The sequence below is a fragment of the Oryzias latipes genome, chromosome 11 (assembly GCF_002234675.1).
Source record: "Oryzias latipes chromosome 11, ASM223467v1".
Taxonomy (NCBI): Eukaryota; Metazoa; Chordata; class Actinopteri; order Beloniformes; family Adrianichthyidae; genus Oryzias; species Oryzias latipes.
This window is the reverse complement of record NC_019869.2, coordinates 2901246-3044423: the sequence shown is the minus strand read 5'-3', so window position 1 is coordinate 3044423 and position 143178 is coordinate 2901246. Positions and strand designations below refer to the sequence as shown.

Sequence of the window (143178 nt, the reverse complement as noted above, 5' to 3'; positions counted from 1 at the left end):
ATTAAGCGAGTGTGGTGATGAATATGTCTCCCCTTAATAAATGCTGATTGTGATTCGTCTATGATCTGAGAAATTCCTGATTTCAGTCTGTTAGCATAGATATGTGCTAGTATTTTATAGTCACAACAAAGAAATGTGATTGGTCTCCAATTATCAATTAATAACACATCTTTGCCTGGTTTGGGTAAAAGGGAAATAATGCCTCTTTTCATTGTAGGTGACAACATCTGTTCGTCAATGCATTCATTGAATGCCTCAAACAACATTTCTCTGATGTCAGTCCAAAAGTGTTTGTAGAACTCAGCTGTAATTCCATCAGGTCCCGGTGATTTACCACTGGCCATCCGGGAAACAGCTTTATTAAGCTCATCTATAGTAAGTTCAGATTCCATGAGATCTCTGAATGTCTTGTCTATTTTAGGTACTTTATCATAAATTAACCTTTCAAATAAAAGTGTGTTTTGATATGAATATTGACTAGTGTAAAGGTTTTTATAGAAGTTGGTGATATAATCCTTAATATTGTTTTGATCTTCTACTAGAGAGTTTTCTATCTGTAGCTTAGTAATTGTTTTTTTCCTTTGTCTGCTTTTTTCCAAGTTAAAAAAGTAAGTCGAATTTTTTTCTCCATCTTCCATCCACTTTGCCTTTGAACGAATAAATGCTCCTTTGGCTTTTTCGGTATAGAGTTCATCTAATTTAGATTGTAATTTGTTAATTTCAATGACCTTCTCCTCACTCAGTTGAGTTAAATTACACAAAGTGTTTAATTTTGAAATTATTTCAGTCTGTTCTTGTCTTTTTTTCCTAGCCAAAATTTTTCCTTCTACAATTGCAATTTTTCTAATATTAAATTTTAACCACTCCCATCTGTTAATAGGAGACAGGTATTGTATTTCTTTTATTTCAGGAATAAGTGATTTGATTTTTTTACAAAAGTTTTTGTTATTTAAAAGCCTATTATTGAATTTCCAGTGGGATGTTCCATTTTTTGGTTGATTTTTTTCAGGGGAAAGAGCCAAAGTGATAGCACAGTGGTCAGTGAGAGGAGAGTGGGAGATATTACAATTCAAGGTTGAAGATGTTAGATTACTTGTTACTAACCAGTAATCTATCCTTGAGCGTTGAGAGTGTTGAGAGTTATTCCAGGTGTACTGAAACTTATTTGGATTTTGTCTACGCCAAATGTCGATAAGGTCGAGAGAGTTAGAAAATTCAGAAATAATTTTATTGAAACGAGGAGAGTTGTGTTGAGTTGGATATCTGTCTTGGTTTTCATCTGGTACTACATTAAAATCACCTGCAACAATAACCTTGTCAGTTGCATACATCTGTTTCCAGTTGATTATCTTGTGATTTATGTTTGTAAGGAATTTCTGATTTTTTGTCCCATTATTAAAACCATAAATGTTAACAAGAATATATTTAGTGTCGTCCACCTCAATGTTAACCATTAGCCAATGACCTTCTGTGTCACTTTTATGATCAACAATTTTACCATCAAAATTATGTAAGAAAATTGCCCCTCCTGCTGAACGAGGACTTCCATGAGATAAATAAATGTTTCCACTGCCCCACTGAGATTTCCAAAAATCAAAATCTTCTTCACTACTGTGTGTCTCTTGAAAGAAAAAACAGTTCACATTAACTTGTGCCTTACAGTTAAGGAAAATTGCCTTGCGCTTTGTTACATTCTTAAAACCACGAACATTTAAAGACAACAAAGAAAGAACCATAAAGAATAGCTAGAAAGCAATTAACTCCATAAAGGGCTATAATGCAATTTCACATTTTTCTAATCTGTTTTCTCAAAGCTGTAATAACATTCAACACAATAACATACCAGCTTTGGATTTATTTTCTCTCTTCTCCTTCAGGAAGATGTCTTTGCCCATTCAGTCTAGATGAAGGAGTGTTGGTTTCAAGCAGTGACCTGATGACCATCGATGACCGCGTAGCCGTCCTTTAAAAAGGCCTTGAGTCCTCTCTTCCTCGCCTCCTCCACTCTCGGCCAAAGACGCTGACGAGTCTCCCTGTCTTCTTTGCAAAAGTCTTCTTTGAAGCGAACATTTAGATCTTTGCAGATTTTTGCATTTTTTGACATTCTCCAGACTTGGTCTCGGACAACTCTCATTCCAAACTGGATGATAATCTGTCTTGGTTGGTTATTTTTTCCTTTCTGTCCCAGCCGATGCACTGTGTCCACTGAGTGTCGTAGTTCCTCAACGTTGACCGACATCACTTTGGAAAGGATCTTGAGAGTTTCATCTCGTGTGATTTCCCCTTCTTTCTCAGGAAGGCCAATAAGTCGCAGAGACCATCTTCTTTTATATCTTGCATGTTCCAGACACATTTCACGGAGAGAAGCATTTTCTTTTTGCAAAGACACCATCTGCAGTTTGAGGCGGTTCACATCTTCCACAACACTTTTAACAGCAGCCATATTTGCATCCACAGACTCTTTAACTTGTTTGACAGCATCTGTGTTCTCTTGTAGTTGAAACTCATATCCTTTCAGACATTCGCTTTGAGTGTCAAACTTGGTTGTCAGGGTTTGAATTGCGTTAAAGAGGACACTGTTGGATATTTCCTCCTTGCGTTCTTGCGGTGCATTCTTTTTAATCTTTTTAGGGTTTGGGCTTTTTACCGGTGTGTGGTGTCTGTTGACTCTCGTTTGATCTTGTGGGGTGTCTTCCTGTTCCTCCATCCATTCAACTTCTCCCTCGCTGCATGTCTGTCCTGAAGCCACTAGATCAGGGGTCGGGAACCTTTTTGGCCAAGAGAGCCATAAAAACGCCACATATTTTTCATTGTAATTTTGAAAGAGCCATACAATAACGTGGTGTCTCTTTCCCACACTGAGGCACGGAGACTTAACCTCTTTTAAGGTTCTTTATTCTGGTTACTGCAGACCGCAACAAACGCCGTAAAATTAATTCAGCAACTCCTGAATCTCTCCCGCTGACATGAGAGCGCTTCTCCCAACTTTACATTCCCTCACTGCCGCGTCAGCCCTCCCATTTCCCTTATTCGGCCCATAGCTGAACCCCATTGGTCCAAACTACGTAACAACAGGCTGAGCGACAGAACTGAGAGCCAATCAGATCTCTGCTTGATGCGTTTAATGAACTCCAGAACTTATAACGCGGCCCAACAGCCACCCAGTCCAACTCAGACCGCCGCAATATGTTTAAAACCAAATATTCAAGTGAATGTGTGCATTTGATGTAATTTCAACATTTTTAAAGTACAAGTCTGTGGATTCTTTTTAATAACATCGTTATGCTGTTGCTAATAAATGATGAGTATTTCTCGTGGTAGTTTTGCTGATAGTCTAGTCTGGTTGATACGTGGTGAGTTTCTGCTTCATGCAGGCGTTGAGACTTTAAATGTGATCGTTGGTCTGAATGTTCTGTAGATGTGAGACAGACTGCTCACATGCAGACATGGAGCCAAACACACACTCACACGCTGCAGTGAGTGACGGGCAGCGGGTTTTACGTTTTTACAATCCCTGCGCGTTTCACCTGCTGCCGGTCCCCACAACACCTCAGCCCCCACCCTCTGCTTTCTTCCTCACACATCCCGTCCCCGCATCTGCGCGCTCTTTCTCAGAGACGGGAGCGCGCAGTTTTAGGCACGGTGTGGGTACCGGATGTTCTCGGGTTGCCGGATGTTCTCGGGGTCCTTCGGGGTCCTTCGACCAATGATGACGTCACACTATTTGATTGGCTGTAAGTTGCCACGACCAATGAGTTAACGTCGCTAAGTTTTTTTAAAAACTTTATTGACACTTGCGGTATCATACATTAACAATGACATTAATGTTAACAACGAACAATAACAATGTAATGAATATTGCTTCGAAGATCAGTCACCATTGACAAACATAACATATTAACATAGAAAATAAAGAATAGAGGGGAAAAAAGAAACAATGAACATCACACACAAATAAATAAAAACATAAGTAAAATAAAATAAAGGAACATAGAAAAAATCTAAATAGTCTAATACTAGTTAAGTTAGGGGGAACTCGTGAAGTTTGTATTTCTGTTAAAAGTTATAAAAAGTGGTTTGGTCTTCAAAACTTGACCTCACCAAGATGGCGGTGCTCTCCTCCCATGAGGAACCACGTGATGTCTCCTCTAGTGATATAACTCACTGGAAGGACCCTGAAGGACCCCGAGAACATCCGGCAACCCGAGAACATCCGGTACCCACAACGGCAGTTCACAGGTTTCCAGCTGGTACAAACTCTGAGAAAAATTAGATAATAGTAAACTGAAATGCGGTGCAGATTTTTCTCCCCAAGCACCGATACTACTGCGCGCCTCTGGCATCGCATCGCGCACGAGAAAGAGTGGTCTAATGAAAAAAAAAAAGTATAATAATTAAAGATTTGTCTGCGAGCCACATGTGACCATCAAAAGAGCCATATATGGCTCGCGAGCCATAGGTTCCCGACCCCTGCACTAGATGGTACTCATGGTCTTTGCTAGTGTTAGCCATTTCTTCACGTCGAAGTTTGAAAAATATAACGAAAACAGTGGTAAACAAACCTCTTTCAAGCTGAATCGGTATGAGAGTTCTTTGCTGGTATTTTCTTTAGCTTTGGTTGAACTTCTCACATGGAAAGATTTGTTATTTCAGGTGAAGCGTCGGAGCCCCGAAAAAAGTAACCGCTTATTCCGCCATCTTGGTAACACCCCGGAAGCAGCAGGTCATTCGACGCTGCTTGCCTTTCGGCATGAAACTGCACTAGAACAAGATCTTCAACAACAGGGATGCAGTTTTCGAATTATTTTATATCTTAGCGCGAACAAGTTAAAATGTTTGTAACTGCTGCATTTTTTGTTTTGGGGACCGTAACATCCGTAAGCAGTGGTAAGTGTAAATAAATAAAAATTACACAGTTAAAAAAAGGTTTTAGGCATTTTGTATCAGGTCGTGTTCACGTTGTAAAAAATGAGAGTATGGCGTTTCATCGCTGCCATTAACGAGCGCGAAGACAACTGAGCGGGTGTATTCAGGAACTGGATGAGCGAACCTTACAACCGCGCAGGCGCAATTTTAACAGAGCGACCTGCATTTCACACCTGCAATCTTCGTTTGTTTAACTTGTCCTGTCCAACAGCTGAGCAGACAGATGAGAGCTGAAAGTCTCTTTTGTTGGACATATTTTACTGTTACAACAGGGGATATGAAACATTTGATACACTAGGTGTATATTTGAGCTTTATTCATCTTACTGATATCAGAATCAGTCTTGTTGGACTCGACGGAAATGAAAAGGAGGAAAGGAGAGAGAGGGATATGGGAGGGGGGTGGAACCGTGAAGCAGCAGTCAGCAACAGGTTGCTGAATGTTAACAATCATTAGTCAGGTTTATGGACAGGCCTGGGGAGGTATTCCGGGCATGTCCCACTGGACGGAGGCCCCGGGTAAGACCCAGGACACGTTGGAGAGACTATCTCTGCTGGCCTGGGAGCGCCTCGGGTCCCCCCAGAGGAGCTGGAGGAAGTGGCTGGGGAAAGGGAAGTCTGGGCATCTCTGCTCCCACCGCAGTGGCAGTCAGGACCCCACCCCCAAAAACACCCGCAGGGTAGCAGATAGAGCACAACCACCCACCGGGCAATCACATCCGCCACCCAGGCCAGGGCAAGCAGACCTGCTGTCGCTGCTCTCAGGCCCCAAAACCTTTAGGTTACAAAAGGAAATGTGAAATGAAAATTGGTAGAGCCCGAGCAGATCTGGACGCTACGTAGTTTGTCCAAGTGGGGTTACCGTAGTGTGACGTTGTCCTCAGTCAAAGGCCGAATGGTTACGGTACCTACACTGGCCCTGCCCCCAGTAAAAGGAGCGGAAGATGGACAGCTTTTCATTGAAATCCACTGGAAGTTGCTGCGCCCGAGTTGATCTTCCAACACATGCAACCTCTGCTTGAAACTCGGCATCTTCTTGTCTTGTCGGAGTTTCTTCTCCAGCTTCCTCCACTTGCGAACCATGGATTCATTAATATTGAATTCTCTCTCAGCTGCTTTATTTCCATGTTCTTCTGCGTAGCTGATAGCTCGCTGTTTAAACTGTTCTTAACAATTGTGTCTCTTTGCAGGCGGCATTTTCAGTGTTTCCAAAAGGAAGTTGTTCTGCATCATGCACACATCTGCACCTTTGTACTATTCGGGGGGGTTCACGTCCTCACTTCTCTCCGTACCGTTCTCATGCTGCCCTCTCTACTGAAGTCACACAACAACACACTAGGGCCGCACCATGGGCACTCTGTACATTTGGAGAAAATTTAAGACTTTTATGTTCGCCTTATGGTGGTGAAAGTATGTTATATAGAAAATATGATAAGAGCCACCTGTTAGCCACCCCCTGCTCTAAAAAATGAAAGTCCCGCCCCGCTGCTTCGCCGAATTTGACCAGAAGATTTCGACCAATGATATCAACCAGAAAGGTTACCGCCCACAAGTGACAAAAACGCGCCCTTAACACAAACACGTGGAGCGCGCAGGAGCGAAGTGAGCGTGCAGGATCACCGCTCAGTTAGGATTGCAGGCGTGCAGTTGTAAAATGCGAGGTGGCTTGGTTAGAATTGCGCCTTCACTCACTCAGTTCCTGAATACGCCCGCTCAGTTGTCTTTATGCTTGTTCAATTAATAGCAGCGATGAAATGTCATATAAGAGTAATAATAATAATTGTATATTTCCACAAAGTTTGTTTGACATGAATGTATACTTTTGTGTGTAACTATTTAAACTTCATATGGATTCTTTTTAAAGCAACTTTTATTCTGGATTAAATTTAAGTTTTTTTTTTTCACACAAAAGACACCTAAAGTAATAATAAGAACTATAAAAATAGTAATAATAATATAAATGTTTAAAGGCCCGTACACACCGGGACGAATATTCGCCAGGCGTTATTCGCCAGCGTTTTTCGCCACGTTTTTTGTGTTCACACCCAGGCGATTTTCGCTGACGATGAGTGGAGTGAACATGCAATTTCATTCCCTGACATTAGATGGCGCTTAATGTAAAACAGAAATACTCCTGTACACAAGGTGGCGCTGCGCAACTTTACGCTTCTTAAACTCGCTTTTCCCTCAGAAGAAGAGAGCAAGTATTTACATGCTTTTCAGAATCATACAAAGAAAACATGAATATTTCAAGCACCAGTAGCTCCAACTGGTGCTTGGTTCGGGGATATTTTAGAATGTCCGTCATTATTTTTCGCGGCTGTGTAGATGCAACCCGGCGTCTATCTTCTTCGCTGGTATGTGTGCTCAGCAAGACAGTTTTGTGTTTGAGCGCCCCCAAGTTGTGTTTTACTGTAACTTCAGAAGCTCCAGACACGTGTGCAAAAGCGCCATTCTCATTGGTCGAATAGATTTTGACGCAACGCGTCAAACCAAAAAAACGAACCCGAGGCGTTTTTTAAAAAGTGACGCTTTGACGCATGGCGTTTTTTCACGTCGGTGTGCACACTCACATTGGTGCCCTTTGTTTAGTCACGAGGCGTTAAACGTCAGCGAGAATCGCATTCGTCCCAGTGTGAACAGGCCTTAACTGTAGGTATATAAAAACTTGACTGTTTACAGGAAAAAGATGAATGTTTGAGGTAAGAAGAAAAGTATGGGGGAAAAGAGAACTTCATAGGACAGGTTTTTTTTTGTCTATAAAAAATTGCTTCATACTCACTTGATCTGTGGTTACACTTGCAGGATTGTTCTTGTTGTTTAGTAAACCGGTTTAGTAGATCAAGGCCCTGTTCAAAAAAGCAAGTTATATGAGTTTCCTGAGGGTAAGGAAGCGGATAACCTCAGCTTTCGTTTCCAAAAACGGAGGTTATTTAAGCATGTTAAGTCGCCATAGCAATTTATGCTCTGAACTTAACCTGGTCTGGAGCAGGTTAAGGTGATAATTAATTATCCTGAGAGAGGTGAGGGAGCATGGCGTGCCCATTGGAAGATCATTTAGTGGACAAAGAAGCTCAGATAACAGTCTTTTACACTGTACTGTTCAGACGAACTGAGGAACCCAAGCTCGGGTTCTCTCCCAGAGGAGGGAGCTTGAGGGACCTGCACAGCATCTTAGCTGTTCCTAGCACTGCCTTTTCTGGACTGGACATGCATGTATGCATACATGCATATATTAGGGGTGTGCATTAGGGGTGTGCCAAAATATCGATATGGTGATATATCGCGATATTTAGTCCCTCGATTGATTCTCGAGACGTCTTCATCAAGTATAGACATTTAATTTATGTTTAAAGACCCTGTAAAACAGGGGTGCTCATTACGTCGATCGCCATCTACCGGTCGATCTTCAAGGACATGAAGGTAGATCGCGGGACAGAGAAGATTAAAAAAAAAGTACTTCTGAAAAAAATCCACCAGCCAATCAAAATCGTCACCGAGAACTTCGGGACTTGACTGACATGGAGAACGGCCAATCGGACATCCTCTGAAGCATACGTCACTGCACATGCGTGTTTAAAAACACTGAGCGCAAACTCTCTGTCATCAGATAGTTGCTCTCTGCCCCGCGTCACGTCAAGTTCCCGGCAGAAGATCGCTCCGCACAAGCGGAGTGTTTATTAAAGCTGCCCCGCGTGTCTCCTCCTGCTATCAGCTCTGCAGTTCTCGCCTGATAAATACAAGCTGTAAAGGAAGCTGTCCGAGGTGCGCGCTTCGTACGGAGCCATCAGCGCCTTTGAAACGCCATGATGCCCCCCCCCCCCCCATTGCATGGTTTACAGCAGAGCATGACATACGATTGCTGCTTTCTGTCTTTGTAATAAAACGCCTCATCTCTTATTACAAAAGTATCTTTGTGTAATCTCACTATTTAGCTTTTAATCATCAGTACATAAACAATAATGTTACTAATAAACATAACTAACAAACATTTACTAATAGTACTTTATATGTATGTATATGTGTGTGTGTGTGTGTGGGGGGGGTGCGTGTGTGTGTGTGTAAAGCATTTTGCATCACAGTGAAATTGGGAATTAGATTGGATTTAAACTCAGGTGTTTACTCTGTCAGTTATTTTTTACCAAGGAGAAACTTTTTTTTTTTTAAATAATAATAATAATGTATTAGATTTACCTGCGCTTTTCCAGATGCTCAAAGCACTTACAATGTGTCCATTATTCATTCACTCCTCATTCATACTTGCTGATGGTAGATGTTAGTTGCTGATGCAGCTGTATTACATTTTAATTTAGTTATGATGGGCGTATACTCTTCATACACCGTTAATAATCCTTGTGCTATCCTAGGTACTTTACCATTGGGAGTTGGGTCATCTAGACCCACTAGACAGTGCCCATGGTGACTCCGGAAATCGGTAATCCATTGATAATGCCATTTTGTACTCGCCGTGCACGCGCATTAACTCAGGGTTTCCGAGTTGAAGTTAATTAATCAAACTCATAACCGTGTTTTGGAACTGACACACGAAGAGTAGGCAAGTTTAGGCAGATTTCACTGAAATTTCAGGGTTAAAGTCAGGGTAGTTTAATCGTGCCTTCTGGAATACACCCCAGCTGCACCTTTCAATCTGTTTTGGTTGTCATTAAATTGCGTAGTCTGCCAGATTTGATCTTTAGAAGTCTGAGTTTTGTTTTCTTGAGTCCTTAAAAGCCCAAAAATGACCACTCACTACTAAAGTTTAACTGTTTTAAGCAACTCTCTCCTAAAACTATCAGTAAAATAGCACATTTTTGTAAAAAAATAAAAAATTTGAAGCTGCCCACATGACCACTATTGGTTGTTGATGTTTTTCCTGCGCTTCTCCTGTTTTTAGAGGAATACACAAATGTATCCATTCTTCATCTTCATTCAGCAAGCAGATCAAACGGTACGATTCTGATCTTCTGGTGTTTACAGCGTTTTTAAAAATTATTATTATTTGCAGTGGAGCACTCGCTGACGTACATCTACACGGCCTTCTCCAAACCAGTGAAGCTCCCAGGCATCCATGAATTCACTGCTATGGGTCTGCTGGACAACAGAATGATCGACTACTATGACAGTACTGAGCAAAAGAAAATTCCCAAACAGGACTGGATGAAGGAGCGACTCCAGCAGGAATACTGGGATAAAGGCACACAGTCCCGGCAGAGCAAGCAGCAGTGGTTCAAGGTTAACATCGACATCCTGATCAACCGAATGAGACAAACGTCTAATGGTGAGATTGGAAGGTTATTTATACCAAATACAATGTCCAATAAAAAAAGTTTTCCATGATGTATAGTATAATGATATACAGTACAATTTTATAAATTAATGCAATCACATTTTTATTAGCTAAAAATAAAGTTTATTTAAATGTTTATGTCTCCTGTCTCCTTCCAGACACTCATGTTCTTCAGTGGATGCATGGTTGTGTCGGAAAAGAGGACGATAATGGAAACATCCAGTTTAAGCGTGGCATGAACATGTACAACTATGATGGAGATGACTTCCTGCGTTTTGATGATGAACATCAAGTTTGGGTGGCTGCAGCAGATGCAGCATTCCCCACCAAGAGGAAGTGGGATGATGTCACAGCTCTGAAAGACTACACCAAGGGATACCTGGAGAAGGAGTGCATGGACTGGATGAAGACCTTTCTGAAATATTCAACAGAGCAGGAAAAAGTTCTCTCTACAACCAGTATGTTTAACATTTTGACGCCTTATGCTTGCTGATAACAAATACATATTATTTTTACAATTAATTGATAGCAAAGCTAACGTATCAAAGGAAAGTCTTGTTAAATTCAAATCTTTTGCTAGTTGTCCAATATCAATCCTGCTAACAAAACTTTCTGTTTTTCGTTCCAGAACCACCTCAAGTGTTTATGTTTGCAACCCCAGCTAAGACAAAAGATACGATTGTGCTGACATGCTTAGCTACAGGATTTATTCCAAAGGAAATTACTATGGAGATCAAGAGAGATCTAGAAGGAAAGAGCCGTGTTCTCTCAGCAGATGATGGGCTGGTGTCGTCCGGGGTTCGCCCAAATGAGGATGACACTTTCCAAAGAAGAGACCATGTGGAGATTTTGAAGACAGACTCTGGAGTTTACTCTTGCAGAGTCGTCCATAGAGCCACCAATGTGGATGTAGAGACGGCCTGGGGTAAAAAGAAACTCCAACATTTGATTAGGTTTTATTGTTATTTCTTCAACTTAAACAGTTGCTGCACAAAGTTTTAGAAGTGCCTGAATAAGGCAGTTGAGCAGGTCGTCTAATGATCGAAGGGTTTTCGGTTCGATCCCTGCTCCCCCCAGCCAACCGTCATTGTGTCCTTGGGCAAGACACTTGACCCTCCCTGCCTCCAGTGTGGCTCCATTGGTGTGTGTATGTCTATTAATGTCCCGGTGATGGTCAGAGGGGCTGTAGGCGGGAACTGGCGTCCACACCTCTGTTAGTCTGCTCCAGGGCAGCTCAGGTAGCTAGCATGAGGAGTGAATGAAAAGTGGACTGTAAGCACTTTCAGTGTCTGGAAAAGTGCAGAAAAATCAAATCCATTATTAATAGTATGAAATAAAGGTTGATTTAATTTAATACACTTTGAAAATGGCTGCTTTACGCTGCAGACATAATTTCTGTTAGGTTTAAAGCCTTAGAAAAAAATGATACACACTGTGGGATTATCTCTGTTTTGTAAATTAATTATTTTTATTTTATTTTATTTTTTTACCTTTTTTACTGAAATGCAAAAATTAACATTTCATTAGAAGCTTGTCAAAAACAAACATGAAATATTAAAACTTTTTTTTTTCATTTTAGATCGCCAACTTCCTGATAATGATGCAAAAGGAATTATTATTGGTGCTGCTGCTGGTGAGTCGTCTTGATTGCAGTGGTGATTGTTGCCGTGGTGATTGTGATGCTGAAGAAGAAAAGTAAGTACAGAATGCTTCACCCCATTTCTTTTATAGCTGTATAAAGTGGACTTGAAGATCCACTAAACGCTCCAGGATGCAGTATGATGTACATTTATCAAAAACAGCATTTCCTTGTTTTATGTTTGATCTTTGTTTTTCTATAGAAGCTGCCAAACGAAAAAGTTATTCTTCTTCAACATCTGCCATAAGTAAGTGTTTCTCTTTTCTGCTGAGATTTTAGTTTTTCTGTTCATGAAGGGTTTGATATGAATGAAAACACTTTGTTGGGATTGGAATAATGTTTCTCTGTAAAACGAACAAAAAAAACATTCTTACATTTTCATGGAAACATTTACCTGCCATTTCTTTATAGCTAATGATCTTAACTATCAAAGAAAAGCTGTGACTTTGCACATTTCAAATATTTTACATTTTCTTTCGTAAATATTTCTGCTACTAAGGTACATTTACACTCCAAATGTGTTACAGCAGATGGACTGAAATATTTCTGTCTTCATTTGTAGGCACGGGGTCTCAAGACAGCAACCAACCCCTCATGAACAGCACTGGCAGGTTATGTCCTTTCCTTTCGTTTCTCTTTTCTGCTGACATTTTAGTTTCTCTGTTCATGAAGGGTTTGATATGAATGAAAAAACTTTATTTTCAATAATGTTTTTCTGTAAAAAAAGAAACATTCTTACGTTTTTATGGAAATATTTATCTGCAATATTTTCTTTATGGCTAATGATCTTAAATATCAAAGAAAAGCTGTGAGTTTGCACATTTCAAATATTTTACATGTTCTATCTGATGATTATTGTTTAAACCAATTTTGATCCACAAAGATTAAAAATTTGAGAGTGTAAAAAAACAGTAAATGTAAAGCACCGTTTTATTATTTTACAATTTTTATTTGCAGGTATAGAGGATACAGGTTTGTCCATACCTCTCCAGACCATTAAGTTGTTGCTCTTACAAACAAAATAAATAAATCTTTCTCTTTCGGCTTTTCCCATCAGGGGTCGCCACAGCCAATCATCCTTTTCCACCTCACTCTATCATGAACATCTTCTACCCTAACATTAGCCAACTTCATGTCCTCTGTTCAGACATCCATATATCTCCTCTTTGGCCGTCGTCTTGCCCTCCGGCCAGGCAGCTCCATCTCCAACATCCTTCTACCAATATATCCACTATCCCTCCTCTGAACATGTCCAAACCATCTCAGTCTGGCTTCTCTGACTTTGTCGCTAACACAGGCAACATGAGCCGTCCCTCTGATGTACTCGTTCCTTATCCTGTCTAACCTGGTCACTCCTAAGGAGAACCTCAACATCTTCATCTCCGCTACCTCCATCTCAGCCTCTTGTCTCTGTCTCACTGCTACCGTCTCTAACCCATAGAGCAGAGCTGGTCTCACCACTGTCTTGTACACCTTTCCTTTGAGTCTTGCTGGCACTCTTCTGTCACACAACACTCCTGACACTTTCCTCCAACCGCTCCAACCTGCCTGCACTCGCCTCTTCACCTCTTTTCCACACTCCCCATCACACTGAACTGTTGACCCCAAGTACTTAAACTCCTGCACCTTCTTCACCTCAGTCCCCTGTAACCTAACGCTTCTACCTTGATCCCTCTCGTTCAGACACATGTATTCTGTCTTACTACGACTGACCTTCATACCTCTTCTTTCCAGAGCAAACCTCCACCTCTCTAGCTGTTCCTCCACCTGCTCTCTACTCTCACTGCAAATTACAATGTCATCCGCAAACATCATTGTCCAGGGAGATTCCTGTCTTACCTCGTCTGTCAGCCTGTCCATCAGCATAGCAAACAAAAAAGGACTCAAAGCTGATCCTTGGTGTAGTCCCACCTCCACCTTGAACTCCTCTGTCTGACCTACAGCACATCTCACCACCGTCATACTTCTCTCATACATGTCCTGAACTACTCTGACATACTTCTCTGCCACTCCAGACGACCTCATACAGTACCACAGCTCCTCCCTCGGCACCCTGTCATACGCCTTCTCTAAATCTACGAACACACAATGCAGCTCCTTCTGACCTTCTCTGTACTTTTCCATCAACATTCTCAAAGCAAAAATGGCATCAGTGGTGCTCTTACGGGGCATGAAACCATACTGCTGCTCACAAATCTCCACCTTCTTCCTAAGCCTGGCTTCCACTACTCTTTCCCACAGCTTCATTGTGTGGCTCATCAACTTTATTCCTCTATAGTTGCTGCAGTTCTGCGTGTCACCCTTGTTTTTAAAGATCGGGACCAGAACGCTTCTCCTCCATTCCTCAGGCATCTTCTCACTCTCTAAAATCCTATTGAACAACCTTGTTAGAAATTCCACTGCTGTCTCTCCTAGGCACTTCCATACCTCCACAGGTACGTCATCAGGACCAGACAAACAAAATAAATAAATAAATAACAAAAACAAAAACAGGCTGACAAAAACATACTTCATATAATTTTGTTTCTTGTACTTAGGTGAAATTCCTTTTGGGAACTCCCAAACTAGTAAGTATTTTTTTCTGCTACTAAGGTACATTTACACTCCAAATGTGTTACAGCAGATGGACTGAAATATTTCTGTCTTCATTTGTAGGCAATGACTGCTCTGAAGAAAACATTGAACTTCTCGTCATGAACAACACTGGTAGGTTATGTCCTTTTAATAACTTAACAGTAAATCTTCATTGATATTAATTATATATATGTGTACAGTTGTTTCTAGAGTAGATGGCTCTGATTCTCCTAACAGTTTTAATGTCTCAGCATCATTTATACTTCCTAACATCAGTTATAAAATACAAAAGACAACTAAAGGGATACAGTCACAACTTGAATCATATTTTATTTGTCTGGATTAAACTAAAAACAGCAGCATGTGTAGACTGCATGTGTAAATCCATGAACCCCTCATGAAAACAGCTTTAACATTATCCTTAACGAGAGACCAAATTTATGTTAAAAAAAAAGTTTTCATCCTAAATAATTTTCAATTTTATGTATTGCAGTGCTTTTCATTCTAGATTAGGAAGCTCAAAGCATTATAAAAGCATTAGGTTAACATATATTTAGGAAAATACCAAAGTTTTCATTCTAAATCAAATCATGGATAGAAACTTTAAAACAAATCTAATAAAAACATTTGTCATTAATAACAAAGCTACATTGAATTTTAACAGATTAATTGAATTTTAACTTTTAATAGATTGGATCAGATTACTATATTCGTTTAAATGTTTGTGCTTTATCAGTATATTTTACGTTTTATTACCGTGGTTAGCGCTCTTGCCTCACAGCAAGAAGGCCCTCTGGTTCAAGTCCTGGCTGGGGGACCTGAACCAGAACATCAATGGGGACCAATGGGGTTCCTCCCACCATCCAAAAACATGCTTCGTAGGTTAACTGGTCACTATTAATTGTCCATAGGTGTGAGTATGAGAGTGCATTGGTGTGTGATTGTGGCCCTGCAACACACTGGCGACCTGTCCAGAATGTGCCCTGCCTTCGCCCACAAGTGGCCAGGATAGGCTCCAGCAGCCCCACGACCCCAAAAGGGACAAAACAGGTTTCAGAATCAGAAGCCTTTATTGTCATTGTACATAATACTACAAAAGTGTAGCAGCCTTGGAGTGATAATACTATAAATTTATATCCAAATATGTATAAGAACCAATAAAAATACAAGTATAAAAATAGAATAAAATGGAGTGCAATAAAGTGCAGCATTAATAAATATTGTGAGTGGAAGTAGATGGAAATCAGTTATTGCACACAGAAGTTGTCAATTTGGAGCAAAGCGGGAAGTTCTGCCCGCACTATGTAGAGTGTGTGTAAACAGTAGTGTCGTGTGCGTGTGGAAAAAGCCAGAGTGGGGTGTGGTTAGTGGAAGGATGTGTGTTCAGTATGGAAATTACCTGTGGACAGAAGCTGTTCCTTAGTCTGTTTGTCCTGGTTCTGATGGACCTGCACCTCCTGCCAGAGGGCAGCAGGTCGAATAGAGGATGGGTGGAGTCTGTGGTGATGCTAGTAACCCTGCTGAGGCAGCGTGACTGGTAGATGTCCTTCAGTGAGGGGAGAGGGCAGCCGATGATCCTCTGCGCTGTCTTCACTCCTATCTAGCCTGACACCACCTGGACAGTTTCAGGACTTCCTCCCTGTAGGCCGTCTCATCACCCCCAGAGAACAGCCCCACTACAGTAGTGTCGTCTTCAAACTTCACTATGGTGTTGCTGGTCTGCAGTCTGCTGTGTACAGTGTTTTTCCTATGTTATTCAATCTTCTGTATGGTCCAAGTCCCATCTTGAATCTAAATCTTTTTTTAATGTTTTTTAGTAAAATCTGTTGAAAAAACTGTAATTAACCAGAATTTTTCTTGAACAGATTCTCTCAACACTGGTGACTCTATCAGCAGTAAGTATCTACTTGTACAATTTGATGCATCATAACGGAAACTGTATTTAATTTATTTAAATTCCTGTTAAAATCTTGAGTTTACATATACCATAATAACAGCCAATACTCTTAATTTTTTGCTTTTGCGTCTTGCATTCAATAAAAAAAATTTTTTTGTAGGTTTGGGGTGATTTGATTTGCCAAAAAATATTTTGTATTGAGATTATTATTTCCATGAGAGCTCTTTTCATTTTCCCCCAAAGTTTCTTTCAGAAGTAATAGTTTTGAAATAAACTTTTTTTTAATATTTATGTGTAACATGATACTGCCACCCTTGTGGTTATTTGTTAGAATAAAGTTTCACAGACTAGTGCAGCTAAAGCCAGCATCTTTAAAAACTTTAATATTTTTGCTTTTTATATTGATTTATTTATTCATTAAAGTAATCTCCTTCCTTAAGATGTCTAAACATTTCCATGGTATCATAGCTGCTCATGATTCAGGCAAATGGGATGTAAACCCAAAGATCAACCAGATTTCTAGACAAAAGTTCTCTTAATGTTTTGACTCATTCTTAGAAATGTTCCAATGAAGGGAAATCGTCATTATTTGTTCTTTCCAAACCATTAGATGGTCCTTTTAATTTGAGTGTCTAAACTTTTGAATTTGTATTAGAAATTTACAAAATAAGAATAGTAGACTTTATGTCATAGTTTTGGTATTTAGCAGTAATAGATTTATTTGTTGAACTATGATTTAATCTCAAACAATAAAGAAAAAGGAGATCACTCTTTACACAGTACATGTTACCTTCTAGTAAAGTAAATGTAAATATATAGTATAGGAAATATATAACCTCTGTTTATTTCTACAGGCACTAAACCTGATGAAGATTCTCAGTCTGCTTCATCTTCTGTTGTCTCATAAATGACTGGTGTCTTTATCAGTTACATGACAGAAAAAAGTGAGTTTTGGCTTTTATGTCTGTATGGTAAATTCTTGGGGAATACGTATTACCTCAAACTTTAAAGGTCAATTTTATCTTTTGTAATAGAGTGTTGTTCCCCTTTCGCCATATCCCTTCAGGGGAATCAAGTTTAATTGATTCCAGGTGGTTTGGTAGAGATGTTCTTATGGCCGTCCTGTCACAACCCTTTATTTTATCCAGAGACCCAGATTTGGGCGCTCTTGTGGCTACATAGTTAGGGAGAAGCGTGAAGAGTCTTGCCTATAAGGACCCAAAGAATTCATCCTTATGAATATATACACACCATATGAATGTGCTCAGAACGAGGATGAGTTTTTAAGTAAGCTTGGTTTGATTGATTCATTTATACAAGACAGTCCTTCTACTAGTATATATGTTGTTGGGGTTATGAATGCTGATGTTACAGACCGTGGGTCTATTTTTGCCAGCTATTTGTTTTAATAATAATCTTACTTTTTCAAGTGAGATGCTTTTACCTCCTGATAGTTTTACTTATATAAGTGAGGCCTGGCATACCACGTCATGGTTGGATCACTGTTTTAGCACTGCTGATGCACACAACTCTGAGTATGATGAGCATTTTATACGGGGAAAGTATGTCTGACCATTTTCCCTTTACATTGTCAATTAATTGTGAGCACTTACCTGCTCTAACAAGAAACAGTACTGAAAAAAGAATAAATTAGATTGGGCATCTGCTACAGAAAGGGAAATATTGAGCTATTATGCCCAAACAGATAAATTCTTGAGCAGCATACATCTTCCTAAAGATGCTATGTTGGTCTAATAAAGCTAACTGTAGTGATGTTACACACAACAAGGAGCTCTGTGTCATGTACAATGACACAATTAACTCCTTGTTTGAGGTCAGTAAGCCTCTTTACATTCCTAAACAGAGGGGAATGATCATGTTGCTGCATATCATGCTGCAGCCAGAGATGCTTTTTATTCATGGGTAGAAGCGGGAAAACCCAGACAAGGGCAAGTTTTTGAACACAAAAAATGACAAATGCACGTTATCTCTTGTGCTATCTTAGATGACCCCCCCCCCTTCCATTGACGTGTTATTCCTACCATGACAAAGGTGGATAAAGGTGGAAAGATTTCATGTAATCTATGGACATCAGTAAAGATCACAAATCGTTGAAGAAAAAAGGTTCAGAGCACTGTCTAGTGGGTCTAGATGACCCAACTCCCAATGTTAAAGTGCCTAGGATAGCACAAGGGTTAAAAATACGCTCTACGCTTTATATGCAAGAATGAGCAGAATATAAGGGTAGACTCAATGACAAAAAAGCTCTTAAATAACAACTTATCTGACTTCTGGAAAGAGGTAAAAACTTTCAACACTTGTTAGATGTCTCTGCCAGGCACGGTTGAATGCGTCTCAGGTGCAGATAATATAGCAGAGCTCTGGAGACAGCATTACTACACTTTATTCAATGGTGTTAAAGGTGAAGCATTTGAAATGGGAGAAGGAGGGAATGATGTTAACATTGGAGTAACCTCCCACCAATAAAGGTGCTCAAGGACAACAAATCATGTGCCCTAGATCACATCACCAGTGAGCATCTTAAATATGCCAGCCCGAGGATTGTGTCTGTATTGTTGGTGCCTGTAATTAAAAACAAGACAGGCAAGCTTGACTCTATTGACAAGCATAGACCAATAGCTTTAGCCAGTGTCCTCTCAAAGGTTTTAGAAAGAATTGGATCTCATAAAATTAATGATTTTATCTTATCTGCTGATAATCAGTTTGGTTTTAACCACAACATGGGACAGACGTTTGTATTTTTCCGTAAAAGAAATTATAAGTACAGACAAGAAAATGCATCTGTACTTATGTGTTTTATTGACGCATCTAAAGCCTTCTACAGGGTAAATCACACCAAACTTTTTTATCAAAATGAAAAAAATCGTGGTGTTCCATGATACATTTTAAGACTACTAGCCTTGGTCGTCTCCCATGAAGTCCACTCTGGCTCAAACAACCACGAATGGTGCGATCTGACACTAATTTACCTTGATCTAGGAGTTCACCTTTGATGTCTTTGGAGGTTGTTCTGGGCTCTTTGGATACAGTTCCAACTATCCATCTCCTCAATTGGCTTTCTGTTGTCCATGTTCAGTGTGGTTCACACCTTTTCACCAAACAGCAACGTGACTATTTGTCTCCCTCTTTTAATAGGCAGACTGACTGATTCTGGGTTTGAAAACAGCTGTGATGTCAATTAAAGGACATACCTGAGTTCATCATAACCCCCTGGGCAATTAGTTCTCAGTCTTTTATGGAGGTACCATCATTTTTCTCCAGCCCTATTTCATTAGTTTGTTCACTAAATAATTCTGTGAATCAAAAACTCAAAAGTAATGGTTGATTATTTAATTTTCAATACATTTTAATTTATTATTACTTTTGAACGTTTCAAGTTATTTCAGTGAACATTTTGGACTTTAACTGAGGGGTACCAACAATTTTGTCCACCTCTGTAGTTGTCTTCAGCCCCAGCAGCTCCGGATTACGACAACTTTTAAATGTCTGTTCTGAATTTGGCTTTAAGAATGATATTTTATATAATTCCAGGAAACGTGCTGTCATGATTTGTCGTACAAAAGATGATGTTGCATTGAATTTTCCTGCTTTTAGACTGTCTGATTCGGAGCTTGGTGTCCTTAACCCTTGTGCTATCTTAGATGACCCCCCCCCCTTCCATTGACGTGTTCTCCCTACCATGACAAAGGTGGATAAAGGTGGAAAGATTTCATGTAATCCATGGACACCAGTGAAGATCACAAATCATTGAAGAAAAAAGGTTCAGAGCACTGTCTAGTGGGTCTAGATGACCCAAATCCCAATGTTAAAGTGCCTAGGATAGCACAAGGGTTAAGTCTTTTATATGTTTTGTGGCAAATGGACCTTGAGTCTGTAATAAAGCTTATTATTTCCACACTGGATTGAGCTCATCGCGCCTGGTGTCCCACACGCCAGTCCTACACACAGCCAACTGAGCTACCCAGCTGCTATTTTCTTTTTCTTTTTTTATTACTTTTTACCTGTTTGTCATTTAGTTTCATGTAAGGCCATTTTTAAAAGTGGCCCATCTGAGTTTGGGGAAATGAATGGGTTCCCCAAGTCCTTTTTTCTCTTTTAAAGGTGCTGGTTTTGATTCATAATAAAGATCTCTCTTTACCATGTGGGTCTGATGTTTTTTCTGTTCCTTGTAAAACTAGCAACAACAATGCAAAGTGAATATTTTTATTTAGAGAGTCATCTCAATAGTTTTTTTAAATGATTATCTTTATATAAAACTAATGTATTTTACGGAGATTCATTATTATTTTTACTAAAACAATTGACTTACTACAAATCTAGCTCTGTTCTTGCCCCAAAGGCACCTCGAAGAAGCTAAAAAAGATAAAATAAAAGGCAAGACGCTGATGGTTGTCACATTACATCGTGTCATCAGATGGTAGCTTATTAGTCTACAATATCTTGAATACCAAAATCTCATTTCCATTTTGGTGTGTTGTCCTTTTTGTGTTATTTACATTTCCCCTTATCCATATGCAGAGGGAGATTTGGTGTCAGCTGACCCCTGGCATGCTAGAAACAACTGTTGAATATATCTCTAGAAAAAAAATCTTAACAGGTGATTTCATCTACAAATACAGAGTCTATATATCTATATCACAAATGGAAACATACTCTTGTTTCATCTGAGCTCCACTTTTTTGCCAGGAAGTAAGCAGCTAAAAGTCTGTTTATCCAGAATTTAGTGGGAAACCTTATCTGGTAGGAAATTTGGTTTAATAATCTCTTGAGTGAAATTTAAAATTAAAGTGCAGAATCAGTCAGGAACTGAAATGACGACATGCATAAGGAGATGTGCTTGATCCTCGATCAAACTGAAAGTAAGATTTTTAGCTTAATTTCAGTTTACTGTGCATATGTGTAGTCTTTTCTGTTTGATTGTATTTGCATTAGTCACAAAACAAGTTCCTTGTAAAAAGAAAAAAAAGGGGTAATGTTTTAAAGTTTCCTTTGATTAAATCCATTCATCCATCTTCATGGCCCACTGAATTCCTTTTACAATCATGGGGCTGCTGGAGCCAACAGCTACCGTTGGGTAAAAGAGGCTGTTTGCAGTACAGCGATGTAGTAATCAGAACAAGGGAGTGAAGACTTTCACCACTTCTGATTGGTCAGACTGATGACATGTTATTAAGCTTCCAAGAATGATTGGTGGAGACAGTTAAAGGGACGGGACTTTCCGAAAACAGCTGAAGCTACGGCTAAATCGCGGTACCGTCATTTTTTTATCAAAATGTCTCTCATAGAATCAAATAAACACAAAGAAAAAAAGTATTTTGCACGATTTTATATTCCTAGCTATTCAGTGTTTTATCAGGGCCTGTTTGGATGAACAAAGAGCTGATATCCTGGAGATGGGAAATGTTTTTAGATCAGTTAAAGAGGGTTATTTCCCACGGCACACTGGTTAAAAAACACTGATCTAATCAAACATAACAGCCTGTAAGCTCATAGGTTTGTTGTTTTTCCAAAAAGAACCACTAGAGGACACTCTTGGTGTTTGTATCAGCATTTGCAGGTGAGCTAGAAACCCCAATTTATGCAAAGATATCCCAATTAATACTTGAAATTTATTAAACAATGGGCCCTGAATCTATTTTCTATGAAATTATTTCTACCAGCACATGCTAAAACTCTTTAAAAATATTATCAAGTTACTTTGAATTCCCAGTTTAAGTCTGGAAAATAAATGAAAAAAAGTAGATTAAAAATCCTACAAACTAAAACTACTGAAAGTTATTCAAAATATTGGGAAATATTGATTTTTTTTTTAATGATGATGGTCATCATTAACAATTAAATGATGGTCACTTTGTTCCGTTCATGAGCCAATAGCTTACAAGATATCCTTTGCTGATTCAGCATGGCTCTATGCATGACATTAAAAAACTGCTTTAGTTTTTGTTTTTAGTTTTTGAGCAAGAATAAAAGTGTGAATATGTTTTTGAATGGGGACCCTTGAACTTGTGTATTCACAGGTTCACGGGTTTTTGTTTCTGTCATAAAGGGGATGGATTGGATTCTTAATAAAGATCACTTTTCACCACGTATTGATGTTTTTGTGTACAGCTAAAACTAAAGCCTATACAAGAACCAATAGTGAACTGTTAAGTAATAATACAGCAAGGTGAAGATATTTTAATAAAAGAATCCCCCAAGCGTCATTTTATTTATACAAAAATGAAGGTCTTTATGTCAGAAGAGTGTATTTTTTACCCAAATGATTTGCTATCTTTTGATAGGACTTTCTTTTAGCCCCCAAAGCAGCTCTGAGAAGATAAAAAGGATAAAAAAGTGATCTTGATGGTTGTCACATTATATGTTGAGGCAACAGAGTTCAGTGTTTTTTATGCCAATATTCAGCCTCTTCCTGTTTTGTTTTTGATGCTTCTCTTTTTTCTTTTACACTTCTCTAAATGTAGAAGAAGAGTTTCAGCTGCCCTAAAAGGCAGCCAAGAACCACAGTTTTTTCCGTGTGACTCTAGAGTAAAGAAGTAGATTTTATGTCAAAGCACAGAAAGTGAAAAATACATTGTCTTAGCTTTTTTTTTGCAAAATTGTATAATATAATTAAGTTTGGTTTGCCCAAAACAGATCAAAAATATCCATTTCTATGACTGCACACATTTTAAAAGGTTTTTGTTTTCTCTTCACAAGACCTGACTTGATGTTGGAGAAGGGCCTACATTTGATTTTTAATACACATTACATGTGCTGTATTTTTCTCTTTAGTTAAGAAGACACCAGTCCTATTAATAGAAACAGTTCTTATGCACTCATAAAGGTCACGCAATACAAAAGGTTTGGTTTCAAAAACACATTTAGTAAATGAGTTGTTATTTCTTTTAAAAGCATTTTTGCAGTACTTGCCTTTTTTTGCGGCAATTTCTGCTCATTTTGGTCGCACACGTGCACATCCTGCTGAAACAGCAAAATACTTTAAAAGGAATTGCTCTATATGGCAGGAACTCTGTATTAAAATCCAACTCCCTTGTCAAGTAAATACAAAAAATTGAAGTTTAAATTGAATAAGTTTTGCTCTTCAGAAAGGTATTTCTTATGTTTGTGTAATGAGTTATGTGAAAAGGTGTAACCTTTGTTTAGAATAAGGACAAACTAAATTTTCCGAACCGTCATGAACACACCCTCACAGCAAAAAACCAGGAAGAAAACACAGAGAGAGAGAGAGAGAGAGAGAGAGAGAGAGAGAGAGAGAGAGAGAGAGAGAGAGAGAGAGAGAGAGAGAGAGACGGGACTTTCCTTAGAATCCATTAAAAAAAACAGTGTTGAGAAGACAAACGGACACCTTTTCTTCAAAATGTTCCCCGTCGTTTTTATTCTGTGTTTTGTTACTTTCAGCTCCGTAAACGGCGGTAAGTTACTTGATTAAAACGTTTTTAATGTGATTTAAAAGCCAAAGTGAAAGGGTTAGAATTATTAAGTTATTATTTCAGTTAAAAACAAAAAAAGATAAAGAAATAATTGTTACTATGGATTTGAAGTTCAGGTGCATTGAAACCTTTTACCACAAAGTAGAACTATTGAATTTTACTTGAGTATAAGTTCAGCAAGTCTGAATGTTTCTTCAGACTAAATAATTGGAACTCTTTTACAATTTTAGGCAATAAAAGTAAATATCAATTATACTGCCTCACTTTGAATATAGAGTAATTTTACCTGTAGTTAGCTACATTTAAATAGATTACTTTTTGCTAAGAGAAGTAATGTGAAAGTCTGAACAGAGATATTCCTAACAAAGTGCACTGGTGTGATGGCGGGTTAATGTTTGTACTTTTTGTGTGCTTCTGGGACCTAGTTTTGATTTTTATGAACTAATTAGATCTAGTATTCACTCAAAAATTACAAAAATGCGCTCATCCAATGAATATTTTGTGTAATTAAGTAATGACCATTTTATATTTTATCTAATGAATCTCTTTTAATCTAAAATATTTTTTAGAATTTTTTTAAACTTCAGATCTTTAATTTTACACCACAAAGGGGTCCCCCCCCCCCCAAAAAAAAACATCAGAGTTTTATTTCCTCACATAAAAACAGCAGGATCACTTGTCTGAAAAATACTATAATACATGACAAACAGTAGACTGTTATCTCATCACAACAGCAAGACAGTAAAAATGAGGGATTTTGTAGTTTTCTGTAACCTGTTTGATGAATTTGATCATTTAAAGACTTTACATTAGAAGTAGGAAATGAGACACGAGGAGGTACAGTACCACTGAAGGAATTGAACTGTTTAGACTTTGCTGTTTCAGACCAACTTTTGCTTCATCTGGACTAAGAAAAGCGTTTAAAAGTGAATTTTTCCTCAGAAATGATGCTTTCTTGAGATTTTCATGACGATCACTTTCCTCAGAGGAAAGAAGGAGGTCGGTGTGGGCGCTGGAGCTGTACCATGACAATGCAACAACGCGTTTTATATAGTACACTTCTTGTGAAAAACAATTTAAACTTAAAATTTAACAAGACTGAAGTTTTAATAATTGATTTTATAGTAATTTTTTATCATAAATGACCACGGTGCACGCGGGAAAATGCTCATCAGACCTGAACGGACTTCTCAGAAGCAACTGTCCAACTTGAAAATCAGATAAACGCAATTTAAAAAAAACCAAGAATGTTCTAAAATGTCTATGGTTAATTCATCTTGACTAATGCGATAATTTGACAGTCCTAGTTTTTACTTTGGTGACTTGTTTTTAGATGTTATCTGAGAATAGAACAATGACAAGAGAGAAGCCAAGGTGGTGCATTCATTACTATTAAAAATCTGAGCTTTAGACCAAAATACATAAGAAATACAGGCTGCTGGACAGAAAATGGCAAGGCAAGATGAGTTTGCGTCAGTGTTTAGGGGATGTCCTTAGTAATCTTGATAAAAGCAGTTTCTGTGTTATGATGAGTCTTAAACCTGACTGGAAAACATCAAATGATTTTTTTTATTTAACCCTTTTGCTATCCTAGGCACTTTAACATTGGGAGTTGGGTCATCTAGACCCACTAGACAGTGCTCTGACCCTTTTTTCTCCAATGATTTGTGATCTTCACTGGTGTCCATGGATCACATGAAATCTTTCCACCTTTATCCACCTTTGTCATGGTAGGGAGAACACGTCAATGTAAGGGTGGGGTCATCTAAGATAGAACAAGGGTTAAAGAAAGTCAGTGAACAACTTGGTAAACAACTTTTTCAAGGACTTTTCCTAAAAATGGCACATTGGTTCTGTAATTGTTCAATACTGTGACGTCAATACTGGACCAATACTGTGACGTCAATACTGGACCAACCGTGGGCCGGGTGGGTGGCCGCCTGGAGTGCGGGGCGGGTCTCCCTTGGGGGGTCCTGGCTCGTAACTGGGGTTGGGGCAGGGGGATGCCCAGAACTCCTGGGTGGTGATGGGGTGCTCATCTGGGGCTGTGGGTGCCCTTCTCGGGTGGGGCCCTGCGTTGGGTTCTTCCGGCGCGGCGGGGGGGCTCCTGGTTGGGCTGGGGCGCCGCTCTCTTTCCCCCGTGCTTCCCTGCTATCTGGATCTGGTGGCCTCGTGGCGGTCTTGCTGGTCCTGGCCTGGGTGGCGGATTTGGTCGCCCGGGGGGGGGGGGTCGTCCCATACCTGCTGCCGTGTGGCGTTGGGGGGTTCCGGCTGCCGCTGCTGCTGCGGCGGGGGTCTTGGTGTGGGGGTGGCTGGGCACTCCCCCTCCTTCTTTTCACATTCCACCATCCATTTTAGAAGAATATAAACACTCACCTGAGCACTGGTGTTAGCTCACCTTTTCACTAATAGTTTGCATGATTAAATGAATGAAATATTTCACACTAGTTGGTTTGAAGGCATAGGTATGCGTGTGTGAACACTATCTGTTTTGTGTACATGTGGACATGTGTGTGTGTGTGGACAGGCCCCGCCCTTTTTGTACTACATTTGAACCTTACCGTAATGATAAACAACCAGTAAACTTGCTGCTCTATGCTGCTTCATGGTCTTATCCCCCCCCCCCTAACATCCCTCTCTCTTCTTCCCTCCTTTTCTTTTCCGTTCGGTCCAACACCAAAGATTTTCAAACATGATTGAAATGAATAAGGTTTGGCCTCAATTACAAAAGGGGTTTATTCAGACATCCCTCTGGTTTGTCTGAAGATTAAGAACCCCTATTGTTAAAGTAAAATATGTCCAACACAAGAGGCCCTCAGTTCTCATCTGTCTGCCCAGCTGTTGGACAGGACAAGTCCCGATTGAAGCGACATGTTAACTATTTGAGTAATTGGTGCTGAAAAAATGTTCAGTACAGACTTTAGAAATCTAGTGGAAAACACATCAAGGCTGCATGTTGACGAACTCAGGCAGGTGATGATCTCTTGAACATTGTCAGTTACAGGTGCAAAGTGAGTCAGCTTAGAGTGAATAGGTGTACAACATTGTACATTTCATGATATATCTGCAGTTTTGACTAACGCCACTTCCACTTAGCTCTGCTACACTGCCTTTTCTGTGCCCTTTCTGCTTTTTATCTACTTTTTCTGATTTAAATCTTCTTAGGGGAAATGGCATCCAAAACATCCAAAATGCTAGAAGTAACAGAGTTCACCAATTCATCAACATTAGCACCAGAGGCGTTTTCAAAGTTTAGCATTTCTGCAAACTGTGCCTTTTTTGTTTGTCATTTAATCTTTGAACTTCTTCCATTGGATTCAATGAAAATTAAGTCTTAGGAAAGGAAGGGCAAGGGAACCAGAGTTTGATTTTCCCAATGCAACAAAACCTGAAAAGCAAATATTTAACAGAATAAAGTAAAGACTAAAACTCCAATGTCATAAAAGGACTCCCAATAGTCATAGAAAAGGTAATTAAAACCACAAAAATATTTATATTTGGGGTAAAATCAAACTTTTTAAATTGGGGAGGTAATTGTTTCCTTCTGCAACCTACCTCTAGTTGTCTTTGGAGGAACTGCAACAGTTATTGTGTTTTTTTCCCATTAGGATAAAATATTTAAGTGACTACTAGGAATTTATAAAGGACAACTTGAGGCTCCTGACAGCTGAGCATAAAATGTGTCAAATCAAATGGTTGTTTTTTTCAACAACAACATTTTTAGAGATCTGCTTATGTTCAACTCATTAAATTAAAGCTTTATGTTTTTTGCTCATAAAATTGTAATAACCAGTTAAGTATGTGGCAAAGGATGTGGTTTGAAGTGACAGAATTATTAATATAAGAATAATTTTGCTACTTTCTTGTTTTATTGATATTTGCGATCTTTTGCATTCTTAGACTATAACAACTGTTGTTGATCCTAGCTCTAGAAAAAAAAAGAGAAATTCTGACAGGTGATTTCATTTACATCTAAAGCAGTGCTTCTCAATTATTTTTTGTCAGCCCCCCCCTAGTAAAAAGAAAATGTTTCGCGCCCCCCTCTAAATGATGGATTGTTTATTCATGATCTCATAAAGTGCAGCTGTTTTCCTGCATTACCTGCTGTTTTTATGTCAAATTCTGAAACCAACTAAACCACAGGCAGACAAAGAAAACATTTATGGAAAATAAAGACGTCATCAAAATGTCTACAGTATTTCATAAAGAATGACATTATTAGCATGAGCTGAGTCATCTAAAGGCACACAACAATTTTGGTGTTGCGCTATCCAGGCAGCGCTTGCAGGTCTCCGCATGCCCCGTTTCACCTGGCAGCCTGAGCCCACTAACCCTCCCCTTTCCTTCTCACACACGTGTGACAGGAGACAGGAGCAGCTACAGGGACGGGAATTCAAGGGTTTCAGGCTGTTACAAACTCTATGATTTAACAGACAACAGGAACCGAATAGTAACGCAGATTTTTTTCCAAGCACTGAGCTGCTGTCACCACCACCCCCCGTGTTAAAATTTGCGCCTCGGACAATTGCCCGTATTACCCCCCTGGCACCCCCACTATTTGAGAAGCACTGATGTACAGGGAGGAGTCTTGTTGGAAATATGCTCATGATTTATCTGAGCTCCACAGTTTTGCCAAGAAGGAAGCAGCTAAAAGTTTGTTTTACCAGAATTTAGTGGGAAACCTAATATGGTAAGAAATGTGGTTTGATAATCTCTTGAGTGAAAATTAAATTGCAGAATCTGTAAAAAACTTAAATGTAGCTGGGCCACACACACAAACACACCTTTGGGCAGTTTAGAAAAGGGTGAAGTATATTTTTAGACTGTGAGGAAGTCAGGCACTCCAATTGAAGGAAGTTGGAGTGGATAAACCCCACACATACACGGGGAGAACATGTAAACTTGGTCCAGAAAGGAGCCAGCTGGAATTTGATCACCATGAGGCGAGAGCACAAACCTCTATGCCACTGTGCAGCCTTCCTTTGCTTAATTCTGCACCAAATTATAAAGAAGTCATGTAAGTGGTGTTTTTATCAGTTTATATTAATTGCAGTCTTTCCTGTAGAAAAACATTTGAATGTATTTGCATGATTTGCATGGAACCAAAAAACAAATGTAGATTTGCCTAGTAAAAAAAAGACGGACAGAGAAGCTCAAACAGTTGGACACTTTCTTCAAAATGTTTTCCGTCACTGTTTTTCTCTGCATATTCACTTTTGACACTGCAAAAAGCAGTAAGTTGTCTTATGTAATAATTTTACATTTACAAGTAAAAGTTAAAGGTAACAATTATTACAAAGTTATAAAGCAAAATTCGAATTTTCCTGCTATAAAAATTCAGTGTAACTTGGGTAAGAGATTGTGATACCTTAAGTGTCTTGAAAGGAGCCATATAAAACGTATTGTTATTGCTATTATTGTAATTTTTGTCCAGATCCAAGACCCTGGCTTAAGGTTTCAATCAGGGCTTCACCGTCACTTTGTGTGCTCGGTGACATGAGTGTCATTGATGTAGAAGGAGGATTAGTTGTTATAATTTTTACAACTCTTTGTATTGTAAAAAAAATGTTTTTACTAAATTGGAAAAACAATTTATATTCATTTTGGCCATGTGGTCTTCCGGGCTTGGGTGTGTGTGTGTGTGTGGGGGGGGGGGGGGGGGGGTTGGGTTGGGTTATTGGGTAGGGGTCTGGCCTGCTGCCTGGCTTCAGGGGGTGGTTTTTTGCCTGCGCGAGGGGGCTGGCGAGGGGCCAAGCTCTGGCTGGGGGTCCGCCTGCGCCGGATTGGCTGCTTATCTACACCTGGGGCTGGGATCACTCCTTCTCTGGTCCTGGGGCGGGGTGGGGAAACCCTCTTGGGGCCTGCGGTTGCTCCGGGTGTCCCCCACCGGGCCGCGGGGTCTGGGGTAGGCGGGTGGGTGGGTGGGTCGGCCCCGTCCTAGAGGTGGCTGCTTGGGGGGAGCGAGTTGGTCCTCTATCAATATGGGGCGCTGGAGGTTTGACGGGTCTGGGTCTCCACTGAGGCAATCAGTGGCTACCCGGCTGGTCGGCTTCCTCGGTCTCATCGACCGGGGCAGTGATTGGGGGCGTGGGCCTGGGCTTGTTACTGGGGTCACCGCTTTCTTCGCTTCTCTCTCCTTATGTGGGGTTGGGGGTTTGGGCGCTTCAGGCGATGGGGCCCCTGGGCTGAGGAGGCCCGCTTGATTCACCACCGGGTCAGTCCTTCAGCCATCCCCGACCCTCTTCCTCATAGAACCATTTATTAGGGTGAGGGTGGTGGGTGTTAGCCTGCGATGCACCTTTGGGGGAGGAGCGACTTGGCAGTGGCCCCCCTCCCTTGGTTGCTGTATGGAACGTGCCCCCCCTCTCGGTTTTAACTGCACTTTAGACAACTAGGACCCTTGGGGGGGGGGGGGGGGGTGCTTGGACATCACTGCCAGCAAGCAGTAGATGTCCTAAGTGCCCTACCCGCCAATTTTAACTGCACTTTGAGGTTCAACTACTGGCTGGACTCTCTTCTCCAATACCGTGGCATAGACCTTCCCAAGAAGGCTGAGGAGTTTGATTCCCTGGTAGTTGGAACACACCCTCTGATCCTCGTCTTAAAAAGGTTTCCTGGTGCCATTGATGGACGGACGGGGTATGACGGTGTCTGTTATGGACAAAATGCCAGTTTGTCTGTCAGTCTGCCCCAGGACAGCTGTGGCTACATTAGTAGCTTACCATCACGTATGAATGAGGAGTGATTGACTAATGGACACATTGTAAGCGCTTTGAGCGTCTGGGCAATTGCAGATATATCCAATCTATTAAAATATGACCACAGAAGTCCAAAAACAAAACGCCAATCAGATTCACATCAGGGACAGCAATCCTTCCAATCACATACTTCCAGGTGCCAATTATGAGGTGCCGTGTAGGACATTATTCAGAATTAGCATTCACATACACATGTGAAATCTCTCACACACACTAGTGAAATGCTTGTATACATACAACTGAAAATGTATTCATTCACATACACATGTGAAATCTCTCACATACACATGTGAAATGCTCTCACACACACTACTGAAAATGCTCTCACATACACATGTGAAATGCTCTCACACACACTACTGAAAATGCTCTCACACACACTACTGAAAATGCTCTCACACACACTACTGAAAATGCTCTCACACACACTACTGAAAATGCTCTCACATACACTACTGAAAATGCTCTCACATACACATGTGAAATGCTCTCACACACACTACTGAAAATGCTCTCACATACACATGTGAAATGCTCTCACACACACTACTGAAAATGCTCTCACACACACTACTGAAAATGCTCTCACACACACTACTGAAAATGCTCTCACATACACATGTGAAATGCTCTCACACACACTACTGAAAATGCTCTCACACACACTACTGAAAATGCTCTCACACACACTACTGAAAATGCTCTCACATACACTACTGAAAATGCTCTCACACACACTACTGAAAATGCTCTCACACACACTACTGAAAATGCTCTCACACACACTACTGAAAATGCTCTCACACACACTACTGAAAATGCTCTCACATACACATGTGAAATGCTCTCACACACACTACTGAAAATGCTCTCACACACACTACTGAAAATGCTCTCACACACACTACTGAAAATGCTCTCACACACACTACTGAAAATGCTCTCACATACACTACTGAAAATGCTCTCACACACACTACTGAAAATGCTCTCACATACACTACTGAAAATGCTCTCACACACACTACTGAAAATGCTCTCACATACACATGTGAAAATCCTCTCACATACACTACTGAAATTTTCGACAGAAACGGAAGGCATTTCAGTAGAAACGGAAGTTGGCTGATTATCGCGAGATAATCATTCGTCTGAATCATTCGAAAATGGCAGCCGGTTGCGCAAGGAAAACCACCGAAACGTGTAAGTATATTAAAAAATATCCAGTATCTGTTGTAAAATATATTTGTAAATACTTAAGATGATGTGTTTAATATGTTATATTCCTCAATCAACAACCTAGATTGTTTTGAAGCTCATCAATTTCAGTAATGCTAACGCGAATTAGCGCCGAAGGCTAAAAACAAACGCTAGATATTACATCAAAAAGCAGTGACTTCTAACCGTAGTCACAAGTTATAAACACATGTTTTAAATGTGTTCATATATGTAGGGACAGACGAGGATGAGGAAAATCCGATCCATTTGCGGATGGAGAAAGATAGCCTGTTTGTTTTCAAGCTAGCTCGTGCCAGATGGGTAGAGACACATGATCAGATTTGACTTCATTTTAATAAACGGTTAATCGTTGTTGTACTGGGTTAAAGGTTTATGTTAAAGACCCAGAAGAGAGAGGAGGAAAGGGCTAGAAGGGAGGAACAGCGACAGGAGAGTCTGTTAAGTTTACTTGAGTTGAAATTATTGTTCTAAAATGTAATGCAGCCATTGTTTTTCCAATTTGTTTAATAAATGTATGAACAAAAATGAATAATTTACATGTATTATTTAAATCTGAGCTATTTTTAACAATCTCAAAAGGATTTTCATATAAATATCAGATGTACATATTTAGAATTTCGTTTTATATGTTAATATTTATTTTTATACATGTTAACAATAATCCTGGTCTTCTAGAGTCATGTGTGTCACAGTTGGAGCTGAAAGGAAAGTAAAGATTTGTCCTTGCAGACGGACGTGACTCTGCTCGTCCTGCATGTTCCTGGTGTTGTCCTGCTGTGGCTCAACATCTGTGGCTAAGCAGTCGCCTTTGCTGATGCACAGAATGTGCAGAATTGAACTGCAGGCAATGATTTTCATTGCAAAGGTTGGTTTTACTTCCAGTGCCCCCAGAAATATTGCTCTCCTCCTCATCTTTATCATGCCAAATGCTCTCTTCACAACAGAGCGTGTTCTGGAGTGGTTCTGGTTGTAACTGCCTCAGTGGCATTCCTCATGGGTTCCCTGTAGGGTGTCAGCAGCATGATGGGATGTGCAATGCAGGGATACCCACCATCACCCAAAAGGATCCTTCAGGTGGGTTTGTTTGATTTACATAAATTGGGCTTTTACGTAGAACCCGTGAATCATGGATTGATCCTGGATTCTCAACAAAAATATTTATAAATTTGGCATTAGAGTCACATACAGCCTGCATTTGAATGGAATAAAAAAGCTTCCTGTTAAAATAACAAGCTGCATTATCTTTTAGGGCCTTTATTCTTATGTGGCAGCCATCAATGCTCCTTGTGACCCTTTGGAAGGAGAAAGACCAAGCGAGCTGCTAAAATCCAGAGGCGACTTATGGTAGTTCATTCCCACTGGGAAGCTGGGTGACCCTGCTCATCAGCTGGAGGATGCGGTCTGCCGTCCTGTGGACAACATCGCTCACGGTGGGCCGTGTCATGTCAAAGACTCTGGCTACCACACTGTAAGATGTGCCACACGCCAGCCAGAAAAGAAAAACCAGGACGTCAGTCTCCTGTGACCCCCCAGAGTGTGAGGAACCCGAAGCTGATGCTTCAGGACCATCGACCCAGATGCCCGATGGTCCTGCGGGTCAACCGAAAATCCAGTCTTGTGTCGGACTGACAGTCAGCGTAAAGGGCCAGGACAGACACCTTTGTGTTGGTAAAGCAGTAGAGACGTGGAAGACCCTGGAAAATGCAACATTAATTATTTCATTGAGGAAATTAAATCACATTTTTTTAATGTTTCTATTTATTTTGATGTCTTACATTTTAGATTATGAAGTATTTATTAATTCTGGAAAATCTCGTGGTTTTTATTTGGCTGGGTTTTTTGATTTTCATTTAAACTTTTAAAAATGAAAGTTTTTGTTTTGTTTTTGTTTAAAACAAGTGATATGGTTTGACTCTGAATAAAAAATTCTAAACTTTGAACTCACAAGTGTTTCATGTAATTGGACTACACAACTCACTTGAAAAAGAATGTTAAACTCTTACCCAGCAGACTGTGTAACCTTGAGCATGATTAGTAACAAAGTTTATGTTAAAGTTTAGGTTTAACTAAAAAAAAAGCTTTAAGTTTAACTCACAAGTTATTCTGTCTGGTCAGGGCATCCAGAGGAAATCTTCTGAGATGTCTGCTTGTCCTTGCCGTCCTGTGATGCTGCATATCTGCTCGTTTTCAGTTTGATCTCACGAAAAACGGTTGAATTATTGCCAGGAACACGGACAGATTCATTTTCAAAGCCATTTTCAGTAAGGTGTAAGAAAACTACAGAAAAAAATGCCTCCTTGCAAGAGCCCGTTAATCGTTCAGCGGCACAAAAACAAAATAAATATTGGCATGAAAAAATAACTTGGGGGTTTATTTATGAACAAATACATTAAATCAACACCAAAGTGTTTGTAATTTAATTATTTATAAATCAGTCACGTTTTCCATGATCAGAACACAGCAGATTCATAAATAGTCTTTGTAAAATGTTCATATTTATTATGTTTTTACTCTGACAAATAAGTGTCATTCTCCGCGTTAAATAGGAGTAGTTCGCCTCCAGACCAGGTGGTGGCGGTAATGCGCCACTTTGTTTCCGTGTCAAGCGCGTTATGAACAACACCCAAAAGAAAAAAGTACTGAGCACGGGTGTCTGAATTGCTTTTAAATTCAGAGAACTATATAGAACTATATAGTTCTGCACTATATAGGGTTTTAGTAGTTAGGGATCAGGGCAGGAATTCGGACACAGGTTCATTTCCACTGAAATGCCTTCAGTCGAGCAACTTCGTTTCTAACAATAAAGTAAAAAAAAAACGTTGTTTCTACTGAAATACCTTCCGTTTCTATTGAAATTTTCACATGTGTATGTGAGAGCATTTTCACATGTGTATGTGAGAGCATTTTCAGTAGTGTGTGTGAGAGCATTTTCAGTAGTGTGTGTGAGAGCATTTTCAGTAGTGTGTGTGAGAGCATTTTCACATGTGTATGTGAGAGCATTTTCAGTAGTGTGTGTGAGAGCATTTTCAGTAGTGTGTGTGAGAGCATTTTCAGTAGTGTGTGTGAGAGCATTTTCAGTAGTGTGTGTGAGAGCATTTTCAGTAGTGTGTGTGAGAGCATTTTCAGTAGTGTGTGTGAGAGCATTTTCAGTAGTGTGTGTGAGAGCATTTTCAGTAGTGTGTGTGAGAGCATTTTCACATGTGTATGTGAGAGCATTTTCAGTAGTGTGTGTGAGAGCATTTTCAGTAGTGTGTGTGAGAGCATTTTCAGTAGTGTGTGTGAGAGCATTTTCAGTAGTGTGTGTGAGAGCATTTTCAGTAGTGTGTGTGAGAGCATTTTCACATGTGTATGTGAGAGCATTTTCAGTAGTGTGTGTGAGAGCATTTTCAGTAGTGTGTGTGAGAGCATTTTCACATGTGTATGTGAGAGCATTTTCAGTAGTGTGTGTGAGAGCATTTTCAGTAGTGTGTGTGAGAGCATTTCACATGTGTATGTGAGAGATTTCACATGTGTATGTGAATGAATACATTTTCAGTTGTATGTATACAAGCATTTCACTAGTGTGTGTGAGAGATTTCACATGTGTATGTGAATGCTAATTCTGAATAATGTCCTACACGGCACCTCATAGCCAATGTCATTGAAGTCCCCTAAAAGGACAGCAGAGTCCACCATTGAGGCGCTTTCCAGGACCCCTCCGAGAGACAACAGGAAGACCGGGTACTCTGAACTATTGGTTGGCCTGTAGGCTGAATCACAGTCATACAATTTAAACAACAATTTATAATTGATGCAGATTGTTTTTCTGTTGGGTTAAGCTGCAAAAAATCTATTTAGAAATGTGTTAAATATTTTATGTTTATTTTTGTAGTAGGGTCACACTATATGAGGAAAACTTGCAATATGGGAAATTAGTGATCAATATTGCGATGACGATATAACTTGCGATGCATGAACAAATGGCAAAAACAACAAAAGCATTTCCATTTCACTGCAAAAGTTTAATTTAAATAAGAGTCAAAATACCTTAAATTATTCTCCAAATGATCCTCGTCCAATTAGGAGGGCAACATCTAACATAAAAGCTCCATCCGATTGGTCAACAACGTAAAGGGCTCCATCTGATTGGTCAAATGGATAACGGGACTTATTCAATTCATTAAATAGTTCAAGATGCCATAAGATTGGTTTAGCAAATTTAAGGTTTAACATTTATTGCGATTTTCGCAGATTTTTGCGATATGGATTTTGCACAGCTTGAAATTGCGATAACGATAAATTTGCGATTTATTGTGCAGTCCTAGTTTGCAGGAGACATAAAATCCTTACAAACTTTTTTTTTGTAATATAAATTAATATGATATTTTCCTATTGTTTGCATCTACAGGTAATGATACTGTAACTCCTCCTTAATGTTTTAAGCAAATGCACACAAAAGTCCAAAAAAGCTTTTCAGTTAAACAACTGACTAAAATAAACATCTATTAAAAGTAGGACAACAGGTGTACACATTTATTTTAAAACTTTGATCTGTAAAAACATTTTGGACACAGAAAATATGTTTCTTTTTAATTAATTTAACTTTAATTTTCCTTATCTTAATTGTAGTTCTACTTGGGATTTAATAAGTGAATTCACTTTATAGAGAAATATATTCACAACCAAATCCCTAAATATGTGATAAAGTGTGATTTTTTTTTTTTGTCCAGCTTTTCTGCTCACATCTCTTCACATTTTCTCTTTCCAGGCTCTCCTGACGTTTCCCTGTTTGCATCAGAAGCTAAAGAAAAGGCAAACGTTGTTCTGACGTGCCTCGCCACTGGCTTTTACCCCAAAGACATCACTATGAACATCAGAAGGGATGGCCGCATTCTCACTAAAGATGACGGCGTGGTGACCTCTGGAGTTCAACCAAATGAAAACAACACCCATCAGAGGAGAGACCATGTGGAGATTCCCAGGGCTGACGTCGCCACATACACCTGTGAAATCATCCATCCTGGTTCCAACATGCATGTTGAGAAGCCATGGGGTGAGAAACCTCTTAAAGATTACCTTATTTTTCAGAGCACAAGCCATGGTTTCTTTTGCACAGTTTAACCAGGGGTGAATCTTATCTTCAGGTGTGACTTCTCTGATTTTTTGTAACCCTTGTGCTATCGTAGGCACTTTTTTTCTTCAATGATTTGTGATCTTCACTGGTGTCCATGGATTACATGAAATCTTTCCACCTTTATCCACCTTTGTCATGGTAGGGAGAACACGTCAATGGAAGGGTTGGGTCATCTAGACCCACTAGACAGTGCCCTAAACTTTTTTTCTTCAATGATTTGTGATCTTCACTGGTGTCCATGGATAACATGAAATCCCCTTCACCTTTATCCACCTTTGTCATGGTAGGGAGAACACGTCAATGTAAGGATCGGGTCTTTTGGACCCCATCGGATAGCAGAGATTAGGACATAAGAACCTGTAGGCTCATAGGTTTGTTATTTTCCCAACAACAACCCCTAGAGCAGTGTTTTTCAACCAGTTTTTCAACTAGCGTGCGGTGGGAAATTGCCCTATTTAATGATCTAACAACATTTTCCATCTCCATGATTTCAGCTCTGTGTTCATCCAAACAGACCCTGATAAAACACAGAGAAGTTAGGAAAATGAAAGATCGTAAAATAATTTTTGGATGCTGGGTTGCCCCGGGACTTTTGTCAAGTTTAGAGTGTGCCGTGGCTCAAAAAATGTTGAAAAACACTGCCCTAGAGCAGTGGTCCCCAACCCTTTTAACGCCAGAAACCCCAATTCATGCAAAGATATCCCAATAAATACTTGAAATTTATTAAACAATGGGCCCTGAATCTATTTTCTATGAAATTATTTCTACCAGCACATGCTAAAGCTCTTTAAAAAGTATTGTCAAGTCCCCTTTGAATTCCCAGTTTAAGTCTGGAAAAGTGAATGAAAAAATAGATTAAGAATTCTACAACCTCAAACTACTGAAAGTTATTCAAAATATTGGGAAATATTGAATTTTGATTTTTTTGTAACCCTTGTGCTATCCTAGGAACTTTTACATTGGGAGTTGGGTCATCTAGACCCACTAGACAGAGCTCTGAACCTTTTTTCTTCAATGATTTGTGATCCTCACTGGTGTCCATGGATTACATGAAATCTTTCCACCTTTATCCACCTTTGTCATGGTAGGGAGAACACGTCAATGTAAGGTTGGGGTCATCTAAGATAGCACAAGGGTTAATGATGATGGTCATCGTTAACAATTAAATGATGGTCACTTTGTTCCGTTCATGAGCCAATAGCTTACAAGATATCCTTTGCTGATTCAGCATGGCTCTATGCATGACATTAAAAAACTGTTTTAGTTTTTGTTTCTCTACTTATTTTAGTTGAACTTCTTACAGAGAGCAAGAATAAAAGTGTGAATATGTTTTTGAATGTGGACCCTTGAACTTGTGTATTCCTCGGGTTCCTGGGTTCTTGTTTCTGTCATAAAGGGGGTAGATTGGATTCTTAATAAAGATCACTTTTCACCACGTATTGATGTTTTTGTGTACAGCTAAAACTAAAGCCTATACAAGAACCAATAGTGAACTGTTAAGTAATAATACAGCAAAGTGAAGATATTTTAATAAAAAAATCCCCCAAGAGTCATTTTAATTATAAAAAAAATGAAGGTCTTTATGTCAGACGAGTGTATTTTAAAGAATTCTGTCATTATTTTTACGCAAATAATTTGTTGTGTTTTTAGTTTTAGTTTAGTTTATACTATCTTTTGATAGGACTTTCTTTTAGCCCCCAAAGCAGCTCTGAGAAGATAAAATGGATAAAAAAGTGATCTTGATGGTTGTCACATTATATGTTGAGGCAACAGAGTTCAGTGTTTTTTATATCAACATTTCAGCCTCTTCCTGTTTTGTTTGTGATGCTTCTCTTTTTTCTTTTACACTTCTCTAAATGTAGAAGAAGAGTTTCAGCTGCCCTCTAAGGCAGCTAAGAACCACAGTTCTTTCCGTGTGACTCTAGAGCAGGGGTCTCAAACTCACGGCCCGCGGGCTATTTGCGGCCCCCAAGATATTATTTTGGGGCCCCCGCCTTAATTTGAAACTTTAAAGTTAATGCGTCCCGCTAATTTGTATGAATTACACTTTTTCAGTGTTGCACGCACTGACCACATTAAGGAGTTCCTGACTTTCCTTTTTAGAACGTATTTATTCGCTCATAACTTTCTAAATACATGCAGTTTTCTCTGGGCCGCACAAAGCCAGAGGAGGGTTAAGGTTATGGTTAGGCGCGTGGCGGCGTATCAACCCTGACCAAACAGTAGCCTTTTTTTAAATCAATTGGTATTTTATTACATTTCCAGATGCGTTTGCTCAGGTTGGGGCCTTGCTTCCGCCCCTTTCTGGTGATACTTTTGTGATGATTGACAGGAGACGCTGGAGCAAAAGCAAAAACATACGTCACACACCAGGTGATCTGCGCAGCGTTGCGTCCACTGGGTGATCTCAAACACCCTTATTGTGCTTTTTGGCTGCACCTAGTATTTGGTGTCGCCAACATGAATTTCCATGCGTTTTTTTATAAAAATATAGGAGTGGCTGACCGGCTGCTCTACAATAACTTGTGACCGGGGTTTAAACGTGCAAAAAGTCATAAGAAAGAAAATCCAAAAATGATTAATGAATTTTGTTTCTCCTTTAGTGATTTGTGGTTTAAAGAGTAAACTTTAAAAAAAAAACATTCAACACAGACTCAAAATTGGGAGCACATCCTCTGACTTCTCCACCTTAAATTTCAATAAGTCCAAGTACAGTTCAGATTTACTGACAATCATCTTCAAGCCATACTGAGGTTCTCAGCTGTTTGGGAGGAAGTGCTGCCAAGTGTCCAGCAGTAAGAAGAAGACAAGAGAAGCCGTGTTCAGAAAAACCATTGATGGAGGTTACAGAACTGTAGAATTGGAGTCTTCTTTAGTGTTTAATAGTTATAATTCAACAGTGTTAACCAAACTGTGTTAATAAGGACATTTAAATTAGAAAACAGTAGATATAGAAGACTAAATAAACAGAAATGTGTTACTGATTTATTTACTTATTGATTTTTTTATTTACGTATTTTATTTGAATGAAGGTTTCATGAGTACATTTTGTACAGAAAACAGTTAATAATAGAGAATAGTAATAGTATAGTATATGTTCCATACAAATTTATTGGCTCTCAAACACTCACAAGTTGCGTGTGCATTGAAGTTGCGGCCCTGCCTCGGCTAGACCCTGCCTTCAGTGGCCCCCAGGTATGACTGCACACATTTTAAAATGATTTTCACAAAGTATTTTCCAACTCTGTTACCAGCCTTTAAAGAATTACTGCTTAAAATGGCCAATCTTCCTTCTTTTTTTTTAACAATTCAAAATCCACCGTTTTGAATGAGCTGACTATAACTGTAAAGTTCTTTAACATCTAATGTGTTACCAGAGATCTACTTTTATTTGACTAAAGTTGTTTATTTACTTATTTGGTTGGAAAAATGCAAGTTCAACTTTTACGTACTTACTTGTAGATGTAATGGATGCAAACATTTCTTTTAGCATTTTTTCTTTTCTTTCTTGTCGTTGTTAGTGGGTTCGAGGTTGTGTAACTTGTGTTTTTGTGCAGATGCTTTCATGTTTACAGACCAGCACATGTTTAATCTCACATGGCATCGGAAAGCTCCAAACCTGTTGGTCAGGTTTTTGTTCACAAGACCTGACTTGATGGTGAAAGAAGGGCCTACATTTGATTTTTAATACGCATTACATTTGCTATGTTTTTCTCTTTAGTTTAGAAGACACCAGTCCTATTAATAGAGACAGTTCTTATGCACCCAATAAAGGTCACCCAATACAAAATGGTTGGTTTCAAAGACATATTTACTGCAGGAGTTGGTTATTTCTTTTAAAAGCATTTTTGCAGTACTTGCCTTTCTCTTACAGCACTTTCTGCACATTTTGGTCGCACACGTGCACATCCTGCTGAAACATCAAAATACTTTAAAAGGAATATATATATAAATTGCTCCATAGGGCAGGAACACTGTATTAAAATCCAACTCTCTTGTCAAGTAAATAAAATTGATAAAGTTTTGCTCTTCAGAAAGGTATTTTTTATGTTTAAGTAAAGAGTTATGTTAAAAGGTGTAACATTTGTAGAAAACAAGAAAAAACTCAATTTTCCGAACTGTCATGAACACACCCTCGCAGTAAAGAACCAGGAAGAAAAACACAGACAGAGACGGGACTTTCCTTTGAAGCCATAACAAAACAGAGAGAAGACTAACGGACACCTTTTCTTCAAAATGTTGCCCATCGCTTTTATTAGGGTTAGAATTATTAAATAATAATTTCAGTTAAAAACAAAATAAGATATAAAGAAATAAGTGTTACTATGAATTTGAAGTTTCGGTCTATTGAAACCTTTTACCGCAAAGTAGAACTATTGAATTTTACCTAAGTTTACTTGAGTATAAGTTTAGCAAGTGTGAATGTTTCTTCAGACTAAATAATTGGAACTCTTTTACAATTTAGACAATAAAAGTAAATATAAATTATACTGCCTCACTTTGAGTATAGAGTAAGTATACCTGTAGTTAGATACATTTAAATAGATTACTTTTTTCTAAGGGAACTAATGAGAAAGTCTGAACAGAGATATTCCTAACAAAGGGCACTGGTGTGATGGCGGGTTAATGAGCGTACTTTTTGTGTGCTTGTAGGTCCTAGTTTTAATATTTTGAACTTATTAGAAATAATATTCACTTAAACATTACAAATCATATTTACTGTTTTCACTAATGCTCTCATTCAATGAATATTTTTGTGTAATTAAGTAATGACCTTTTCATATTTAATCTAATGAATCTATTTTAATATAAAATATTTTTAGCCCAACAGCTGCTGTGAAAAGCCTAATTTTGAGCTATTTTAATGGAAATTTGTGATATTATGGTTCAGTGAAAGATCAAAATACAATTTTAAAAAAGTGACTTTATGAAGTTTTTTTAGTATAACAAACTTCCAACCTTTACTTTTACACCACCAAAGGGTATTTTTTTCCCATCTGAAACCATTAAGAAAAAGAAAACATCAGAGTTCTATTTTTCTCACATAAAAACAGTAGGATCACTTTTCTAAACAATCCAAACAAATATTGAAAACAAACTTCTTATTAATACTATAATACATGACAGGCAGTAGACTGTTATTTTATCACAACAGCAAGACAGTAGAAATGAGTGATTTTATAGTTTTCTGTAACCTGTTTGATGAATTTGATCCTTTTAAAGACTGTAGAGAACATTAGAAGTAGGAAATGAGACACGAGGAGGTACCACTGAAGGAATTGAACTATTTAGACTTTGCTGTTTTCAGACAAACTTTTGCTTCATCTGGACTAAGACAAGCGTTTAGAGGTGAATTTTTCCTCAGAAATGATGCGATGATGCATCAACAATAGAGATCTGCTAATGTTCAACTCATTAAATCAAAGCTTTATGTTTTTTGCCTATACCGTAATTTCCGGGTTGTAGAGCGCACCCGATTACAAGCCGCACCCACCCATTTCCATGTGTTTAACTTCTTCTGTACATACACAAGTCGCGTCAAAGTACAAGCAGCACGTATTAGTCAACGTGGTCAGCCTGACATCAAGTCCTCAGTCCCAGATTGTGCACAAGTCATTAGCACACTGTGGGAGGAGTCAGCCTTGCATTACGCTCAAGTATTTGGAGTGTTTGAATATACCCACATCTGCCAAACAGCATGGACCTCTATTCTGTTCACAAGTTCCTCAGTTATGGTTTATTTTTTTATATTTTTTTTATTTTTTTTTAATTATTGACAATCTAAGTATCATATATATAATTACAAACAGTAACCATATAATCAACATTACATCCCTCAGTTATGATGAGAAAATTTACATCCGCGATTCCCCATTTCCCATGAGTCTTAGGGGCTAAAGGCGGGTCTAACCACCGGCTCGCCACACTGTTGTACGTGTTTAAGAATGAGCAGCAGTGGATGGAGGGGCTAACGGAAGAGCATCTCTCCTTCCGCTTGTGTCGCGGCAGCGTTATGGGAGTAACAGGGCTGGTTAAAAAAACACACCAGTAAAATAAAGCAGCGGCGACCGAAAAGCGCGCGCCTCAGCGCCATACGCGCGCCTCAGCGCGGCGCGTGCGTCAGAAGTTTCCTTCCAGAACAAACACTGTTGCTCCGTGGACGCCTCTGAACTCCACGCTCTCCCCTTCCTTTCTTCTCCGACACCTCTGGCCAGGGCGGCTCCAGGGAAGAGCACTTCGTCCCCATTGCGCCGGTGGACCGAGCGAATCGTGTCTGTGCAGAGCAATCGGACTTAATACTGAACGTTTTGTGGATGAGGGGCGGATGCGTTGTTACGTGTGGGAGCCTTCAGACTGCCATCGGCCCCGCAGCTCTATGTGATCGAGCAGCAGGAGAACATGTCTCCAGCTCACACGGAGGCTGTGAGCTTTTCAATGCAAAATTACGTTCAGTCCTTAGAAACCGTTAAAACGACCACGTCAATTTGTGTTTCCAGTCGTGTCCCGACAAAATAAAGGCTGATGTTATTCCCACATATTTACGTGCAGCCAAGTTGCAGATTGCAGCTTTTCCCGCATCGACTCATGTTCATCCAGGCTAAATGTTGTTAGTGCATGTTAGCCTTCACCTAACCGTACGTTCTGCTACAAAAAGCACTGACCACACAGATTAAAAATAAAATGATGAGCAAACAGGCGCTTCATGATAACCATAACATGACAATAATAAACGTATGTTTAAAAGATCATCTCTTATATTACGGAGCTGCTAATAGATGGACTAGTGTCACTGTGACTCAGAGGTAAATTCACTCCGGAGCATGCGCTGTTCTCTCCGTCACGCAGCTGACCGGCTTTTCCAAACCCGTTGGTGATGGTGGATTTTTTCACGCTGCTTTTAACGATTGCTTTTAACTTGAAAGCTTCATCATATTGTAGCGGCGATCACGTGCACGTTGGGTCTAATGGCACCAAATGATTCTGGGATGCGGCCGGGCATGCATGTTTCTTTTTGTTGAACCATGACTGAAGTGTCTAAGACCTGAAGTCAAGTCCATGCTGTTTGGCTGCCAAGAGGTGTGTTTTAAAAAAATGACTTGTTGCGTGGAGTTGGATAGCGTATTCAACTCATGCGCTGAGTCTGAACGTACGTAGATGGCGGCCGCCAATTAAATCTATAAATTAGCCGCGTCACTGAATAAGCCGCAGGGCTGTAAGCGCAGGAAAAAAGTAGCGGCTTGTAGTCCGGAAATTACGGTAATTGGTCAATAATTGGTTGAATTGTTGGTAGTTTTTCACGTGTTTTACAGCTTTTTGAAATCCAGTTGTGTTTCTCACCTGTTTCATTTCCAGAGAAGCATTCTCTGACGTACATCTACACGGCCTTCTCCCATCCTGTGAAGCTCCCAGGCATCCATGAATTTACTGCTATGGGTCTGCTGGACAACAGAATGATCGACTACTATGACAGCTCTGTGCAAAAGAAAATTCCCAAACAGGACTGGATGAAGGAGCGACTCCAACAGGAATACTGGGAAAAAGGCACGCAGTCCCGGCAGAGCAAGCAGCAGTGGTTCAAGGTTAACATTGACATCCTGATCAACCGAATGAGACAAACGTCTAATGGTGAGATTTGAAGAGATGGGTCATGTATGTTCTGTCCTCTTGATGCTTTTTGTGTTTTAGTCAGTATAGTTTGATTTAATTCACATTTTTTTTCCTCAGACACTCATGTTCTTCAGTGGATGCATGGATGTGAAGGTGTAGAAGATGGACATGGCAACCTCCAGTTTATGAGTGGTGTGGACATGTACAACTATGATGGAGATGACTTCCTGGCTTTTGATGATGAACATCAAATTTGGGTGGCTACATTGGATGCAGCAGTCCCTACCAAGAGGAAGTGGGATGAAGTCACAGCTCTGAAAGACTACACCAAGGGATACCTGGAGAAGGAGTGCATGGAATGGATGAATACCTTTCTGAGTTATTCAAAGCAGCAGCTCAAAAGTGCCTGTATGTATGATCTAAAACCTTTAGCTGCCTTAAGGCCCGTACACACCGGGACGAATATTCGCCAGGCGTTATTCGCCAGCGTTTTTCGCCACGTTTTTTGTGTTCACACCCAGGCGATTTTCGCTGACGATGAGCCGAGCGAACATGCAATTTCATTCCCTGACATTAGATGGCGCTTAATGTAAAACAGAAATACTCCTGTACACAAGGTGGCGCTGCGCAACTTTACGCTTCTTAAAGTCGCTTTTCCCTCAGAAGAAGAGAGCAAGTATTTACATGCTTGTCAGAATCAAACAAAGAAAACATGAATATTTCAAGCACCAGTAGCTCCAACTGGCGCTTGGTTCGGGGATATTTTAGAATGTCCGTCATTATTGCTTCGCGGCTGTGTGTAGACGCTACTTGGCGTCTATCTTCTTCGCTGGTATGTGTGCTCAGCAAGGCAGTTTTGTGTTTGAGCGCCCCCAAGTTGTGTTTTACTGTAACTTCAGAAGCTCCAGACACGTGAGCAAAAGCGCCATTCTCATTGGTCGAGTAGATTTCGACGCGACGCGTCGAAAAAAAAAACGAACCCGAGGCGTTTTTTTTTTTGACGCTTTAACGCGTGGCGTTTTTTCGCGTCGGTGTGCACACTCTCGTTGGTGCCCTTTGTTTAGTCACGAGGCGTTAAACGTCGGCGAAAATCGCCGGCGAAATTCGTCCCGGTGTGAACAGGCCTTTACGCTTGCCAATAGATTGCAAACGTTAATTTTTGAATGACTTTATAGAAACCTAATCAACCAAGGGAAGTCTTCTTGGCTTAAATTTACAATTGTACAGATTGTCAAATGACTATCCTGCTAACGAAACTTTGTTTTTAATATTAATATTAAGATTATGTTTGTCTGTGCCAAAACAAAAAATGTAAATGCTAATAGAATGAAGGGAGAGTTGCTGATATTTCAGAGTGGAAACAAAGATTCATAAGAGATTATGACTATCAAAATATGACATAATAATGCACACACGTAACCAATTTAAACATCTATAAAAATGTGGCCAGAAGTTTAGGATTTATTAAAATGTGCACACTTTTTATTGTAATTTATTTTTATTAGGTTTTTAGGAAACTTTAGATTACTGTTAGAAATGACAAAGATAGTTTTGCTGGTGTAGGTACCATAACCATTCGGCCTGCAACAACCATTCGGGGTCCTTTGACTATTACTGTCGTCACATTATGTGATTGACTGTCCGTTGGTCCGATGATGTGTCAGATAGTGATTGGTTTGGACAAATTACAATACTACCATGGAAGAAGATATTATGTGGTCCGTTGTAAACAAACAGAGCTCCGACATAGAGCGAGATTATCTTTTAAACGTGCCTTTATTGTTTCATGATTATTATTAAGTGCATTCCTGCGAACGGACTGCGGTCCGAACCCTTCTCCGGACCGAACACTGCAACATAGCATCTTCCCCTTCCTGCGAACACGAAGCTAAGAGACTCCAGCTGCTCTGATCAGAGACACGGTTCTCTAGCCTGAAGCAGCAGGTTCATTCTAACTGCCACAGATCTTTTTACAAATGGGTTGTGGCAAAATCTCTATAAACACTAAAAAGAATAATTTCAGACAAAACTCAGAGGGAAAAGAACTTTAGGTTACAAAAGGAAACGTGAAATGAAAATAGGTAGAGCCCGAGCAGATCTCCACGCTACGAAGTTTGTCCAAGTAGGGCTACCGTAGTGGGACGTTATCCTCAGTCGAAAAGACTCCAATCGGTTATTACAGGCCGAATTGTTATGGTACCTACAGCGGCCGAGTGTGAAGCGGCTCGGATGAGGGTCAGCACCTCTAAATCTGAGGCCATGGTTCTCAAATCTGGTTCTCAAATCTGAGGCCATGGTTCTCAAGCCACCCTGGGGAGCTTCCTCCCCAGGGTGGCTGGGCACTCCCATAGAGATGGGGTGAGAAGCTCGGTCACCCGCAGAGTGCTTGGAGTAGAACCGCTTCTCCTCCACATCGAAAGGACCCAGTTGAGGTGGCTCGGGCATCTAGTCCGGATGTCTCCTGGACATTCCGGGCATATCCCACTGGGCGGAGGCCCCGGGGAAGACCCAGGACACGCTGGAGAGACTACATCTCTAGGCTGACTATACAAAGTCAGATACCAATAGTCTAATGTATTGTAGACATGCTTTCCAAATAGAATTACATTAATCAGGTTTTCAACTGGAGTGAAGATGTCAGTTTGTCCATATCAAAGATGGCGAGCATCACCTTAACCCTTTTTTCCACTTTAGGACTAACCCGCTTGGTCATCTTCTGGTAATCGCCATTTTACGGTCCAACAACATAATAGTTATCAACCTTTTTTAGATTTAGTTAAAATATAGCATTCACTAGATTCACAACTCATTTTTTCGCAGGTACATATTCTCAAAATGTGTCACTCTTTCTGAATGACAATCTGCAAAAACATTTTGACACAGAAAATGCATTTAAATAATTTTGCTTTTATTTCCTTATCTTAATTGTAGTTCTTCTTAGTATTAAATAAGTGATTCCATTGTATAGAGAAATATATTTAGAACCAAATCCCTAAATATGTGATAAAGTGTGATTTTACATCTAGCTTTTCTGCTCACATCTCTTCACATTTTCTCTTTCCAGCTTCACCTGACGTTTTCCTGTTTGCATCAGAAGCTAAAGAAAAGGCAAACGTTGTTCTGACGTGCCTCGCCACTGGCTTTTACCCCAAAGACATCACTATGAACATCAGAAGGGATGGCCGCATTCTCACTAAAGATGACGGCGTGGTGAGCTCTGGTGTTCGACCAAATCAAGACGACACCCATCAGAGGAGAGACCATGTGGAGATTCTCAGGACTGATGTCGCCTCTTACACCTGTGAAATCATCCATCCTGGTTCCAACATGCATGTTGAGAAGCCATGGGGTGAGAAACCTCTCATAATTTCTTTACACAGTGTTTGTGATGCTCGAAAGACATCATATTTTCATCATTATCAGAGTTATTACCTCACCTTGACTTCTCCTTAGATTGTGTTTTTCCTTTGTAAATATGCCAAATGAGCAGTGATTGCTTTAAATCTGTGTATTTAAGGCCCTCATGAAGTAGATGAAGTAGTAAATTACAAGTTAATCTGTCTTTAGTAGTATGCATAACAGATTGAAGTTCTGTTGAAAAAAATTGGGCAAATCAATATTTAAAAAATAAATCAATGTTGTTTTTGTTTTAGATCATCGTCTTCCAACTGAAGAAAATTTCCCCATTGCTCCCACTGCTGCCATTGCTGTTATTTTGGTCCTGATTGGCATAATTCTGTTTGTGTTGTATAAAAGAGGAATTATAGGTAAGTCGTCTGTATCATATTTCTTTTCATCTGCAGAAAGTTGAAATTGCTCTAAATAAAGTTTAATTTTTAAAGTTTTATAACTTTGACTGTAATCTGAAGGCATGTCAATTTGGCTGTTAGAACTTGTCTTGCATTTATTTTGTACAACATATAAATTTATTTTCTTTTTGTTTTTACTTTCTCTAAACTGTTTTTCCTCTTTTGAACCAAAAAGGGAAAAACAGAGAAAATTGTCTCTATAACTATTTTCCATCCTTTCGTGTAGGTTGGTACGGTCTCTCCAGGCCCGTTAGGAACCTTTTCAAAGAGGTCCTGCCATGATTTGGGGCGATCAAGTGCACAGACATAACAAATTTAAATCAGACCTAACTAAAGAAATGGAAGCCTGTTGAATTAAAACAAAGTTAATTCTATTCTGATGTGTTCACTTTTGCCTTTCTCCCAGGTAGAAGAAGCCAGGCTGATCCTGTCTCTGTCGGTTGGTAACAATTTTACTTTAAAAGCAAAACTAAAAGGAATTCATGCTTCATGCAAAATTTAATCTAAAATTAAATTTTGATTCTTCTTTCTATGTTTGCAGAAACGAATGGGGAGAAGTTGCATTTCATTGGTGGTTGGTATTTTCCATAGATGTGTTATGCAGCATTTCTTAATACCGTACTTCTCTGGGAAGTAAAATCACTGTTTGATTATAAATTAAATTCCTTTGACTGGAGGAATTTTTGCAATTTTTCACAATTTCCAATTCAAAAGTAACACTTGGCTTGAATTAAATCATGTTTTACTTCTATATATAGAAATTACTATCATTTTAACTAAATAACCTGATGTTTAAAAAAATGTCAAACAAAAGTTAAAAGAGTAGAACAATGTTAAATCATGAAAAGATCTGAGGATAAAAATATGTATTCTTCAGAACAGACATCCGTATGAAATCATCTTTACAGATACTTTTATGTTTTTATGTGAAAACTATTTAAACACGAAAAAAATGTATGCAGCAAAGTTCTATAAATGTTTTAAAGAAAGGGATGATTCAAAACTATAAATCAGTTTGAACATAACACAAAGACTCAGCTGTTGGTAAGTCTACTTTTAGTTCTCTGTTAATTTAACACTGGGTGCTGCTTTAACAGGAAATGGAAATTGATTATGTACAGACAATCCTTCAAAATGTTTGAAATATCTTTATAATAATTAGAATCTGTCATTATGAGAATGAATAAATACTACTGTTTACATCTACAGGTGGTGATGCAGGCTCCTCCTCTTCCTCCTCCTCCTCTGGTATCATCTTTACTTTAAGAACTTGTGAAAATAAATATAATTGTTGCAAAGTTGTGATCCTTTTTACTCATTTGGTTTGGTGTTGGGATAAGCTACAGGGAAATTGTAAATGTGTCAGTTTAAATGTAGAAAAGTGTCAAAAGTCTCAATTTTGTTTACTTCAATAAGAAATTGTTAATTTTTAAAAGCCTAAAAAGGGTCTTTAACCCTTGTGCTGTCTTAGATGACTCCACCCTTACATTGAAGTGTTCTCCCTACCATGACAAAGGTGGATAAAGGTGGAAAGATTTCATGTAATCCATGGACACCAGTGAAGATCACAAATCATTGAAGAAAAAAGGTTCAGAGCACTGTCTAGTGGGTCTAGATGACCCAACTCCCAATGTTAAAGTGCCTAGGATAGCACAAGGGTTAAAATAAATACAATGTTTGATACTTTTGAGTTTGAGTGCTGGTGTAAAACTGGTGAAAAAACCCAAATAACTTAAAATACACCAAGACTTAATGCAAATATAAAGCAGATTTTTCTTCCATAGGTTCCAATGAGTCAATCAGCAAAGACTCTGCTGTTGGTAAGTTTACTTTGAATTCTCTGTTCACTTAATACTGGATGCTGCTTTAATAGGAAATGGAAATTATTTTTTTTTTTAAATTCTTCAAAATGTTTGAAATATTTTTGCTGGCCCCTCTTCCTCCTCCTCCTCTGGTATCATGTTTACTTTAAAAACTTGTGAAAAGAAGTATAATAGTTTCAAAGTTGTGATCCCTTTTACTCATTTGGTTTGGTGTTGGGATAAGCTGCAGGGAAACTGTAAATGTAGAAAAGTGTCAAAAGTCTCAATTTTATATTTCTGTTTGCAAGTAAAAACTTCACATGCTGCTAAAGAAATAGTAATATGCATATAAATACTGCATAACAATACTCACACTTATCATACAGCAATTGAGGCACAAAAATAGTTTGATTTTTTGCAAAAAAAATTATTTATTAAAAATGACAGTTCTTCAGTCTGTAACTAATTTTTGGCTTTGGCTCCTCTACACTCGGTTGGTATCTTCCTTATAATAAAGAAATTGGAGCCTGTTGAATTACATTAAAGTAATTCTCTGCTGGTTGGTATCAATTTTACTTTCAGAGCAAAACTAAGGAATTTACGGATTTCGTGCTTCTGATAAAAAAAATCTAAAATTGAGTTTAAATTCTTCTTTCTATGTTTGCAGGAAGGGATGACGAGGGCGAGCCTCTCATTGGTGGTTGGTATTTTCCATATGAGTGTTATGCAGCATTTCTTCATACTTTTCTTGCGAAGGAAAAAAACACTGATTATGAAAAAAAAACTTTGGGCAATTTTACAATTTCCAATTCAAAAGTATCACTTGACTTGAATTAAATCCTGTTTTACTTTTACTTGTTTTTTCGTTCTTGTTTAAAAAATGTCAACAACAAAAAAAGAAGAAAAAAAATAGAAAAGTGTTCAATCGTGACAAGATCTGAGGATAAAAATATGTATTCCTCACTACAGACATCCATATAAATGAAGTCATCTTTACAAATATTTAAACACAAAGCATTTTTATGCAGCAAAGTTCTATCAATGTTTTAAAGAAACTATAAATCAGTTTGAACATAACATGATTCAGATTAAAAATGATAATAGTTTTGAAAGGACATGATGTGATACTAACTTGCAGTGATGGTTGGTATTTTCCATATTATTAATGATATACAATCTTTTCTCATCACTTCTTGGGAAGCTGCAGAAGTGAATTCATTAATTTTTCTGCTAAGCCTGCTGTTTAAATGATGGTGGAATATTATTATTTGTTCAGAGAGATGTCCCTAATAGAGAGACTGTCAATCATGTGTAGCTATAGATTGTTTTTTTTGTTTACCGTACATGTAATACATGAATATGTTTTAACATATTTTACATTTAAACTAAAATATCTCTACTTTTACAGTTCACATTTCTGAAGATGGGAAACAAATGGAAAGAAAAAGTAAGAGTTTTTATCCTTTCAGAGATTTTTTTATTGAATGCAGATGTGGTTGATAAATTTAAATCGTAATAGAAATGAGGAACTCTAAAAGAAGAACTAAAGTTAAGTAAAGAAAACATCTTGCATGATGTTTTTGAATTTAGGTCTTTTGAAAATGATGTTCAGAGAGATCAGCTATAAGCTTCTGCTTATTCATCTTAGTGAAATTGGTTTTAGGTTTGCACAATGACATCACCCATAGGATTTAGAGCATTTATGAAATCCTCCCACCTGTCAATCAAAACTGCTGACCATAAAAATGTTTCAGATCTAAAGAAAATCAACAAACACTATAGATGCATTTATATTTGATGTAGATTTGGTCCATTTAGGGGTCAATGGTAAATTCTTGCTTTTTAAAAGCAATATTATGTCAACATTTTCCTCTGAGAAATGTTTTGTGTAAAACTAGCGGAACCCCCCCCCCCCCCCCACAACACTTAATGCATATGTGAAAATACACCAAGACTTAATGCAAATATAAAGCAGATTTTTCTTCCATAGGTTCCAATGAGTCAATCAGCAAAGACTCTGCTGTTGGTAAGTCTACTTTGAATTCCCTGTTCACCTAATACTGGAAATGGAAATTAATTTTTTAAAGAAAATCCTTCAAAATGTTTGAAATATTTTCATAATAATCTGGATCTGTCATTATGAGAATGAATAAATACTACAGTACTGTTTACATCTACAGGTGGTGATGCTGGGCCCTCCTCCTCCTCCTCCTCCTCCTCCTCCTCTGGTATCATGTTTACTTTAAAAACTTGTTAAAATAAGTGTAAAGTTGTTATCCTTTGTACTCATTTGGTTTAGTGTTGGAATAAGCTGCAGGGATATTGTAAATGTAGAAACGTGTCAGAAGGCTCAAGTTTTTTACTTCAATGGGAAATTGTTAATTTTAAAAGCCTAAAAAAATGTCTTTAAACTTAAGGAAATACAATGTTTGATACTTTTGAGTTTGAGTGCTGGTGTAAAACTGGTCAAATAACCCAAATAACTTCAAATACACAAATACTTAATGCAAATATAAAGCAGATTTTTCTTCCATAGGTTCCAATGAGTCAATCAGCAAAGACTCTGCTGTTGGTAAGTCTACTTTGAATTCTCTGTTAATGAAATAGTGAAGACTACTTTTATAAGAAAAAAGGAAATGGAAATGAAAAAAGTTAAATGTTTTATATATTTTTGTAAAGGTTTTCATGTCATTTTGAACATGAACAGAAACTACTGTTTACATCTACAGGTGGTGACTCTGGCTCCAATTCTGCTTGAGTCAACTGTGAATACGTTTCCTGAAGCAAATGCACCGAAAAACAGGATAGAAAACCGAAAAAAGATGCAACACTACTTTGAAGCTTTGTGTCCTTTTAGTCTGTTTGTTGATGCAAACATTGGTCTATAGTCAGTCATTTGCAATGTTTTATGTTTTGATAACATTAAAAACAATTTGTTTTATTTTGGTGACATTAACAAAATATATATATTTTAGCACTTTTTTTACTTTTAGATTTCTATCAGAATATTTAAGTCAACCATGTTAGTCTAAAAACTCTTGGATATTAACATTGTAATATTTGAACAAACAAAAAAATGCCCCAAAAACAAATTGAATCTAAAACCTTTTCAAAAGCATCTAGTTACAGCCTTTTGCCAAATTTTGCACAATGGGTATCTACGAGAAAAGGAAAAAAACAGCTTCAGGTCAAACTTTCCTTTTCTGACAGTGACCTGCCCTGTAAAATGGGTTTTAAGCTTTTATTTTTTGTTATTATCAACATTTTACTTTTAAACTGTACTTTTTCTATGAGGTGTAAATATCTGCAGTCTCTCAATCTTTTTATGCTATTGTTTGCTCTTCTGTATATTTTGTTTGTATCAATCAACTTGATCACACATTTGTGTAACTCTGAAAACTGGAATGAATAAAGATTCATGACATTCTATTCATCTCATGGCGTTTTTATGTGATTTTTAAAGTTGATATCACAGATTTCTTTTTTTTTTTTAAATCACAGATTTCCACCATTGGCAGAAGCCAAAATCCCATAGACGTCACAAACATTATCAGAAAATAAACATGTTTTCATAATACGATTTATTTATGTTTTTTTTTATTATAGTACAAGTTATTCAAGTTCTAAACTTGACAATCAGATGTCCAACCATGTCCAACAATCAAAACATCTGATAGATGTCAGATCAGCCACTGTTACTAACATGTTTGTATTACGAGAAAATGGCGGCTGAATTTTCTGTGGGTTGCATCGCACTCACTTCATCCATTTCTCATTTATAGTCAGACACCTGCTGAGTTGTTTTAGTCTGGAACTCTGTTGATGCTGAAAACTCAACATTCTGGTTCAGCAGCTCTGAGTTTCTCTTAGACTTTGCTTTCATACTAGCAGCTGTAAAAACTACGACTTCTTTTAGCAAACGTGAAAATCTGTTTTACCACAAAGTATTAGGCACTCCAGTTTTATTCTGGAAAAAGAAAATGATGGAATAATAAATTAGAAAATACTTTTTAAAACTGATAATTATTAAAAATGTTGGGAAATATTGAACATTGTTTTTTTTTCAGTGAACAAATGTGCTATAAAAGAACCTCTAAATCGCAGAGTGGTGTTGGGGTTAGAGAATTACAAAGAAACAAATTACTGTAATTCTATTACTTCTGTCCGTAGCAGAGTACAGTCATTTAATGAATTACAGTTCACATTTTGTTGATTAAATTACAATAACTAGACTGCAGAAATCCTGATTTCTTATTCTGTTTATAGTTGACTAATAAAACAAATTCACTCATGTAAACGGTTATTGGCTCTGATGTTGTCTCTTGGTTAAATAAAACAAAACAAATACCGATTAAAAAATGCATTGTAATGGTAATGGTCTGGACTGCCTGTGGGGGGGCGGCGCTTTCTGGCTCCTCTCTCTCTCTCTGTGGGGTGGGTGGTGTGGCGCCTGGGGGGGTCTGCGCTTCAGGGGATGGGACCCCTGGGCTGAGGGGACCTGTGCCCTATGCTGGGGGGGCTGGGGGATGGCTGTTTGACCACCTGGGGACAGTCTACCAGCTGTCCCCGACTTACCTCCTTCCTCATATAATGTTATATTAGGGTGAGGGGGAGGGGGGTTTAGCCTGCGATGCACCTTGGGGGGAAGAGCTACTTGGCAGTGGTCCCCCCCCCCATGGTTGCCGTATGGAGTGGGCGCCCCCTCTTTCGGTTTTATTTGCACCTTAAGGCCTGTTCACACCGGGAAGAATTTCGTTTAACGCCTCGTGACTAAACAAAGGGCACCAATGTGAGTGTGCACACCGACGCGGAAAAACGCCACGCGCCAAAGCATCAAAAAAAAAAAACGCCTCAGGTTCGGTTTTTTTTTCGACGCGTCGCGTCGAAATCTATTCGACCAATGAGAATGGCGCTTTTGCACACGTGTCTGGAGCTTCTGAAGTTACAGTAAAACACAACTTGGGGGCGCTCAAACACAAAACTGCCTTGCTGAGCACACATACCAGCGAAGAAGATAGACGCCTAGTAGCGTCTACACTGCCGCGAAGAAATAATGACGGACATTCTAAAACATCCCCGAACCAAGCACCAGTTGGAGCTACTGATGCTTGAAATATTCACGTTTTCTTTGTATGATTCTGAAAAGAGCGTAAATACTTGCTCTCTTCTTCTGAGTGAAAAGCGACTTTAAGAATCGTAAAGCTGCGCAGCGCCACCTTGTGTACAGGAGTATTTCTGTTTACATTAAGCGCCATCTAATGTCAGGGAATGAAATTGCATGTTCGCTCGGCTCATCGTCAGCGAAAATCGCCTGGGTGTGAACACAAAAAACGTGGCGAAAAACGCTGGCGAATAAAGGCCTGTTCACACCGGGACGAATTTCGCCGGCGATTTTCGCCGACGTTTAACGCCTCGTGACTAAACAAAGGGCACCAATGAGAGTGTGCACACCGACGCGAAAAAACGCCACGCGTTAAAGCGTCAAAAAAAAAAAACGCCTCGGGTTCGTTTTTTTTTTTCGACGCGTCGCGTCGAAATATTTTCGACCGATGAGAATGGCGCTTTTGCACACGTGTCTGGAGCTTCTGAAGTTACAGTAAAACACAACTTGGGGGCGCTCAAACACAAAACTGCCTTGCTGAGCACACATACCAGCGAAGAAGATAGACGCCAAGTAGCGTCTACACTGCCGCGAAGAAATAATGACGGACATTCTAAAATATCCCCTTACCAAGTACCAGTTGGAGCTACTGATGCTTGAAATATTCATGTTTTATTTGTATTATTCTGACAAGCGCGTAAATACTTGCTCTCTTCTTCTGAGTGAAAAGCGACTTTAAGAATCGTAAAGTTGCGCAGCGCCACCTTGTGTACAGGAGTATTTCTGTTTACATTAAGCGCCATCTAATGTCAGGGAATGAAATTGCATGTTCGCTCGGCTCATCGTCAGCGAAAATCGCCTGGGTGTGAACACAAAAAACGTGGCGAAAAACGCCTGGCGAATATTCGTCCCGGTGTGTACGGGCCTTTAGACATGTAAGGGCCCTTGGTAGGGGGGGGGGGGGGTGCTTGGGCAGTGATGATTTGGTGGTGATGATTGTGGTGATTTTCATCAGGCATATCGCCCTGATGAAAATCACCTGTGCAGGTCAGAGAGGAGAGGCGTGCCCTCTAATCAGAGTGTCATCAGCTGTGGAAAAAGGGGATATAAAAAGACAAAGGCAGAGGTTCTGGGAGGTGAGGAGTCAGAGAAAGGAGGAAGCTGAAAGATGTTGCAACGCTCAACCCTGCATGCTTCCACAACCTGAAAGACTGACATCTTCCCAGAGGAAAACCTGATCAAATACAGCAGAACTTTTTCCAGACAGTTTGCTGCACCGGGCCTCATCCTGTACTACCATTATCCACAAGACCTCTGCTTAAAACCTGGATTAAAGTTGCAACCGGACCAAGAAACCCTTCAAAGAAAACACGGTATTGCTCATGTAAAACAAAGACGGTGGAAAAACCTGGACCGGATCCCCTCCACAAAGGACTAGATACAGAGAACAACCTCCTAGGAACCCGGAACGGATTTCGAAGGACTACTGGACTAAACAGGAGAACAAAAGGTGTGGTATTATACATGTTGGGGGTAACACCCTAGTGGGGGAGACGTCATGAGAGGCGGGCCCACTAGGTGGCGCAGTATCCAGAGTTGAGGACTGTATGTTTGTTTCCGGTGGTTCTTTTTCGACAGCAGATCCCGCAAAACTTTGTCTTTCTCTGCCAGATTTGGTATGAACCGCCCCAACTGGTTCACCATGCCTAGGAAACTCCTCAGTTCACTGACATTGGTGGGTGCACTCATCTCCTGAACTGCACTTGTCTTTTCTGGGTCTGGCTGGACCCCTGCTGCTGAGATCACATGACCCAAAAATCTGACTGTGTGGCATGTGAACTCACATTTATCGATGTTTAGTGTGATGCCTGCCTTTTGTGCGTTCTCCAGCAACGCATGCAGCCGCACATCGTGCTCTTCCTGGGTCTTGCCCCAAACCAGAATGTCGTCCATGTGACACAGCACACCTGCTAGGCCGCTGGTCACCTCAGTCACCATCATTTTCTGAAAATGTTCTGGGGCTGATGCAATGCCAAATGGTAGCACCCAAAAGGTGTTATGAAAGTGGTGTACTTAGCAGACTCCTCCGTCAATGGCACCTGCCAGAAGCCCATGTTGGCATCCAGTTTGCTAAAAACTGTTGCACCTGCTAGCATCCCTAACGTGTGCTCAACGGAAGGCAGGATACATTTTTCTCTGCAAACTGCTTGGTTCATGTTTGTGAAGTCCACACAGATACGTACTGCACCTGATTTCTTAGGGACCACTACCATCCCTGCACACCATTCAGTGGGATCTTCAACTTTGGTGATGACGCCCATTTTTTCCATGCGGTCTATCTCCTCCTTCACTTTGCCCATGAGAGGTAGTGGGACCCTGCGTGGAGTCTGCAGAGAGACGGGCACAGCATCTGGTTGCAGTTTGATTGAATATGGCCTCTGCACAAGGCCTAGACCGCTACACAGTCGGGGATATAACTGTTTCACCATCTCCATGGTGATGTTGTTAATTCTGGACACAAGCTGAAGCTGTTTTATAGCTGGTAACCCCAGCAGGGCAGTATGAAGAGCCTCCACTACATAAATGTCCTCTGAGGCTGTCATTTTGCCGCTGCGCAGTGTTTCTTTTGCAACCCTCAGGACGTGAAGCACGTTGCCACCTGGTCCAAACAGCAGACGCTTTGGCTTCACCAGATGCTTTGCAGCTTCTCCTGTTATTTCCCGATAGACATCGGCGGGTAGGGCAGTAACATCAGCGCCAGTGTCTATTTTGAAGCACACTTTCTTGTGTCTTACTTGAAGCTGCACCGACCATGGGTCTGCACCAGCATCAACAGTTCCTAGAAAAAAGCCTTCTTCCTCTGCAGTTACTGCATTCACAGACTTAATATTGCTTCTGCAAACTTTGCTGTAATGTCCTTTTTTCCCACACGTGTGACATGCAGCTTCTTTTGCAGGACATTCTGATTTTGCATGTGAGGGCACCTTCCCACATCTTTTGCAGGTTAGCTTTTGTGCATGAGGTGGGCGTGCATTTTGTTTGAACTTGGTCTGCATTTGTGACTGTGCTTGAGCCTTAGCGGGAAATCTGGGCTTTCTGTAGTTCTTAGCTTGAACAGCATCGACATTTGAGCACTTAACACTGCTGCTTTCTCCTCTTAAGTCTGACCACTGTCGCCTAACTTCTTCAGATTGCCTAGCTTTTATGATGGCAGTGTCCAGGGTTAGTCTGTCATCTAGCTGTAGCTTTTCAGACAGGGCTATGTTTCTCAGGCCAACCACTAACCTGTCGCGGATCAGTTCGTCACGTAGCTGTCCATAGTCACAGTGTTCGGCTAGCCCATAAAGCGCCGTTATGAAGGAATCCACAGTTTCTTCCGGCTGCTGCACACGCCGATTAAACTTGGCTCTTTCATAAATGACGTTCTTCTTGGGCACAAAGAACGACGCTAGCCCGGCTTTTACCGCTGTATACTCTTTCCTTTCATCCTCCGTTAGCGTTAGCCCTCTCAGCACGTCTTCTGCTTCGTCCCCCATGCAGTAAACCAACGTGTTTACCTGGTTTTCTTCCGACGTCGCGCTTAGGTTGCTTGCGAGCCGAAAGCGCTCAAAACGTCTTATCCATTGCTCCCATTCTTGTGGTTTTGTGAAGTCAAATGACTCAGGAGGTTGTATGGTAAACGTAGCACACGGGGTAGCTCGCGGCGCTGCCATTTCGTCCTCCGACATGCCTTGAAGTTGCCGTGCTCCGCCGCTCTCTTTTTTTTTTCTTCTTTAACCTTTTTTTTTTTTTCAGTCAGTCCAACAGCATCCCACTTCTGTCACCATGTCGTGTCGAAAAAGAACCACTGGTACTGGGGGCCAGAGCAGCAGACAGCTTTTGAAAGACTAAAAAAAGAACTTTCATCAACACCAGTGCTCACACTGTATGACCCAAACAGTGAGCTGAAAATCTCCGCTGATGCATCCTCTTTAGGACTGGGAGCGGTTCTGCTGCAGAAAAGCAAGGCTGAGTGGGCGCCTGTGGCGTATGCATCCAGAGCGATGACAGTGACTGAGCAGCGATATGCTCAGGTGGAGAAAGAGGCGCTGGCTGCAACATGGGCGTGTGAGAGGTTCAGCTGCTTCGTTCTGGGCCGATCATTTGAGTTGGAAACTGACCATAAGCCTTTGGTGAGTCTGCTGGGTGGCAAAGCGCTAGACGACCTTCCACCTAGGATCCAAAGATTTAGAATGAGGCTCATGCGCTACAAATACAAAATCACACATGTTGCTGGCAAAAATTTATGGACAGCAGACACCCTGTCACGCGCCCCCCTCAGAGCGTCAGGAGCACACGCAGGTGCAAGCCTGCTAGAGGACACTAACATCTATGTGGACTCTGTCATCAGCAACCTTCCTGTCAGTGGAGACTATCTGAGCAACCTTCGTGATCATCTGAAAGCAGACAGTGCATGTGCTGCACTGATGGAGTTCTGCAGAGATGGGTGGCCCGATAAAAACAGACTGCAGGGGGTGTTGAAACAGTACTGGGCTGAAAGAGCGGAACTTACAGTGCACGATGGACTGCTGCTGCGGGGCACAAGGCTGGTCATCCCATCGGCTTTGCGTAATGATGTGTTAGAGAAATTGCACGAAGGACACATGGGCGTGACAAAGTGCAGGGAAAGGGCCAAACAAACAGTATGGTGGCCGGGGCTCAGTAATCAGTTAAGTGACATGGTGTTAAGATGCAGAACTTGCATCCAAGAGAGAACCAATGTTAAAGAGCCACTGATGCCAAGTCAGATGCCGGACAGGCCTTGGCAAAGACTCGGAGCTGACCTGTTCACACTGGACAGCAAAGAATATCTGCTCGTTGTGGATTATTTTTCCCGTTTTGTGGAAATTGCACAGCTCTCATATACACGGTCCATGGATGTAGTGGTGCACCTGAAGTCAATTTTTGCACGTCATGGCATTCCTCAGGTTCTTGTGACAGATAACGGGCCGCAGTTCTCAGGTAGCCATTTTCAGGCTTTTGCAGCATGTTACGGCTTTGAACATGTGACAAGCAGCCCCAACAAAGTAATGGAGAGGCCGAACGCGCTGTACAGACTGTTAAGAGACTGCTGAAAAAGTCATCTGATCCGTACCGTGCTTTGCTTGCGTACAGGGCAACACCTCTACAAAACGGCTACAGTCCAGCTGAGCTGTTAATCGGGCGTCGACTTCGCACTACTGTTCCTGCTCTTCCGTCCCTGTTAGATCCAGCTCTGCCTGACTACAACGCGTTGGGAGCCAAAGAAAGGGAGAAGAGGTGGACAGATGCAAGAACCTTTGACAAGCGACACAAAGCAACAAACCTTGAACCACTGGTTCCTGGGCAAGAGGTCTGGATCACAGATGCAAGAACTCAAGGTACAGTGATTTCTGCACATGAGGCTCCTCGCTCGTATCGCATCAAAGTGCCCCAGGGCACACTGAGAAGAAACCGACACCACCTAGTGTCAATGCAGACCGACGGTGAGGGAATCGAACCTGTTGATGATCCTGTGGGAGAAGATACACCTACTCCAGTTCCAACAGACCAGACACCACACAGCGGAGAAAACATCACAGAGACTGTCCGTACAAGGTCGGGAAGAGTGGTCAGAAAACCAGATAGACTTAACTTGTAAATTTAAAAAAAACAAAAAAAACAAAGAGAGTAAATAAGGATGTTTGAGTTTATTAGAATGGGATGGTTTGGAAAGAAAAGAATGTCATTGATTTTGTTTATATAAGTAAAGATGTATAAATGCCCTTTGTTTTGTTTTAAGAAAGGGAGATGTGGTATTATACATGTTGGGGGTAACACCCTAGTGGGGGAGACGTCATGAGAGGCGGGCCCACTAAGTGGCGCAGTAGCGAGAGTTGAAGACTGTATGTTTGTTTCCGGTGGTTGAATAAACAGTCTACAGCACGTCCCGTCCCGGAGCCTTCTTGAAAAGCAACATCACGACAAAAGGTACTCAGAAGAACTAAACTGTGTGGCCTGCTTTCTAACTTCATTTCACCAATACCCTCCTAAAGTAACAGAGACGATAAAAGACTTTAAACGAACTTTGGGCTTTTGTGTGTGTGAAGAGCAGAGGGTGTGGTTAGCATCCTTTGTGACAGTGGATTTTCTTTTGTATCTTATTTGTCAGGAGAGAGACCTGACTGGCACTTCAGAGAAAAATCATCCACAAACTGTCACAGCATGAATATGCATCCCTGTCACTTTCCTTTTTTTGAATTGTAATTTGACAGATAAACGAGTAGCTACTCCTCCTTACAGTCATTCAGAAACCTCTAAGCTTTTGCAGTAAAAAAAAAAAAATCCTGGAGCTGCCCCAGACTCATCTCTGTATAAAAAAAAAGGAATTTATTTTCTTACCGACTATAATACTTGTTTGAAAGTAATTTTTTACTTTAATATAAATACATTTTCATTTCATTAATTTTACATTGGTTTGATTCCCCAATAACTCAAATCACTATCATGTCACCCACATATGATAATGTGAACTATCTTATGCATTAGACTGTTGTGCTGTTGCTCAGTACACTTTTCTGTAATTGCTCGTAGATTTGATGGGAGAAATTGCGGTTTCCTCGTATCTGACCAAACCTTGAACCACATCACCAGCATCATGCAAGTGATAGCAACTCCTGGTGGGGATGAACATGAAACTCTTGGAGAAATACAGCAACGGATCCTTTGCAGTGAGAATCAGCAGAAGAGGACTCTTTAAAATGTTGGCACAGGTATTCGCCTTTGGTAATCTTGATGTTGAGGAAGATGGGAAGTGAAGGCATGGCAGAGGACTGATTCCAGCAGGAGGAACACGTGGCACACCTGCAGCAAACATTAACACCTCCTCCAAGGTCACGGCGCTGTCATCTTCTAAAGTAAAAAAATTCAAATTTAGGATGCTTTTAGAAGGATTTTTACCGTGTTTCACGCTTTTGATACTGTTTCACATTTTCACAAATAAGATGAAGGTTTCACAAATCAGAAACTGTGGTTTAATGCTTTTTTTACAATCTAAATAATAATTTAATCCAGGTTTGAGCAGTCAAGGCCCTGTGGTTTTTTAAATTTATAAAACTTTGCGTAGGATTTGCGTCAGAAGTGGCGTACGGATGAAACATAGGACGTGCGTACGCACAGAAATATTCTGATTTATTCAAGATTCAAAGGGTTTATTGTCATGTGCACAGTAAAGAAACGGGTTTCCCTGCACAATGAAATTATTTCTTTGCTGTCTGCTCCAAATGCCAAAAGTATAGAGGAAACAAAACAATTCACTCGCATCATACACACAAAACACAAGATGTCGAGTGGCAGTTCTAAAAGTGCAAATGTGCAAAAGTGACAATGACAGTAGCAACAATGAGGATGAGCAAAGGTGCAGTTTGTTGTTCCTGCTTCCTGTCAGCTGTTAGAGTCTGATGGCAGAGGGAAAGAAAGAGTTCCTAAATCTGGTGGTCCTGCATTTCACACTCCTGTATCTCCGTCCTGAGGGGAGGAGAGTGAACAGTCCTCGTTGTGGGTGGGTGGGGTCCTTGATGATGGAGGCAGCGCTCCTGCAGACCCTGAGTTTGTAGATGCTCTGCAGCGAGGGAAGAGGAGTCCTGGTGATCTTGGACGCAGTCTTCACTACTCTCTGCAGGCGTTTGCGGTCGTTATAAAACCGTGCGCACGCACATCCTACGCATCTTTCCCTTAATAAATCACAACCGTTTCTAAATGCAGCGCAGCTTTTGCGGCTACATGACACGCCCATAGTTGCCCATAAATAGTCCGTGAAACGCCCACAAATTAATATTCATGGCTTGCTAAATCTTGGCAAACACAGAGAGGAAATCAAAAAAACGTAACTTCACTCAATGTGAAGTAGAAGTTATCGTTGGCGAGGTGGAAAAGAGGAGAAAAATGTTGTTTGGAGGGCACAGTGTGGGCAGTACTAATGCCAAAAAGGCACTTGAGTGGCGAACGGTGGCAGACGCCGTAAATGCTGTAGCCTCACAACCTCGGACCGTGGCCGAAATAAAAAAGAAATGGTCGGACATCAAAGTCGAGGCAAAAAAACGTCTAGCGCTCCATCGCCAGAGTGTGTCTGCCACGGGGGGGACACCGGAGCTGACCCCTCTTTATGAGAGACTGGTGGCTATTATTGTGAAGGACCGCACATTTTCCTGTCAAGTTTGCCTTTTATAAATATCAACTATTGCGTACGCCTTCTTTTGTGCGTACGCAACGTTTATAAATGAGGCCCCTGGTCTGCGGTGGACTCAGTTCATGAAATGCAATAAAATCCTATTTCACATCTTCACAAATAAGAAAAAAGTTTCACAAATCAAAAACTGTGTTTGATGTATTCTTTAGCATCAATATGCATAATTTAATCCAGGTTTGAGCAGACCAGGTCCTGTGGTCTTTATACAGGATCCAGTTTTAGCTGATCTTAGTGCAAAAAATGCAGTGGAATGTTCCTTTAGTGCCCTCGCGAATCGGAAGCCAACTTCAGTGTCATTCCATTATGTAGCCATCAGGCTAAAACCATTAGCTGAAGAAAAAATTTGCCAGCAAATGGCTTTCGGCGTGAACGCAGCTTGATTAACGGTGTTTCTGTACACTGGACTGGGTGACTGCACATTAGCGGAAGCTAACAACAACCAGAATAAAACCTGGGGCTACCTCTGGCCAAACCAAATAACATCACAAGTACACATAGTAACATTAAAAAACAACATTTTCACTTTCTCGTTCGTTTTCCGATTCATACTCCTGTATTCCTCTTTCTTTTTCGCAGCGACGTGTATAACAAAAGCCAATTCAATTCTGGTGTACCTTCGGCAAACTGATCCCCGATCTGTTGTGGTGTCACTTCCGTGGCGATGTCACTTTCGTTGTGTTTGCATGTCTTTTTTTTTGCATCGCTTTTTCTTCTGTGATGGCGATTATTATTTGCAGCATTTATTTTTTATTTGCATTTCCTCTTTTAAATGTCATTAGATTTTTTTTTGTTTGCAGTTGCTGTTCTTTTTTTGGTCCTTTTTTTTTTTTTTTTTTTTTTTTGCTGCAGTGGCTGTTCTCGGCCACTGTAAATTTTTATTCATATTGTGGTTAATTAGGTATGACGTAGTTTTATATGGAGTCCTATACTGTTCATAATTAAATAAATAAATATTTAATTCAATAAATAAATATGACCCCATGCAAATATATTTCAATATATTTCATTTTGCTTTAAAAACATGTTCATTATTTTAAAACAGCATTTTAAAAATATTCATTTTAATCATGTGGAATATATTATAATTTTACGTCTTTTTTCAGAACCTCGGATTTCAAAATCAATATTTTCCAAAGTAGCTTTGTTTTTATTTCATGTTGCTGTTCTTCACAATGGCTGATTTATTTCATGAAGAGCTTTTTCAGGATTAAAAATGAATATTTTAAAATGCTGTTTTAAAATAATGAACAGGTTTTTAAAGCAAAATGAAATATATTGAATAATACAATGGCTAATTTAAAATCAGTGTGCTGGTTTTTCACAATTTCATGATCTTTTTATATATTTATAAGAGATTTATTGGTTGATTGTGTATTTGCATGGGGTCATATTTATTTATTGAATTAAATATTTATTTATTTAATTATGAACAGTATAGGACTCCATAGATTTTAGGGCCACCAAAAAAGTAAAATTACGAGATTTTATCTCGTAAATTTAGGACTTAAAATCTCATAAATTTACGAGAAAAAAGTCAAAAATTAACAAGTAGAAAACACCGAAGTTGTCAGTTTATCGGACTGCGGTGAAGTTAGTTTTACGTTGGATATTCGACAGACATTCAGCGCGGATCTCCACTGAGGACTCTTAGGGACCGTCAACAAATTCACCAGTGCATGAGCTGGAGAAGATTGTAACTTGCAAAAATGAATAAATTATCATTAAAAAATGTTCATTTTCTGTCTTCTGTCTTAATAAATTTTTTTCTTATTTTTGCAGTTTGTGTCTTAATAATTTAGTTCTTTTGCAAATCTTACATTACTTTTTGTATTAAAATTACAGCTGTTCACATAAAATGTAATTGTTTCTTCAATAGCTCCCAAAACGCCTCACCCAAAGATATATAACCTATGCCGTATGTTTGTACTGACATCCCAACATCAGACACACCTCTTTGTTTTGTAATCAAAGATGTGAAATATTTTATATGAATTTTTACTTTACTTTTATCAGTACTACAATTCGGCATGGGTTTCATATTTTTGGGTCAGGTGGTTTGGGAGCTATTGAAAAAAATGACCAACTTTCATATGCAAAATATGGATTTTTGATATAAAAATTTATATAAAATATAAAACAACTCTGATTACAAAACAAAGAAGTATGTCTGATGTTGGGAGGTCAGTACTACAATTCGGCATGGGTTTCATATTTTTGGATTGTACGGTATGGGAACTATTGAAAAAAATGACCAACTTGCATATGCCAACTATGGGATTTTTATATAAAAATTCATATAAAATATTTCACATCTTTGATTACAAAACAAAGAGGTGTGTCTGATGTTGGGATGTCAGTACAAACATACGGCATAGGTTATATATCTTTGGGTGAGGCGTTTTGGGAGCTATTGAAGAAACAATTACATTTTATGTGAACAGCTGTAATTTTAATACAAAAAGTAATGTAAGATTTGCAAAAGAACTAAATTATTAAGACACAAACTGCAAAAATAAGAAAAAAATTTATTAAGACAGAAGACAGAAAATGAACATTTTTTAATGATAATTTATTCATTTTTGCAAGTTACAATCTTCTCCAGCTCATGCACTGGTGAATTTGTTGACGGTCCCTAAGAGTCCTCAGTGGAGATCCGCGCTGAATGTCTGTCGAATATCCAACGTAAAACTAACTTCACCGCAGTTTTATACGAGCCAAGTTTGAAGATGAAATATGTGGAGGCTTTTGTGAAGCTTTTTTTCTGGATTATAGGTTTAAAAAACAAATAGATTCTGAACCTTTTGGCGACTCAAAATCAGATTATTATCAGTGGATCGGCTTTCCGGGGTTCAGTGTCAGTAAAGCGGAGTTTCATGTGAAATGAGGAGCTCCGAGACACATTTGGGTGCAGAGGACCGCTGCAGCAATGATGAGGAACAATGAAGAGGAATGAAAATAGTCTGTAATATTAGCATTAGAACCTTGAAAATGCCAAAAAGTGCTCCTCCTCAGACGGAAGCGTCACACAAACGTAGAGATCTGGTCTTTAATGGTGGAAGAAAGGATTGAAGTGGACAGCTGCAGGAATACCGACGATGGCTTCATCAGGCTGCAGAGATCCTGCAAACCAACCATTGATAAATAAAACTTTAATAAATTGTAAATCAAACAAATGAGCTTCCAGCTATTTGGAACATTATCAATAAACATTCAGCTCACCTGTTCCAGTTTAGTCGGTCTGCTGCTGCGCGGCGTTCACCTGCTGCTCTGCATGCTCACTTCCACTTAATATCGTAAATTTACGAGTTTTTTCCTCATAAATTTACGAGTTTTTTCCTCATAAATTCACGAGTTGTTCCTCATAAATTTATGAGTTTTTTCTCATAAATTTACGAGATAAAATCTCGCGGATCACAAACTCCCTGCTCCGTTCCATCCTGATGCATCCACTTGTGGACGAGTAGATTCATGGACGTCTCTGTTTTTCTCCTCTGAGCTGGGCCCAAACCTGTACAATTGGATAGCTGCAATACTGCTCCCCATTTTTGTTGCCCAAGTAATGTGAGGTGGGGGGTGGTTGATGGGCTGTAAGCTAGTGGGAGATTGTGTAAACAGAGAGCTCTCATTTCTCATTTCTATTGAACCTCTGCAGAAAATACGTCCTAGAAAAAACTTTATTTATTTTTGGCTAAAAACGGCATAATCATAATTAAAAAAGCACTGAGAACGCTTTCAAGGTAGACCAAAAGATGATCAGAGCTGGATTTTTTTTTTTTAGCAAAAGATAATTGCATACAATGGAAAAAGTCACCACACAAAATACAATCATGTAAAGTTTATTTTCGATGCACTTTGAGACATTGCATACAGATCTTTAAGATTTTTATTTTCTCTCTCAAATAGTATTTTTATCAGATATAAAAGGAGAAATCTGCTTCCAAATATATTCTGACATTTGTGTTTGCAAACGAAATGTATCCAGGAAAAATGCAGTGGTTTTTAAAAGAGATATGAAAAAAAAGAGATCAAATAAATAAAACTTCATTTTCTTTATTTTTATTTTTATTTTTATCTGATTAGATTTAATCCGCTATTTGCAGGTTTAAAAAAATGTTACACTTTTCTTTCAAAATAGAAAAGATCCAATCAAATGAAAACAAGATTATTTACAGCAGTTCATTAAGCATTTCCATGTAATCAATTAAGCCGAAATACTCCAAAACAACCACATACAGGCACATCCTAAACATTTCAATCATATTAGTCATAGCTCGTGTATCCGTCTTTATTGCTACATCAAGGTACCAGAGCCAGTTTAGCTCGTGCTGGTTTGCGGCGCCTTCCGTCCGTGAAACCCGGGTTCGACTCCGGGCTGCTCCCTGTTCCCTTCTCTACCTCTGCCGGTTCCAAGCCCGGTTTGAGAAGGTTGCGTCAGGAAGGGCATCCGGCGTAAAACATTGCCAAATTTACCATGCGACTTGTTCGCTGTGGCGACCCCTGATGGGAGAAGCCGAAAGTGGAAGACTTCACGTCAAGGTACCACCAGAACTTAATAAATCTGTTGAACATTCATTTCATCGTGTTGTAGAATAACTTCTTTGTGCTCTTCATAGTGGTTTGAGTTTCTAAGCAGAGGACAGAGATCCACTAGAACCCGATTGGTTGTTGGAGTCAGGAACTGTTAAAACAAACAGCAATCTTATTTTATGTTCTATCACAAAAGCCACCAGTCCCTGCAAATAAGCTGGGTTTATATACATTTCATTTATCATTAAAGGACTAGAAATAAAGATACTTACTGACAACAGCAGAGTCTCCACTGAGAGACGGATCAGAACCTGGGAGAGAAGGAAGCAGATTTATATCAAAATTGATATGATAACAAGATGCTTAGAAGAAATAACCAATTTTTTCATGTTTGGGAATTCCACAGTGCTCTGTTAAAGGTGTCCAATTTCAGCTGCAGGGATGTCAAAGGCAAAGGAAAGTGAAGACGTGAGGGAAATAGGAAGGTTATAACTTTTGCTCTGCAGGTCATCAGCTCCAAATATTAGAGCTCAACACCAAACTGCAGCGTTTAGTTGCACTAATGCAGCATCAATGCGTGGCTTCTACGTATAGAGAAACTTTTACCTTTGGATGCTCCAATAAGAGGACCAGTCTCAGTTGGAGTCCCGCTGCCATTACTTCCACCTGAGAACACAAAAAGAAACCATAAAGCAAAATGTCTCAACCTAAAATATTAAAATCCTTTCAAAACAAATAAAAAAAACGACATTTTAATTAGAATTATGTGTGTAAAACTGTAGTTTTTAGCATAAATGCCTGTGTGTGCAGTAATCAAGAATAATAATAATAATATATCTTATTTAGAAAGAATGCACTCTACATTTTGAAGAAAAATCTCAAAGTGCTGAGAAAAGTAATCAAAAGTAAGAGGTTCTGTACACATAATTTTATGTGTATAAAAAACAAAAATTGTAAACTGAATAAGACTGAATTGTTGTTTTTTCCATTCATTGCTTTGAAAACTAAAATGTAGTCAAACACTGCAAACAATCACAGCAGTGTAGTTAGGAATCAGCTCCAAATATCAGAGCTCAACACCAAACTGTAGCGTTTAGTTGCTCTAATGCAGCATCAATGTGTGGCTTATTGGTATCGGGAAACCTTTACCATTAGTTGCTGCAATAGGAGTTGTAGTCTTATCCACATGGTCTCTTGGGTTGGTTGTTGGCTGATTATCTACAAAGACACACAAAAGGATCATTATTAATTTGGATAAACTATTCCTGTGTGTTCACCAATACATAGGAAATGTGGTAAAATTCATACTCTTGACTTGAGATGTAGTCACACTGCCACCACTTTCACCTGAGAACACAAGAAGAAATCGTAATACAAAATGTCTAAACCTAAACATTTAAAAGCCTTTTAAAACAAATATAAAAAAATGCATTTTAGTTAGAATTATTTGTGCATAGCAGTAGTTTTTAGAATAAATGTCTGTGTGCAGCAATACAGAAAGTTAATCAAAAGGAAGCTCTGTACACATAATTATTGTGTGTAGAAACAAAACAGAACTCCAGTCAGAAAGGTTTTGCTTAATCACAGTTCAGATCATAGAAATTTAAACACAGACATTTCTTAATGTTGCGTTGACTTTTCCCCAAAACATGTGAATCTTTATGGATCATGGAAGCTTTAGATCTGTCTTTCATAGAAAATCACTGATGTTCTGCGTGTGCTATGACAGAACTCTCTCTGCTGCCCGGCATGGCGTTCTCCTCTGACAGAGATCACTATGCCGCTACGGCGGCAGGTCCATCCAGCCGCCCGGAGTAGCTAACCCCTCGCCATAGTCAATGGAAACATCAATGATGCAATGGCAAAATATATTATATTATTTAAACTAGTTATCTTATTTAAAATAAAGATGCAACCAGAAGCAATTGAGTTTATTTCCAGTTAAAAAAAACGGAGTGTGTAAAGGTCACAATTATTTTGTGGGAACTAAATACCGATAGTTGTTTTTGTTTTTTTTACCCGTGTCAGGTCACGGGCTCCACACGATTCATACAGATCATGAAGATTTTGATTTTCTCTCACAAATTGTATTTTTGTCAGATTTTAAAAGGAGAAATCTGTTCCAAAATATTCTGACTATTTTATGAAGGACACAAAATGTTTGCAAACGGAATATATCCAGAAAAAATCTGAACTTCTGTCTGACAATCATGTGTTTTATGATCAGCATTGGCCTTTAAAAGAGATATTTAAAAAACAAAGACATAACAAAAGAAATTAAACTAAATAATCTTAATTTTCTTGGTTTTTTTGTTGTTGTTGATTTAGTTTTGCAGGTTTTCATAAAAATGTTACACTTTTCTTTCAAAATAAAAAAATCTAATCTAGCGACAAGATTATTTACAGCAGTTCCTTAAGCCAATTCCATCTAATCGATGTAGCCGAAATACTCCCAAAACAACCACATACAGGCACATCCTAAACATTTCAATCATATTAGTCATAGCTCGTGTGTCATTCTTTATTGCCACATTACTTCAACCAAATAAGCTTGGTTTATATACATTTCATTTATCATTAAAGGACTAGAAATAAACATACTTACTGACAACAGCAGAGTCTCCACTGAGAGACGGATCAGAACCTGGAAGAGAAGCAAGCAGATTTATATCAAAATTGATATGATAACAAGATGCTTAGAAGAAATAACCAATTTTTTCATGTTTGGGAATTCCACAGTGCTCTGTTAAAGGTGTCCAATTTCAGCTGCAGGTATGTCAAAGGCAAAGGAAAGTGAAGACGTGAGGGAAATAGGAAGGTTATAACTTTTGCTCTGCAGGTCCCCACAAAGCTAAAGATTTCCAAAAGTGAGATAAACAGCCAAACTGGTGTGTCTTCATTTAAAATGTTATGGGGAAAGTTATTTGGATTTTAACAAACCTAGATTTAATGCAAGTGATTTGTTGTTTTTTTAATTCTCTGCCTTAAAAACTACAATGAACACTTTAACAAAACTAAAAACACCAAACTGCAGCGTTTAGTTGCACTAATGCAGCATCAATGCGTGGCTTCTACGTATAGAGAAACTTTTACCTTTGGATGCTGCAATAAGAGGACCAGTCTCAGTTGGAGTCCCGCTGCCATTACTTCCACCTGAGAACACAAAAAGAAACCATAAAGCAAAATGTCTCAATTTAAACAATTAAAAACTTTTCAAAAAAAAAATAAAAAAACGACATTTTAATTAGAATTATGTGTGTAAAACTGTAGTTTTTAGCATAAATGCCTGTGTGTGCAGTAATCAAGAATAATAATAATAATATATCTTATTTAGAAAGAATGCACTCTACATTTTGAAGAAAAATCTCAAAGTGCTGAGAAAAGTAATCAAAAGTAAGAGGTTCTGTACACATAATTTTATGTGTATAAAAAACAAAAATTGTAAACTGAATAAGACTGAATTGTTGTTTTTTCCATTCATTGCTTTGAAAACTAAAATGTAGTCAAACACTGCAAACAATCACAGCAGTGTAGTTAGGAATCAGCTCCAAATATCAGAGCTCAACACCAAACTGTAGCGTTTAGTTGCTCTAATGCAGCATCAATGTGTGGCTTATTGGTATCGGGAAACCTTTACCATTAGTTGCTGCAATAGGAGTTGTAGTCTTATCCACATGGTCTCTTGGGTTGGTTGTTGGCTGATTATCTACAAAGACACACAAAAGGATCATTATTAATTTGGATAAACTATTCCTGTGTGTTCACCAATACATAGGAAATGTGGTAAAATTCATACTCTTGACTTGAGATGTAGTCACACTGCCACCACTTTCACCTGAGAACACAAGAAGAAATCGTAATACAAAATGTCTCAACCTAAACATTTAAAAGCCTTTTAAAACAAATATAAAAAAATGCATTTTAGTTAGAATTATTTGTGCATAGCAGTAGTTTTTAGAATAAATGTCTGTGTGCAGCAATACAGAAAGTTAATCAAAAGGAAGCTCTGTACACATAATTATTGTGTGTAGAAACAAAACAGAACTCCAGTCAGAAAGGTTTTGCTTAATCACAGTTCAGATCATAGAAATTTAAACACAGACATTTCTTAATGTTGCGTTGACTTTTCCCCAAAACATGTGAATCTTTATGGATCATGGAAGCTTTATATCTGTCTTTCATAGAAAAACACTGATGTTCTGCGTGTGCTATGACAGAACTCTCTCTGCTGCCCAGCATGGCGTTCTCCTCTGACAGAGATCACTATGCCGCTACGGCGGCAGGTCCATCCAGCCGCCCGGAGTAGCTAACCCCTCGCCATAGTCAATGGAAACATCAATGATGCAATGGCAAAATACATTATATTATTTCTTTAAACTAGTTATCTTATTTAAAATAAAGATGCAACCAGAAGCAAATGAGTTTATTTCCAGTTAAAAAAAACGGAGTGTGTAAAGGTCACAATTATTTTGTGGGAACTAAATACCGATAGTTGTTTTTGTTTTTTTTACCCGTGTCAGGTCACGGGCTCCACACGATTCATACAGATCATGAAGATTTGGATTTTCTCTCACAAATTGTATTTTTGTCAGATTTTAAAAGGAGAAATCTGTTCCAAAATATTCTGACTATTTTATGAAGGACACAAAATGTTTGCAAACGGAATATATCCAGAAAAAATCTGAACTTCTGTCTGACAATCATGTATTTTATGATCAGCATTGGCCTTTAAAAGAGATATTTAAAAAACAAAGACATAACAAAAGAAATTAAACTAAATAATCTTAATTTTCTTGTTTTTTTTTGTTGTTGTTGATTTAGTTTTGCAGGTTTTCATAAAAATGTTACACTTTTCTTTCAAAATAAAAAAATCTAATCCAGTGTTTTTCAACCTTTTTTGAGCCACGGCACACTTTAACCTAGACAAAAATCCCGCGGCACACCAGCATCCAAAAAAAAAAAAAAAGCAGAAATTCATGGTCTGTATTGATCGACAGCCCCCCCCCCCCCCCCCCCCGCAATCTCACGTAGATTTTTGTGATAATTGTGGCAGAAAAACTAGGAAGTTGCAGCTGTTTTTTTCTAAGAGATGAAATAAAAGTTACATTAGAGACATTTAGAAACTGTTTGTTGTGGTTTCAAGACATTTCACAAGGACGACTCATTGTGCGCTGTCCCTTTAAGCCAATGCATCATGGGAGATGTGGTGTGAAAACTGCCGAAAAAGGGCAGAAAGACTCGCGTCTCTGAGCTTCATTGTATTGTCCACTTGTTCCACGGTCTGATACCGGATTCTGTGGCAAGCTACACCACTAAAGACGAGCTTTAGCTGGTATTTCTGTTGGAACTGAGAGACTTTATCAGCAGAATTAAGAACAAGGAAGTGAAGACTTTAAGCACTTCTGATTGGTCAGACTGATGACATGTGATTAAGCCTTCAAGAATGATTGGCGGAGACAGTTAAGGGGGGGGACTTTTCCTTACACAGTTATAGCTGCAGCTAAATCGCGGTACCGTCATTTTTATCAAAATGTGTTTAATAGAATTAAATAAACACAAAGAAAAAGTAATTTTAAGATCTATTATATTCCTAACTACTCAGTGTTTTATCAGGGCCTGTTTGGATGAACACAGAGCTGATTTCCCGGAGATGGAAAATGTTTTTAGATCAGTGAATGAGGGCAATTTCCCACGGCGCACTTGACCATCTCCCACGGCACACTAGTGTGCCGCGGCACACTGGTTGAAAAACACTGATCTAATCTAGCGACAAGGTTATTTACAGCAGTTCCTTAAGCCAATTCCATGTAATCGATGTAGCCGAAATACTCCCAAAACAACCACATACAGGCACATCCTAAACATTTCAATCATATTAGTCATAGCTCGTGTGTCATTCTTTATTGCCACATTACTTTTTACCAAATAAGCTTGGTTTATATACATTTAATTTATCATTAAAGCACTAGTAATTAAGATACTTACTGTCAATAGCAGAGTCTCCACTGCTGAGAGATTGATCAGAACCTGGAAGAGGAGGAAGCGGGTTTATATCAAAATAAGGCATTTAAATGTCAAGAAATTTTCACTAGTTTGTCTATAAAGATTTCATCAAAAAAGCAGCAACTATTTGAGGAGCAAGAACCTAAGTTTACAACGTTAAAAAGTAGTTTTCATATAATGTATTCATATTAAATTGAACTGAAGAAGCTTAAAACCTCAACAATTTTTCAACAAATAAAGATTGCCGTATTTTACATGTCTTTGTGTCCAGACTAAAGGACATACTGTAAAGGGGAAAAAATAGACTAAAGTAAAAGCAGCTTTTGGTCAAGAGTTGTTCCAAAAATACTTCTTAGTTTAGACAGAAAAAAAACTTCTGAGTGTGTTCACCAATAAATAGGAAATACGGTAAAATTCAGACCATTGATTAAAGATGCAGTCACACTGCCATCACTGCCACATAAGGACACAAAACCATAAATAATACAAAATGTCTCAACCTAAACAATTAAAAACCTTTAAAAACAAATAAAAAATATTTTAATTAGAATTATGTGTGTCGCTGTAGTTTTAGAAAAAATGTCTGCAGCAATCAAGTAAGCTCATCAAAAGGAAGTGAGCGATTCTGTAAACATATTTATATGTATAGAAAATAAACTGAACTACAGAGCAACTTACCTTTGGTTTTTGCATTAAGAGGGCAAGTCTCATCCTCAGTTGCAATTACGCTGCCCTCACTTTTACCTGAGAACACAAAAAGAAATCATAAAGCAAAATGTCTCAACCTAAACAATTAAAAACCTTTCAAAACAAATAGAAAAGAAATAACATTTTAAGTAGATTTATGTGTGTATAGTTTATCATGAGAAGATCTGTACACATAATTATGTGTTTAGAAAGAAAAAAAAACAGAACTCCAGTCAGAAAGGTTTTGCTTAATCCCAGTTCAGATCATAGAAATGTAAACACAGACATTTCTTAATGTTGCGTTGACTTTTCCCCAAAACATGTGAATCTTTATGGATCATGGAAGCTTTATATCTGTCTTTCATAGAAAAACACTGATGTTCTGCGTGTGCTATCACTGAACTCTCTCTGCTGCCCGGCATGGCGATCTCCTCTGACAGAGATCACTATGCCGCTACGGCGGCAGGTCCATCCAGCCGCCCGGAGTAGCTAACCCCTCGCCATAGTCAATGGAAACATCAATGATGCAATGGCAAAATATATTATATTATTTAAACTAGTTATCTTATTTAAAATAAAGAGGCAACCTTAAGCAAATGAGTTAATTTCCGGTTGAAAATACGGAGTGTGTAAAGGTCACAATTAGGCCTGCACAATATACCGCAAATTTATCGTTATCGCGACATCAAGCTGTGCAATATACATACCGCAAAAGATGGCAAAAATCGCAATAAATGATTACCTTAAATGTGCTAAAACAAACTCATGGCAGCTTGAAATATAACAAATGAAATAAATCCCTTTATGCATTTAACCAATCGGAAGGACCCGTTTACATTTTTGATCAATCAGATGAGCCCTTTTATGTTTGATGTTTGCCTCCTACGTCGACAAGGGTCATTTGGAGTATAATTTTTAAACTGTTGCAGTGAAATGGAAATGATGGTTTTTTTTTTTTGCTATTTGTTTATATACCGCAAATTATATCGTTATCGCAATATTAATTACCAATATCGCATATCGCGAGTTTTCCTCATATCGTTCAGCCCTAGTCACAATTATTTCGTGGGAACTAAATACCGATAGTTGTTTTTGTTTTTTTTACCCGTGTCAGGTCACAGGCTGCACACGATTCATACAGATCATGAAGATTTGGATTTTCTCTCACAAATTGTATTTTTTCAGATTTTAAAAGGAGAAATCTGTTCCAAAATATTCTGACTATTTTATGAAGGACACAAAATGTTTGCAAACTGAATATATCCAGGAAAAATCTAAACTTCTGTCTGACAATCATGTGTTTTATGATCAGCATTGGCCTTTAAAAGAGATATTTAAAAAACAAAGACATAACAAAAGAAATTAAACTAAATAATCTTAATTTTCTTGTTTTTTTGTTGTTGTTGATTTAGTTTAGCAGGTTTTCATAAAAATGTTACACTTTTCTTTCAAAATAAAAAAATCTAATCTAGCGACAAGATTATTTACAGCAATTCCTTAAGCCAATTCCATCTAATCGATGTAGCCGAAATACTCCCAAAACAACCACACACAGGCACATCCTAAACATTTCAATTATATTAGTCATAGCTCGTGTGTCATTCTTTATTGCCACATTACTTCCACCAAATAAGCTTTGTTTATATACATTTCATTTGATTAAAGGACTAGAAATAAAGATACTTACTGTCAATAGCAGAGTCTCCACTGCTGAGAGATTGATCAGAACCTGGGAGAGGAGGAAGCAGGTTTATATCCAAATTAAGCATTTAAATGTGCAGGAATCTTCATTATTTTGTCTATAAAGATTTCACCAAAAGGCAATAACTGTATGAGCAGCAGGAACCTCAGTTTACAAAGTGAAAATGTTGTTTTCATGTAATTGATTGATATTAAATTGGACTGAAAAGCTTAAATCCTCAAGAATTAAAAATTTTTCTAAAGACATTTTTCAACAAATAAAGATGGACACATTTAACATGTTTTTGTGCCCAATCTAAAGGACATAATGTAAAAGGGAAACAGTAGACTAAGTAAAAGCGACTTTTGGTCAAGAGTTGCAGAAAATTCAAATATAAAACACTTCGTTAAAGGAAAAAAATGTCGTCTATGAACACTAATTATAGTTTTATATTACAGCAGTGCTTCTCAAATAGTGGGGCGCGCCCCCAGGGGGGGGCACGAAGCGATGCCAGGGGGGGCGCGCGGTGGTGGCGGTTTTAGGCACAGGTTTGTCCGGTGCGCAAATTTAACGTGGGGGCAGCGGTGACAGCGGCTCAGTGCTTGGAAAATAATCTGGTCCACTATTCGGTTCCTATTGTCTGTTCTGTCTGTCCGCGGCTGCGCGAGTGAGAACGAAAGGGGAGGGGTGGTGTGGGCCCTGTCTGCCAGGGGAATCGGGGCACGCGGACCACTGCTACCGCTGCCTGTTGCCCAAGATCACCGCTGCCCTTAGATTCCTAAGCTCATGCTAACAATGTCATTCTTTATGAACTATTGTAGACATTTTGATGACGTGTCTTTATTTTCCATCCATGTTTTCTTTGTCTGCCTGTGGTTTAGTTGGTGTCAGACAGACATAAAGACAGCAGGTAATGCAGGAAAACAGCTGCACTTTTATGAGATCAGAAATAAACAATCCGTCATTTAGAAAAAAAAAATCAGCACGTTTTTACCTATTTCTTCAGACTAAAAACGTTAAATATATTGGTGCTGCTGTGTTAATGTTTCAGATCAATTTAGATTTAATATTATTTATTGATTGAATTATTTTTTTCAGCATCAAATGGTTCAGTTGGTCAAAATGTTTCTAGTTTAAATAAGGAATGACAGATTTTTTTTATTTCAGGTACTTTCAGCTTCTTTTTTGTTTTAGACTAGAACAGGGTTTCTGTGGCTAAATAAAGTTAATATTTGTTGAAAGTGGATTTATTTTGCTTTTTTCTTTTGTTAGTGTTAAAAGATACAATTTTAGGTATACAAATTTTATAGATACTGACCTGATGTATTGTCACCGCGCGAGTGTGTCTGTGTGTGTGTGGGGGGGGGGGGTAGGGGGGGCGCGAAACATTTTCTTTTCCTAGGGGGGGCCTGGCAAAAAATAATTGAGAAGCACTGTATTACAGGAACAGTTTCCTAAAAATAATGAAGTACATTATTTCTAAACAACAGGATTTAGAAATGTAAATATATCAGATTCTATCATAAAACATTTTGCAAACTTAATTATTATATTTTGTTGGAGATGGAAAAGGCAGGAACATAGGTTTGAGAATAGGGACTCTTAACGTTGGCACAATGACAGGGAAAGGCAGAGAGCTGGCAGACATGATGGAGAGAAGGAAGGTAGATGTACTGTGTGTGCAGGAGACAAGGTGGAAGGGCAGCAAGGCACGTAGTATTGGAGGAGGATACAAACTGTTCTATCATGGTGTTGATAGGAAGAGAAACGGGGTAGGAGTGATTCTGAAGGGGGAGTTTGTAAACGCTTCTAGAGGTGAAAAGAGTCTCAGACAGGATGATGAGCCTAAAGTTGGAAATTGAAGGGGTGATGGTGAATGTAGTCAGTGGGTATGCGCCACAGGTTGGCTGTGAGTTAGAAGTGAAGGAGAGATTCTGGAGTGAGTTGGATGAGGTCATAGAGAGTTTCCCCAGAGGAGAGAGAGTTGTTATTGGAGCAGACTTTAATGGGCATGTTGGTGAGGGCAACAGAGGTGATGAGGAGGTGATGGGCAGGTTTGGTGTGAAGGAAAGGAATCTGGAGGGACAGATGGTGGTGGACTTTGCGAAGAGGATGGAAATGGCTGTAGTCAACACTTACTTCCAGAAGAGAGAGGAACATAGAGTGACATACAGAAGTGGAGGTAGGAGTACTCAGGTGGACTACATCCCTATGTAGACGAGGTCATTTGAGAGAGGTTAATGACTGCAAAGTGGTAGTAGGAGAGAGTGTAGCCAGACAGCACTGCATGGTGGTGTGTAAGATGACTCTGGAGGTCAGGAAGAAGAAGAGAGGGAAAACAGAAAAGAAGACCAAGTGGTGGAAGCTACAGAATGAAGAAACTTGTGAGGAATTTAGGCAGAAGTTGAGGCAGGTCCTGGGTGGTCAGGATGAGCTTCCAGATGACTGGGAAACTACAGCAGAGATTATCAGGGAAACAGGTAGGAAGGTGCTAGGTGTGTCATCTGGAAAGAGGAAAGACGGTAAAGAGACTTGGTGGTGGAATGAGGAAGTACAGGAATGCGTCCAGAGGAAGAGGTTGGCTAAAAAGAAGTGGGATGTAGAAAGGACTGAGGAAGGTAGACAGGAGTACAAGGAAGCGCAGCGTAGAGTGAAGAGAGAGGTGGCAAAGGCCAAACAGAAAGCTTACGATGAGCTATATGACAGGTTAGACACAAAGGAAGGAGAGAAGGACTTGTACAGGCTAGCCAGACAGAGAGACAGAGATGGGAAGGACGCGCAACAGATAAGGGTGATTAAGGACAGAGATGGAAAGGTGCTAACAACCCAGGAGAGTGTACAGAAAAGATGGAAGGAGTATTTTGAGGAGCTGATGAACGAGGAAAATGACAGGGAAAGAAGGGAGGAAGATGTGGTTGTTGTGGAGCAGGAAGTAGCAGAGATTGGAAAGGATGAGGTTAGGAAGGCTCTGAAAAGGATAAAGAGCTGAAAGGCAGTTGGTCCTGATGACGTACCTGTGAAGGTATGGAAGTGCCTAGGAGAGACAGCAGTGGAATTTCTAACAAGGTTGTTCAATAGGATTTTAGAGAGTGAGAAGATGCCTGAGGAATGGAGGAGAAGCGTTCTGGTCCCGATCTTTAAGAACAAGGGTGACACGCAGAACTGCAGCAACTATAGAGGAATAAAGTTGATGAGCCACACAATGAAGCTGTGGGAAAGAGTAGTGGAAGCCAGGCTTAGGAAGAAGGTGGAGATTTGTGAGCAGCAGTATGGTTTCATGCCCCGTAAGAGCACCACTGATGCCATTTTTGCTTTGAGAATGTTGATGGAAAAGTACAGAGATGGTCAGAAGGAGCTGCATTGTGTGTTCGTAGATTTAGAGAAGGCGTATGACAGGGTGCCGAGGGAGGAGCTGTGGTACTGTATGAGGTCGTCTGGAGTGGCAGAGAAGTATGTCAGAGTAGTTCAGGACATGTATGAGAGAAGTATGACGGTGGTGAGATGTGCTGTAGGTCAGACAGAGGAGTTCAAGGTGGAGGTGGGACTACACCAAGGATCAGCTTTGAGTCCTTTTTTGTTTGCTATGCTGATGGACAGGCTGACAGACGAGGTAAGACAGGAATCTCCCTGGACAATGATGTTTGCGGATGACATTGTAATTTGCAGTGAGAGTAGAGAGCAGGTGGAGGAACAGCTAGAGAGGTGGAGGTTTGCTCTGGAAAGAAGAGGCATGAAGGTCAGTCGTAGTAAGACAGAATACATGTGTCTGAACGAGAGGGATCAAGGTAGAAGCGTTAGGTTACAGGGGACTGAGGTGAAGAAGGTGCAGGAGTTTAAGTACTTGGGGTCAACAGTTCAGTGTGATGGGGATTGTGGAAAAGAGTTGAAGAGGCGAGTGCAGGCAGGTTGGAGCGGTTGGAGGAAAGTGTCAGGAGTGTTGTGTGACAAAAGAGTGCCAGCAAGACTCAAAGGAAAGGTGTACAAGACAGTGGTGAGACCAGCTCTGCTCTATGGGTTAGAGACGGTAGCAGTGAGACAGAGACAAGAGGCTGAGATGGAGGTAGCAGAGATGAAGATGTTGAGGTTCTCCTTAGGAGTGACCAGGTTAGACAGGATAAGGAACGAGTACATCAGAGGGACGGCTCATGTTGCCTGTGTTAGCGACAAAGTCAGAGAAGCCAGACTGAGATGGTTTGGACATGTTCAGAGGAGGGATAGTGGATATATTGGTAGAAGGATGTTGGAGATGGAGCTGCCTGGCAGGAGGGCAAGAGGACGGCCAAAGAGGAGATACATGGATGTCTTAACAGAGGACATGAAGTTGGCTAACGTTAGGGTAGAAGATGTTCATGATAGAGTGAGGTGGAAAAGGATGATTCGCTGTGGCGACCCCTGATGGGAAAAGCCGAAAGAGAAAGAAGAAGAAGTTTGAGATGGATTTTGGAATATTATCCAGGGAGCTACCAAGATGCTTATTGGATGAAATAACACATTTTTTATGTTTGGGAGTTCATCAGTGCTCTGGTGAAGGTGTCTAATTTCAGCTGCAGGGATGTCAAGAAGTCATGAAGACGTGAGGGAAATAGGAAAGTTATAACCTCAACTCTACAGGTCCCACAAAGCTAAAGATTTCCAAATGTGAAATAAACAGCCAAACTGGTGTGTCTTCATGAAAAAGTGATTTTGATCTTGACAAACCTAAACTTAATGCAACTGATTTTTTATTTTATTTTTACATTCTTTGCTTTAAAAACTAAAATCTAGCAGAGTCAAAAGCTGCAAACAATCACAGCTGTGTAGTTATGAATCAGCTACAAATATCAGTACTTAATACCAAACTGCAGCGTTTAGTTGCACTGGTGCAGCATCAATGAGTTGTTTCTACGTAGGGAAACTTTTACCTTTGGTTGCTGCATTAAGAGGACGAGTCTCATCCCCAGTTGCAGTCATGCTGCTATTACGTCCACCTGAGAACACAAAAAGAAATCATAGAGCAATATGTCTTAACCTGAACAATTAAAAACCTTTCAAAACAAATACGAAAAAAATACATTTTAATTAGAATAATGTGTGTGTTATGTGTGTATACACAAAATTATTATGTGTACAGAAAAAAAAAGCAGAACTCCAGTCAGAAAAGTTTTGCTTAATCCCAGTGTGGATCGTAGAAATTTGGACACAGACATGAATTAATATTGTGTCGACTTTTCTTCAAAACGTGTGAAAACCTTTTCAACAAAATGTAACCATTGTGTGAAGCTTGAAAGTTACATTTTTATTCCGTTGTTTGCAGAAATTATTTGATAAATCTGTGTCCAAAATTTAAAGAAATACTAACACAAAATGTTAATTCTCGTTGCATTATTTACAACTGAATAACTATATATTTTTAAGTACAAGATACAGATTTTTATTGTAAATGACTAACATTCACATTCATGAACACTTTTTAACAGTAATGTATCAAAAGAAAACTGTTCTTACTTGAGATAGAATCCTGATGCTTTCCAGCGGATGAACAACAACATGAAACTATAAAACAGAATCATCAAAGTTTGTTTGTTAAAACCGATGTGAAAATGTAAAACCGGAAACACTTTAGCTCTGCATCGACCTTCAAAACTAATATCTTAAAATATTTGTTTAAATCAGACCTTATTTAAACTAAAAGCTTGGGACTCGTAAAATCTGATTGGTTTAACAAACGCATCACATAATCAAGCAGACTTGATTTAAACATTATACATAAACAGTAACTTCAGCACAGTTCAATGCAATGAGAGAAAACAAAGAATTACCTCTGCAGTGACAATTTACGTTTTTAAAACCTGTAAAAACACAATATGAGTCATAAATGATCAAGGTTGATTTTGTTTATAGTAAGTATTTAACATTATGCAAACATCTTTAATCTTTAGTTCAAAGCAACATTTAAAAAAACATTATGCATACCTGCTACACTGAGGTATCCTAAAATTATACAATCTTTAAGTTAATTTAATTAACTTCAAACCTAAGCCAAAACATTAATAAACTGCGACTATTAGCTTTTGACACAAAGCTGCAACAAATATAACAATTTAAAAAACGTTTCTGTAAATTATTTAAGTCCAGTTAAAAGAAACGTTTGCATGTTATAAATATGATACAAATAAATCATCTAGAAGGGACTTTTTACGCAAAATATATATATATATAACTTGACTAGGAAGCATTGTGATCAAACTGTAAACTTACAAGTTATATTAAATTTATAAATATTCTAAAACACCACAAAAAAACTATTTTTAAAAAGGACAATTTATATTGTCATTGTTTTTCTTTTACAGGAAAATAAAAGATATTGTACTTACAAAGCATTTTTTTCTTGTACAAGACCCGTATCACCACAATGGCCAGGACTCCACCAATACCACAAACAAGACCAAGAACCAGACCAATATCAGATCCCGGTGAACCTTCTGGAGGACGATGATCTAAAAGGCAAAAATATTAACTCTTTGTTACTTTTGAACATACAGTAAATTATTTTCTTACTTTTCTTCAATGGAAAGTAAACAGAGAAAATCCCCCAAAGACTGCATGGCCTTCATGTTTATTTAGAAGAGAATATTCATTTCTGACTTCCTGTTCTTTGCAGATTGAAAAGCTAAAGTAACTGGATCATGAAATGACTTGTTAAGCTGTCAAGTCGGTTAGTTAACCCTTTAATACTAGAAATGTCGTTGGCCACACATAAATAACACAACCCCTTTATATGATGACTCTTCGGTCATTTACATGATCAACGTGGTTCTGGTGATTCTGACATGGAGAAAAATGGCTTTGCATGTCGGCTTTGCACCAACATGCAACTCTTTAGTGTTGCATGTTGGCACAAAGAGGATTTTCTCTGTGATAGAATCAGCTGATTGGGTAAACACTTCACTACTCTAAAGTGTTGTATAGCAGCAAAAAACATTAGCATTACATTAAGTGCATACATTTCCGATTATGACATTAAGTGCATAATTTTCCAAATTTCCGATTTGGCATAATTGGCCAAATCGGAAATTTGGCCAATTATGCTTCATTTCCATCTTGACATAAATAGTATGGACATGTTGACAAATTGTGCTCATTTCTTGACAAAGATGAAGGTTCTTTCTTACATCCGAACATCACTGCGGAATTTATGTAAACAGCAGCACAGGGAGTAAAAACAGTGAAGCAGCTCTACTTGTTATTTCTAAGTCTGAAAAGTAGAACCCAAGTCTGATTTTTGAATCATTTGGGGGAGACAGATTAGTAAAGATGGAGACTGTCTGTACAAAATGTAAAATAATGAATTCATTCAAGCCGTAGTCACATCCATCTGTAACCCCTTAAGGGTTGACCCCTACGGCTGCTGTGAGATTTTGGGTTGTATAGAGTAGACGAGGCATCTTCAGGGAGCGCAGGTGTCTCCTGCATTTTCTTGACCTCAAGGGACGTCAAGAAAATGTGTACAACTGTTGTACATGTGGTAAATGTATCTCTTAAGAGGTGTGAGTACTGGCCCCTTAATGGCTAAGTGCAAATACCACAAGCACGGGGTGACCAGGTGCCCGTATACGATGCTCACACAAACAATGCTCTGATTGTCTATTTTCATGTTCCTTGCTGGATGCAAGGAATTCACAGGTCCCTTGCACAGTGTACAGGATTTGGAGGGGGCCATAAAATCCATATGACACTCCCGTGTCTCACCTATGTCACCCTTATTACATGTTGTTTAAGTGTTCACTACGATTTGTCGCACGCAACATACCTGTAGAAACAAATGTGCATGAACATTGACACTGTACAGACTCTACGACCTTGAGATATTGTACAGACCACCTGCAGGGTAGTTATAGATAAACCTTCATACTAAACACGTCAAATCCACTCATTTAATGATTATATAATGATTACAAATGTTTTCCAAAATGTATCTAAGTCTGTTCTCCACTTATTTTATAACTACTTTTTCTTTTTTTTTTTAATCTAGTTTATTTTTTTTTTAATTTCCTTAGTTTTCATATTTGGGATATTGGCAGAAATTTAGAGGGACACAGTTCCTAAAAAGTGAATGGATGTGTCTTACCCCATGTTTTCACAACCCACACATTGGAAGCTGGATGAATGATTTCACAGGTGTAGGTAGCAGAGTCACTCCTCAAAATCTCCACATAATCTTTTCTTTGGAAGGTTTCATCGTGATTCGGACGAACTCCAGAACTCATCACTCCATCGTCTTTAGTGAGGACACGCCCATCTCTTCTGATGTTTAGGGTGATGTCTTTAGGATAAAAGCCTGTGGCGAGGCACGTCAGCACAACGTTGGAGGACTCTTTGGCTTTTTTAAAGAACATGTAAACGTCAGGACGAGCTGAAAGGAGAAAATAAAACGTCAATCTTTACTTTGAACAGATTTTCATTTGCTTTGTTTCTCTGCACCTTCATCAGGAGGTGTTTAGCAAATATACAAACTAACTAGAATGTGTTCAGGAATGGTTCCAGAAGTGAAAGTTGATTTCTGAAGGTAATAAATCTGATCAGCAGTCGTCTTATCAGCTTGGATGATGGACGAGGACTCTGGATGGTCACAACTTGGACTTTGGTTTTATGAGCTTCATAGGTAACTATCTTGTTTCTCAAATAGACTGTAGAGAAGTTGTGACTCAGAAAATACTAGATGTACTTTTTAGTAACTCCCACATTTGGATTTAACAGCTAATACTAAAGGAAGAGCTTTCAGGATGCCTTCAGACCAGGACAGTCCTCCAAACTTGGACTAAACTGGCTAAAAATGGAAAATTAAATGTTCAGATCTTTGTGTAGTTTTCTATTCTTCCATGTTGAGAAACAAAACCACCTGGAAACGTCAAGCAGTTACAACTGCTGTTTACCTAGTGTTGGCGCTGATGTCTGAAACCTAAAGATAACTAAAACTATAAAATGATATATGGATTGGAGTACACATATTTATTACTACATATTAAAAAATGCATACAGGCATTTCTTAGCTGCTGCGTTGAATAACTCAGAAAGGTTTTCATCCATTCCATGCACTCCTTCTCCAGGTAACCCTTGGTGTAGTCTTTCAGCGCTGTGACTTCATCCCACTTCCTCTTGGTGGGGACTGCTGCATCTGCTGCAGCCACCCAAACTTGACGTTCATCATCAAAAGCCAGGAAGTCATCTCCGTCATAGTTGTACATGTCCATGCCACGCTTAAACTGGAGGTTTCCATGTTCGTCTTCTACACCTTCACATCCATGCATCCACTGAAGAACATGAGTGTCTGAAGGAAAAGAAATGTGAATTAAATCAAACTATACTGACTAAAACACAAAAAGCATCAAGTGGACAGAACACACATGACCCATCCCTTCAAATCTCACCATTAGACGTTTGTCTCATTCGGTTGATCAGGATGTCGATGTTAACCTTGAACCACTGCTGCTTGCTCTGCCGGGACTGTGTGCCTTTATCCCAGTATTCCTGCTGGAGTCGCTCCTTCATCCAGTCCTGTTTGGGAATTTTCTTTTGCACAGAGCTGTCATAGTAGTCGATCATTCTGTTGTCCAGCAGACCCATAGCAGTGAATTCATGGATGCCTGGGAGCTTCACAGGATGGGAGAAGGCCGTGTAGATGTACGTCAGCGAGTGCTTCTCTAGAAATGAAACAGGTGAGATAGCACAAGTTCATTGGAAATGATGGTTACCAAATGCCTTTGTTTTAGTTTGAAATAAGTGATCTACAAGCTGCAACCAATTTGGCTTCCGAGCCGGTTAAAGAATGTTTAAAAACGATCCAGGTGCAGTACGTAATTTAACCACTGGGAGCTTGTCCCAGAATTGATTCACTCATATTAAATTGTCGAACTTGAGCATAAAAGAAGAAAAACACTTTTAGTTATACAAATCTATTTTGCCAGTCATAACGACAATAGTCAGGATGCGTTTCTATTCATTTACCTCAACATTTCACATTATTTATAACCCTACAGTTGACATTTAAGGAACCACAGGTTTTATTGCAACCAGTCTTAAGACAGAAGTTCAAAGGTTGCCTTTCTCTTTATTCTATGTTCTAAAACTTGCTGTAGGATATTTACTTTAAAAAAAACACATTATCAGTCTTTGCCCTTAACAACATTTTGGCTGACATGTATTTTCAACAAAAATAATGTTTTTTTTATTTGCTTGTGAAGGTTAAAAACCTTTACAAGCTCCAATACAGCTACCTAAATAATTCAATATACCTTTACTGGACAGGACAAAATTATTTTAATTTCACTTTTTGCCTCTACCTAACCCATTAACATGACAAAATGTTCAATTTTACCGCAGTTCACGAGCAGTCCACTCCCCAAAAGGACCAAGACTGAGGTGATCAACATTTTGAACCCAGTTCAGGTCCGGCCGTTCGACCAAAAACTGGTTTAATCCGACCGTTTTGTTCCGTGTGCGTCCACCAGAATCCAATCTCTTTTGTTTTTTACAGCTCCATGTCGTTTCCCTGTACACTGTAGTTTCATTTAACACCATGTTAATAATTAACCTGTCTATAAATGTTTTATTACGGTGCATTCACTTAACCACCTTATTTTGAAAGTTTAAAAATCTAAATAGAAGTAGACAATAGGAATTTGAATCTAGACTGTAATACTTGTAATTAAATTAATGTGGATTTAGATTTATCAATTTTTGATGTAATATTTGTTTGTTTTTTTAATTAAGGTAAGTTAAAGCAAAGCCAGCAATATTTGCATAAAAAATGTTCATACCGGAAATTTAAATTGTGTTGCAGACTGAATGAAAGGTTTAAACAAAACATTTAAATTATAAAATAAAAAATTAGGAGAAGAAAAAAAGAATAAACCAGTAAAAAAAAAGGTGTGCCAAACAAAGACGCTATTAAAGTTTTATTTTAGTTTTTTCATTTTGATTATAAAAAGATATCATGTTTTCATCCTATAGATCAGTGCTTTCTGAGGCTATGATCCTTCCGGTTCCTGACTGTTGTTTGAGAACATGACGGGAAGAGGCGTTCAAGGACAACACGACGTCGTTGTTTCGAGTGAGGGGCGCAGACCTTTAGGAGGACGTTACTTCGTGAAAGAAATTTGCCCTGGGGAAATTCTAAATGCCCCACCGAATCCATCCATATTACTGGGTGGCTATTTATTACTTATTTTAGACTTTTGGACGTCTTTGTGCTGATCACGAAAATAATTGTAACCTGTGTCGCATTCAAATGATCTTAGGAAAGACAAACACATTTCCGCGTTATTGGGGAAATGAGTCGCGAAGTGGGCCAGCTATAGAAACTCTCACTTTGTTGCTTTTTAAATACATACTGTACAATATATTGTATTAAAAAATCATAAAAGTTCTTGAATTTAAGTTTCGGCCCGAGCATTCAGGGCTGTTTGACAGAATGTCGTTAATTTCATACTAAACGCGTTTGTCATCACGGTGCCGCACGTCTAGATTCACCTGAGGCTCCACGCCCATTTGAGACACACCTGTCGACCGGCCAAATTCCATAAAGCTGATGAGTCCCGTTGGCATCACGTACGTTGCAGAAACCTTGATGTGTTTCGATTAAACATTTCAAATTGAGTTTTAATAAACAATATCGCGAAAAGAACCCAAGATGTCTTTAAAATCCAAGCTACCCTTAATGCGTCATTCAAGCGCGTTTCCGTGTTGAGGCAGACGCTGTGTTTGTCGCGTGCGGAAGACGAGGAAGAGGAAAGATTTTAAAACTAAACTTTGAATTCGAATAAAGTAGAGTTTAAAAAATGTTCATTTTATCATTCTGTGTCCTTTTTTGGACATTCGTGGCAATAAATGGCGGTGAGTTATCGTGTTCAGACACGTTAACTTTGGTCCGGTTGAAATCGAAAGTAAAAATTTAAGGTTGTGACGTCGTTTAAAATTCACATTTCTTTGAGTAATTTCTGTGTGATTTACGAACTTAAACTTCATTTACTTCGAAAACTTGCAATGTTAACATGTTCTTTAAGGAGTCAGACATTACAAAAAAACATTTTCAAAAAATAATAGATCTCTTCCCTGCTTTGTGTAATGCTAGCATGCTAGCTTAAAACATAGCTTCTGTAGCGCAACTTTAACATTTGCTATAATTGTTGTAGCCGTTCTATTACAAATAGAAGTTTATGTGACACAGTTCTCTGATTTCATTTTTTAAGCACATGTCACTTTTGTAGAACACTGAATGAAATAAATTTCCCCGTGGGAGAAAAGCTAGTTCCTGTTAGAAAAACGAACCAACATCACGGAAATGATTAGCATAGTGGCTTCCTTCTGTTGTCCTTGTATGAAATGCAGTACTTCAGCAGTCCCTGACATGTTAGATGTTTACATCTAGTCATTTATTTCATGACTTGGATTGTAAATTGACCTTGACAGAACACCACATAAATGAAAAACCCTTAGTGTAAGCCAGCCAGTCCACAAAAAACAAAAAAAAATCTCTTTTTTACCCTTTTTGTTTATTTCACTCTGTTTTTCAGAGAAGCACTCCCTCACGTACATCTACACGGCCTTTTCCCATCCTGTGAAGCTCCCAGGCATCCATGAATTCACTGCTATGGGTCTGCTGGATAACAGAATGATCGACTACTATGACAGCTCTGTGCAAAAGAAAATTCCCAAACAGGACTGGATGAAGGAGCGACTCCAGCAGGAATACTGGGATAAAGGCACACAGTCCCGGCAGAGCAAGCAGCAGTGGTTCAAGGTTAACATCGACATCCTGATCAACCGAATGAGACAAACGTCTAATGGTGAGATTTGAAGAGATGGGTCATGTGTGCAGGGCTCCAGACTAACTTTTTTCACTAGGAGCACAGTGGCCCCCAACTGAAAATTTAAGGGGCACAACCAGAAAATTTAGGGACGCATACCGTAAATCAACATTCTAACCAAATCTACTAATTTCCACTGTATTACTAATAAATACTTTAATAATAGATGCAGAAATTACAATGTGCTGTTCCAAATTCAGTGTCACATTTTATTCTGGACTTTTGAAGATGCAAAAAGAAAGTAAACTGACAGCAGCATTGCTGTCATGACAGTACAAATAGTAAACAAAATACCATACATAAAAAAAGTTTTTAGTGACAAAGTGATTACCGTATTAACCTTTCGGTCATTTCACAGTTACAAACAATACTTAAATGTATGTAAACATTAGGGGATGGAAATTCATGTTGGCGACACCAAATAGGTGCAGCCAAGATGCACAATAAGCGTGTTTGAGATCGCCCAGATGGATGAAACGCGGCAACATATCAACTGGTGTGTGACGTATATTTTTGTTTTTGCTCCAACATCACCTGTCAATCAAAAAGAAATATCACGAGAAAGGGGCGGAAGCAAGACCCCAACCAGAGCGAACGCAGCTGGAAATTTAGTACTGACACAAATCACAGATCATTCTAAGAGGAAGAGGCATATTAAAAGTAAATTGAATGTTAAGGACAACAACTTCCTGTTCTCCTTCAGTCTCGCTGCAGCTTCGCCTTCATTCCCCCCCCGGGGGGCCCAGGCGCGGCGTTGGTTCATCTTAAACACGTCTATCGTTGCATTTTCCCCACGTGTTTTAAATGTGTCTAAGACTAAATCCTGTTGTTGCTCACACGTGTTTAATGTTAGAGCCCCGTTAGCTGTCACGCATGTCGGTGTGGGACATTTATTCTCCTCAGCTGACCATCTGACGCGGGAGCGGTGTGCTGCCGTGACAGCCGTGCATGAGAGCCGTGGTTTGGTTCGCGAGTTTGAGACCCCTGCTGTACACTCTGGCTCTGGTACACTAGCTGCAGGTCGGAAGAACGAATCAATAGTTCGCTTGCTCATAGCTCAGACGCACATGTCAGGTTGATATTTGTCTCCGTTTCCTTCCCACAGATGTTTATGCGCGCTCGATAATCTCTAGGCCCCTCCCCCTCCACGCATTTAGCCACTTACAGTGACTTTCCCTATTCTTCTCACACGCAGTGGCCGCCTCACAGACGGGCATCACGTGATTGTGTGCTCGCGTTTGATGAGTATGTATGCGAGTGTGTTTGCGTGCGTGTGCGCTCGCGTCTCATTGCTCATTTCATTGATCATTGACGTGCCCCTTCCATGTTTAATGTATAAAAAATACGGAGGGTGGGGGAGGCAAATTTACTGGTCGCACATGTGCGACTGGATGTAAAATTCAGTCGCGCACTCTCAAATTTTGGTCGCAAAATGCGACCAATTGGTTGCAGTCTGGAGCCCTGGTGTGTTCTGTCCACTTGATGCTTTTTGTGTTTTAGTCAGTATAGTTTGATATAATTCACATTTATTTTCCTCAGACACTCACGTTCTTCAGTGGATGCATGGATGTGAAGGTGAAGAAGATGAACAAGGCAACCTCCAGTTTAAGCGTGGCATGGACATGTACAACTATGATGGAGATGACTTCCTGGCTTTTGATGATAAACATCAAGTTTGGGTGGCTGCAGCAGATGCAGCATTCCCCACCAAGAGGAAGTGGGATGATGTCACAGCTCTGAAAGACTACACCAAGGGTTACCTGGAGAAGGAGTGCATGGAATGGATGAAAACCTTTCTGAGTTATTCAAAGCAGCAGCTAAGAAATGCCTGTATGCATTTTTAGAATATTTTTAAACAATTCCAAATGTAGTTTTAGCAATAAATAGTTAGTCTAGTAACCGAAAAATAATCTCCTACATTTATTATTCAAATACATATATTATTTTTCATTATAGTATAAGGTATTTAGTTATCTTTAGGTTTCAGACATCAGCACCATCACTAGGTAAACAGCAGTTGTAACTGCTTGACGTTTCCAGATGGTTTTGTTCTCAACATGGAAGAATAGAAAACTACACAAAGATCTGAACATTTAATTTTCCATGTTTAGACAGTTTAGTCCAAGTTTGGAGGACTGTCCTGGTCTGAAGGCATCCTGAAAGCTCTTCCTTTAGTATTAGCTGTTAAATCCAAATGTGTCAGTTACTAAAAAGTACATCTAGTATTTTCTGAGTCACAACGTCTCTACAGTCTATTTGAGAAACAAGATAGTTGCCTATGAAGCTCATAAAACCAAAGTCCAAGTTGTGACCATCCAGAGTCCTCGTCCATCATCCAAGCTGATAAGACGACTGCTGATCAGATTTATTACCTTCAGAAATCAACTTTCACTTCTGGAACCATTCCTGAACACATTCTAGTTAGTTTGTATATTTGCTAAACACCTCCTGATGAAGGTGCAGAGAAACAAAGCAAATGAAAATCTGTTCAAAGTAAAGATTGACTTTTTATTTTCTCCTTTCAGCTCCTCCTGACGTTTACATATTCGCTAAAAAAGCCAAAGAGTCCTCCAACATTGTGCTGACGTGCCTCGCCACAGGCTTTTATCCAAAAGACATCACCCTAAACATCAGAAGAGATGGGCGTGTCCTCACTAAAGACGATGGAGTGATGAGTTCTGGAGTTCGTCCGAATCACGATGAAACCTTCCAAAGAACAGATTATGTGGAGATTTTAAGGAGTGACTCTGCTAACTACACCTGTGAAATCATTCATCCAGCTTCTGACATGCATGTTGTGAAAACATGGGGTAAGACCCTCTTTGTTGCTTTTTATCCATTAGTTGTTTTTTCACATCTCTAGAAATCTCAAAGTTTTAGATTTTGTTGTTTACATGTTTTAAGTTGGAAAATTACTTCCAGTTTACACAATGTCTAACTTACAGTGAGAGAATGTAAAGAACATGAATCTGTGTTTTTCTGTTCTAGATCACCACCTTCCTCCTGTTGATAAAAATAACCTTGGTCTTTATGTTGGCATCGTCATTGGTCTGCTCGTTTTGATTTTGGGCTCAATTATCGTGTTTCTTGTCAAAAATCCGGGAATCTTCAGTAAGTTCAATGTGTTTAAGATGCGTCTTCTTAGAAACATAAAAAAAAAAATCTGAATAATGTAAACTATGTTAAAATAATAATTTTAATATCTTATAAATTATTGACATATTTTATTTTTCTTTGACAGAAATGTTTGAAATTAGTAAAAGCAAATGCACTCAAATTGATGCCATTCTAAAACCGTATCAGGTTAAAGCGTCAAATCCAAATTCATTCATTAAGCTCTTTTTATACTGAAGTAACACAAGGTTGTTATCTACAAATCCCTTCAGGGCTCGCCACAGCCAATCAGCTTTTCTCTGATTTGCACTGAGACTTTTATCACGGATCCCCTCCCTGACTCTATTTTATCTGCGCTGGGGGCCGACACAGGGAGACCCAGACCCCCCCTGGGAATTGAACCCTGATCTCAAAGGCCAGTCCTACAAACAGCCAACAGAGCCATCCAGCCGCTACTAGAATAACACAATGTGCTTTACAAAATTAAAATATCTTATAAAAAAGAAATGAAGGTTACATTTGATCTACTTTGATCAGGACAGATTAAAATATTAATTTCCAAGATTATCAATCAGAGTTTATTAGATGCTGCATCATCCATGATTTCTAATGGAATCTGTTTTTACAGGACTTAAATATCAGCCAACCAAGAATAAAGGTAACACTCTTCTTTCTATATTTTAGTTTTAGTTCAACTTCAAGGCCTTTCTACAAATGAAAACACGTACCTGAGGTGTGCATTTTAAACAACTACTGGTTGTTTTTAATTTTTTATTGTGACAGAATCCCTTTTCTTTAGTCTTTAAAAGTGAAACAAATAGAAGTCAAAGTTTTATTCTTTGTAATGAAATATGAGTAAAATCCTAAATTTTCCTCATGACTCAATAAAACAAACTTATTCAAATGAAGCAAAGAAAAGCAGGACATTCATTTCTGGTCTGCTTCTGTTTGTTTTTCTTAAAGAAATATTGAAAGTTTTTATTTTCAAGATAATTTAACTTTAAAAAATTGCTATTTAATTCAAAGCAAACCATAAAACAGATCTTTGCTTTAAACTTCTTTTTTTTTATTTTTTATAAATTGATAGTTTTATTTTCTTGAACATTTGACCACATTAATATGAAACCAGATAAAAACACGACTGAAAATCCTTTTTGTTAAGACAGAAAAAATGAAATGTATTCATGTTTTAATTTTTTTATTATTATTCTTTAAATACAGATCCAGAAGACGTGAATTCAGGTCCTAAGTTTGAAATCCCTCTCACCAAGGAAGACAAAAGTAAGAGTTTTCTGAGTAGAGATCGAACAATATCCTTTGTTTGTTTTTTGTTGGTAGTCCAGAAGACAGATAATAAATATTTGGATCCAATTTTCATTTGCAGTAGAGGTGAAAATATCGGCATCAATGATAAAAATAAATCTAAAATAAATATTTTTGTTTTTAAATGGGTCAGATATATAAAATAGTCGACCCTGTTTCTGAGTAAATGTTCAGGTTCCGCTGTGTTGAAACATGTTTGTGATGCAGTAACGGTCTATAAAATAGAAAATTTCCTAGAATTATTCCCCAAAACAGAAATCATGTCAATGTTTTTCATTGCTGAAGATTTGTATTTAATTTTAAGATGAAAACAACCAATTTATCTGCAAAGTTTCAGCCAAACAAAAACCAAAATAAAGCTTGAATCACTTCCAGATTCAAATCTACATTTCACAGTATTTTCTAATCATAACCAGTTTCATTAGAAGGGAATAATTTGACGATCTTACTATAAGTTGTCTTTATGCATTTAGAAATGATCTCTACTTTTGTTGTAGAAGTCAGTTAGTTTTGATTTGTTTCTTGTTTTTCTAACAAACATTAACATCTATTGGTCCTATTGTGCGAGTATTTCTTGGTCTGCTGGAAGTTTCAGGGTTTTGGTTTAACTTCCTTTATGTTTTCAATTTTTACGTCTTTGGAGGAAACTTTAAAATAACATTCTTAACCAGATCTTTCCTTCACAGACTCGGGTTCATCTCTTAACAGCAACGACTCTGCTATCGGTGGTAAGTATCTTTTATCTTTATATACATAAAGTGGTCTGTAGAAGGACAGAGACGTCAGTGGGGAGTGTCTTCCATCCATTACAGCCAATATGGATGATATAATGAACAAGACCACCTTAGCACCATGAACCAGAAGGCTGTTAGAGGAGTTAAAGTGAGTCAGGAAGAAGGTCAAGCCACAAAAAGACAGACAGATTCCAACCGTAAAGGATTTTCTCTTAGATCTGAGATTTTGTTTCAATACAGACTCTATCCCAACTTTGCTAGAAGTCAGTTTAAAGTCTGTGGAGGTGATATGATGCAAGCGTTAAAGATGTAGAGCAGTTGGTTAACATAAGACAGCAGCTTGTAGATGGCATAACTAGCACAGATGCATCTGGTCTTTCAGGTGAACTGAAACTGATGTTTCTACCACTAGACCAGAGAACATGGAGAGAATCATGAGTGTTATAGGAAAGCAGCTCAGTGTCCCACAATGCTTCAGGAGTGTGGCTTTGTATGATAGGAGGAGGCTGGAGCTCCTGGTGACTTAGAGAAGAATTTAAAGACTGGAGACGACCATCACAGAATGATGGTGCAGAATATCTGCAGCTGGTGAGAGAAGCTGCTGTAGATGACATTGAAAACACACTAAAGTACTTTATCAGGTGACTCAAGGTGAGATGGGAAGGTTTAGGGCAGGGGTCGGGAACCTTTTTTGCCGAGAGAGCCATAAATGCCACATATTTTTAAATGTAATTTTGAAAGAGCCATACATTTATGTAGTGTCCCTTTCCCACACTGAGGCACGGAGACTCAACCTCTTTTAAGGTTCTTTATTCTGGTTAGTGCAGACCGCAACAAACGCCGAACAATTAATTCAGCAACTCCTGAATCTCTCCCGCCGAGACGAGAGCGCTTCTCCCAACTTTATATTCCCCTGCTCCCGCTGCAGCCCTCCCATTTCCCTTATTCGGCCCATAGCTGAACCCCATTGGTCCAAACTACCTAACAACAGGCTGAGCGACAGAACTGAGAGCCAATCAGATCTCTGCTTGATGCGTTTAATGAACTCCAGAACTTTTAACGCGGCCCAACAGCCAAGTTAAACTCAGTCCGCGACAATATGTTTAAAACTAAATATACAAATGAATGTGTTCATTTGATGTAATTTCAACATTTTTAAAGTACAATAAGTCTGTGGATTCTTTTGAATAACGTTGTTATGCTGTTGCTGATAAATGATGAGTATTTCCCGTGGTAGTTTTGCTGATGGTCTAGTCAGGTTGATACGTGGTGAGTTTCTGCTTCATGCAGGCATTGAGACTTTAAACGTGATTGTAGGTCTGAATGTTCTGTAGATGTGAAAAAGACTGATCACATGCAGACACGGAGTTTAACACACACTCACACGCTGCAGTGAGTGACAGGCAGCGGGTTTTACGTTTTTACAATCCCTGCGCGATTCACCTGCTGCCGGTCCCCACAACCCCCCCACCCTCTGCTTTCTTCCTCTATCATCCCGTGGCCGCAACTGCGCGCTCTTTCTCAGAGACGGGAGCCCGCAGTTGTAGGCACGTCAATTCAAAGGTTTCCAGCTGGTACAAACTCTGTGAAATAATAGATAATAGTAATTGATAGCGCTGGCGCTGATTTCTCTCTCCAAGCACTGCAACTACTCCGCGCCTCTGGCATCGCATCGCGCCCGAGAAGGACTGGTCTAATGAAAAAAAAAAAGTACAATTAAAGATTTGTCTGCGAGCCACATGTGACCATAAAAAGAGCCATATATGGCTCGCGAGCCATAGGTTCCCGACCCCTGGTTTAGGGCAAGGGGGTATTCCAGGAAACATGTTTAAACTAGCCTGACTTTAAGGTGACCTAACAAAAAAATGATTTATCTTAACTGAAGCAAATAATTAAGTTAGATCAAAGTAAAAAAGTTTCTCTTTCCAACATCCATATGTGGTCTTATCACCCTCTCATGGCGGAAAAAGTATTATCTGAGCTTCTTCATCCACTAAATCATCTTCAAATGGACACGCCATGCTGCTTCACCTCTCTGTAAACAAACTAACCTTCAACTAAACCTGCTCCAGACCAGGTTATGTTCAGAGCATGAGTTGCCATGGCAACTTGACCTACCCTGAAACATACCTCTGTTTCTGGAACCGAAAGCTGAGGTTATGGTGGTTCATCTCCGCGGTGATGAAAAATTCGACACCGTCACAGCTTTACGTGTGTGTGATGTAAGGATAACGAGAGTGAATTCCTACCACAAGCTTGAACTAACCATCATGCATTCTGCTAACTATACATGTTTAGGACTACATTATTAGAGATTCATATAGATAGGAAAGGTTCCAGACATGTATAACTATGAATTCATTATATTCTTGATACTAGAAAAGTCAATAGCTGTAACTATTATGAAACCCACACTAGAAATAATCATCTTGTCATTTTTACAAAAATAATAATAATAATACCGTATTTTCCGGACTATAAGTCGCACCGGAGTATAAGTCGCACCAGCCCAAAAATGCATTATAAAGTAGAAAAAAACACAGATAAGTCGCACTGGACTATAAGTCGCATTTTAACTTTCACAACCTTATATGACACAATCATAGCAGACTGTTTATCTCATAATTTCACAGTAATTTTTTCTCAAACTTATTTATTTATTCCTTTCATGAAGCATCATTGGCTAACTAATACTCTGTTTTCATCCTGTATTTGTAGAAACAGTTTTCACTTTTATTGCATTTCTGAATCTATGAAATCATTGGAAAATAGAATATTATGTTTTTAGCCTTCAAGATCTTACTGTAGAAAAAGTTTGCTGATTCTCTGAGTCACTTAACATACTCTTAACACTTAACATACCTCATACATCAAATTGACCCAGGAACATCATCTCTGTTCCTCACAAATGAACATAACAGGAGGGTTAACAATGTATTTATTTCAATTTATTTCTAATATAAGTCGCTGCGGAGTATAAGTCGCACCCCTTGCCAAACTATGAAAAAAAGTGCGACTTATAGTCCGGAAAATACGGTAAATAAAAAGTTAAAATAAATATAAAATATTCAGAGTAATTACCCATGACTTTTAGAAACCTGCAAATGAGATGAATTGGTTATTGTAGAGAGAAAAAGGCGGGGAGACAACACCCCATAGAGGCCAAGACGGTCACGTATTTAGTTCTCAGATGAAAATTAATGTTCATTTAGGAACTCAATGAGTGCTGACCATACAGATAGTGGTTCAGTCGTGTCGTTGGAAGAAGGTACTGAATTGGCTAAAGAAATGTATTCAAGAAACAGGTTTTTCATATAGACAGGTTTATGGTGTTCTTTGATTTCCAGCCCATGAAGATGTTTTTTTTTTTGTACCAATTGTTATTGCTACAAGAATATATTTATTCTTAGACGGGTCAAGATACAAATTTGATTGTTCTGAAAGGTCTTCTAATAGACACAGTGAAGGTGTACATTATCTTAAAGTCCCACTCCAATCATCTTTTGGTCTATTTTCCAAATTCCCAGTGGTCTTTTAATTATGATGATTCTGTTTTTTAGCCACAATAAGAAAAGAAATGTCCTTTTCTAGGACATAGTTTCTGCAGAACGACAGCAGTTGATCAGGAATTCACCCCTGAGTTGTCGGTGGGACTGTTGGTACGAAGCAACCCCCCTTTGTTTGAACAAAAATTGTTTTTATCTCTTCAGGTTGTAACTGAAAAATCAAGCTCGTCTTCTTGGAACAGGGGGGGTCAGTGAGCCTGCATGTTTTCCAGACATCCCCCCCCTACTCCCATCTTCTGACCTGGATCAGACGAGCCTCACCAGAGAAGGAGGGTATGTTGGAGCACAAGCCGGAAGCAGCTCTCTGTCCAGAACGTCCCATTACAAAGATTGTAACAATTACAAAAAACAAAACCTCTCAACCACATTATATTCCCCAAATGTTTAAAGTGCCTTGTCGTCTGGACAGATAATTTCTGTGATTAAACTGTTTTAGCTTTGGTTTAGAAAAAGGATATGGTCATAATTCTGAGATGTCTTCATTGTGAAAAATATCTGGAGTCAGGTTAGTTTCCCCAAAAAATAAATCATATAAACTAAATCAGTTATATCCTAATTATAAAATAAAAGTACAATTAGAATCAAGCAAGGAAAACAAAAGAGACTAAATGCCTTTGCTTCACACTGGATTATTATATTCAATTATCTCTTATATGTATAAATATCCAGAAATGTTTGCTTGGCTGTAAAATAACAGCACTATGCAAGAGAATGAGTTATTTAGAAACATGTGACCCATTTCTGCCTTGATTCTTTGTTTTACACAGTTTTCATTTAGTAAAAAAAAGACATTTTTACTGTAGTTTCAACATTTCAGATGCTATGAATCAGGTTGGAAAGTAATTTGTAAAATTAAAAAATAAATCACTCAAAGCACTTTTAAAATATAAGGATATGATCAAAGGATTTGGTCAACCACTTAATTTTTTAATTTTATTGAATGTTTTAAAGGATTTTTTTATGTTTTAAGGTTTAAAAAAAAAAGCCAAAAATATGTGAGGGTAAATGGCCGAGAAAGTTTGCATTATCAGAATTAACACACGCTGTGGAGGCCTGAACCGTCTGATGCAAAGAGAACGTACATAAAATGTACTATGTGATAATGCACATAGGTATCCATTAACCCGTTTATACCATGGTCACTTATAGTAGAAATAAGTATTCAATCAATTCTTACTACTTTATTCTTGCTTTTTTTTTGGTTTAGATCTTTTTTTTAAATAAAAAATGTAAATTTTGTTACGTGATGCCTTGTTGTCACGGTAACATGACAACACGCCGCTGCAGTCGGCCCCGACCTCGACTGTAGCAGCAAAGGAAAGAGATGTAAACGCTGATGGTTACGATGAGTCAAAGCATCAGTTCAGACAGAAAGTTCAGCTGTTAGCTTGTTTTTGTCCGGATGATGAAGATAAAGGTTGTTTTATAGAAGCCAGCGCAGTGATACAGAACATTTAAGCTATGTGACCAGAACTACTTTTTAGGCGTGGACTGTCCCTGTCCGTTATCACTTTTTAATGCACAGCCAGCAGCCAATCAGAAGGAAGTATTCACTCAGACCAGGGTAGAATCATTTAAGAACGTTATTCAATGAATGCTACGCTTCCGTTTTAGCTCAAACTTTTAGTTATTTGTTGATGTTGTTTTCTTTTGCTCATTTATGTTGATTTGACTTGTTACATTTCTGTTCTGAACAGTTTTCATAATTTTACTTTATGTTACAGCTTCTAAGATATTTTGAAGTGTTACTCAATAAGTGCAGCTTTTGTCTAATTTCTGAGCAACACATTTCATGAAGCCATAGTAGTATTAAATGTTACACAGACTGAGATGTCTGCTTTCTTTCTAAATTATATTTGGAAACAAATCCGTTATTATTTTAGAGACTGTTAGAGATGAGATTAACATCACACTATGGAAGACTATTGCATTCAATAAAACAAGTTATTTTATTTAAAAAAAGTCCCCAGAAGTGACCTTTGTAGTTCTTTAAAGTAATAGAACGGAAATGACGGAAGAAAATCTGAACAAACAGACTGAGCACTTATCTGCTCATGAAAACTATAAGATGGGCTGCCGTCATAAGTGTCATAGGTGTGATGTTTTTGGTTTATGTTCTCGTCACGATCTTTCCGGTCTGTTTTGTTCTACCTGTTAACTTTGTTGACAAACATTACAGAGCAGAACGTTGGAAATATTAAATATTGACCAAAATGAACTGCTTATCTTGTTTGTCAGTCGATCCCGACGACGATATCGAGCACAAACCCGTGACGTCTGTGGCCTGCTGGACGCTCACGTTATAGTGCGGTTAACTTTTTGTCTCGCAGTCAAGAATTTTCTTTTCTATGTTTTTTTGTGTTTTTCCACTTTTTGCAAAAAAAAATCTGATTTTTATACATATTTTTTTACGTTCTCAAAAATATTTAAATGAAAATCACAGTAAAAAATTAGAATGAATATCCTCCTTTTTTATTTTATTGAATGCAATATGCTTCCATGCGACACACTGACTGTACGATAATAAATTCAGGCTGCATTTAAGCCAAGTTTCACTGAACTGTAGTAGCTAAAGATGAGCCCTAGAGGGCGTTCAATGGTCAATTTGATTTGTTACTTGTACCTGTGTTGTCTCTAAAAATAAATAAATAAAAACAAAATTCTTCTGAAGCTCATTTGTTTCTATTTTGTGGACTGTTTTAAGAATAAAACATCACATTTGCACCAAGATTCATTTTTATTTCCAATAAATAAAAATATAAGTTAACATTGTTATTTATGTTGATCTATTACTTTATTAAATACAACTTAACAGAAAAGGTCATTTAATCTTAGAAGTTTCACCAATTCTTTTGACTTGAATCAGAATCAGAATACTTTATTTTTGCCGGGGGGGGGGAATTACATTTACAGCAGAGCTCCTATCTCCACATTTCTACACAGTCAGAATAAAGAGAGAAAAGTTACTTACAATACAGTCTAGTGCAAATGTTCAGTGTTCAGATGAACAGTGTGTAGCATGAAATGTATAGAACTGTTGTGTTGCTTTCTAAGGTAGATGCTTCTTATTGAAGAGTTGTACAGTTTAATTGCCACAGGAAGGAAAAACCTTTGGTGATCAGTTCTTCTTAAGGGGGGGTCTTGGTTTTGCTGACCGTGAGCTCCTGTATTGATCCAGGAAGTGGTGGAGAGGACAGTTGGAGGTATCCAGGATGCTTTGCAGATTTTAAGTATCTTCCTGTCAATCACAGGCTGTAAGGAGACCAACTTTACTCCCACCACGTCTCCAGCCTTCCAGATCAGTTTGTTTTATCTGTTTGAGTCTGCAGCCTTCAGTCTGCTGCCCCAGTACACCAAAGCAAACAAGACTGCGCTAGGGACCATGGACTCCTAAAACATCCTCATCATGGCTTTGCAGATGTTGAATGACCTGAACCTCCTCAGGAAGTAGAATCTGACCCTTTTTACTGAGCATCTGTGTTCTGACCCCGGTCCAGTTCATCAGTGAAGACTCCCAGGTACTTGTAGTCCTCTACTGTGTCCACATTGGATGGAAACGGGTCACTGGAGACTTGGTCTTCTTCAGGTTCACCACCAGTTCCTTAGTTTTGGTGATGTTAAACTGCAGGTGGTTCCTCTCACACCATGAGACAAAGTCATCGTCCTGTACTCGGATTCCTCTCATCCGCCGATGCCACCAACTGAGCACTAGAGGGCGTTCAATTGTCAATTTCATTTGTAACTTGTACCTTTGTTGTCTGTAAATAAATAAATACATACCAAATTCTTCTGAAGCTCGTTTGTTTCTATTTTTGTGGCTTGTTTAAGAATAACGCATCACATTTGCACCAAAATATATTTTTATTTCCACTAAATTAAAAAATAGATTAACATTGTTATTTGTGTTGTTTTATTACTTTATTAAATACAACTTAACAGAAAAGTTTATTTAATCTTAGTAGTTTCACCAATTCTTGGCCTCGCTGACCGGGAGCTCCTGTATTGATCCAGGAGCTGGAGGAGGCATGGGTGGAGGTATCCCGGATGCTTTGAAGATTTTAAGCATCCTCCTGTCCATCTGTACTCCCACCAATTCCCCCGGCCTTGTAGATCCGTTTGTTTAATCTGTTTGTGTCTGCAACCTTCAGTCTGCTGCCCCAGCACGCCAACGCAAACGGACTCTGACCCTTTTCACAGAGGATCCGTGTTCAGACTAATTTTTTTTTTTTTTTTTACTTGTACCTGGTCGGCCATCTTGGTTTTGAACTCATTCATTGGTTTTTCTCCCTTGATTAAATGCTAATGCTGATTAAAAAGTGCACTTTATGTTTTGAACATTTTTCAAACACATTGAAACCCATTGATTTATAGGCCTGAAAATTGAAAGTAGGTTCCTTCAACCCTGTTAGGAACTCATAGCTCATTTGACATTTACTTTTAAAATTATGACATACAGTTGATTACTGTTCTTAATGTAAATAGTGTGTGTCTTAAATAGTGTGTTGTAAATGGTTTTGTCTAATCTATCTTCTGTTTTGACCTTGTTTAGGTCAGTTTTTTCCCCCCTCGTCTTCTATCCGTTATTGGAACTACTTTTGATCTGCACCATTCAGCTCCCTAAATGGTTCATGGTAAACTACCCATGAACGTTTAACTGTCTCAGCTAATTGTTTTATTTGTTTCTTCATGCTTTAGCCAATTGATTACTTTATTCCTGTGTTGTGTTTTCTATCCACACACTCTGGACTCATTGAGTTGAACATTTATATCTTCTGTACGTCAGCGCACGCTAAGCAAGCGTTACATTAGTGATGGACACGATAAAGCATCAGTTCAGAGAGAAAGTCCACCTCTTGCTGCTTGTTTTTGTCCAGATGATGAAGCAAGAGGTTGTTTTAAAGATGCCAGCGCAGTGATACAGAACATTTACGCTATGTGACCGGAACTTCTTTTTTAGGCATGGATTATCACTTTTTAATCCACACACAGCAGTCATTTAGAATCCAGTATTCACCCGGACCATGGTATAAGAAAATGGAAAAAGCCAAATTTCCTTTGTTTTAAAAAGTAAGTCAGACTGTATTATCCTCAGTGAAATGAATTCAGAACTCAAATCCTTTTATTGATGACATTTGTAAGCCTCCTACAGAATGGCTACTGATCTAGGGTCCAGATTTGTCAATTGCCTTCAAATGTAATTAATACTAAAAGACATTTATTTTCTTTTATTTATTTATTTATTTATTATTGGAAAGCTGTACCTTGCATCATTGTGTGGTTTTGTCTGCAAGAGTTTGTAAAGATTATATTTCAATTAAAAAAACACTGTTTAGGGTCCTTTTTAATGATGACGTCACACTACGGTAACCCCACTTGGACAAACTACGTAGCGTAGAGATCCGCTGCAAGGTTGACTCTCAAGCCCGCTTGCACGTTTTATAAATTACAAATCAGATTCACAATTTCAGATGAAATTTGAACATAGCCTACACGAAAAAAATATAAGATCAAACTTAAAATTGGCAATTAATCTAATTATAATATTTGGTAAATTTCATATTCACAAATCAAAGTTTTCTTTATCACAACTTTTTTTCCCTTTATTAATTAAAGAATTAGAATCTTATTTACATACTGTTTCTAATAGTTAAAACAAAAAGGCCATACATATTTATGAAAACTGTCTGTCTTTGAGTATTTTCAATGCATAGTATCTGTAATCTTTTTGTAATACATGTACCATCCCCTGACGTTGTTGTTATGACTATTGTTCCTGTCATACATATTTGTTCTATTTGTGTTGAACAATAAAGTAAAAAAAAAAAAAGACTCTTAAGCCCGCTGTTGTGGCAGGGACTTCTGCCGGAAGCGCGCTGTGCACAACCGGTCCCTACCAAAAATCATGGAACCAAGATAAAATATTTTAAAACCAAACCTCGAATTTAATCAAAATAACATGGAAAATGACATTTTTGCCTTTTTGTGTCTTTTTTGCGACATTTAGGACCATAACCGCCGGCGGTAGGTTATCGCATAAATTCTAACTTTGATCCATTTGAAGAATTTGAAAACGAAAGTGAAACTAAGTTGTCGTGAAGTCGTTTAAGTCACTTTAATGAGACATTTTTTCTCCATCAATTACAAAGTTCAGCTGCGCTTATTTCATAACGTGACGTGTTATTTAAGGAGTCAGGAAAAACACGAAACCAAATTTATAACACGACGCTGAAGTTGGCTTCCGTTTCGCGAGGGCTCTGAGTGACTAAGGCTACGTTCACACTGCAGGCTGAAACGACCCAATTCCGAATTTTTTGCCTCTAAGCGGCCCAATTCCGATCTTTTCATGACAGTCTGAATGACACAGATCCGATCTTTTCAATTGCGACCCAGGCCCCGTGGGTTTGCCGTCCTGATTCCGAATTGTAGCCGTTCTTTTCAATTGTGACCGACGTCTGACCGACCAGGCGACTTGATTCCGAACTGTACGTCATCGACACGCAACAAACGTCATCATTTTGCGTTGAAGTAGGCGGCAACGAGAACGTAAACATTAACCATGGTGGACGATGCTGCTGAGATCAGTCAGTGGAAGGGAAGCGAGATCCCCGATTGGATTAATATTTGGGCTGATCGCTCTTTTCAGGCCAAACTCCAGGGCTCTTATCGCAACTGGGCGGTTTTTGAAAAAAATTCCAGATAAATGGCAGAGCGTGGTGTTGAACCTTTACCGCGATAACTTTTTTTTCTTTCTCCCCTTTCCACCGTGCTCAGAAGCGCGGGGGACCCGAGGCGATCCTCCTCCTCCCTGTTCTGATCCTTAGATTCTCCAGAGCGGGTTAATAAAGAGTCCATAGCATTTATTTTGGGGGAAACCTTCTTTTATTACCGTCCTCCGTAACACACAACATGAATGCGCGCCCACACTGCCCCCCCCCTATTCTCTATCGCGGCACGCGCTTGCACACACACACGCGGGCGCGCGGCCCCAGCACATACACATTCCTCTTCCACTACAGTGGGTACAGACGATCCCGACTCCAATGCCCGCATGCGCAGAAGCCAGAAGAATACTCAACGGTGAACGACGTCACTTGTTGTTTGAGGAGCAAACGTTAACAATGGATGTCAACAACAGTGTTGTCAAAAGCGGAGCTCTTTTTGTAATATTAAATTTATTTTCACGAAGGAGCAGCACAATTACAATCTCCTCATTTTAAGAAGGCATTGGAGTCGGGATCGTCTGTACCCACTTTTGTGGAATGGAAATGTGCATGTGTTGGGGCCGCGCGCCTGCGTGTGTGTGTGTGTAAGCGCGTGCCGCGATAGAGAATAGGGGGGGGGGGGGCAGTGTGTGCGCGCATTCATGTTGTGTGTTACGGAGGACGGTAATAGAAGGTTTCCCCCAGAATAAATGCTATGGACTCTTTATTAACCCTTTCTGGAGAATCTAGGGATCAGAACAGGGAGGAGGAGGAGGATCGCCTCGGGTCCCCTGCGCTTCTGAGCACGGTCGGAAAGGCCGGGGAGAAAGTCATCGCGGGAAAGGTTCAACACCACGCTCGGCCATTTAGGTGGAATCTTTTTCAAAAACCGCTCAGTTGCGATAAGAGCCCTGGAGTTTGGCTTGAAATGAGCGATTACCCCAAATATTAATCCAATCGGGGATCTCGCTTCCCTTCCACTGACTGATCTCAGCAGCATCGTCCACCATGGTTGATGTTTACGTTCTCGTTCCCGCCTACTTCAACGCAAAATGATGACGTTTGTTGCGTGTCGATGACGTACAGTTCGGAATCAAGTCGCCTGGTTGGTCAGACGTCGGTCACAATTGAAAAGAACGGCTACAATTCGGAATCAGGCCGGCAAACCCACGGGGCCTGCGTCGCAATTGAAAAGATCGGATCTGTGTCATTCAGACTGTCATGAAAAGATCGGAATTGGGCCGCTTAGGGGCAAAAAATTCGGAATTGGGTCGTTTCAGCCTGCAGTGTGAACGTAGCCTAAGAAACATTCTGCCGCATTGTTCGCACTAAGATCACACCTAGAATCAGGTGCTGTTCAAAAACCACAGGAACTACCGCTGTCAAGTGAGCTGACATCTGTGGAAGTGCGGTCTTGTTAGCCGACGCAGACTTTTTGCATACGCGTTTATCAATGAGAGCTTTTGCAAGCCCTATATTGTTGTTTGATATAAAAATGTAATCATTTATATTGCATGTCTGTCTATTCCATAATAAACTACCAGAAATAACGTGTTATGTTTGCAATATAATCAGACAGATTCTATAATAAGTGAGCTTTAACACTGACAATAGTGTTTTGTGGGTTGCTGAGCATGACATGAAATGGAATCAAACAGAAATGAAGATACGCCACGTAAAATATGGAGTCCTATGCTGTTCATAATTAAATAAATATTTAATTCAATAAATAAATGTGACCTCATGCAAATACACAATCAACCAATAAATCTCTCATAAATATATAAAAAGTTCATGAAATTAAGAAAGACCTGCACACCGATTTTAAATTAGCCATTATAACATTCAATATATATCTTTTTGCTTTATAAACCTGTTCATTATTTTAAAACAGCATTTTAAAATATTCATTTTAATCATGTTGAATATTATTATAATTCTACGTCTTTTTTCAGAACCTCGGATTTCAAAATCAATATTTTCCAAAGTAGCTTTGTTTTTATTTCATGTTGCTGTTTTTCAGAATGGCGTATTTATTTCATGAAGAGCTTTTTCGGGAGAATGTCTCAGGAGTTTGTCAATCAAACCAGACAAGGCGGAGACACTTTTGTGATTGGCTATTCCTTTACTCAGACATGAGCAGCAGCACCCTGACTACATCGATCGAAGATGCGTCAGCGAACGTGACGGCGCAATGCACACTCCTCAACACTAGGGGGAGTATGCACCTCAACACATCCAGTGTTACCAGAAATTAGGCAGTTTTGGTTCTAAATATGCGGATAAAAGTGGCTTTTGACGAGTGTGCATAAATCAGGTGATTCTGTGGTCAGTTCGGCTGTTTTCATCTTCTTATGAACGTATAGTAGTGGTCTAAGTTAGGCTGGGTGGCTGTTGGAGTTCCACAAAACTATGAACTGGAGTTCCATGAACGCACCATTCCGCATGTGTGAGGAGCTACCAGCTAATGTTTTTAGCCTGATAGCCATATGTGGAGTGGTGTCTGTGATTATCTCACTTACAATGCATGGCTGCACAATGCAGACGGAGAGTGTTAAAAGGTCAGGTTTATTTATTTTGAATAGTTCTACATTAGGCCTGCACAATATACCGCAAATTTATCGTTATCGCAACATCAAGCTGTGCAATATGCATACCGCAAAAGATGTCAAAAATCGCAATAAATGATTACCTTAAATTTGCTAAAACAAACTCATGGCAGCTTGAAATATTGAACAAATGAAATAAATCCCTTTATGCATTTAACCAATCGGAAGGACCCGTTTACGTTGTTGATCAGTCAGATGAGCCCTTTTATGTTTGATGTTTGCCTCCTACGTCGACAAGGGTCATTTGGAGTATAATTTTTAAACTGTTGCAGTGAAATGGAAATTATGTTTTTGGTTTTTTTGCTATTTGTTTATATACCGCAAATTATATCGTTATCGCAATATTAATCATCAATATCGCATATTGCGAGTTTTCCTCATATCGTGCAGCCCTATTCTACATGATAACAATGTTTCCATGTTTGAGTTCATGAGATCATCCCAGAGAGAGGCTCTGCTTCAACTCCTGCAGTCAAACTACGTCTTAAATTGTAAATCAGAGCGCCCAGCGCAAGAGAGTGTATGTGAGCGCAAGTTAAGGGTCTGTTGTTCAGTTCGCCGGAAAAGTAATAGTAAAAAAAGGTTTCCTCCAAAGTACAGTGCCTGATTCTTTTATTAATCCGCTGTTGAGGGTCAGAACGGGGAAGTGAACCCCAAATCAAACCCCGGATCTCTGCTGCATTTTCCAACCACGGTCAGAAACGTCATCGCAGGAAAGTTTCAACATTTTCCCAGAGAGGGAAAACTAAAACCAGAGGACCTGATTTATAATCATTGTCTCAATGAAAATAGAAAAATATCATAAGGTTCAGGAGGCCCGAGCAGGCTTGTTCCGCTATCCGCTGCTGCCTGGTCTGACTCTGTCGGTCCGCCAGCTCGCCTCCTGTGTAAGGTGTAAGGCCACAGTGTAAGGCTCCGTGGTTTGGTCCACACAAACCCTCAAACTACAAAAACATAGTCGTCCATGTCTGCATCTTCTAGAGCAGACAGATTGTTTGTCTCCATTTGATCTCTAATGTCAGCAAAGCTGACTGTGGGCTGCACGGTGGCGCAGTGGTTAGCGCTCTTGCCTCACAGCAAGAAGGCCCCCGGTTCAAGTCCCGGCTGGGGGACATGAAAAACACAACATCAATGGGGCACCTTTCTGTGTGGAGTTTGCATGTTCTCCCCGTGTATGCGTGGGTTTCCTCCGGGATCTCCGGCTTCCTCCCACCGTCCAAAAACATGCTACATAGGTTGATTGGCAACTCTAAATTCTCCATAGGTGTGAGTGTGAGAGTGAATGGATGTGTGATTGAGGATATTCCACCCTGCGACAGACTGGCGTACAGTCCAGGGTATCCCTTGCCTATGCCCAAGTGCGCGGGATAGGCTCCGGCAACCCCGTGACCCCGAAAGGGAATAAACGGTTAAGAAGATGAATGTCAGCAAAGCCGTACAGATATAGCTGAAATGTGTCATCTCTCTGACTGGTACACCGCTGAGTGGGTATCCAGGAATATGAGTCGATTTCCATGGATGAGCCAATGAGCGTTTAGATCCCACCCACTTTCACTGATTGACAGACAGACCCATTCTCCCGGAAAAGCCCTTCATGAAATAAATAAGTCATTCTGGAAAACAGCAACATGAAATAAAAACAAAGCTACTTTGGAAAATATTGATTTTGAAATACGAGGTTCTGATAAAAGACGTAGAATTATAATAATATCCAACATGATTCAAAAGGAATATTTAAAAATGCTGTTTTAATCATCCCCTACCATCTCTGGTAGGGGATACTGGGCCCTTGGCAACGGCGAAGGTGTTCCCTGGGAGCTGGCTTCCTGGATCCGGCCCTCACTCCAGGCGTGGAGATGGATCCCTGAGCTTTCTCGTAAGACCAGGGGCCGGGGATCACATCACATCTGATACCCTGTGGTATGGGTTCTGATCCTTGTCCCTGAGCGCTGGGCCTTGCTAAATTCCATCTATGGGTGAGCCTGTCCGGCCATGGTAACAACACTCGTTGTGGACCGCCACCTCTCTTGGGTGTCTTCCTCCTGGGCCGGGGCAGCTGGCCCCTGCCTTGCTCTCACCTGGACCAACCGTGGACGGGTGGGTAGCTACCTGGAGCATGGGGCGTTTCTCCCTTGGGGGACCCGTGCCTGGGATCAGGGCGGAGGGATGCCCAGAACTCCTGGGTGGTGGTGGGTTGCTTGTCTGGGGCGGGGCCCTGTGTTGGGGCAGCGGGGGGGCTGCTCCCCTGGTTGGGCTAGAACTGCACTCTCTGTCCCCCCGATGCCTCCCTGCTCTCTGGCTCTGGGGGCCCCCGTGGTGGTCCTGCTGGCCCTAGCCTGGGTGGCAGATGTGATTGCCTGGCGGGCAGTTGTTCTCTATCTACTGCCACTTAAGTGTATTTTTTTGGGTGGTGGGATGGTGTCTTTGATATCTTGACTCCGTCTCTGTCTTTTATATTCCATCATTCACTCTCTAGAGCACAGGTGCTACCTCACCTCTGAATAAATCGTTTGAGTGAATGAATGAAATATTTCACGAGTTGTTCCGAATGCATAAGTATACGTGTGTCAATACATCAGTTCTATTGTTTAAATGTTGACATGTTTTTTTATTTTTTTTGGAGCCATCAGGTATGTTTGTGGTATTTGGGTGGGTGTCTGGGAACAAGCCCCGCCCCCTTTTAGATTTGTTTTCCTAAACTTGACTATATATTTTAAACATCCAGCAACTTGTTTCTTTATGCTGCTTCACGATTCTACCCCCCCTCTTCTTTTATCACCCCCAACATCCCTCCCTCTTCTTCCCTCCTTTTCTTTTCCGTCCGGTCTAACAAAATCTGTTACAAATATAAGTAAGATATGCAGCCCGGGATCTGACATAGGTGAATGATAAATATTTCGTTCCCACAAAATAAATAATTTGTGCGAATGAAATAATTATTCACATGATTAGTTATTCATTAACACGGATGTGAGCAATACTTGGATTTACAGCAGATACCTTCACATTTCTGTCTGTGTGTGTCTCATTACACTGCATGGAAGACACGAAGGATGTTTAGAGATTACATTTATTTATTTTAAAACGCTCCACAAAAGCATCAGTAATCATGTCTGCGTTCATTTACATCCCGGTACGGTCTCCATCCTTCTGCAAAAGCCGCTTTCCACCACTACTTCCGTATCTCTGTGACCCACATTCGTTCAAGAGGGGAAAAATAAAAACAAGAATGATCAATTTTTATTTATTTTATTATTTTTTACTTATATATATTTTTCTAACTTGTCCTGTCCAACAGCTGGGCAGACAGATGAGAGCTGAAAGTCTCTTTTGTTGGACAAATTTTACTGTTACTGTTCTGGGTTTTGAATCTTTTGACACACTAGGTGTATATTTGAATAAACCCCTTTTGTTATTTAGGCTAAACTTTATTCATCTTACTCATATCTGTAACAGTCTTGTTGGACTGGATGGAAAAGAAAAGGAGGGAAGAAGAGAGAGGGATGCGGGGGTAGGAGGGTGATTAAGGAAGAGGCGGTAAAATGGTAAAGCAGCTTAAAGCAACACGTTACTGGCTGTACAGTCAGGTTCATAAGTAATACACATCTAAAATGGGCGGGGCCTAACACTCAAATGTTATAGGCATGACGGCCGGTGGACGGACATTCATATTAGGTCTCCGTCTGTTTATGTGGGTTTTTTTCCCTAGAAATATTGACAGTTTTTATTTTCAAGATATTTTGACTTTTAAAAACAATAACAATTTCATACAAAGCAGCTCATATTACAGTAAACAGACCATTGCTTTTAACTTCATGTTTTCATGTTTTAATAAATTGATAGTTTTATCATCTTGAACATTTACCACATTAATATGAAACCAGATAAAATCACAACTGAAAATCCTTTTTGTAAGACAGAGAAAATTAAATGTATTCATGTTATAATTTTTTTTATTGTTATTCTTTAAATACAGATCCAGAAGACACTAATTCCACGCCTGTTGGGGGAGGCCCTCCTAACAAGTTAAACATAGGTAAGAGTTTTCTTTCTGAGTAGAGATTGACCAAAATGCTTTGTTTTTGTTTTTCAGGGCCCCTCATAATTAAATACACAAAAAAAATACACAAAAACAAACATAAATAAAAGAGAAATTATAATATAAAGCTAAAGAAGAGAAATAATAAATAAGAGTTAAAATATTAAAAACAGCTAAAAGATGAAAATGTAAATTAAAATAAGGTAATGTATAAAAAATATAAACGCCTAGATTATAATTAAATACGTTAAGAAGTTAAAAGTACGCTATGACTAAAAACGTATAAACAAATAAATATGTGATAATTTATAATATACAATATAAGAGTAAAATACTAGATCTAACTAAAAGCTAAATTAAATAGATATGTCCTTAATTTCTTTTTTTTAAAACCTCCACAGTAGATGAGGCCCTCACATCCTCAGGTAGGCTGTTCCACAGACGAAACCCGTAGTTTTTTAAGTGAGGCCTCGCCGTGGACTTTAGTTCTGACTCTCGAGACCTTCTCGCACTTCACTGATGAAGGAGGAAGCACAGACTCCTGGTTTTAAGGCAGAGAGAGACAGAGAGACACTTCTAATGTGTGTTATAAAGTATCCTACAGAACTGCTCTGAATAAATATTAAAATAAACTCTTTGCAAAATCAAAGTTTTACAAAGCATCAGAAATGTTTCAGAAAGCGTTTTTGATGAGTGAGGATCGGTAACGGACATTCTTCAGCCATGGCCCTGGGAGGGGGATTCTCCGTTTAACGGTTTCTGCGTATTGATGAGTGTCTCTGGTCCCTAATCGAATACTTAGGGTATTCTGTATATATACTATATATATGCTTTGGCACACTAAAGAAGGATTTTTATTTAATGAATTAGTTCTTGACCGGGGAAAGGTAGTTTGCCATCTCTCGGTGGGTGGAGTATCCCTGCCCCAGTTGGAGGAGTTTAAATATCTGGGGGTCTTTTTCACGAGTGAGGGAAGACCGGAGCGCAAGATTGACAGGTGGATCAGAGCGGCGTCCGTAGTTATGCGGTCGCTCTATCAGTCCGTTCTGGTGAAGAGAGAGCTTAGCTAAAAAGCAAAGCTCTCAATTTACCGGTCGATCTTCGTTCCAATACTCACCTATGGTCATGAGCTCTGGGTCATGACCGAAAGAACGAGGTCCCGAATACAAGCGGCTGAAATGAGCTTCCTCCGTAGGGTTGCTGGGTTCTCCCTTAGAGATAGGGTGAGAAGCTCGGTCACCCGCAGAGAGCTCGGAGTAGAACCGCTTCTCCTCCACATCGAAAGGAGCCAGTTGAGGTGGCTCGGGCATCTAGTCCGGATGCCTCCTGGGCGCCTCCCTGGAGAGGTGTTCCGGGCATATCCCACTCGGCGGAGGCCCCGGGGAAGACCCAGGACACTCTAGAGAGACTACGTCTCCCGACTGGCCTGGGAACGCCTCGGGGTCCCCCCAGAGGAGCTGGAGGAAGTGGCTGGGGCGAAGGAAGTCTGGGCATCTCTGCTTAGACTGCTGCCCCCGCGACCCGGTCCCGGATAAGTGGAGGAAGATGGATGGATGGATGGATGGATGGATGGATGGATGGATGGATGGAAGGAATTAGTTATATTCGCATCCTACCTGCGTTTCTCCCACGAAAGCAAACAACTGATCTTTTGCAAGGATGGATGTGCATTTTGTGCAGATAAGTATAGCTGATCACCACTAATTCCACAGAGAAAGTGCTTTATATTTAATTCATAGTTTTAATGCCTTCAGTGTGAATCTACAGTTTTCATAGTCATGAAAATAAAGAAAACTCTTTGAATGAATAGGTGTGTCTAAACTTTTGGTCTGTACTGTACAATTTCGAAATCGAGTGACCTAGAAATCTCCCAGAAATCTCTGCGAAAAACCAGTGTGCTTTGTATATTTGAACATTTGATTTAAAGTTTCATTTTATGTCTACAGCTGGACTCCATGGTAATGATGCTGATGCTGATGAAGCAGCCCCCATCCGGGATAGAAGCCGGGAACGTTTTCATAATGAAATGGAGTCTCCTCCCTTTTAACTTTAACAGTAAAAACATCTTTTAACACCTTTTTTTTTTAATTGAGACGGTTTGCCTTTTAAAGCCTTTACCGTTAAAGTTAAGTGAGTAGAGTAATACATTTTATGGTTGTTACAAAAAAGCATTACTTATATGTATATGAAAGACATATTGTCAGATTTATGAGTAATTATCAAAGTCTGTTTGTTTTGATAATTGAATAGGTATAAAGTTCTGTATTTAACATCTGGCATGATCGATCACAGGTCAATGTGACGATGTGAGAGCAGACCAAATAGCAGAACCACGTCTCCAAATGGTTCTGCTTCAGTGTTTGGTTTGCTCATGAGAGCAAAGTGTTAAAAGAGCAAAAAAACAAAGAAACTTAACAAACCTGGTCAGCTTTAAAACTGGTCACCAACCCCGAGAAAAAAAAACATTTTTTCTATTTTATTTTATTTTACCTGATTCTGAAGAAGAAAAAACAAATGCTTTCTCTCCAGCACATCTGGCACATTTTGACACGTTTCAAGTCGCTCAGTCACATTTCAAAAATACATCCGCTGTTTTCTTAAAGCGGCTTTGTCGACCGCTAAATTGAAAGCATTTTGTTACCATGTCTTTTTGAGCTCAGTCATTTTTTTATAATTGAAATTTTTTGATTACTATAACTAAGTTCTCTCAGGGCTAGAATTGCTTCCTGTTTTAAAGTTCCCACCAGTGTTTTTGTCTTTAACCATATTTTAGTACAATTTATTTATCTTATACCAGTAGACTCTGGTATCAGTGTGAAAAACAAATCTACTCTAAATCATTTAAGTATCAGAAGATTTTAAACAGCACTCCTGTTGGACATTTTAATGTTAAATGTTTGTTTACAGACAAACCTTAAGATGTTAGTTTACCACTTTCCATCAAGGAGCTCTGGTCAGCATTAGAAGGAAACAGCTGACAATAGGAGCTTTTCTGTGTTAACCTGCAGAGTTTTAATGCACTTTCACACTATTCCAAAGCTCCTTTTAGCAATAGAACTAACTAAATAAATGTAAGAAAAGCTGAAACATCTCCATAATGTATTAAATAAATGGATCTGTCCTTTTGAATACATAAGTTTACTGTTTTTGGAATTCTGACATTTTTATATTTTACAAAATAAAATAACAATCTGCTGAACTGTACTCTGGTGGTTTTGTTTTATTTATTTTTTGCCAGTTTACGACATTTTAACAATTGATGTCATACTTCTAAAATTGTGAGATACATTTCACAATGAATTTTGTCAAGAAAGATAAACCTTCTCTTAATACGAAAGGTGCTTGCAGATGTTGTGCTGTGCTAACAGTGTGATCCAAGCAAAGAAATAAACGGCTTCTAGCCTGTTCCAGAGCAAAGGTGTCCCGCTTGATTAGTTACCGTTTGCGTCCCGACCGGGACCGGGCCGGAAGTAACGAAGCCTGAGGCTGAAAGATAACACGCTGATGGGGCTCCAGCTGTCCTCCAACAGCAACATCAGCGCACATCTTTCTATGTATTTAATAATTGTTTTTTTTTCAACCTTTTTGAACACATGAAAAGGTTTAGATGACTGGAGTTGATACCTTGACAACTGTAAACGGTTTTTAGAACAATTAAGTGAAGTGACTCATTTCTCATGGCACGTGTGATCATCTATCACTGCACACTGGTAGAAAAACACTAAATGTCAATGATAGAATCTTATTCTACCATTAAATCCTTAATTAATATTAAATAGAACACATGACCTCATCCAATGTTAGATTTTTCTGTTAAACAATAAAAGAATAATAGTATAACAGCTCAAACCTGTATTGTATGACACTTTTTACTTTAAAATGAAAGCAAAAACACTTTAATAAATCTTTTTATCCATCTGTGAAATTTTTTCTGGACATTTGTATCAAAGCCATGACACTTTGACCACCTAGAGACTTTAATTTACTCCTTTTTGTTTTATTTTCAACCCTATATTTACCTTTTTTTTAATTTAAAAAATGGAACCACAAAGATTTCTGTTTATTAGAAAAGTGTTGTATTTAAATTTTTAAACCATATTGAAGTGCTTTATTTCTAACATAGTAAATTTTCTAAAAAATTCAATTTTTTCACTTTCTTTAATTTTTAGTTTTGTACATAAATATCCTGCATTATGAAGCTCCACGTAAAAACATATAAAAAAAACGTTTCGTCATGTTGCCGCTAGAGGGAGCCAGAGCTGCTGTCTAAAGCTGCTGATCTTATCTTATCAATGCGCCATGTGGCCACTAGAGGGAGCCAGAGCTGCTCTCTGATGCGGCGCGTCAGTCATCTTATCAAGTTCTCGTCTGGGTGTGTTCACCAAGTTCCCCTCGGCCTCCAGAGACGCAGCAGTGGGGAGTCCATCTCCTCCAAACCGCCGTGAGCACTCATGAAGGTGCTTGTGGTGGCGTTCACACCTCAGTCATGTTTACTTTTAAACAATAGGCGTTAGTATTGAACCATCCGCCGTCACCATGGCAACGCATCGCGGCAGAAAGGAAACGGCCCGGAGCAAAGCGCAGCCAAAGCGGCAGCACAAACCGGCCAAGGGCTCCAAGAAGCGACCGCCGGCCAAGGCTCGGAGCAAAACCAGCAATGTGATGCGGGCGAAGAAGCGGGGACCGACGAAAGTGAGTCTCACTGTGACACCATCAGATCACCAGCGTTTCTTCCCACTACACCTGCTAAAAGCGCACGAGCCTCTCCACCAATCATTAGTTGTTGTTTTTTCAGCTTTATTGATCCATCAATCATGAGTTTACAGCTAAGTTATTTGTGCAAATGTTGGTGGAAAAAAAAACTGGATAAAAGTCAAAGGATCACATAACAAAGTGTTATAAAACAAAGAGAGAAGAAAATGAAAGCAAACAGCAACTATTTTATTCAAATATTGGATTTTATTTTGTCGTTAAATACTGTTTTTGTTCAGCTGCCATTTTACTTTCTCCAAGCCTTACATCTAACACAAAATATGCTAATTAAACTGTTTTATTAGGGTTTGTTATTCTTTTTTATATTTATCTAATTTTTTTTTTCAAACTGTCTTCCACTACAGTTTATTTTAAATCTTTACTAACATATTTACCACAGTCAGTGATTTCCCCTAAAACAGCTAAAAGAATTCTAAAAAATAAATAAATGTTTATTTACCAAAATGAATTCAATTCTTTGTAATATTATTGTCTGAAAATTTAACCTTAAATCAAAAATTGCTACCATGTTTTGGTTTTGTTGCTGGAAAACATCTGAAGGTGAGTTTATAACTATTTATTTACATTTCTCTGTAAGGCTTATTTGATATTACACCAATAGAAAAACTTTAAAAAGTGTAAAATGCAACTTAAACTGAACAGTACAAATAAACTGTCTAAAATGTTTTAAAAACGAAACAAAAAAAGTTTTGTCTAACCGTCAGTAATTTGACAAATATAAAAAAGTAGAACATAATCGATCCCAACATCCTTTTGATGAATTATTTTTAGTAAGTTTCTGTTATATCAGAAAAAGTAAAAAATGAAATGCTTTTGTCTGATGAGATTCTGATGGTTTATCATATTGACAGATACCTTAACGTCTCTAATTCAGTTGTTTAAAAAACAGATTTTAAACCAAGAACTTTAAAAGGAAATGAATGGTAAAAGAAAATTGAAATAGAAAATAATCACTTTAAAACATCTTGTTTTTAATTTCTTAAATAAACATACGTGTTTGGTAGATTCTGTCAGTGTTTCTATGTTTCTAAGGATTTCTTCTATTTCTATTTCTATTCTGTTCACTTTATGTTGTAGATTTTTTATTAATTCTTGTTCAGAAACTAACATTTGAACTCCTCTTTAGGGAATTCGTGCTGAGCCTAAAAAGAAGAGACGCACATTTTCAAAGCAAACCAGAGCTGTCACCAGGTCAGGAATGGAAAATAAAGCTCATTTATGCATAAAAAAATGTTTATTTACATCCTCACAGCCTAAACAATCCTTCTTGTGTCCGTGTTTGTCTTCTTTTAAATGCATAAATATAATGGAGGATACAAACAAACAGAAAAATATCTTCCATTTCTGGCAGACTGAGAACTTTATTATTATTTTATTTTTTACTAATTTTATTTTAGCATCAGGCTGCAAATTTAGTTTATTTATTCACTTAACTGCACTTAATAGAAATGAATATAGGTGACAAGAAATCAAAGATAACTGTCTTAATTATTAGTTTAAATATAAATCCTATTTAGCAGCTTTTAACAGTTTTGTGAAGTAATTTGTTTTTTTTTTCAGGAGAAAATCTCTGAGGCTGAAGAAACCCGCAGGTGAGAGCAGCAAAAATGATCAAAGTAAAAGAAGACATTAGAAAAACAATAAATACCAGTTTTATTAGAGTTGTAGAAGACTCCATACGATGTAAAACTGCTGTGATTCTGTTTAAGAGCCTGAAAAATGTTAACGTTTTTTAAGTTTCATCAGCTCTATAGGTGTCATTTGGATCTGACTTTAGGTTTTAAAACAGACGATGCTCTACTTTGTGTCTGCAGGGGTCAGGCGGAGCGGACAGAAGGCGAGCAGTAACCCCCCCAAACCTGCAGGCAGACGGGACGCCTCCAAGAAGACGAGCGGCGTCCGCAGAAAGTAAAAAACCTGCAGAAAAATCAGATTCATTTGATCCAAATGAAACAGTTTGACAGTTTAAAAGTGATGTTTTTTTATTTTTTTAATCTTTTTTAAGGTGTTAAAGTCTCTTATCTACCCCAGTTAAAGCTATTTAATGCATAAAAGTCAAGTCTTATTCCCAGTGTGCAGTCAGTTTATACAATCCCTCTGGTGTCAGGTTGGTCCAGAAGAAGAAGATGGACAAAATCAAGTCCAAGAAGCTCGTCAAGACCGACCAAAGCAGAGTGAGTCACACTGTAGACCAGGACTAAAGCTTGAAATGGGGGACGTTTTGGTCAAAAGGTGCAAAAAAATGAATCTGAAGAAAAATGTTTAAAGAAAAATCATCTTATCAACAGCAAAATAACCTCAGTTTGAGGAAAACATGTCAGCATGTTTTTCTTAAAATAAGAATTCTTGGTAAGACCTTTTTTTTGTTTTTACCCCATATTTGTTTTTTCTTATTTAAAGAAATTATCCAATGGGGTAAAAATTCTGGACTTCCATGTAAGAGGGTTGTTGTTGTTGCAGTTTGGGTTCCTGTAGCCTCAACACAACAACACAAACTGATGATGCTCTGGTACTGATTATATTGTGATGGACGGCGGTGCGGAGGAAAGCTAAACAGAAACAAACTGATGAAGTTTCAGTGAAACCAAACGCTCTAATGATCCACAGGGATTATTGCATTGAAGCGAGAAAACTTTAGATGGTTTGAAACTGGAGCCTTTGTGACCAGAGGAGCCAAAAACCTGAAACCAGACGATGAACATGAACTCTGAGCTCAAACAAACCAAATGATCCTCAGAGTCTGACATGGAGGCTCCAGATTGTTGGAAATGATGATGGGACCAAAAATGTTTGAATTATTAGATGCTCAGTGAAGCCAAACTTTCATTTAAATGTCCTTAAAGAATAATTTTCCAGGATTTCTGCTCACTTTTTCGATTTAAGCAGAACAAATGTCGCTTAGACAGCAGCGTACACTTATGAGAAAAACAAAAGATGCTCTGGAAAGGAGCAAACATTTCTGAAAATCCCTCATAATTGATCCAAAATATTTGATTTCCTTTTATTTTTACACACGAAATAAGAAGTTAGATAAACAGAAGAGTGCCGAAAACAGAGGTGGGTAGAAGTAAATTGGATTATTCCCCCCCTCCAATCTTATGATATTTTATGCCAAACCTCAGCACAATAGTTGAATAGGAAGGTAGTACTTAAACTAATATACATAGTATTCTGATTGAGAAAAATATCTCTATACTTGTGGTATTTTTAGCAACATTTGTATGTGCTGTACGTACTACACATTCAAATCAAAGGAAATATTTCAAATGTTTTAAATTAAATGTGGAGTCATCTGTTCAGTCTGAACAGAGTGAAGTCGTGTCACAGTCACTACGTACAATCTGCACATTTTTCACGTATGCAAACTTTGTCTTTTGTGATTCACATGTGATAAATGTCATTCTTTAGTGCTGATGTGCGCAGATGTCCTCGAGGGTTTCGGGTCTTTACATCACTTCAGTTTTTCTAAATCTTTGGTCGATTGAGAAATACACAGTTTATGCAAATTTGACATGGCTGATACACAAAATTGTGTAAATCTTACGCAATGTGCGTGAATTTTGCGAGATACACAAGTTTGTGTCTTTTCACGACTGTTCCACGGATGTTTAACGGACTTTTCGTGCATGACCACCCATGGATAACTTGTTTTACATCGAGTATACGGCGCTAATATCATGTTAAAATGACATAATTGACGCCTGAATCACTCATAAATTGCATATAAAAAGTGCAATAATCTCGCACAATTCACGTTCTACGTTGGTTGTTCTACGTAGAACGTAGAACGTTGTCCTTTGCGTGGTTTATTCATCCATCTTGGGTCCATTTAACGTGTTTCATTCGTGATACATCTATGAAACTCACAACGTTTCCCTTTTTTCCACCTATGTTTACACATGAACCGTTTCCATCCGTGCAATATGCTCAACATGAACCTGGTGTCTGCGTGACGCGGCTGATCTGACGGTGTTTACGTTCAGCAGCAGCTCACACGCTGTGGGTGGGCACCGCGTGTCTTATCAGCCCCCTGTGGGGCACTCGGCTGCATCCTGCCCCACTCCTGCACCCGGAGCACATGGGGAGGGGCTGCAGCTCTATCAGCTGCCCCCACATTGGAGAGCCTGAGAATCAGCTGCAGGGGCTCCTGAAGATCAGCTCCTTTTAGTGTTTTTACGTGACGTAAGCAGTTTTATCGTATTTAGGAGGATTTTAGACTATTTTTAGGGTGTTAGTGAGTTTTTTTTACAAACTACAATAAAAAAGTAAAGAGTCAAAACATTTCTAACAAATTCTAATTTATTGAAAAAGTCTTTTCTTATTCTGAAAATCTTTCTCCTGTCTTTCTAACCTGAAAGAAAGAATAAAATTTAATAATTTAGAAACTTGATCTAAATTGATTAATTTTAGGTTCTGAAGTTTTCACTTGTAAAAGTGTCATTCATGTTAAAATGAGCAGCTTGTTGTTTCTGCAGCAGGTGATCTACTCAGCTGCCGTCACGGATGAGGACAGCGGTCTGGGGATGACGGCGGATGACGACAGCAACGGCAGCGTCTGCGACGCCATACTGAGCCGGGACCGCCACAGTGGTCAGGGCTGCACCGCTTCACCCAGCATGCAGGACAGAATCTCACACGTTAAACACAAACTAATCCTGTCTGTTTCAGGAGACGTCATATCAGACTATAGTCAGCAGAAATCTGAATAGTTTCTATTTTAGAAAGCCAAAATGAGCCGCCTCTAGTGACAGATTGAAAACTTTTACAGCTTCATTTGTTTTTTTTCTTAGAAAAAATATTTTGTAATCATTTATTAATGTACGTTCCACATTTTTTCACTTTAAATCAGCAGTAAAACAGGTTTTTGTGACAAGAATGAACATTAATTTCATTCTATTTAGAAACTAATTCAAATCAAGCTTTTTTGTTGCCACTAGATGATCTTGAAAACGATCCTTTTCTCTCTGTTGCTCAGAGTTCCTGAGAGGATCTTTCCCGATCAGCAGTTCAGGTCCAGACGCGACCCGCAGAACCCCCTTCAGGTTAAGGACGGACACTTTCTTATATTAACTCTATTTTTTTACATCACATTTAAATTGACATTAAAATGCCATTTTATGGCAATCCCATAATTGATGTTTTTCTTTCTTTCTATGAACTTGTATGAATAAATTAACTTCACATGGCTGAACTAAAACATTTAAGTTTGCTTTTTTTTTAAAGTTCTGAAGAAAAAAGCATTTTAGTAATCGTCTTAGTTTAGTTAAACTACAATTTCTAGCTAAAAGGTCTGACCATCTCACGATCTTCACTTTTTAACAAAGACACATTGAATATCTGAACGATGATGTTTGTTAAATTTACATTATGTGGCTAAAAAATCCCAAACAGAAGCCAAATATTCAACATTTGAGAACAAATATTACAAATATCCTATGGCTGCTGTGTCCTGCATCCATGTGTTCAGTGTTTTTATGCCGTCTGGTTTCTCTCTGTTGGATCTTCACGCAGCACGTGGTCTAATCAGTCCATGGAGGAAGACTCTGATGATGAAGATGAAAGGGCCTCCAACAGGTTTGCAGGTCCTCAGTCCTCACTGAGGGTCGTTTTTGGTCTTTAGATGAGCCGTCTCAGATTCTAAAACATGAAGCTGCAGAGGGAAAAGGCTGGCAGTCTAACAAAACGGCTTCAAACATGAAAACCTGCCGTTGACTGCTTTGTTCTTTGTGTGTCGCATTCATTTAGTCAGGAAATGTTTGCAGAGCTGTGAACAAAACCACACATTTAGTGAACACAACACACATTCCTCACTGTGGTTCACCTTCAGCCAATTGTAATTGACCTGACCTGGTAGAAGCAAGCTTGTGATTGGACGTCCATTTGTTTATATCACATGTACATAAACAGCTAAAGACAGTAGAGACACAACAGGAAAAGAAACTGATTATTTACTTAATGATCTGTGTTTTAGCTTTTTGTTCATAGTTGTGGTTTTTGACCGATATTCTTGCTACTCCCAGTGCTATATTGATTTTTGGATAAATTCTCTGTATCTCTAGAAAAAGCAGCTGCTTTCTTTTCAATAATTTTCCCAAATAGTCTCCAGTAAAGCAGTAACTGCAGCAAATTTTCTGAATTTCTCTTGTTTTTTTAGCTCCAGTAAATGATAATTTTTCAAATTATGGTTTTGTGTAAAGCGTCACCTTTAGCTGTCTGTGCTGTGTGACAGCCGGCGGGCGCTCAGCCTGCAGACGGAGGAGCTTCTTGGAACTCGCAGGAAAAGGTTGGCTGGAGGAGCAGGTCTGGCAGACATTGATCCTATGGCCGTCGACGGGTCTGTGAGTCCCAGCAGCTCATGGGGTGATGCTGTGGGCTGCCTGCAGCTCTGTGCTTTATGTTTAGATCTACATGCTCGCTGTCTCTCCTCAGGTGGGGTTTGACAGCATAGGAGGCTTATCCGGTCACATCTCCGCTCTAAAGGAAATGGTCATCTTCCCTCTTCTGTACCCAGAAGTCTTCGACAACTTCAAGATCCAGCCTCCTAGGTGAGACATCAGCATCATCCATCCCACCTCCGTCATGCCTTCACTCTGTGACCAAATGCTCATGGCAAAGCAACAGCATTTTGGTGAAACTCGCGTTGCGTTTTTCCAGAGGGTGCCTCTTTTACGGCCCCCCCGGAACGGGGAAGACGTTGGTTGCCCGGGCGCTGGCCAACGAGTGTAGCCATGGCAACAGGAAGGTGGCCTTCTTCATGAGGAAAGGAGCCGACTGCCTCAGCAAGTGGGTCGGAGAGTCCGAGCGGCAGCTGCGGCTGCTCTTTGAACAGGTGACCCCCCCCCGTAGAAACCAGATGTAGCTCCAGGATTCTGACAAACATGAACATCACACGACTGAGCTGTGTTTCCCTCTCTGCGTCCACCAGGCCTACCTGAAGCGCCCGTCCATCATCTTCTTTGATGAGATCGATGGCTTGGCTCCAGTGCGGTCCAGCAGACAGGATCAGATCCACAGGTCCGTCTCTCCACCTCCAGTCCTCTAGGCTTGTGTCTGCAGAACATCTGACCTCCGTACTGTCCGTCCCTCCAGTTCCATCGTGTCGACGCTGCTCGCTCTGATGGATGGGCTGGAAAACCGAGGGGAGGTTGTGGTGATCGGCGCCACGAATCGCCTGGACTTCATCGATCCGGCCCTGCGGCGCCCCGGACGCTTCGACAGGGAGTTCCTGTTCGGTTTGCCCGACATAGAGGTGAATTTTATCCACCCAACGTACAGTCAGGAACATTGAAGACACCAATACTGCCATTTAAAAAGCGTCTATTATTTATGATTATGATGTTTTAAAAATGAATTGCTGAGAGCTCAGAGGAGGGGGCTGGTGGCCCCCCCAGTGTATTTTCCCAAATAATCTATTTTTCAAGCAGCATTGTTCTGTCTTCTCCTGATTAAAAAGACTCAGGAATGCAATTTTGAGCTCCAATTTCTGTAGATATGTCCTCTATTGTCAGAAAAATAAACACCAAAAACACCATTTTCATCTGAGTGGGTCTTTAAGGTTTAGTTGCTCACAGTCCAAAATTATTCACGATTCTTCATCACTTCTGTGGAAAAGCCTTCTTATATGATGGCATTTATCCAATTACCAGTAATTTGTGACCTAAATATTAATTGTAGATGGTAAGAACTGGACAGACATGTTCATCCGTGTTATTTTGTGTTTCAGTCACGCAAAGAGATCCTAAAAATTCACACCCGGCAGTGGAATCCTCCCCCCTCTGAGGATTTCCTGAGTGAACTGGCAGAGAAATGTGTCGGTAAGACAGACAGCAGATGGATGAGCTTCAGTCTGTTGCAGTGCCTTTTATTGTGCCTGCCTCCGTTGTCCAGGTTACTGCGGCGCCGACATCAGGGCGGTGTGCACGGAGGCGGCGCTCTGCGCTCTGCGCCGCCGCTACCCGCAGATCTACAGCACCTCCCAGAAGCTCCTGCTGGACGTCTCCTCCATCTCTGTCAGCAGCTGCGACTTTGTGGCGGCCATGAGGAAAATGTCCCCCGCCTCCCACCGCTCTGCCGCCTTCCCCGCCAAACCCCTGTCACCCGTGGTCCAGCCCCTGCTCGGTGGCGCCCTGCTCCACGTCATGGAGGTCCTGCGGCGACTGTTTCCGCACGCAGAGCAGGGCACGAAGAGGAAACGGGAGCCGGGTGAGTCCCGGCTGGAATCTCCACCGGCAGCTGCTTTGCTGGCGTTGACGTCTGTTTGTGCGCAGACCTGACGTCGGGCGTCGTCGATGACGGCCTGATGGGCGGAGTGGATGAGAACGCTGAGACCTCCAACATCTCTGGACCTTCTCCAAGCAAGAACTTCCTGCACTTTGCCAGGTCCAACTCACAGGATTCCTTCACATTTCTCTCAGCAGATATTCTACAAACGTTGTTTGGTTGAGTTCTGGCCACATGAGTCCCTTCACATCCGTCTCTACTCGCCGGTTCCTGCAGGAGCGCGGTCAAGCAGCCGACCTCTCACCGCCCCCGCATGCTCCTCGTGGGCCGCCCCGGTTCTGGTCAGACGTCCCATTTGGCCCCCGCAGTCCTGCATGCGCTGGAGCGATACGCCATCCACAGCCTGGACTCTGCAGTTCTGTTTGGAGTCAGCAGCGTCTCTCCAGAGGAGGCGTGTGCGCAGGTGACCCCTGTTGAGACATGAACTCCATGCTGGCTCGGTTTCTGCATTTAGGATCCTGCTGTAAAGTAAAAGTTTTTAAATCTGCCTAAAAAACGCAATATGTAAAAAAGATATACTGTATATGTCACAAGCTGTTGTCCCTAATTACTAATATTTTTGTTAATAATGCTTTACAACACTGTAAAAGATGCATTTATTTTCAAATTGTTGCAAAAATGTGATCATAAATTGTTTACTTTCAACAAAAAAATTAAAGTAAGTTCCCTAAATCATGAACAGAATTTAAATTTTTGAGTCCAAACACAGATTTGACATTTCTAACTTGGAGCAGCAGCTCAGCAGTTTTTAATCATATAGGAATAATGCACCTTATTGGTTTTTTTTAAATATATGAACAAATATAATTGATACTACACAATTTATTCTATTTTGCATTAATATTTCCTTTCTTGAAGTCAGTGATTTAAATAGCTTAATTGGATTAAGCTTGATTAACCTGATTTAGAAAGCTTGTTAGGATGTTTTTTCCAGTCTGCAAAGTGATATAAATGTGAAATATTTTGTTTTAGTAAACAGAAATAGAATACAAAACATGTATGTGCATTTCTGTCATCCACATATACTTTTACGTTAAGCCTACTGCTTAAAAATGTCTTCCTGTGTCTTTTTTTGTCTTTCTGATTCAACTGATTTCATAAGATCAATAAAATATGTTTGGAATTAGCTCATTTTCCAGGAGGCTCATCTGCGATTTCTTCCCATATCAGGTGTTCTGCGAGGCCAAGCGGACGTCTCCCAGCATCCTCTACATGCCCCACGTCCAGCAGTGGTGGGACACGGCGGGGCCGGCCCTGAGGGCCTCCTTCCTCAGCCTGCTGGACAGCATCCCGTCCTTCTCGCCCATCCTCCTGCTGGCCACATGCAGCCTCCCCCATCAGGAGCTGGACCCGGACGTGAGGCCTTGAAAAACGTTGCCTTCCGTTTCAGTTTTTAACAGTACTTACATTTTTATGATGTTGTCAGATTCAGTTTCTTTTCCGTGAGGAGTACGGGGAAGTTTACACCCTCAAAGTTCCCACCAAGCAGGAGAGAACGGCGTTCTTTCAGGACCTCCTTCTCAACCAGGCGGCTGAGGCTGCAGCCTCCAGGAGGAAATCCCGTATGTGCCTCCCATGCATTATTGATACATAAAAGTGTGGGAAGTTATAACCTTAACATCACCGCCACCTTCAGGGAACCAGGATCTGGAGATTCTTCCTCTGGCTCCTCTGCCCCCCCCACGGCAGCTGTGGGAGCAGGAGGAGGACGTCCTGAGAGATCTGCGCCTCTTCCTGCGCGGCGTTACCGAGAGCCTGATGGTGGAGCGCCGCTTCAAGATCTTCAGCAAACCTGTTGACATAGAAGAGGTGAACTTTTTTCCAGTCCATGTCTCCCAGTCTAACCACAAAGCATCGTGGGAAGTTATGTCTGGACTTCTTCAGGTTCCAGACTACCTGATGGTGATCAAGAAGCCCATGGACCTCTCCACGCTGCTGACTAACATTGACGAGCACAAGTACACGACCGTCGGCGAGTTCCTGGAGGATGCAGAGCTCATCTGGAAAAACGCTCTGGAGTACAACCCGGACAGTGACCCTCTGGGTAGGTTTCAGCTTCTTCTTCTGTCATTTAGGTGAATGTTCAGCGTCTGCTGTTGGTTACCATGGATCCTGAAAGGCTGTTTTTGTGGCATTTCTTTGAAGGCGGAGGATGTATATAAAGAAACTTAAGCTTGTAATTGGATTGTTCAGTTTTTCTTTATTCAAATCTTTGAGAATCACAGCAGACAAAAAAAACAACCCTGTCTGACAAAGATTGTTAGGTAGAAAAAAAGTTTTCCTTGTCCGAGTTGGCGGCTGCAAAACCGTACGGCTGGGTGGCTCCAATGCTGCTCGCCATTTTTGTTGCACCGCTAATGTTAGGTTGGGGTTGTGATGGGCTGTAAGCTAGTGGGAGAGAGAGTAAACAGATGGGTGATGGGAAATGAGGGTGGGTTTACTCCCCCCCTCAGAGGCGATTTTCTGATGAACTACTGCCACTCTGCAGAAACTACGTCCTAGAAAACGACTTTCTTTTCCATAGATTTGGCTAAAAACAGCATTGTTATAATTAAACAGGAATTTTTATTATGTTATTTTAAAAATGGTTACTTCACAGAAAAAAACGTAGATCTTTTCAAATATTGACGGGTTCGTGTGATTGCTTTCTTTTGATGTGCGTTAGACCGCCACATCCGACACCGCGCGTGCGCCCTGAAGGACGGGATCCAGACCTTCATCAGGGACCGACTGGACAGAGACTTTGCAAAACTCTGCGAGGAGATCAAAGAGACCCGCATTCAGAGAGGTGACGTCGCATCACGCTCACGGGGTCAGGAGGGCGGAGCCTCTGCATCACACACTCACACTCGGCCTCTGTGTGCAGCGATGTCGCGTGGAGTCCAGATGGGGGGGCCGGAGAGGGGCTTCAGCAGCTCTGCGTTTTCCCGAAAAAGTGCTGGACTTGAAGGTCAGTTTGAGATGGAGCTAAAAACCACGTTATTACGGTCAAGCATGAGGTCAGAGTAGTGTCAAAACAGTGGAAATGAAGTCAAACTGTAGGGAAGGAGGGCAATGATGTCTGAAATGAGGAGAAACGTTAAGAAGACGAGGCTCCTGATGGAATCAAAGAATCTAAAGAGGATGAGGAGGTCCTGTGTCTTCATCGGCGCCCCCTGTCTCCCTGCTTGGTAACAGCACCCATGTGTTCTTGGTTTTGTCGTAATTTCTGAATTTTTCCGCAGCACGTAACAAAAAGCCTTTTAGACGTCCTCGAAAATCTAAATGGAGCTCTGGTGTCATTAAGAAGCCCCAGAAAAGGAAGTCCCCTGCCTCCTCCTCCTCCTCCTCCTCTTCCTCTTCCTCCTCGTCCAGTAAAGCCAGCCGTGACTCGAGTGCAGAGGAAGGCCAGCCTGCTGCTTCCAGAGGTCTGAACGGCTCTTCCAGCTGGTCTGAGAGCAGCGACGGAGAAACCGCCGACATTTATGGCAGCCTGAACGGTGTCACCAAGGCCCCAGCGGCCCCCACGAGCAAGCGCCGCTACCACGAAAAGCTTGACCTCTACCTCGCCGGCCGCGCCCACCGCCAGAGGATGAACCTGCGACGTCGGAACGGGCCCTCAACGACCGCCGGGGCCCCACAAAAGATGCTGAATGGAGTTTGGTTAAACCAATACGGTCAGTACATCAAAACAAGGATGTGGAGCCTGAGCTTGACCCTAACAGCAGAGCTTTACTGACCGCGCCGGAGCATCAAGGGTGAAACGTCAGCGCCGCTTCTGCTGGATGAGCTTCAACAGGCTGCACACTCACACATGAGACACAAGCAACAGCTTTTTGAACGTCACCTTTCAAAGAAAGAAAGAAAAGAAAGAGCAATAGAGTTCCTAGAGGACGCTGCTTATTCTGATCATCCTCATCCTCGTCTTCTCCACAGAGCAGAGAAAACACGAGACGCGAGCCAACAATGCTGCTCTGGATCAAGTGCAGCAGTTCAACAAGGACAGGTCTGCCGAGGTGGATAAACACCCCCCGCCTGCCGTCAACCGCAACAAACTGAAGGTCGGTCATTCAGCTGGATTTCAGGGACGCTGGTGTGTGTAGAGTAACACACCGTTTCAGCCGCTGGAGCTTCTTATGGCTGAACAGTGGCATGTAGTTAAAGAAAATCCTAAAAGCTAGAAATAAAAAACATACAAGTTAAAGACTCTGTCCGATGAAAATGGGTGTTCTTAACGTGTTCTTGTAGAATTTTTCTGATGATGGAACACATATATTAAGAAAATGGAGTATTTCTCTATTGAAATTGATGTGAAACAGGAGCAGATGAAAAATGCTGTTGAGATGGAGCTTTTTTTTGACGTAGTAAATACGCAGGGTGGGCCACCAGCTCCCTGCTCTGAGCTCTTAGCAACAGGAAAGGGAAGGGGGGCGGGGTTGCTCCGCGCCAACGATCCCGCCCACACCTCAAGACGCAAATTTCTAATGAACTATTGCCGCTCTGCAGAAAACGACAGAGCTTGGCTAAAATCAGCACAATAATAATGAAAAGACCACTTGGAACGTTTTTGAAGGACCTCAGAAGATCATCAGATGGGAATTTAAAAGAAAAACGTTTGTTGGCTGTAATTTTAGAAAGTAACGGAGATTTCCGATTAGTTTTTGTGTGTTCATTAGATTTAAACAAATGAACTTATATGAAAATGAAAGAAGCAGAGATTTAATCAAGTATCTTATTCTCTTGTGTTTTTCAGCTGCTTCTGGACAGCGCCGTGGCTCAAACGGACGGCGTGGAGGTGGAGCCTCTGGAGAAGCTTTACGCTCTGCTGGCTCAGTGCATCTACAGACACCGGGACAGCAACAACAAGGCGGAGCTCATCGAGGTCTGACGACAACACCAGACTAAACGCAATGGCAGGAAATGACACAGAAAGCACCAGTTTAATGTCATTTCTGACCTTTTTTAACTTCAAATTTACTGCTAAAGGTGTAATCATCATGAATTAGAAAAGTTGATGGTTAAAATATATTTGAAGAAAAAAACATTTTCTGTCTGACAGCAAATACAAACCTGCCCTCTTTTTGTGTTTTCTAGGAAATGAAGGCAGAAATCGACAACTTCTCCTGAACCGTTTTAATAAAACCTCCATTCATTTAAGTTTAAAACTTCTTTGTTAACTTTTTTTTTTTTTTGCTTATGAATGCTTGTACAGATAAACAAAGTGCATTTATTTCAGACACTCTGGCATAACTCAGGACTTTTTTTGTTTAAAATACAGATTAAATCTGAACATTTCTGTGATCGTTTGTGCTTAAAAAGTCACTTCAATGTCAGTTAATGATTTTTAAAAATCCTAAATACCTCAATATTTATTCTAACAGACAGTATTTATCATGCATTTGTCCTTGTTATCATATATTTACAATTTTATCGTCCAGGTGTATTTTTAAAAAGATTTTCAGGTGCTATTTGTTAAGAAAACAGTAAATATTTAAGATAAGATGGCCAAAATACTGCCGTTCATTTATTGATTTTATCTTCACTCAATAATAATAGTGTTATAAATGCTATTATAAACTACAAGCATAGTTATTGCAGGTTTTTTTGTAAATTAGATTATGCTCAGAAAGTTATTTTGCTTCAAGTTGGGAAATAAAATGTATTAACATTCCAGAATTGTTAGTAAAACTTCTTTACATGTTTGCAGCTGATAAGAATTGTTCACGTTTTACAATTGTGAGTTTATGTTCATTATTTAAAAAAAAAAAACTTAAAAAAAAGGAAAAAAAGGAAGTTTTGTCTTTTTTGTAGTTAAACTCTTGCGCTGCACAATAGTTTTCCTTCCAGCTCATTTGAAAACACTTTTGTTGACGCTGGAGTGTGTTGCATAACTCCTTCAGCACGTGTTGTGTTGCCCTACTTCCACTCTGTACTACACAACTGCTGCAGGATGCGTCCGCCTGACGCACCGACGCTCAAGGACCTTCTGCCCCCACGCAGATGTAGGGGGGAGGACGGGGGCGAATGGAGAGGGCAATCGACCTTGTCACAAAGCTGTCATTTCCGCCTGACGAGGCGGATTTCAAAATAAAAGACACTTCTTTCATTCTTTTTCTTGCATAGTGCTAGAATTTTATGGATACATTTAGGTGGGAAAACATTTACCTTGATGGCTGTACTTTTGTGTATTTAATCCTATTTAGGATAAACATTTATAAAGATTGTAACTTTTATTTTTACATGTTAACAAATTACAATGTGCAATTGTACAATTGTCCTTAAAACAATTGTTGTTCCAGATTGTAGAAAAAAACATTAAATTCGACTCAAAGACACCAAATATTACAAATTTGTATAACAGCAATAAAATACTTCACAAACAAACAAGAATCATCTCTGCTATGTATATTACCTTCTACACATAGAAGTACCACCTTTGTTTTTAATTAGGTAATAATTGAAAATAGATTTAATAAGGAAACAAAAATAGTTTGGTAATTAAATTGGAGGAAAATAATATGTTTTTCAAACCATGTGAACTTATACATAGAATAGAAAACCAATAGATACTAAATTTAAAAATTAATCTTTTTTTCCCCCATCTTGCAGTGTTCTCTTTAAATTAAGTCCAGCTCTTTATTTTGAAATACCCAAACCGGATGTACTTGAGAACCATTGGCTAATTCTCAGCACTGCACAGAAAAATGGCTATCTTTGCACTCGCTGAACTACCAGTCCGTTTTTTTTAATTAAAACGTCTTCATATTAGACCGGGTAACAAAGACAACCATGCGAGCGGAAGTGTGTGGGATAGAAGTAGAAGCGGACGTCCGTGCCAGGCCGTGAATGTCTCCGCGTGCGGCTAAATCAGATGGGGTCCGCTGTGAAATCGGCTAAAAAAGGCGGAAGACTGCGTATCAACAGACCGACCTGGTGATGCTACACCGCTAGCCAGCTACCCGTTTTCTCCAACATGCAGGTACACATGAGCCGAACGAGCGGGTGAAGCGGAGCGGGAGACTTCTAGCGGTGTTTGTACTCACTAAATGCCCGCTTCGACCCGGCCCCGTTTAAGCAGAACCGAGCTAGCTAACGCGGCAGCTAGCTAGCTAGCTAGGAAGATGCTGCCGTTCCTCATTGGTGTTTCCGAGACAACAAGCGGTCTGAGAGGCACGAGACGATGAGTCACTTTGACACGTTCGGGCTTTTTGTGGGTGTAAGGACATCAACAAAACGCCAAAAAAGGAAACACAGAGCTGTTAGCCTGTTGTGATGGATATAGCATCATCACAGCTGATGGAAACTAGTTATTTGGAGCATTTCCGTCTCCATTAATGCCTGGAGCCCCTCTTCTTTGAAGGGTGAACAGATGTTGGTTGAAGTTTTTAGTGGGGAAAAATATATATTTTTATAAATCAAGAGGGCTAACAGTGTCTGACAGGACTTCTCAGGATTCATAGACTAATTAATTTATTTTAAAATACAATATTTATTGTAATGTGTGTAGATTCTGATTTAGGTTAATTATATCAAATTAATTTAACTTGTTGCTAAAGATGTTTCACATTTCCCACCAATTCTATTTAAAATGGTTAAATATTTTGGAAAATCTCCAATTATTATTATTGTTTCAGTTTAGTGAAAATTAAACATTCCTGCAGAAAAATGATCAAGAAGTCTTCTTGTGGTAAAACACCACAACATTTAATTCAAAGTAATAGGTGTTCTAAATGTGACAAACCTTCAGAATAAAAGCATGCATTCTAGTCTATTGTTTATGTTTAACACCTGATTATCATTACGTTTCACAATTTCACTTTAAGTGGTTTTCTGAACATGTTTTTAATCGCGAGGTTTAAAGGTGTTTCACAGTAAATAAATAAAAACTTAAATTGAAATGTTGATGGAAAATTAGGTTAAAAAATATCAGGCAAAATATAATCTTTATAGAACAGACACATTTCATTTCTGCTTATTTTGGTATAAACAGAGTTTTTAAGAAAAAGGTGCTTTAAAGCGAGATATAAATATTTACTGTAATTTTGTTCTTAGGAATTGAGGACAACGGATGAAACGTTTTGACTGACGGCACCTTTATGGAACCGTGGCGGTACCGTTCGGATTAACTTCACAGCACTGCTAGTTCACCTAAACTCAGAATGTCGAGCAGGAGGAAGTCCACGACCCCCTGCATGGTTCCTCCTCGGGAAGCGATGGAATCGGACCTGGAGTCGGAGGACATCATGGATGAGTCGGATCCGGAGGGCAGAAACGGACTGGAGGCGTTTTCCTCCGAGGTTCCCGTTCTGATGGAGGACCAGGACGAGGACTTCAGACAGGACGTGGTGTCGGACCCCTATTTGGACTTGAACACGGCAGAAGGAGGCTACGAGTGCAAGTACTGTAGCTTCCAGACGTCAGAGCTGAACCAGTTCACCATGCATGTGGACGCCGAGCATCCCGACGTGGTCCTGAACACCTCGTATGTCTGCATGGAGTGTGACTACCACACCAAAAGGTACGCCGCTCACACGTCTCCCTCCATCAGAACTGAAACTCCACTTTATGTGGTGATTTCCTGTAGAACATCCTGGTTTGCACTAAAATTTAGTATTAAGATCCAAGTTTTTGTGTACATTTTTTTTGTTTTAGTTTTTGAAAATTAAAATTTTGCTGTTTATTATTGCTAACAAATCACATTTACCTTATATTTATGAAGCTATTTATTGAATTATACTCTGATTTGTGAAAACAGCAGGACATTTAGGATTGTTCTAATGGTTTCCTGCATTTATGTATGCTTTATAAAGGCTACATGCATCATGTTATTTATCATTTTTATTTTTCTGAAGTTATGACACCCTCCTGGCTCACAACGCCCGCTTCCACCCGGGTGAGGACAACTTCACACGGACCATGGTGAAGCGGAACAACGAGACCGTCTTCCAGCAGACGGTCAACGACCTCACCTTCGACGGGAGCTTCATCAAGGACGAGGAAGACGAGCAGGAGGACACGTCTCGCAAAGCCATCCCCCTCAGCAAGACCCCCATCATGAGGATCAGGAGCAGAGCGGAGCCCAAAAAGTTTGCCGCGACACAAAAGACGCCTTTAGGCGATGTCATTAAAGTAGAGAGCGACGATGAGGAGGACGGGGACAGAGAGCCGCCGGCGCTGTCTCCGGCGCCGATGAACCTCTCCGCGGCCGTCACGCCTCGCCTGGTTCCCGTCACCACGCCGTTGCAGCTGCAGGCCGTGCCGCAGAGCATCGTGGTCAACGCCCCCAACATGCTGCAGATCAAAGGCGGCTCCGGTGGGGGGGGCGCCGTGCTGCCACCGGAGACCTTGGCCCAGGTTCTGTCGGCCCTGCAGAACCAACACAACAGCTCGCAGACGCAGCTCCTGATCCCCATCAGCAGCATCCCCACCTACAACACGGCCATGGACAACAACGTTCTGCTGATCGGCGCCTACAACAGGTAACGCCGCCTGCTGCATCTCTGCGGCGCCGCTTCACCTGCTCCACTCGTCATCCACAAAGAATTCTCAAACATTCTTAATTAACACTCTGCTCTTCTCTACGGAGCCATTAAAAATATAAAATATATCTCCTTCCCATAGATTACCTTGTTCGCACAAAATAATATTCTGTTCCCACAAATTAATTAACTCGTGGGAACAAAGTAATTATTTACGTCATTCATAAACACGGATTGCTGCTTCGCCTACCAGACTTAGCTCCATAAACACTGATGTTAGTGATAGTTGGATTTACAGCAGAAACCGTCACATTTCTGTCTGTGTGTGCAAGCTCGGGCATCCTAAATCTTAGGATATTTTTCTTATATTCATCGAGACAATAATAAATTGACCATTCTTGTTTTTATTTTTCCTTTCTTGAATGAATGTGAGTCACAGAGACACGGAAGTTACAGCTGAAAGCAGCTTTTGCGGCCGGACGGAGAGCATGTCCGAGTTTATGAATGACTCGTGACGTGAAGAATTATTTCATTCGCACAAATTATTTATTTCTAGGGAACAAAATAGTATTTCTTGCAAACAAGATATGAATTTGTGGGAATGAGATAAATTTTATTTTTTGATGTCAGGACTCAGACTCAGTACTTCTCTTTACTTCACGTAGTGTTTGTTTCTGCACCATGTCTGTGGTTATTCTACCGCTTATTCGCGTTTAAATGTTCTTGTTGTCACGTATTCACATATTTTTTACGTTTTATTATTTCAGTCACGGTTTTCCTCCGGTTCATCACAAAAGCTCAGAAACTGAGAAACGTAGTGTTCTTCTCAAAGACCCAACCCCCTGAAAATTGTGTTTCATTTGTTTTTAACAAGTTCTTTTGGCATTTTTCTGATGATTTAATAAGAAAATAAGTATTTCTTTATTGGAATCAGGAGCACATGACAAAGGGCTCATTTGAGATGTAGAAAATATGCTGGGGGGGCCACAAGCTCCCTGTTCTGAGCTCCCGTTAACATGGAGGGGAAGGGGGGCGGGGTTGCTCCTCCCCAACGATCCTGCCGGCAACTAAGAGGCAAATTTCTAATGAACTACTGCTGCTCTGCAGTAACTACGTCTTAGAAATCGACAGGTTTTTGAATTTTGGCTAAAAACTGCGTAATCGCATTGGAAATAGATTTCAAATCTTTTGTGATCACAAACCTGATTTCACATTTAAAACCACGTGTATCAATGTGTGGGTCTGAAATTTTGTCGCAAAAGTCAACAAACACAAAGCCAGCTAAGGAACAGAAATGTCCGACATTTGTACATATATGCACATCCTTTAGCATCTTTTTCATTGACGTTTCCACCAAAATTAAAGTTTACGTGGCTAAAATCAAAGCCTCATAAACAGGATTTCCTCTCATTGACAAGATTTCTCTTTTTCTCAGCTTCCTGGCTCTAATTAATGTACTTTCAGCTTCAATTAAAAAAAAAAAACCTTAAAGTTTTATCAGTTAAAAGGAGCTTTAAGTTAACAGAAGTGGTTTGTTTTCCTCTCTGCAGGTTTCCGTATCCATCCGTCTCAGAGATCACAGGTCTGTCCTCCCAGACGAAGTTCAGCGAGGAGCAGATTAAAGTCTGGTTTTCAGCTCAGAGGCTGAAGCATGGAGTCAGCTGGACGCCCGAGGAGGTCAGCCGTGTGACCTCACCAACACTTCCTGTTCTGTTTTTCACTCGCTGCTCGGAAAAAAACCCAAACTGATCCCGCTGGGAGGAAGGAAGATAGTTTTTCATTCAACTCCACAAACAGCAGTGTTACATTAATGTCACATCCTGACATTTTACTACATTTAAAAAGAAAAAAATGGACATTCAAAGACACAAGTACATGTTCTGCACTGTATTAGTAAGTTATAAAGACATTTATCATTTGAAAGCGTCGGAGCAAAGGACAAAGTTTGTCTTAATTGTTGGACGAATGCGCCATCTTGTGATTGGGGCTGAATAAAGCGCAACCGGAGGACGGACGATGAAATTTAGTCTCAGAGGGACTCTGAGTTTAGGACAGACTGGAGGCTTTTATCATCAGTTCTGGTTTCTAGAATAAATGAGTTCTGTTGTTTCTCACTGCTACCAAACTGGCTGAAACAACAGAACTATCCATTGAAATGCTTTATTTATAAATATGCAACCGTTTTCAAATTATTATTCAAAAAGAAACGAGGAAATAAGCAGCTGTGAATCAGGGATTTGTTCATTTATATCATTTGGATATTTTCTAACGGGACTTTTTGATCTAATGTGAAAGTCTGTTCATTATGATTTAGTCCTTTTTGGCCAAAACTGACTAAATCAATGTATTTTTATGGGAGAGTTTCTGCAGAGCGGCAGGAGTTCATGAGAGATTCACCTTTGAGTTCCAGTTAGTGAAAGCTCTCTGTTTATTCGCTTAGAGCCCCTCAACCCCCCAGCCTTAACGGTGCAACAAGCAATATTGGAGCTCTATGATCTGTTTGTCCTTTAACAGAAAAACGCTTAAAGAACAGGCGTCAAAAACCCGATTTTCCTCGGAGTGGGTCTTTAACGCTGTCCTCTTTAGGAAGGTTTCCCCACTTTTGCTGTCTGCAGTGGGAAATTAATTCATCTACAGATAATTATGTCTGATTAAACGTCAGTTATTGCTGCTGCATTAAGACTTTCCATCAAATTTGCAGGTAGAAGAGGCGAGGAGGAAAAAGTTTAACGGAACGGTCCAGTCCGTCCCTCAGACCATCACCGTCATCCCGGCCAACATCGCCGCGGCCTCCAACGGCCTGCAGTCCATCTTCCAGACGTGTCAGATCGTGGGCCAGCCGGGCCTCGTCCTCACGCAGGTGGCTGGGAACAGCAGCGGCGTGCCCGTGGCGTCTCCGGTCACGCTAACCGTCGCAGGCGTGCCGGGAAAACAGCCAAAAGCCGCCGAGCCGTCGGCGTCCGAAGCCAGCACGGAGATGCTGGCCTCGCCGAACAGCGGCGCTCTCGGCGTAGATGCTTCAGGGTCGAAACCCAAGAAGTCCAAAGAGCAGCTGGCGGAGCTGAAGGCGAGCTACAGCCGGAGGCAGTTCGCCACGGAGGCGGAGATCTCCAGACTCATGCAAGTCACCAAATTATCTAAGCGAGCCATAAAGAAGTGGTTCAGTGACACGCGCTACAACCAGAGGAACTCCAAGGAGCACCACAGCCTGCTCCTGGGCGAGCCTTTGCCCGGCAGAGCCGGCGCGGGCCGGGGAGGGCGGGGCAGCAGCCATGGCGAGAACGTCGGCGGCGACCACACCGCCACCATCGTGATCGACTCGAGTGACGATGCCAGCGACGCCTCCCCAACGTCAAACAACGCCCAGGGCTCGTCCGGATCCACCAGCAGCCCGCGGGCCAAGTTCCGCAACGCCCTTCCAGACTTCACCCCGCAGAAGTTCAAGGAGAAAACTCCGGAGCAGCTGCTGGTTCTGGAGGCCAGCTTCCAGAGTTCAGACCGGCCTTCGGACGAGGAGCTGAGCCGTCTGCGCGCCGAGACGAAGCTGACGAGGCGGGAGGTGGACGCCTGGTTCACAGAGAGACGAAAGCTGCCTCTGCTGAGCGAGAAGCTCAGAGCGGGTCGCACGCCGCCGTCCTCCGCCCACGAGCAGCAGAGCGCTCCACCGCTCAGCAGGAAGGCCATCAAGAAGACGCCGGAACAGATCAACGTCCTGAAGAGGGCCTTCGTCCGCACACAGTGGCCGACGCCGGAGGAGTACGACAAGATGGCGGAGGAGAGCGGCCTGCCGCGGTCCTACATCGTCACGTGGTTCGGAGACGCGCGCTACGCCTGCAAAAACAACAACCTGAAGTGGTACTACCTCTACCAGAGCGGAAAGGTGCCCACCGCCGTTTTTACCTTCACTCTGTGTCACCTCCTGCATTTTCAATGCAAACGTGCTGCTTCCTTACAATGTCGCATCTCTTGAAGGTGGAAGAGGCGTTCAACGGCGGCACAAGAAGCCCCAAAAAGCCCCGGAAGCGGTTTCGCCTGGGGTCCAGGAGGTCGCGCCGGCCCTATGCTTGCAAACGCTCGCCACAGGGGGGCGCTGGCGTCATCAAGGTCTGTGTGGGACAATGCATGAAATCACAGAAAAGTGAGCTTTAATATTCATATGATGGTAGTGATATGGGTGTAATAATAAGTCCTTGACTACATTATTTTGAAAGACGGCAGAAGGTAATGGAATGGCATCCAGTAGGGGGGCAATTCTTTCTATTTACACATCAACACATTATTTTCTCCACTCCTGCAGGTCAAATCTGGTAAGGAGTTCCTGAAGGACTACTACCTCAAACACAGAGCTCTGAGCGAGAAGGACCTGGACGACCTGGTCACCAAGTCCAGCATGAGCTACGAGCAGGTGAGGGACTGGTTCTCCCAGACCGCCAGGAGGGTGGAGGCGGGCAAGGAGCCTTTCAGCAACGAGGAGGAGGAAGGCGAAGAGGAGGAGGAAGAGGAGACGCCAGCGGAGGCAGCGGGAAGCGAAGGGGAGATGGAGGTGAAGGAGCAAGGCGAGGAGGCAAAGGCCGACGGCTCGGTGAAGGGCGAGAGTGAGGACGGCTGTGAAATGGAGGAGGAGCACAAGCTGCCAGGAGGCGAAGGCGTCAGCCAATCCCAGCCGCCGGCAGAGGAGCAGACATGAGCGGGTATGTGAGCCACCTTCAGAAAAAAAACAACCGCTTCTGTGGCCGGAAGATGTTTATGGTTCCAACTTCTACCTAATGGAAAACTACAGTGGAGAGACTGTTTTCCTGTTTAGTTCTTTAGAGTTTAGTCGTCACTCACTCTTTACTTTGAAAATAAAGATTTTAAAATATAAAAGGTTAAAAAATAGCAATTCGTGAACAAATCTGGCACAAAAAAAGCAACTAGTCAAATGTTTTGTGTTTTATTTCCATCATTTCCAAAGCAGAAGGATTGAATATTTCCCCTTGAAATCCAAACTTTTATCCTGTAAAACACAGCAAAGGTTAGCTGCACGTTTATACCTTATGTTCCGAAAGTCAAACATTTTTGTTGAATAAAAGAATCATTGCGGTTATTACAGGTAGAAGTTTCCACATCATGTGGATGAGATCCTCGTCTACGCTGGAAAAGCAGTCGTCATGATGCGTCTATGTGCAGAAATAAAGCTACATGCTAGAAAAAGCTGCAGGGAAACCAACCACACTGCAGTTGTTGTTGGACTCTCTCCAGATGAGCAGGTTTCTCTCTGGTCTTTGATTCATTTCTGCTCTTCGGCTCTCTCTTTGATTGACAGCGAGGCGGTTATCCGACAGGAAGTTGAAGGTTTTGCTGCTGCACAAAGACAGAGCGGACTTTTCCTCATCGACTGAGGGGAACGTCTGCAGTTCCTCACTGGGTTATAGAGACATTTGATGTCCAACGAACATCATTTAAGAGTTTTTAACCTACACACATTAAAAAACAAATCAAAACAAAGTATTTCTCCCACCTTTTTTATGCCAGTTTATATATAGGTTCATGTTTTGAGCTTCCACTTTCTGGAAAATCTTTTTTTCTAATTCAAATGCTCCTCTATGGCAGTGTTTTTCAACCTTTTTTGAGCCACGGCACACTTTAACCTTGACAAAACACCCTGCGGCACACCAGCACCCAAAAACTAAAATAAAGTAGAAGCTCATAGTCTGTATTGATCTACAGTCCCACCACAATCTCACATGCATTTTTGTGATAATTGTGGGAGAAAAAGCTGAAAGTTGCAGCTGGTTTTTCTAAAAGATGTAATAAAAGTTAAGTTAGAAGATTTGAAAACTGTTTGTGTGTTCGTTGTGGTTTCAAGATGTTAAGAGGAGAGACTCATTGTGCGCTGAGACGCTGTCACTTTAACCCAATGCATCATGGGAGATGTAGTGATGGCAGACAGACTCTCGTCTCTGAGCTTCATTGATTTGTTCACTTGTTCCACGGTCTGACACCGGATTCTGTGGAAAGCTACACCGCTAAAGACGAGCTTTAGCTGGTATTTTCTACATATAATGATAATAATAATAATCACATGTAAATTTACAGTGAATGCAGCGTATTTCTAACAGTAGAGTCGGTCACCAAACATGCACATGCTTGATGTGTGACAATAAATCTACATTTCAAGTAAAACTCATGTTGCATCCAGATTGTTGAAGTCGAGGCTTTTCTTTGGCGTCTTTACTGGCTACTTTCTCCCCAAAGACGTTGGTTTTTTGATCATTTGTTAGCTGAAGGGGCTCTTCAGCGCTTGGATCCTCCGATTTAGGAAGGGGGGGCGGATGTTTTTAAGACACGTGACCGAGCAGAACAACTCGTGTCAAAAGTGAGGAATACGCTGGAAAGAATCCAGTCGTTTTCCAAAACAGAACTTTTACTGGCTTAGTTTTCGGTTATGAAGCGACCCACAGACCGGTACCGGTCAATCAAACCCCTTTAATAGAGCAGTTCAACGTATTCAAACTCTACTTCTGCCATCGGTGTTGGTCTTTCTGTTCTTCCATTTTCCCCCTCTTTTTTCCATCAAACAGGTCCGGATCTCCCTGACCTGCAGTGGAAACATGGAAGATGACGAACGCCAGCTTTCCTTCTCATCTCCTGAGTCCGGACCAGCAGACAGACGGCTGCAGGAAACTAGCGATGCTGAACAACGCGCTTGTGCCTTTTAGTAGAAACCGTGGTGCAGCTGTGGATGACGGGGGCGTCAGAGCGGAGGCGACACGGCAGAAGCTTCTCCATTCGGTTTGGCGGACGGACGGACGGACTGTAGGGACCAACCGCAGAACCAAACCAAATGTCACCTCTGTACAGATCAAATGCCTTTGTTTGGAAGAGAACGCTGGCCTTTTCTGTGCATTTTCATAGAAAAACCGCATGGAAAGGTGTTTTTGTAAACGCCAGGCCCCGCCTCCTTTCCTTTCCCCCAGAACCAGTCGGACATTTTTCCTAAAGGAATGTCCTCAAACCCAACTGTAAAACATGAAGTTGTGAATGAAAAGGTTTTCTGTGAATAGACACTTCAGATTAGTGCCATTCTTTTTTTAACTTTCTTTAAAAAAAAAAGAAAAAAATCTGCTAGAAAGAATTCTTCCTTCAGTCTCTGAACGTTCTGCTTCTCTTTCGTTTTCCCAAAGCTGGAATCTTTACGAACACATGACTTCTTCTTATCGTAACTGAATTCCCTTCAGTTAAGGGGTGACTCCATTTTACTGTTACTGTGGTATTAAGATTTCATTTTTCATGCAAACCTTTTGGGTCCGTTTCATTGCAGCGGCTTCAGTTCAGCAGAAAAACCGATTTGAGACCAGCAGAGCTTCAGAGATCAGACGGCTGACAAAGGGAAACCACCGAATAAAAGAGGTTCTGCCGTCGTGAAGCCATGAAAACCTGTAGTCAAAGTCAAGCCCTGAAGCAATTCAGAGGGTTTTAAAGCTCAACCAAAACTGTCTTTAAAAAAAAGACACTTTTTTCCTAAAGTATAAATAAGATACAGCTTCACATTTATTATCTGCTGACCTTCACAACGTCTACATTTTAGAATGTAGCTGCCGTTTTGGACCAGTTGGTCATTTCTAGAGATAAACGTCTAATCCAGCCGCCTCTTCAGTTCACATCATAAAACTCTGCTTATTTTCCAGAACCTTCAGCTAAATTTAAGTCGGTTTAACAAACAAACTTGCGTCGGTCCTCTTTTGGGTCAAAGTGGTTTCAAACCACAAGGATGCGGTCAAATCCATCACACGCCCTCAGGTCCAGAATCACCTTTCAGACGGTTCTGATGAAGCAAACGGGGAAATTCAGGGCAAACTTTTACTCAGCAGAAGCTCAGGAATTCCATATTCGATTAAAAAAACTGATCAAACAGATGCAAACAAAGAAAAAAAAAAAGCACTTAGCGGCTGAAATGATTCCATCAGCTGTACATGAACGCACACAAACTCTGCTTGTTGGTGTCCGGGACAAAGAAACGCCTGCTTCTACTTCAGGAACCTGCAACTTTACCTCAGTCAGTTAAGCTACAAACTCAAAAAGCTCAGATTTATTTTCTACAGAACTCAATACTGTACGCGCGGAGACAAGAATCCAGCAGGTTTTTACGTCGGATCTCAACACCAAAGTTGTGTTTCCTTCAGTACGGGTGAATTTGTGAACGGCGTCTTTGGGACGGGTTAGCTCAGAACTTTTTCATATGTGACGGAATCAAGAAGATGGAAATAAGCTTTTGGTTTTTCTCTGCTCTCCTGTGTTTCCAAACCCTGTTGGACTGTAAACATCTGCACACAACCATCAGCTGCAGCGTCAGCCGCTGACTTTGCTTTGTTTCAGCCACCAGCTCCTCCTCTCAGCTCCACACGTTGCCATTCTTTACGTTGCTTTAAAAGCCAACAGTTTCAGTAGGTAATTTATTTATTATACCTGGACTTTTATGTCAATCTGTTTTCTTTTTGTCTGCAAACAGAAAATAAAAAGTTTAAACTACAAGTTTGTTTGCTTCTGGTTTTTCATTCTTGGTACATTTTTAGGATGAATTCTATTCTAGGCTTTACATGAGCGTGACCTATGGAACAGATTACTAAAAGTAATCTAAGTAACAGAGTAATACATTCATTGTTCACTATAAAATAGTTATTCTTGGTTTAAAACCGAACCGCATGTTACGCCATCAAACGTTTACGTTAAAATTGTCAAACACGTATTTTACTACATTTAAAAATGGTTTATTGTTTGTATAGTGAGATATATTTACATTTTTATTATTGTTGTTTTTTTACTACACAAATGATAGATTGAGCCAAAACAAAACACTTTTGGGTTTCAGACAAACTTTTGCATCCCTACTATCATCCAAAGTTAGGCCATAAGATGCTGATTTACTTTCTGTAAAAAGAAACAAGATAAATCAGAATCAGTTTTGTGTTTTTCTTTTACTTAGGAGCTCATAATACTACTTTAGTAAAATACTTGGAATTCCTTTTTGATGAGTACAAATATTCCAAAGATGTGAAGCTTAATTAAAAGAGAGTTGAGGTAAACGAGCTGAATGTTTGTTTTTCTTTTGACAATAACAGAAAAGTCATGCAGACATTTTCTAATGTTTTTGAGGTAAAATGAAAAAATGTTCATTTAAAATTCTGCCTTTATTTTCTAAAATAGGAAATCAAACTAAATACTGATTTTTTTAATAACTGATTTTTTTTGTAGATTTTCAGGGAATTTCAGAATTTAATGGGATGACATATTTGAGAAAATAAAAATTATTATTATTTCATATATTTGTGGGGTAGAATCAGCCTCCTAAATGTAAACATATTTCATAGTCTCAACATATTTAGTCCCTATGATTTGCTTTATGGACAT

General features: G+C 39.8%; 5 protein-coding genes and 4 long non-coding RNA genes across 20 annotated transcripts; 8 read left to right on the top strand and 1 right to left on the bottom strand.

The window, feature by feature from the left end:
* Positions 1-4774: 4774 nt before the first annotated feature.
* Positions 4775-53535, top strand: LOC101157592 (HLA class I histocompatibility antigen, Cw-2 alpha chain). 4 transcript variants are annotated; one of them, XM_023960325.1, is made up of 16 exons: positions 23639-23755; positions 36518-36802; positions 44237-44509; positions 44609-44899; positions 47556-47840; positions 48145-48258; positions 48707-48739; positions 48842-48874; positions 49510-49548; positions 50085-50120; positions 50770-50802; positions 51511-51549; positions 52093-52128; positions 52283-52330; positions 52639-52674; positions 52832-53535. In XM_023960325.1, the coding sequence occupies exons 1-16, from the start codon at positions 23701-23703 to the stop codon at positions 52858-52860; spliced, it is 1665 nt and encodes a 554-aa protein (XP_023816093.1). In that variant the 5' UTR covers positions 23639-23700; the 3' UTR covers positions 52861-53535. The 4 variants fall into 4 exon arrangements, with proteins under 4 accessions (XP_023816096.1, XP_023816093.1, XP_023816094.1 ...); XM_023960328.1 differs by lacking the exons at positions 23639-23755; positions 36518-36802; positions 44237-44509 and adding exons at positions 4775-4887; positions 9931-10203; XM_023960326.1 differs by lacking the exons at positions 50085-50120; positions 50770-50802; positions 51511-51549; positions 52093-52128; positions 52283-52330.
* LOC111946298 lies at positions 10917-12065 on the top strand. Its single transcript, XR_002874212.1, has 3 exons — positions 10917-11137; positions 11792-11907; positions 12054-12065. It is a non-coding gene; the product is annotated as an uncharacterized LOC111946298 (long non-coding RNA).
* LOC105355018 lies at positions 14387-17948 on the top strand. The gene is made up of 4 exons (XR_002874211.1): positions 14387-14418; positions 14507-14557; positions 16291-16320; positions 17177-17948. It is a non-coding gene; the product is annotated as an uncharacterized LOC105355018 (long non-coding RNA).
* A 7457-nt stretch (positions 53536-60992) lies between the features above and the next one.
* LOC105355017 lies at positions 60993-62227 on the top strand. Its single transcript, XR_002291124.2, has 2 exons — positions 60993-61191; positions 61795-62227. It is a non-coding gene; the product is annotated as an uncharacterized LOC105355017 (long non-coding RNA).
* Positions 62228-67972: 5745 nt separating this feature from the next.
* On the bottom strand, positions 67973-88054 carry LOC101175416 (class I histocompatibility antigen, F10 alpha chain). 4 transcript variants are annotated; one of them, XM_023960322.1, is made up of 20 exons: positions 87884-88054; positions 85754-86026; positions 85363-85653; positions 84454-84738; positions 82700-82822; positions 82145-82174; positions 81831-81878; positions 81248-81313; positions 76353-76394; positions 74657-74722; positions 73961-74002; positions 71772-71810; positions 71613-71681; positions 71069-71128; positions 70581-70619; positions 69284-69322; positions 69125-69193; positions 68582-68641; positions 68248-68286; positions 67973-68126 (listed from the first exon to the last, which is right to left on the bottom strand). In XM_023960322.1, exons 1-20 carry the CDS (start codon positions 87927-87929, stop codon positions 68074-68076), a joined length of 1779 nt encoding a protein of 592 aa, XP_023816090.1. In that variant the 5' UTR covers positions 87930-88054; the 3' UTR covers positions 67973-68073. The 4 variants fall into 4 exon arrangements, with proteins under 4 accessions (XP_023816090.1, XP_023816089.1, XP_023816091.1 ...); XM_023960321.1 differs by lacking the exon at positions 87884-88054 and adding an exon at positions 86701-86863; XM_023960323.1 differs by lacking the exons at positions 73961-74002; positions 74657-74722; positions 87884-88054 and adding an exon at positions 86701-86864.
* Position 88055: 1 nt separating this feature from the next.
* LOC101175175 (H-2 class I histocompatibility antigen, Q10 alpha chain-like) lies at positions 88056-100588 on the top strand. The gene is made up of 9 exons (XM_011480677.3): positions 88056-88217; positions 88898-89170; positions 90731-91021; positions 91717-92001; positions 92180-92302; positions 92934-92963; positions 93527-93586; positions 94315-94356; positions 98073-100588. The coding sequence occupies exons 1-9, from the start codon at positions 88163-88165 to the stop codon at positions 98081-98083; spliced, it is 1170 nt and encodes a 389-aa protein (XP_011478979.2). The 5' UTR covers positions 88056-88162; the 3' UTR covers positions 98084-100588.
* Positions 100589-103791: 3203 nt separating this feature from the next.
* LOC110015864 lies at positions 103792-113901 on the top strand. The gene is made up of 3 exons (XR_002291123.2): positions 103792-103949; positions 111215-111274; positions 113224-113901. It is a non-coding gene; the product is annotated as an uncharacterized LOC110015864 (long non-coding RNA).
* A 1701-nt stretch (positions 113902-115602) lies between these two features.
* LOC101174931 (ATPase family AAA domain-containing protein 2) lies at positions 115603-130422 on the top strand. Of its 6 annotated transcripts, none has more exons than XM_023960319.1 (27): positions 115603-115969; positions 117177-117241; positions 117611-117642; positions 117865-117958; positions 118158-118224; positions 120529-120640; positions 121026-121092; positions 121562-121624; positions 122280-122388; positions 122480-122595; positions 122705-122879; positions 122976-123064; positions 123140-123299; positions 123774-123864; positions 123938-124252; positions 124318-124429; positions 124547-124733; positions 125501-125686; positions 125757-125892; positions 125967-126139; positions 126215-126374; positions 126996-127118; positions 127197-127280; positions 127555-127986; positions 128246-128370; positions 129063-129191; positions 129404-130422. In XM_023960319.1, the coding sequence occupies exons 1-27, from the start codon at positions 115814-115816 to the stop codon at positions 129434-129436; spliced, it is 3591 nt and encodes a 1196-aa protein (XP_023816087.1). In that variant the 5' UTR covers positions 115603-115813; the 3' UTR covers positions 129437-130422. The 6 variants fall into 6 exon arrangements, with proteins under 6 accessions (XP_023816087.1, XP_023816086.1, XP_020562598.1 ...); XM_023960318.1 differs by having other exon boundaries at positions 120526-120640; XM_020706939.2 differs by lacking the exon at positions 127555-127986 and having other exon boundaries at positions 120526-120640.
* A 528-nt stretch (positions 130423-130950) lies between these two features.
* On the top strand, positions 130951-141720 carry LOC101174681 (zinc fingers and homeoboxes protein 1). Its single transcript, XM_004073901.4, has 8 exons — positions 130951-131288; positions 132362-132827; positions 133162-133788; positions 135339-135465; positions 136490-137668; positions 137761-137892; positions 138086-138479; positions 140352-141720. Exons 2-7 carry the CDS (start codon positions 132469-132471, stop codon positions 138473-138475), a joined length of 2814 nt encoding a protein of 937 aa, XP_004073949.1. The 5' UTR covers positions 130951-131288; positions 132362-132468; the 3' UTR covers positions 138476-138479; positions 140352-141720.
* The last annotated feature ends 1458 nt before the right edge of the window (positions 141721-143178 follow it).

Excerpts from the sequence above, each read along its gene's own strand:
- LOC101175175 (XM_011480677.3), top strand. The coding sequence starts at position 88,163 with ATGTTCATTTTATCATTCTGTGTCCTTTTTTGGACATTCGTGGCAATA. Across the intron at positions 91,022-91,716 it reads GCAGCAGCTAAGAAATGCCT|CTCCTCCTGACGTTTACATA; the intron begins GTATGCATTTTT and ends TTCTCCTTTCAG. Across the intron at positions 92,002-92,179 it reads GCATGTTGTGAAAACATGGG|ATCACCACCTTCCTCCTGTT; the intron begins GTAAGACCCTCT and ends TTTCTGTTCTAG.
- LOC101175416 (XM_023960321.1), bottom strand. The coding sequence starts at position 86,755 with ATGTTGATCACCTCAGTCTTGGTCCTTTTGGGGAGTGGACTGCTCGTG. Across the intron at positions 71,811-73,960 it reads TGGAGACTCTGCTATTGACA|GTGAAAGTGGTGGCAGTGTG; the intron begins GTAAGTATCTTA and ends TTGTGTTCTCAG. Across the intron at positions 69,194-69,283 it reads GACTACATCTCAAGTCAAGA|ATAATCAGCCAACAACCAAC; the intron begins GTATGAATTTTA and ends GTGTCTTTGTAG.
- LOC101174931 (XM_023960318.1), top strand. The coding sequence starts at position 115,814 with ATGGCAACGCATCGCGGCAGAAAGGAAACGGCCCGGAGCAAAGCGCAG. Across the intron at positions 117,242-117,610 it reads CAAACCAGAGCTGTCACCAG|GAGAAAATCTCTGAGGCTGA; the intron begins GTCAGGAATGGA and ends TTTTTTTTTCAG. Across the intron at positions 125,893-125,966 it reads AGCCTCCAGGAGGAAATCCC|GGAACCAGGATCTGGAGATT; the intron begins GTATGTGCCTCC and ends CGCCACCTTCAG.
- LOC101174681 (XM_004073901.4), top strand. The coding sequence starts at position 132,469 with ATGTCGAGCAGGAGGAAGTCCACGACCCCCTGCATGGTTCCTCCTCGG. Across the intron at positions 132,828-133,161 it reads TGTGACTACCACACCAAAAG|TTATGACACCCTCCTGGCTC; the intron begins GTACGCCGCTCA and ends ATTTTTCTGAAG. Across the intron at positions 135,466-136,489 it reads TCAGCTGGACGCCCGAGGAG|GTAGAAGAGGCGAGGAGGAA; the intron begins GTCAGCCGTGTG and ends TCAAATTTGCAG.
- LOC101157592 (XM_023960325.1), top strand. The coding sequence starts at position 23,701 with ATGTTCCCCGTCGTTTTTATTCTGTGTTTTGTTACTTTCAGCTCCGTA. Across the intron at positions 44,900-47,555 it reads GCAGCAGCTCAAAAGTGCCT|CTTCACCTGACGTTTTCCTG; the intron begins GTATGTATGATC and ends TTCTCTTTCCAG. Across the intron at positions 52,331-52,638 it reads CTCCTCCTCCTCCTCCTCTG|GTTCCAATGAGTCAATCAGC; the intron begins GTATCATGTTTA and ends TTTCTTCCATAG.